The following is a 144,179-nucleotide window of genomic DNA, read 5'->3' on the forward strand; positions in this document are numbered from 1 at the left end:
TTTTTATAGCTGAGTAATATTCCATTGTATATATATGCCACATCTTCTGTATCCATTCATTTGTTGATGGGCATTTAGGTTGCTTCCATGTCCTGGCTATTGTAAAGAGTGCTGCAATAAACATTATGGTACAAGTTTCTTTTGGGATTATGGTTTTCTTTGGGTATATGCCCAGGAGTGGGATTACTGGATCATATGGTAGTTCTATGTGTAGTTTTTTAAGGAACCTCCAAATTGTTTTCCATAGTGGCTGTACCAACTTACAGTCCCACCAACAGTGCAGGAGAGTTCCCTTTTCTCCACACCCTCTCCAACATTTGTGGTTTCCAGACTTTGTGATGATGGCCGTTCTGATTGGTGTGAGGTGATACCTCATTGTGGCTTTGACTTGCATTTCTCTGATGATGAGTGATGTTGAGCATCTTTTCATGTGTTTGTTGGCCATCTGTATGTCTTCTTTGGAGAAATGTCTATTTAGATCTTCTGCCCATTTGTGGATTGGGTTATTTGCTTTTTTGGTATGAAGCTGCATGAGCTGCTTGTATATTTTGGAGGTATAACCAACTTTTAAACAACTTTTGTGATAAATTTAAAATCTGTTAAACCTGTTTCTAAATAGTCCCTCTTTTGCACGATCTGCTTTTACTACCGAATTTTTAAAAGCTTAGATTGAAAAAAAATTATTTAAAAGAAAAAGAAAAGGAATTCCCTGGAGGTCCAATAGTTAGGACTCCCCGCTTTCACTGCCGGGGGGCCGGATTCCATCCCTGGTGGGGTAATTAAGATCCATAAGGCAAGATAAAAAACAATTTTTTTTTTAAACTTAGGCTGTAGCACAGTTACCTGCTGTTAGGTGTGACAAGCCAGGGGGTTGAATGCAGTGGACCTGACGGAATTTTTGGAGGTCATAGAAGTGTTCTAAAACTGGATTGTGGTATACAGTGGAACATAATATTGTACATCAACTGTATTTCAGTTAAAAATAAATAAATGAAAAAGAAACTAGATGGTGGTGATGATTGGACAACTGTATAAATTTACTAAAAAGTAAATTGAAGCATACACTTCCAATGGATGAATTTTTTAAAATTTTATTGACATAGTTAATTTACTATGTTGTGTTGATTTCTGCTGTGCAAAGCGACTCAGTTGTACATATATATAATTCTTTTTAAAAAATATTTAATTATTTGGCTGCACTGGGTTTTAGTTGTGGCATGTGGGATCTTTGTTGCAGCATGCAGGATTTTTAGTTGTGGCATTCAGGATCTAGTTTCCTGACCAGGGATGGAACCCGGGCCCCCTGCATTGGGAACACAGAGTCCCAGCCACTGGACCACCAGGGAAGTCCCTATATATATTCTTTTTCATATTCTTTTCCATTATGGTTTATTACTGGGTATTGAATATAGTTCCCTGTGCTATATAGTAGGACCTTGTTTATTTTATATATAGTAGTATGTATCTGTGAGTCCCAAACTCCTAATTTATCCCTCTCCCCCCCTCCCCCTTTGGTAACCATAAGTTTGTTTTCTAAGTCTGTGAGTCTGTTTCTGTTTTATAAACAAGTTCATTTGTGTTATTTTTTAGATTCCACATAAGTGATATCATATGGTGTTTGTCTTTTTCTGACTTAATATGATCATCTCTAGTTGCATCCATGTTACTGCAAATGGCATTATTTCATTCTTTTTTATGGCTGAGTAATAGTCCATTGTTTATATATACCCCATCTTCTTTATCCACAATGGATGAATTTTATGGTGTGTGAATTATCCTCAATAAAGCTGTTCATTAAAAAAACAAGCAAAAAACCTCAGACTCCTTCCTTTGATTCTCCAGTATAGTCTGGTAGCTGCTCCCTGTGGTAACTACCTCTGTTAACAGCTCAATGCCCCCTTTTGTCTTTTCGATTTTCCAACATGTGGTTAACAATTTTCTTAAATTCTGTTGGCAGAAAATATATATACTAAATGAATCATACAAACTACAGTAGTAAATGGCTAAGTGCCAAGTACTAGGCCAAGCACCCTATGTACTTTATCCTATTTGCTTCTCACAAACAATATAATGATGGTGGTTACAATTATAATTTCTACTTTAGGGATGATGAGAAAAGGCACAGAAAGGTTTAATAATCTTCCCAAAGTAACAAGTTAAATAGTGGAGGAGATGGCCAGTTCAGGTCTATTCCCAGAACCTAGTTTCCTAACCATGGTTGCAATCCCAGCCTGGAACATTTTGTCTGTGTGGCATCATCAGGTCAGGAATTTCAGCCTTTAAGTCAGGAAAATTGGTGGGAGCCATACCTGCACTCATGGAGATGCTTCCCTAAGCTTTGGATGAGTGTCTGCTATGCCTCCACCCCACCTTAGTGTTCTGTTGCAGGAACAGCAAGTGCACCTAAGGCCATCCTGACATTTAGTTGGCATGTCTCCTTAGGCTCTTCTTGGCTGTGACAATTTCTTGGACTTTCCTTGTTTTTGAGGACTTTGACAGGTTTGAGGAATACTAACCAGGTATTTTGTAGAATACTTCTCAACTTGGATTTGGCTGATATTTTTCTCATGATTAGACTGGGGTTATAGGTTTTGGAGAGGAAGACCACACAAAGTGCCATTCTCGTATCACATTATGGGTACATGCTATCAATGTGAATTATTACTATTGATGTTAATCTTGATCACCTGGCTGAGGTGGTGTTTGTCAGGTTTCTCTACTGTAAAGTTACTTTTTTTTTTGTCTTTATTGAATTTGTTACAACATTGCTTTTTTTTTTTTTTTTGGCCACAGGGCATATGGGATCTTTGCTCCCTGACTAGGGATTGAACCCGCACCCCCTGCACTGGAAGGTGAAGTCCTAACCGCTGGACCACCATCACAGAAGTCCCTGTAAAGTTACTCTTTTCCCCCTTTTCCATACTGTGCTCTTTGGAAGGAAGTCCCTGCACAACCCACACATGAGTTGAGAGTTACATTCCACTTCCTTAAGGGCATGGTATCCACATTAATTATTTGGAATTCTTCTGCATGAGAAATTTGTCTCTTCTCCCCCATTTATTTATCAAGTCATTTATTACATCAGTATGAACTCATGGATACTTCTTTTTATACTTTGTGCTATAATCCATTACCACTTTATTTTGTTACTCAAATTGTTCCTACTTTGGCTGTTGAGAGCTCTTTCAGTTGGCTACATTGTCCATTTGGCATACCCCCATCATTGTGTTTTACTGAGCACTTCCTTACTTCCAAGCATGAGATGCTCTAGACCTCATATAAGCCATTTCTTTAAGGAGCCCTGGTTCCTTTTATTGGTAAATGGTATTAGAAACGAAGATGTAGGCACTGGGTGTGCTCATCACTACTGGGATGTTACTGCTTCTAGGTTCTCTCAACTGGCAGAGCAGTGAATACATGTGTGAGTACTAACCCCTTTATACATCGATGAATATTTATGAATGTATGCATGCATGTATATTGTACGTCTGTATGTAATAACGTGTATATATACATAAACATACATATATATCTCCGTCTGTAAATTAAACACGTGCGTACTGATGTCTTACAACTCTAATGCATTACCGCTGGATCATTCTTGGTTACCTGTGACCTTCCACCACTCCAAAAGTGAGAAACCTGGCTCCCACCATCTGCCATCCATTTACTTAATCATCATTTCCAGTATACATGTATAGTGGTTGTCTGCTTTATATTAGGGTAATGCTAGCTATTGTAACATACAAACCCCAAATTTCAGTGGCTTAACACAGTTGAAGTTTATTTCCTACATAATTATTCAGAGCAGTGCTCCTGATTGGTGGACAGCCTTCCATAAGTCACTCAGGAACTCCGACTACTTTCATTCTGTGGCTTCTCTATTCCCCAGGGCTTGGAGTCCTCTGCATCCAGAAAGCAAAACAGGGGAGGAGAGAATGGAGAAGGTGCACCTGCTTCTTAACTGTCTTGTCTCAAAAGTGACATATATTTGTTGAAGAGAACTAGTCAAACGACGCCACCTAGATCCAAGGTTGGGAAATGTAGTCCCTGATTAATCAGCTAGCTCCCAGAAACAGTTTACTATGGAAAAGGCAGCGTGGATCTGCAGACTTAAGAACTCAGGTTAATGAATTAAAATGACGATCATGACAAAGCTTTCTCTTTCCCTCTCTCCCACTTCCTTTCTTTTTATCTCCCTGGAATAGAGGCGGCGTAAAGGGATGGAATACAAGTGATCACATTTTGCTCACTCTGTGGTTTTTGTGGGGCCAGCCCCTACTTAATTTACTGGTAACCAGAGGCTACTGCAGCATGGTAGTGAGGTGCATGGAGTTGGAGCTATGCTGCCTGGGTTCAAACCCCAGCTCTGCTACTTACTAGTATGAGATCGTGAGCAAGTTACTTGACCTCTCCAAGCCTCAGTTTCCCCATTTATAAGATGAGGGTCATGATTGAGATAGCATTTAACTTATCGGATTGTTGTGAGAATTGATTTGGTTAATTCCTGTAACATAGTCATGCTTGGTACATAGTAAGTACTCAATAATTGCTAGCTACTGTTGTAGAGGAATGGAGTGTCAGCTTCTGCAGAAGCTACCTCCTGCAGGTATAAACAGTCTCCCTATGCCTTTTCTATGCTCCCTTGTCCAGACATGAAAACAAGATGTTTTCTTCTCTTTAAATTGTTAGTTATAAGGTAGAAATCCCTTCAATCAATTTTAAACTCTATTACCCATCTCCAAGCAAGACGACTTTTTAAAATGTCTAAACGAGAGAGTTCTCTCTGTGACCAAGGGTTGATCGACTCTGGGGGCACAGCTCTGCCAATTGATTTGAAGCATGGTTCCCCTTTGTGAGATTCAATAAAGGTGAGGTGGCACTTTTTCATTGTGTTTTTGAAAGATACAGCAGAGAAGAAAGGGGTCTTGATGTAACATCTCAAGTGAGGTCCTGTGTTTCTCCTTAAGTACTCTCTAACCTTGAGATCACAGGCCAAGTTTTCAATAGACTGCTACATTTAGTCATCTTGGGGGTGGGGTGGGCAGTGAGTGGGCAGTGAGTCTAGGTCTCCTAGACTTGGAGGAATTCAGGGTAACTGAAAGGAGGTAAAATCCCAGATGGGGTGATCCAGCCTTTGGGTCTGGAGTGGGGGTCAGAGGTGGAGAGGTGGGGCTGACGGCTCCACATTCTCTTTCATTCTACTTTTTTTCTTACTCATTTATCCTCCCACCATCTCTTCTCTGCCCATCTCCAAAATGGAAGACTCTATGCTGAAGGAATCAAGATGTCTTTTATTTTTGAAAGGGAACTGTTTTAGAAAATCCGAAGTAGGCGAGGAGGGAAAAAGGGATCATCTGCTTTAAACAGCTTGTTTATTAAGTGCTATTTTATGTAAACACAGGGTTTCAAGTACAGAGTTGTAAGATATTTCTGATACCTTTAATCAAGTTTATTATATTTTGGAAGTACTTGTGAGTCATTGAATTTATTATCTGGAATTATCTGTAATCAGTAATTAAGGTGGATGACTTGGAGGTACTTGAAATTAGTACTATAGGAAACTACCTTCTTCCTTTTTTGTTGGGGCCCTGGCTATTTCTTTAAGCATCAACATCCTTTAACTTGCCAAGGATCAGTATCCAGTTCAAATATTGATTAGCCGCGTGATTTTATTAAAGGGGTGTGGGGTGAGGAGGTAGGCAAGAGGGAGGGAAAGAAGGCAGTAGGAACCAGGTATCAATAATTACTGCCTTGTTTTCCTCTCATTGCAGAGCTGGCTTCAGACTGTTAATTTTGCAAGTAATACACAGTATCAAGCACCTAATATAAATGAGGCTTGGGGAGGCTTACAATTAAATCCTATAACTCTGAACTGGCTACTTTGGGACTACAAAAATCACAAAGACCCCTAACAATTCACTTTCGTCTGGGGTTGAGGGAAGGGGAGAGAGTGGGGCTGTTTCTCCCCTTTGGAGAAACTTGAGTTCCACAATCCAAGGTAATAATGCAATTTTCATCACATTGTTTTGACTCATAAATTCATTGCACTATCAGCTCTAGTATTTATTATTCAGGACTTGCTTACATTTATTACAGCTAGTAGCAGCCTTCTCTCTCATTTCTGTAATAATTGCTTGGAGCTGTGCTTTTAAACTCAGGTTGACACTCAGTAATGAGTCTTGACCAGCATTTTTGGAAAATGGAATATAATGGAACAGGTCAGAGGCCATCACACACAGTGAGGGCGGGCATCGTTAATGAAACGTTGCTCATATTTGTGTGTGTGTCTGTACTGGGTCTCAATGTAAGATGTGCCTTTTCTACTGTAGGTTGTGATCAAAACATTTGAAGGGTTTTTGGTTCTCGGCAAGATGAAATAAGCCCATTGCAGTCTCTCTGTCAACAGTTACAACTAAATATTCTAGACAAAACACAGTTACCTGAGAATACTGCAAAGTAAACAAGCAGTCAAATTAGGGAGCCTGAAGAAGCTATCTGTATTGGGTGAGTTTCTCAAATTTTTTTCCTTTTTTCTCTTATAGCTTTGACCTGAGTGTAGGCCCCAGCAGGGGAGCTTCACTGTAGGAACGTCAGCAAAACTCAGAGAAACCTAAAAGAAAACAACTCTTGTTTCTTCTACTCTACTCACAACTCTGCTTCTGGCACCAAGTGTGTGTGGGTTTTTTCCACACCAACCAATTCTCTTAACTCTCCGGACACCCACTGGGTGTCCTACACTTCCATTCTGACACTAACGACCCTGAGTTAGTGCGGACCTCAAAGGTTAAGGGCTCAGTCCCACAAGATTGCCCCTTTTTTGATGCCAGTCACAAGTCCCAGGTTGTCATGATATTCTGACCAACTAGCTACAAACTGGGGGTTCCCAAAACCTATCTCTTCCTCAGGTTTGATAATTTGCTGCATCAGCTCACAGAACTCAAGGAAACAGGTTTACCGGCTTATTATAAAGGAACAGCCAGACGAAGAGGTACACAAGGGGCGAGGCCTGCAAGGGTCCTGAGTGGAGGAGCTTCTGTCCCTGTGATGCTGGGGAGCACCTTCTCGCAGCACATGGATGTCTTCACCAACTGGAATCTCTCGGAACCTCTTTGGTAAGGGTTTTCTTATGAAGGCTTCATCACATGGGCATAATGGATTATTCATTCTAACCCCAGCCTTCCTCCCCTCCCCAGAGGATGGGAGGCGGGGCTGAAAATTCCAAGCTTCTAATCATGGCTTGGTCTTTCTGGTGACCAGTCCTCCATCCTGAAGCCAGCCAGGAGCCCACCAAGAGTCACCTCATTAGAAGAAAAGATGCTCCTACCACTCAGGAAATTCCAAGGGATTTAGGAACTCTGTGTCAGAAACCCCGGGGGCGGGGGGGTGTCAAAAACTAAATGTTAGAAAAAAAGATACTCCTAACACCCCTATCCCTCAAAAAATTACAAGGGTTTTAGGAGCTCTGTGACAGGAACTGGAGACAGAGACCAAATATATTTCTTATTATGTCACAAATCCTACCCCTCTGACCAGAGGACTTGGGAAAAGGATCCTTCCACGTCAGAATTCTCATTAAATTTTTCCTCTCTCTCCCAGACCTGTCCCAATGGCAGCCCTCGATTGTGGAGCAGTGGTGGCAGCAGTATGGGCAGCTAACATTTCCAGAGCAACACTGTCATTCTGGTCAGTGGACTAGGAAATGGAGCCCTGCAGAGCTAGAGAGTACAGGGAGGATCTCAGAGGGGAGCCGGCTAGCAGGGGGATCCCCTCATTCTGTGTGTGAACTAGCACAGGTTTTCCATGGTCAAAACAAACCCTAAGCAGCATAGCAGAGCCTCTGAAAAACTGAAATAACATCGGAACCACAGTTCACTGAAGATGAGACAGAACTTGCAGTTAGAACCCAACTGGATTGACTGCCTGCTAAAAGAAAACAAAACAAAACAAAGTCAAAGTTTTCTAGAGCAGGGGTCAGCGAACGTTTTCCATAAAGGGGCAGATATTACATAGTTTAGGCTTTGTGGCCCATACAGTCTATCACAACAATTCAACTCTGCCGTTGTAATGCCAAAACAGCCATAGACTATATGTAAACAAACAGGCAGGGCTGTGTTCCAATAAAACTTTACTTATAAAAACAGGAGGAGGAATTCCCTGGCAGTCCAGTAGTTAGGACTCTGCACTTTCACTGCCGAGGCCCCAGGTTCCGTCCCTGATCAGGGAACTAAGATCCTGCAAGCCTCGCGGCTCGGCCAGAACACAACAAAACAAAAAAAACAGGAAGAGAACTGGATTTTAAGACTGAGTCTCACACACAGCATTCAAAATGTCCAGGATACAACCCCAAATTGCTCAACATACGAAGACTCAGGAAATATTACAAGTGAAAACCACAATATCTGAAATTAAAATTCACTGTATGGGTTTAATAGCAGAACGGAGATGACAGAAAAGGAGTCAATGAACTTGAAGATAGATGAAGAGAAAGTATCTAATCTGAAGAACAGAAAGGAGAAAGAAAGATTAAACCCCAAACAGGATAAATGCCAAAACAAATAAACAAATCCTCCAAAAATTAAAGAAACAAAACAACCTACACTCAGACACATAATCAAGCCCAAAGAAAAAGAAAAAAAATCTTAAAAGCACTCTAAGAAACAATATGGTGGTTCCTCAGAAAATTAAAAATACCATATGATCTGGCAATTCCACTTCTGGGTATATACCCCAAAGAATTGAAAGCAGGGTCTCAAAGAGCTATTTATATACTCGTGTTCATAGCAGAATATTCACAACAGCCAAAAAATGGAAGCAAGCCAACTGACAGATGAATGGGAAAACAAAATATGGTATAAAATACAATGGACTACTCAGCCTCAAAAAAGAAAGTCTGACATATGCTACAACACTGATGAACCTTGAGGACATTATGCTAAGTGAAATAAGACAGTCACAAAAAGACAAATACTGTATGATTCCACTTACATGACATACCTAGAGTGGCAAATTCACAGAGACAGAAAGTATAATAGAATGCTGGTTGCTAGGGGCTGGTGGGGAGGGGAAAATAGGGAGCTATTAATGGGTACAGTTTCAGTTTTGCAAGATGAAAAGAATTCTGGACATGGATGGTGGTGACAGTTGTACAACAATGTGAATGTACTTAACACTACTGAATTGTACTCTTAAAAACAATTAAGATGACAAATTTTATATATACAATTTACAGCTTGCAGGATCTTAATTCCCTGACTAGGGACTGAACCCCGGACCCTGGCAGTGAAACTGCCAAGTCCTAACCACTAGACAGCCAGGTCGTCCTGCCAAAAATGCTCAAGAGGGCAAATTTTATATTATATACATGTACATTTTGCTACATTAAAAAAAAATCAATCTGATAAAAATGATTAGATATAGAACAATGATTTCAATGGCTGTGGATTTCTCATGAGAAACTGTGGAAGCAAGAAGATGGTGGGACATGTTTAAAGTGCTGAAAGGAAACAACTATATCCAGAGAGAATAAATTCAGGAATGAAGGCAAAATAAAGACAATTCTCAGATGAAGGAAAACTAAGAGCATTAATTAGCATACTTGCTCTAAGAGAAGTGTTCAAAGAAGTTTTTCAGGTTGAAGGGAAATAAGCAGAGGGAAACTTGGAACTTAAGAAATCAAGGAAGAACATAAGTGGTAAATGTCTCCTCTTAAGTTCTTTAAATTATGTATAACTATTGAGAGCAAAAATTATAACAGTATCTAGTAAGATTTTCAATGTATCTTGACAATTTACACAACTACAGTATAACATAAAAGGGGAAGGGTAAAGGATCTATATGGTTGTGAGGTTTCTACATTTTACTTAAAGTGATAAAATATTAACTGTAGGACTTCCCTGGTGCTGCAGTGGTTAAGAATCCACCTGCCAATGCAGGGGACATGGGTTTGAGCCCTGGTCCAGGAAGATCCCACATGCCTTGGTGCAACTAAAAACCTGTGCACCATAACTACTGAGCCTGCACTGCAGGGCCTGTGAGCCACAACTACCAAGCCCACATGCTGCAACTACTGAAGCCCATGTGCCTAGAGCCCATGCTCCACAACAAGAGAGGCCACCGCAATGAGAAGCCCAAACACTGCAACTAAAGAAAGCCCGAGTGCAGCAACAAAGACCCAACGCAGCCAAAAACAAATAAACCCAAAACTGTAAGTAGTTAGATATGTATATTATAATCCCTAGAGCAACCTCTTAAAAAGTATAGAGATATAACCAAAAGTCAATAGATAGATTAAAATGAAATACTAAAAATTACTCAAATAATCCAAAAAGTGGCAGGAAAGGGGACACACAGGAACAAAAAACAAGGAGAACAAACAGAAAACAAATAAAATGGTAGACCTAAATCCAACCATATCAATAGCATTCATAAATAGGCTTTTTATTTATTTATTTATTTTGGCTGTACCTCACGGCATGCGGGATCTTAGTTCCCTGACTAGGGACTGAACCTGTGCCCCCTGCAGTGGAAGTGCTGAGTCCTAACCACTGGACTGTTAGGGAATTGCCTGTAAACAGTCTAAATGCATCAATTAAAAAAAAAAGAGCGAGAGAGACTGTCAGACTTGATTGGAGAACAAGACCCAATTACATCTTGTCTCTAAGAACCCCACATTAAATATAAAGACATAGGTTATAGGGATGGAGAAAAATTTTGGAGACCAGTGACTTGAAGAGAAAGTCTGGGTTTTCCTCTCTCTGATAGCTGGGTGGGGTAGGACAGGTGTGTTTGGGTCACTACAGAGACAAGCTTGGTATCCTGACAGCAAAAGTAGTGAGTCCCCAGGGTCTGGCTCCCAGACTCCTCACCTCAGCTATCAGCTCAAGCAAGGACTTTGACATTCATCACCCAGAAGCCACAGCTAGAAACCACCTGCTGAATCAAACTCAACAGGTATACTCCTTGCTTCCAAGAATTCTGTTTCAGCCTTTGCCAAAATAAGGGGATGCTCTGATTGGCTGGCTGTAGCTGTGGCTACCCTGGCAAATTGGCACAGACTCCAAAGAGTCTGGTCTTGTACAATGTGCTTTATGTTGTCTGATCCTGTGTAAATCTCATCTTTTTCATTGGGAGTCTAATAAATCATCTCCTTGGTGTCTGCGGCAGCTTTTGCACTTTTTAAAAAATATTTGTTCAATTTTTTAATAGAATTTTTTAAAATTAATTAATTTTATTGGCTGTGTTGGGTCTTTCTTGCTGTGCGCGGGCTTTCTTTTTAGTTGTGGTGAGTGGGAGCTACTCTTCATTGTGATGCGCGGGCTCCTCATTGCCATGGCTTCTCTTGTTATGGAGCACGGGCTCTAGGCGCGTGGGCTTCAGTAGTTGCAGCACATGGGCTCAGCAGTTGTGGCTCACGGGCTCTAAAGCACAGGCTCAATAGTTGTGGTGCACAGGCTTAGTTGCTCTGCGGCATGTGGGATCTTCCTGGACCCAGGTTCTAACCCATGTCCCCTGCATTGGCAGGTGGATTCTTAAACACTGCACCACCTAGGAAGCCCTGCAGCAGCTTTTAAAACTGTCTCCAGCCAGGAAGGGAGTATTGGAAATCCTGAGGAGAGGCTCAGTTACTGGGCCTTAGGTTCTGACTCCAATCCCTGAAGCTTTACAAAGCTGTTTGACATGCAAAGTCCAATCCAAGACAAGTCAAATGCTCACCATGAGATTCATGCCCCTAGGAGCAAATGAGGTCACTATTTGAGGAATCTGTGCCACTATCCCCTCACAGATGAATAAAAACAGAGGTAAGGCCTACTTAAGTAGAACCGCAGACGTTTTGACTGCAGGAACTACAGGTCAGAGTATGCCAGGGTTAGTTTGAAAGTTTTCACCAATTTCCTCATCATGATCAAACATATTTCAGAAAATGCTTAACTTCCTGCATAAATGAAAAACAGAATTTTTGAATGAAGCCTAGTCCAGGTCAGTTATTTTCTCTACCAGCCTCAGGAGCAATTAATGGCCTCAGTCCAAATAACAGCAAGTAGAAATACTGCCCATGTTTTATGAAAAAGGTTAAATTCTAAGGTTAATCGTGAAAAATCACTTGAATTTCAGTCAGGTCCACCCCCCACCCCCATATGCTTATGGAAGTCTGGTCTCCATTTTCAACTTACTCTCGTAAGTTCTTACTGTACAGATTGCTAGCAGAATCCTAATATCTGTTCTCCCCTCCCTCCGTGGTATAGAATCCTGATTCTGAGCCAGGCATATGGCGACCTGGAATAGACTAATTCCCCAAGCTCCCTTGTGACCTGCCATGGGACTAAGTCCTAGCCTATGAGTTGTAAGAGGAGATGTTACAGAACAGCCTTCAGGAACCTCCTCTAAAACACCGCTTGCACATTTCCTGCACTCTTTTTTGTCTCCTTTCTTTAACCGGTGCTGTTGATTGGAAAGTGTAGCTAGAGTGCTGGTTGCCACCTTGACCATGAAGACCTGGAGGACTCCAGGTTCCTAAAGACTTTGTGAAACAGACTCATCATACCAGCCCTGGGTTGCCTACTTTTGGACTTTCATCGTAAGGAGAAGTAAATTTCCACGTTGTGTAAACCCTGCTGTTATTTTTGCTTTCTGTTACATGTAGCTGAATTTAATCCTAATATAGCTCCTAATGATTGAAACCAAGAAACACTCTCCAATGAATCCTAGGAAGAGGTTCTGGGTGGAGAAACCACCATCCCAATCTATTCTTTGCAGGAGAAAAGTGCAGTCACCTGCTTTTCTTGAGACATTTCACAGTAAGGTTACCAAGAGAAAAACCAACCAACCAACCAACCAACAAAAAAACAAAACAAAAAACAAATAAAAACAACAAACAACCCCAAAACCAAAACCTTAATGAAGACCCCAAATGGAGGGCCAGTCTTTGAACACATTTTAGTTCTGCATGGTTTGGTGGGAAAAACACGGTGCAGGTAAGCTGGAAGGCCTGTCCTCTAGTTCCTGCCCTGATGCTCCCTTCCTTGGCCTTGGGTTGGGTTTTCCTCTGTGAACAGTGAGTGTGTTGAACTAGATCTCTCTAGGCTTTCATCCAGCACTGAAATTCTAGTCCATTTTCTAACCTCCATTACATTATATACTCCTTTTTGGATAAATGAAATAATCCTCCAGTGGTTTTCATAGAGCCCGGCACACGGCAAGGCACCCTATAACTGTCAGTTATGAGGAACCGTGTTACTCATTGCTGCAGTGCCCACAGCATCCTGCACAGAGGAGGTGCTCAGCAAGTGTCTGCCGACGTCCTCCAAGGCAGCCTTCTGACTCCTGCGGATCCCCTGCCTGCCCTACAGAAAGCTTTCCCCCATACTTACTGGCATCGGCCAAAGAACCTGAGAAAATGGGACCTTAGGTTCTGGGTTACACAAATCCATGGCAGCAAAATCCGCAGTGGAGGAGGAAATACGCTATTTATTTACAGTTCTTTCACTTTATCCACAATTTCCCATACACACATAAAAACTAAAAAAATAAAACTGCCACTTGGGGACACAAGTGTCTTTCTTTCATTAGTCCAGGTGAGGGAGGGTCACAGCCCTCTCACTCTGTGAAGGAGACTATTGAGGCACACTGAAGGGGAAAAGGAAAGGGCTAGAAAGAATGCCTGAGAAACAGCTCCCGATGAGAAATGTAACATGCCAGCGCGGTGGGTGTCACTGGCCTCACCCACAGGGGACACTGCCGGCTGGTTACCACCACCCCCACCTCTTCACTACCGAACACCCAGCATCCAGCACCGGTCGCACATCTCCTGAGCTGTGTGCGGTGTGAAGGTGACAGTGGGGGACACCAAACGCCTCTCTCTAGGAAGAGCCCCAAACCCCAGGGACACACAGGAAACCCCTCTCCTTGGCACTGACAGTCAGTCACAGCTTCTGTCTTAATACAATGCTGACTTAAAAATGTAAAAACAAAAGCCCTCCCCAGATTCCAGGGAAAAGGCAGGGGCTAAAACATGCAGAAGGGCTTCTGCCTCTGTAGTCCTCTCTCTGGGAGGCTCCTAGGAGTGAAGGGTGTGGAGCTCTGACTACTGAAGACGGGGCAGGAGCAGGGCAGATGCTCCACAAAGGCCTGGGGGCGTGGAGGGAGGAGAGAAAAACTCTGAGACACTGATGCTTGGGATGGCTGCCACGGGTCTTCAAAGCAGGTCCATCTGCTTGGCTGTGTTCACTCTAGCAGACTCCCATTCACTTCCCTCACAGGAGGGTGCCCAGAAACCAACCTGGAGGCGCTGAAGCCACCTGCCTGGCAGCTTCACCTGTGCTAGTGACCTAGATTGCTTTCACATGTTGATGCACGTTATAAATATAAAATCATATCTGCTACAAAGAAGACATATTTATACATCTTTACCCATATACATAATAACACAATTTACACATAATATCTTGGAGTGGGTCATCATGGAAAAAGGGTTTGGAGAGGTAAAAAGCCCCTTCTCCCTCCCCTGCCCTGATCCTTCTCAAGGGATGCTTGTATACGTGGTCACTGGGGCCCTTCCCAGATGGCTGCTATGGGGCTAGTCTGGACACGGATATTCAGATGTGTAACTAAATGCTTATGGGTGTGTATACCTACATATACACACAGACACAGGCACACATGCAGACATCTGGTGAGAAAAGGAAAAGTAAAATTCCTAGCCCTTGGGTGCAGGCCTCTTCCCAGAGGTGTAAGCATCCGTGCCTCCTCCATCTGAGAACAATGCTGCCCCTCACTGGCTCAGACTTGGGCAGAAGGGGAAGGGCTAGGAATTGGGGCCAGAGGGGAGGGGCCAGGAGTCTTTTGAAAACATAAGGCGTTTTTGACCTGTGATCAAATCAAACTATGTCACAAAAAAGCAACAGTATCATTTGGGGCTGGGAGGCAAGAGACAACCAGTCCATGTAGGGCAATGTGACCTGAAACCCTGAGCCTTCCCCTTCTTTTGTCCAGTTTCTTTTAAAGGGGCAGACAACCCTGTACCTCCTTTTCTGTCCTCTCCCAGAGCTGGGCCCATCCACATGTCATGGAATACTGATAGTGGTCCAGGACCCATCCAGAGACATGGAGTGGTGGACAGGCACGCCAAAAAGTTAAGACCTGGGCGGCGGATGGGAGCTTTTTACAGCAGGAGTGGTTCCTGGCCGGGGTCCACGGCTCGCACAGTGGCCACAGTGATCAGATTGCCATCAGAGATGGGGGCAGTCTGGGTCCCCGAGGGGAGACAGCACCTATCGGCGGTAGTGATTGGGGGCATCAGCGAACATGTACTTGAGTCTATACGCCTCGGCGAGGAGCAGCCCAATCTCTTCGTTGCCCCAGTGTATCGTAGGTAGGTTTTGTAGCAGCATGAGGAGACCCTGGAATTCAAGAAAGGACATTCATCAGTTTATCACTGCGGGATTACTGACCAAGGGACCAGCAGACCCTGGAACGGAACCCCTTTCTCCTGCGTCACGCATCCCAAGAGTCTGGCCTCCGTCCTCCCAGGTGGCACAGAGCCCTTGGCCCCTAGTTCACCTTCAGGAAGCCTTGAACAGCCTCTGCTGAGTCCCTGATCCACTAACGCCTGCCTCTTTAAAAATATTTTAAATAGAGAATGACAACAATAAATAAGGATCTTTACAAGAAAAAAAAAATCACTCATCATCCAAATATACCTCTTTTAATTTCAAAGTATTCCTTTTCAGTCTTTTTTCATATGCATATTTCTTTAAATAGCTGTAATCATAATTATGATTTTATCACCCTTTTATATCATCCTTTTTACTATAATTCTTGTGTTTTTCCATGCACCTTTCAAAAATGATTATTCTCAATGTTAGTATTCCAACATGTGACTATACCCTAATTTACTCAACCATTTCCCTTTTATTAGATACTTAATTTGTTTTCTTTAAGGAAAAAAAAAAACCTTTTTGATAAGGCTGCTGTGCACCCTTTTGCATTTGACATCTTTCTCTTAATCCCAGGGTTCATTTGTAATTGCTGTACTTACCCTCTACCCTGTTCTCCAAAGACTGTCCTCAACCTACCTGTCCAGCTGATTTCCCACTGTTCCCAATATATGAGCCACATCCAGCCAGGTCCACTTTAGCCACATTTATCTCTGCCTCCAGGGTTTAATTTAGGTTGCTCCTTTCACGTGGAACACCTCCTCCTTTCTCCTCTACCTATCTAAATCCTATTCAGCTTTCAAAGCTCAGGTCCCTCAAACAGCTCCATGGAGATAGCCTATTAAAGAGGATATTAGAATAAAAAATAAATATGAGAGTTCAGGTTATCTCTGTAATTTAGCTACCAGTGCTTCTGCTGCTACTTTGTGTTCTTTCTCTGTCTCTCTTTTTGAACTGAATATTCTTCTTATTTTTCTGATTATAAAAGAAATAGTAGCAAGACTAAACCCAGAGACAAAAAGAGACTGACAGATGTGATACAATTTTGAAACCTCAACATGTCCAGGCACAAAAACAAGGTTAAAATATAAGAAACTGATTATAAGAAAATATTTGTAACACTTATAAAGGACAAAAGGTCAATACATACATACACAGACACACAGACACAGACACACACACACACACACACGGAGTACCTACAGATCAGTAAGAAAAAAAGGAAAATCACCAAATGGAAAAAATGGATGTAAATAGATAATGTACAAAATATCAGTGGCCCACAAACATGCTAGAACCCTGCTTTTGGCTCATCTGCACCCTCCAGCAATGTTTTGTAGTCTTCAGTGTAGAGGTCCTGCATACTTTTATAAAATTTCTTCCTTTAGTAACAGAAATTTAGCAGGGCACAAAGCTGCCTATGCACATCAAAGCTACGTATGGCCAGTATGATTAAGTTCTGGCCAATTTTGGGGACAGTGTAACTCCTGGGTTCTGCCCTAAGCGTCTCCTTCTCTCCTTCCTAGAAAACTGCTATGATCAGAGGAGTGGAAGCAGTCATCGTAGACCATAAGAATAAAGCTATGTGTTGAAGATGGCAGAGCAACACGAGAGAAGAAATCCAAGTCCCTGTTAGCCCTGGACTCTTACACCCAGACTGTTAACTGAAGAGAAGTCAACAACGACTTTGCTTTACGCCGCTGTTATTCTCCGGTCTTGGTTTCAGGAGACAAGTTTATATCATCTTAACAAACACAGGCCACATCTATCAAAACCAGAAACGAAGGGAATTCCCTGGTTTCCCAGTGGTTAGGACTTGGCGCTTTCACTGCTGGGGGCCCAGGTTCCATCCCTGGTTGGGGAACTAAGATCCTGCAAGTCGCACAGCAAGGCCAAAACAAACACACCAATAAAAGGAAACAAAACCAAAATGAAACAAAACAAAAAACCAGAAATGCACATGGTCTCTGATCCAGCAACTCAACTTCTATGTCCCTTCAAACAGTGGGGAAAAGGACACGAGGGAAGTGTCTGTCAGTTTGCCACACTTAGATAAACCAGTTATCCGAACCATGAATACAAGGCATCACCTGTAAAATGAAGCAGGAGTACATGTGCCAAGGTGCAAAGATATCAAAGACGTTTTTAGGGGGGAAAACAAGCAAGTTGCAGAAAAAAGCTTATAAAGAGAAAACACAACTATACGTTCGTATATGCACATATGTATACACAAATTTTAGAAGGCTAGGCGATAAACTGTTAACAGTGGTTACCCTTGGAGATGGGAGACTTTCACTTTCTCTCACTATACTTCCCCTTGTTTTTAATTATTACAATAAAGTCTTTGTATATTACTTATTTGTAAAACTTTTTTTCTCAAGTCATATACATTCTCTGGAAGTTTAAAGTTTTGTTTACTTTATAAAAAGGAAAACAGGAGAAAATAAACAGAAAATAAGTTACCCTTAACCTCATAATCAAGAGGAAGCCACTTTTAAATATTTTGGCATATTTCCTTCCAGTCCTTTTTCTGCACAATTTACACAGTTGAAATTCTTTCTCTAAATAATTTTGAATCTGTTTAGCATTTATCATAAGCATTTCCCCTAATATTAAAAACTCCTTTTAGACATTTTCAATGGCCAAAGAATTTTCCATGATGCAGATGTACCATAATTTACTCTACATCTTCCTGCTTTGAGCATTTAATCATTTCTGGGTTTTCACTGTAATGAAATTATAATGAACAGTCTTGTGCATAAAGCCATATTTTAGATGATTTCCTTGGGCTAAATTCCTAGGAATGAAATTACTGTGTCAAAGGGCATAAGCATTTTAAAGATACTTAAGGCTCACCCAGAAAAATGCATTCCAGAAAAATGCTCATTTCCCTAGATCTCTACCAGCACTGAATATTCTCATTCAACAAACTATGTTAATTGTAACCCCGTTCCGGAGATTTCCAAGCCTGAGAATAGAACTCAAAGCCAAAAGTCAAGGGAATTCCCTGGCAGTCCAGTGGTTAGGACCCTGTGCTTTGACTGTTGAGGGCCCAGGTTTGATCCCTGGTTGGGGAACTAAGACCCCGCAAGCTGGCCAAAAAGAAATAACTCTACGAAATAAAAAAAAAAAAAAGCGCCAGAAGTCAAAATGGTAATGAACCCATAGGAAGAACACAACGAGAAAGCAACCACGGTGTGTGTGTTTCTCTATACATCCATAAATGCTGACATCCACTTTCTCTCTTTCCCACACCCACCAGGCAAACACCCACCCAAAAATTGTTACTGACATTCACTCAACCTGCCCAGAAGCTAACACTGTTTTTAAAAACCCTGCTTTTAGGGAATGCCCTGGTGGTCCAGTGGTTAGGACTCCACACTTTCACTGCCATGGCCCCGCGTAGCACAGCCAAAAAAAAAAAAAAAGATAAATCTGCAAATTGGAATACCCTACACTCAAGATATTATTTTAATGTTTCAACAATTTTTGTACAAGCATGTACTCATGTAATGTGCAAAAAATACAAAAATGGGGAAAATTATATAGATCTATGCTTTCTGACATTATAGAACATCCACTATATTTTTGTACAGTTATAAAAAAGGTTACAAAAACAACTGTATACGAAATGTTTCCATTAATGATTATATACATACTATATGTATTTATTCACACAGATTTGCATGGCAAAATGTCTGGAAGGAGATATATCACCTTTGTGTGGTAAGATTTCAAGTAACTTTTTCCTTTTTGCTTATCGGCATTTTCTAATTTTTCTATGATGGTTACATACACTTGCATAATTGACAAGCAAAAACAACCCACAAAGGGGTGATCTCTCTAGAAGAGGATATTCTTTGATAGGAGAAGCTCTACCTGTAATTTCCAATTCTTCTAGTCTTGCTAGAAGCCTCCCAGAAGCCTTGAAATAATTCTATCCTCACCAAGTCAACCTCCCCCCTCCCCCAAGGGCAGTGAGGCTTAGGTGGGAGGACCCATTCTGCCACCTGGTGGCCATGCCTAGGAACTTCACCTCCCACACAATGCTGTAACAATGGGAACCCTACCCAAGCATTGATAAATTAGGGCTAAAGAAGTAGAAACTGAATTATCAGGGGTGGGGAAAGAAGGTGTTCATCACAAATCAGGTGCTTTAATCAAGGGGTAGAGAAGAGACACTGCGGGGGCGGGGAACAACTGAACGTTTGTTACAAAGCCAGCTCATGGGAGCACTAAGCAGAGCGTGCAGTCAGGTGAAACACTACCGTGGTGAGAAGAGAGCCTGCGGGGTGAGTAGCAGAGAGTGCCTGCAGAGTAATGGAAGGGGCAACGGCCTTCAGAAAAGAAAAGCTGGCAGTGGCTGAAAAGGGGCACCTGCTGAGAACCCACAGGTTCCAAAGGAAATGGAAGAAGGCAGAGGAAGAGTCTGAGCCCTGTGTGAAGGGGTGGGGGGAAGACAGCAATTAGACAAGGGCGCCAAAAGAGAAAGGGTAGTGGGTAACAAGCAAAGAGGCCCTGGTAAGAAAAAAGTCCAGGGGAAACTCCTCGGAGAACGTCCAACAGAGGGAAGGGCTGATGGCGACGAGGGCAAGCATCAAGGAGGACCCTCGGCGTAATGGCAACTCGTTCACGGAGCACTCACCGCTCACCAGGTGGGCGTCTCACACGTACTCTAAGCACCACACTTAATCCGCACATCAGCTCCGTGAGGCACATGTTATCACCTCCATCTTACAGATGAGGAAACGGAGGCACGGAAGTTAGAGAAGTGGCCTGGAGTCACAGAGGAGCACGGGGCTGGGATCTGAACCCAGGCCATCTGGGTCTGGAGCTTGTGCTCACAGCCTCTATACTATATACTGCGTGCCTGGGGTAAGAAGAGAAGTGGAGCATGATGGAGAAGGAATGAGAAGAAGTCAGAGAAGAAGATGTTTGAAGGAAATCTGGAAGAGCTGATTAATTTTACTCAGTAATAAGGGCCAAGGACAACCAAACAGGATGTGTAATAATTAACAGCAAAGAACTTAAAGGTCACATAAAATATATACTATTAAACATGACAGTGTGTACAGAAGCACCTAGCAACACTGGAACATTCTTTGTGAACGTTAAGTGTATTCAGGCGTGTAAAAATACTTTCCTAGTCAAATAAGTATTTTGAAACAAATCCCTCTTGCTTTGAGAATCACTGAGGTAGCAAAACAATTCCCTTGGTCTCAACAAAAACTTTCAAAAACATGTCCTTGTATGTAAACTTTTTCAGAGTCAAACTTATTCATAGGTTTCCCTGGTGTCAAAGTACCTAGTACATTTAGCAAGTCTCCCCCCCCCCCCCCCCACCAGAGGAAGCCGAGTCCCCCTCCAATGTTTGTTTTGTTTACGTGTTGAGGAATGTGCCCTTTCTCACACCAGCTTGCTCTGGGTGGGAGATCTTTAGGTCCCAGGGTTGTCCCTGAACTCTTCTGCTGGTCAGGATTCAAAGCGGTAATTTACTGAATATCCGTGAAGATGGAGCCTGAGTTTGGGCAACGTTCCACAATCTTACCCTTGAGTTCCTGCAGAAGTGGTGGGTGGATGCCATCTGGTTCAAGGGATTTATTTACATTTAGTTTGTTATTTAGGGCTGGAACACCCCACAGGCTTAGCACTTTTTCATTTAGTAACTCTAACCTATCTCCTACAAATGTCACTTTCAGAGTGGGAATCTCTCCAATGTTTTCGTCCATAAGGTGAAAGCAAAGGATTCTGAGACCAGCTACTACTCTGGTTTAGAGTCATCAGCTGGTCCCACCGACTCCTCTGCCAGTTTCCTTTTTACGTAAAGGAACTTTGGTTATTAGTCTTGGAGTTCCCTGCACGGGGCTTCTCAATATCACTTCTGAGCCATGTGTGGGGTCCCATGCTCTCCTGGACTCTCAGAGATGCTGCTTTTCCTGAAGGGACTTTTTAGGTTGCAGGTGACTAGGCATTTGCAAGTACCTGTTCTCTCTGACTTACATAAAATAATGTATCTAGGAAATTATGACCTCCATAATAATGGAGGAGGGGGAGGAGGAAGAACCTTGCCCGTGAGCCGGTACCATGTAAACCGAGCTCAAGTGCCTCAGGACGTGCCAGGCCAGGCCCCAAGGGAGAGGCAACAGAGCAGAATCCATGCCCAGAGCACAGATTCTGGGTCTCCACCACTTACTCCTGGGTGACGCTGGCCTAGTCAATCTCTTCATGACTCAGTTTCCCCATTTGTGGAATGGGGGTATTAATTACAGCTTACCTTGTGGGACTGTTGCAATGAATTAACACACAGAAGCATTTAGGATAGTACCTGGTACGACAGAAGTACTAAGAATTAGTTATTATTAGATTGAATCTTATTAAATTTGCCAATACTTTACTGTTTTGACCTATAAAAATAATTTCATAAAATGCAACCTAACATTATCACCATTATTTTATTACGCCAGCCCAGGCCCAGGGCCCGAATCGCCCGAGGCTCAGCTCTGCCAGAAGCTCTCATTTCAAGCAGCCTATGACCCAGAGGACTGCGCCATTCTGCCCCTACAGCACCTGTGCGCAGACACACCGGCGGTTCCCCTGCTCAGAGATCTCAGGAAGGAGACTTCTGTTTTTTTCTTTTTGTTGGTAACGCTGCGATGCAGGATCCTAGTTCCCTGACCAGGGATCAAATCCGTGCTCCCTGCATTGGAAGTGCAGAGTTCCAACCACTGGACCCAGGGAATTCCTGGAAACCTCTTAAAGTGATCCTCCTGTGCCAGTTTTCAGTCCCCTCTCCCAGGCAGACCCCAGACAACTGCCCAGCCAGGGAGAAGCAGGTGCCTTTCTTCTGGGCACTCTCAACACAGCTGGGGCACCGCCCTTTGCCCCTGCACGCTCTGAACACCTCCTCTCCAGCCCCATTTGGTCACTCAGCTTGGTTTCCCCCAGGATTAGCCTAGCATGATTTACTCAGGTAAGTTCAAAACCACTTAGAGACTTGGGTTTCTAAAGCTTTCTTCACTTCACTGCTTCCCAGACTCAGAGTACATTGCAGGAAATAGTGATACTAGTGATAAAAAACTCACTGTTTTGAGGGCCACATGCAAAATACACCACTCTAACAGCTTCACATGTAGTAATTTGTGTAATCCTCATAATAGTCCTAGGAGGTAAGTACTCTCATCCCCATTTTAAAGGTAAGAAAACTGAGGCATAAAGGGCCAATTTACTTGCTTAAGGTTGCACACCTAGAAAAATGGCAGAGCTAGGATTTGACCCCAAGAAGACCGGTCCCAGAGACCGTGGCTTAACCACTTGTACTATTCTGCATAGTCCCCAACTTCAAAAGGAGGGTCGCTGCTTCCCCAGATACGCTCCACTGGCTCCCCTTACAGCTGGCTCCCCTTCTCTGCTCTTTAAGGGTGATACATGTCTGGTCTACTGAAACTGACACAACTCTAACTTTTATATCTGCGGCTACTTCACCTGGTTTTTCTTTGAGTCACTCAGCTTTTAGCCCTAAAAACTTCTCTCCCCCAGGCGAGGCCTGTCTGGCCCTCTGGGATACCTGTCCGCACTGACAGAGCTCCCTCTGCAGTGATTTAATTGCAGGTGGCCTTTTAGCAGTTAGGATGTACGGCCTTCTTTCTGTGCACAGGTCACAGGCCCACACGATGCTCTCACAACCCCACACAATGCTCTGCTGCCCTTGTTCCTCACACCTATGCCATGTTTCTGTCTCCTAAGGGACACCACTTGTCTATCCTAACACAGCCAGACATACTTTTTCTTTTATTATTCATAGAATTATAGAACTATGGAGTTGGGGGGAACTTTGCTGATTATTGTTTAAGCACCTATCCTAAAGGAAAGGAGGAAAGAAGATGCGGCACATATATACAATGGAATATTACTCAGCCATAAGAAGGAATGAAATTGAGTTATGTGTAGTGAGGTGGATGGACCTAGAGTCTGTCATACAGAGCGAAGTAAGCCAGAAAGAGAAAAACAAATACCGTATGCAAACTCATATATATGGAATCTGAAAAAATGGTACAGATGAACCCAGCGACAGGGCAAGAATAAAGATGCAGATGTAGAGAATGGGACTTGAGGATACGGGGCGGGGATGAAGGCGAAGCTGGGATGAAGTGAGAGAGTAGCACTGACATATATACACTACCAAATGTAAAATAGATAGCTAGTGGAAAGATGCTGCATAACACAGGGAGGTCAACTTGATGATGCGTGATGACTTAGAGGGCTGGGACAGGGAAGGTGGGAAGGAGTCGCAGGAGGGAGGGGATATGGGGATATATGTGTAGATGCAGCTGATTCACTTTGTTGTACAGCAAAACCTGGCACAACAGTGTAAAGCAATTATATTCCAATGAAGAGCTTAAAAAAATGTAAATAAAAAAATTAAAAAGAAAAAAAGGAAAGCGGGGAGACTTGTCTAGACTTTGTCTAAAGGAAAGATGGAAGACCCCTCTATGAGTAGAACTAGCTGAGGTGTTCATAAGCCAACAAAAAGCCCACTGTCATCCTGTGGGTTACTGCAGAAACACCTCAGATCCATCAGACAATCAAATACGCCACCCAGCAAAGAAGACCTCCATGTCTACCACAGTTTTAAAGTCATAGACTATTGTCCTATGCTCTGTTGATACTGGGAATTGCTAAAAGCCATTCCAGGAATCACCTCCACCTCCCTGAGCTAATCTGGGAAGTGCTTTTATGGCGTGTGACAAGGCCCTCTGAGCCTGGCTCATGATAACCAAATTAGACTCCGTGCTCTTGATATCCTACTCCACCTCAACCACGTTATCAAAACCGACAGCTCGCCCAGCACGTGGCCAGTCCAGCCCCTTGTCCTCATTCGTCCTAGGGCGTCACACATGCTGCTGGTTGGCAGAAACCATGGCTCTCTATCTGCTGCCTGCAGCCTCGGGCCCCACAGCTAGCACCTATTCACAGAAGTCCACTCTTTCCTTCCTTCTTCCAAAGCCCTTCCTGGGGCAAGTCGGGTCCTGTCTTTCCATCTGTCTGCTGAGCATGCTTCTGTGCTTTAACTACCTAACACCAATTACAGAGTTGGACTGCCTGGGGGGTCACATGGAGATGCTGCTGTTCTTGAGAACACCTATGGTATTGGTTAGAACTTAGAAAAACATTCAACCTTCTCTGACTTTTCTCCTTCCCGTTTTTAAAAGGAACATATACCCATGAAAACAAAAACAACTCCCAAACCCCTCAGTTCAGCAATGTACAAAGCAGAGCAACAAAAGCCCACTGCCACCCCCACAGATTATGACCATAAACTGCCTGCAGGCCTTTCTCTCTGCAGATGGCAGAGCCTGGCGACCTCTCTCCTCAATCTCCACTCCCTGTCCCCCTGTCCTGGGGCCCCTGCAGCAGCTGCCTGGCTTCCACCACCTCTTCAGTCTTCTTCACGTCCCCCTCTCAGGTTCCAGGATGCTGTGCTCCCACCGGTCACCTCCTCCTTGCCTGTCCGCCTCTCCTCCCTCACCTCTTGCGTAGGAGGACGCAGGGCTCAGGCCTGGCCCTCTTCTCTCCTCTGTCTACTCCCACCCCCTCTGGATCTCATCCAGGGCCCTGGCTCCAAGGGCCAACTAGCCAAAGGTTCCTAAACACACATGTCCAGTCCAGATCTCTCTTTGGACTCCAGACTCTTAAGATTTATCTCCCTATTCTACCTCTCCATTCAGATGTCTAATAGCATTTAAACTTCGACATGCCCCAAACTGAACTCCTGATCTTCCTCGGCAAACCTGCTCCTCCTACAGCTTCTCATAAACTCTAAAGTCACCCCGACTCATCCCTTTGTCATACTCGCCACCCAGTTCCTCAGGAATTCCTGTTGGCTCCACTCACAAAATATATCCAAGACCTGGCCGCTTGTCACACCTCCACTCCACTATCCAGGTCCAAACCACCCTCATGTCCCACTGGGAGGACTTACACTAGCCTCCTAGGTGGTCTCCCTGCACCCACCTTGCCCAAACCTACAGTCCATACCAGAGCGATCCTTTGAAACTGTAAGTCAGATCACGTCCCTCCTCTGCTCAAGACCCTCCTATGGCTCCCCTTCCACTCAGAGTAAAAGACCTCACTCTGGCTACAAAGCCCTCCACGATCTGGGTCCCTTGTGACTTCTCTGGCCTCACCTCTTCCCACTCTTCCCTTGGGCCACTATGCTCCGGGCCACACTGGCCACCCTCACGGTTCCACAAACAGCCCAGGCACTCTGCGACCTTACGGCCTCTGCAAGGCTGTTCCTGCTGCCTGGACGCTCTCCTCCCAGGTCCCCAGATGTCTACGTGGCTCTCCTCCCAGGTCCCCAGATGTCACCTCCTCCCTGCCTTTGCTCAAATGCCACCTTCTCAGTGAGCCTATCCTGACTACTTTATTTGAAATTGCAACCTGTCCCTTTCCTACCACCTAGTACTCCCTTTATCCTGCTTTACCTTTTTAAAAAATATATATATTTCCTATCACTCTCTAATATTCTTTTTAATTTACTATTTGCTATGCTTTTGTTTACTATAAGTCTCTCCCCAACTAGCAGGTAAGCTCTACAAGAACAGAGATCTCTGTTCTATATACTTTCTATATGTCTTACTCCCTCAATGGTGCCTTGCACACGGCAAGCATTCAACATATGCAGGTCAGCGAAGGACTCAAAGGTCTCTTAGACTTGCCCAGCTGCTCTGCAGCCTTTCTGGCACTAAGACCCTTTTCACACGGAAGAACTCTGGGCCCCCATGGCTTCCTGCCAATCGAGAGGGGCACCCTCTTGTGAGCATCCTTTCTCCTTTGCTCTTACCAGCCAGGTAGCTGCTGTGGTAGCTTCTACCCACACGGCCCCGCTAGCAGGATGACTCCCATTCTGACGCTCATCCCCAGTGCAGGCTGAGCTCCAGGCCACTCACCTGAAAGTCCTCCTCATCCAAGATCTCCTTCCTCCACTTGATCAAGAAAGCCGCACACACGTAGAGATGAAAGTGGGAGAAGCCTTCTGGTTCAGACTGGAAAGGGAAAACACAGAGTTAGATCTCCAAGCCCTGACTAGGAGCTGGCTCTAGCCCTCTCAGAGCCAATCCTTCTGCAAGGTGGGAAAGCGGAACAGCACCCCTTTCACGGCTGGGCAAGCAGAGGCCTGAAAAGATTTAGCAGAGGCCCTGCCCACGAGGCTAAGGCAGACAGGGGTAGAAAGGAGGTGGCCAGAACTTCCGAGCAGCTACACTGCACAGCTGGCAGGGAGCTGGGAGCCTTAGGAACCTGGAGAGGGCAGAAGTCTCCTCATACCTGGTATGTGTCCCACAGGCGGATGGTGCAGCGAAGGGGAAGCTCCCGCATAAGCAGGTTGTTCATCCAACGAAAGGCAAACTGCAGGTATTCGACCTCATACCTCCTGAAGTGATTATGTACCTGCTCTGAAACAGAAAGCGTCACTGGCCCCCTGAGTGCAACCGAGGGGATCGGAGCCTGAAAGAGTCACATGAGCCAAAAAGGCAGTTTCCATTTCTTTTCACCACTCCCCTGGGGGAAGCCAGACACAGGAGGGCAAACCGGCACCTGACTGTCCTTTATGTTCGATTCCACCACCTCAAAGCAGCACTGCATGGTTAACTCAGCTCTGCACATGGTGGAACTATTTGAACATCCCACAGTGATGTTCTAGGGTCCCTTCTTCCTTTGCAGGGCTGCTGGAGCCATAGGGCAGGAGACATAAGTCTCACCTGGCTGCTTGACCTTGTTACTCATCAGAGAAGGAGCCAGAGTGGAAGAGAATCGTGCGGGTCACCTTGGTCATCCTCCCACCAGTGCGGACTCCTCCTCAGCATCCCTGACAGATGGCAGCCAGCAGGGACTTAAACAGCCAGTGAAAGAGGTTCACTGACTCCACTCAAGGGCAGACTCTCCCACTGATGTATTAAGTGATTCACCAGAAAGTGCCTCATCATATTCAACAGACACTAGCTCCCTCCCCACTCCTACCCCTTGCTGTTGGGTGTGTTATGCTGGAGCAACCCAAACAAACCTGACCCCTGTTCTGCACGACAGGCCTTCAAATACTGCTTGATAGGACTTTTATTCTTTCCTTTTTAAAATTAAATTTTTTTGATGTGGACCATTTTTAAAGTCTTTATTGAATTTGTTACAATACTGCTTCTGTTTTATGTTTTGGTTTTTTGGCCACAAGGCATGAGGGATCTTAGCTCCCCGACCAGGAATCAAACCTGCAGCACCCCCTGCAGTGGAAGGCGACGTCTTAACCACTGGACTGCCAGAGAGGTCCTGGATTGTTTTCCTTTAAATCACTACCCTCCTCAGTTTCCTAATCCATAAAAGGGGATAATCATTCATGCCTCAGAAAGTTTGGGGGAGAATACAATGAGAAAATAAAAGTGTTGACAATAGCAGCTGCATAGGGTAAATACTTAATACGATTTTTGAAAGAGAAACTGTGAACAACGGTTATTTCTGGGGAGTAGGATATAACAAAGGGGGAGGACTTTTTGTGTTTTTCTCAATTCTCTAAATTTTTGTAATGAGTATTCTATAATTCAAAGCATAAAGATAAATACATTTAAAAATCCACTATCTTAAAGTACCATGACTTTATCAGGTTTTTGTGAGGGCAGGGAAAAGAAAAAAAAAAAAAAAAGGAAGGCCAGAGAGTGGCAAAAACCACAGCAGAGGCCCTCTGGAACCTGGCCCCTGTCAGACAGGTTAGCACACGCCTTGTACCAGGACCAAGTGAGGGATGCAAGAGAGCTGCGTGTGGGCCCCACCGTGGAGCTAACAGCTGGATCCGGGAAATAAGGCAAAGAGGATAAAAGCACCCCACGTATGATGTACAGGAAAAAAATAGTAAATAATCAACAAGCTGGGAAGACTGAAATCCTAAGTCATAAAAGGAAGCTGAAGTGCGTGGAACAAATCAGGGAAGGTTTTCATGGAAAGAGAACCTGGGAAAGGAGAAAGGTATGCAATATCTACAAAGGGGGCAGGGGGTGGGAATGCTTTAGTGAGGCAGAAAACCTATGCTAGAAAACTAGCAAATGGGATTTATTAGTTACGTAGTAATTAGTGGAATTAACTGCTGCTAGAGATTCCACTTAACAGAAGACCTTGCTGTTAGATCTGTATGTGATTTCATCATACTTAATTCTGACTTCTCTCCCTTGGCCTCAGCTTCCTCATCAGTCAACAGCAGGGTTTCCCAAGCTGCCTTCAGTTCTAACACTCCAGGATTTCATGCCAGAGCCCAGGACTTACTGCAGGGCTCCTGCTCCTCAAAGATATTCTGCTTCAGGAAGCCATGACTCACATTCTCCACTCACACACGTCACAGGGAACTATGGGACGTCCTGCTGGTGTATCACTTAGACCTGGGGACCGGGCACAGGGCCCAGGAGTCCTGAGTCACATCACAGCATGAAGAACAAGGTCAGACTACAGACCTGACACTAAAAGCAATGGAGAGCACAGGAGGTTTCGGAGCAGAAGAGGGACGTGACCAGAACAGCGCTTTGGAAAGATGCAGGTGTGTGATAGAGAGTGTGGAAGAGAAAAGAGTATGGAGGAGGCAAGTCCTTCTCGGAGGAAGCTGCAGAAATCCAAGCATGGCTAGACCAGAGCTATGGCTAGGGACATCGAGAAGAAAGAGTGAATCTGGAGAGAGATGCTGAAGGAGGATTGACAGAACTCGGTGATAGAAAATGAAGGAGAAAAAAGAACTTGACATAATAGCAGAGTTCTCACCTCACCTTCCTGCTGAGCTGTGGAAGGGCCAGTGCCGCCAACAGCACCGAGTGAACTGGAAAGGGTCATGGCTAGGAAGGGGGCTGAGGAGGCGACCCACAAGCATAACTGGCTTGTGCCAGAATCACACTGTGCTACCGCTAGAGAACTCTTCCTCTGAACCTACCATCGATCCGACTGACAAGCTCTTCCAGTGCCTTGACCTTCTTCTGGATCCCTGGTTGTGCAAAGGTGTAGTTATCCTGCAAATGACACAGGACTCAGCATGAACAGGAATACCAAACAGTCGTGCCACCACCCCTCAAGTTCACTGAAGCACGTTTAAAAGCACACGCTGTTCTTCTAAAGCTGGTGCCAGTGTTTGGGGGAACAAAAGAATCTCACAGAACAGCAGAGTGTGGGGAAAGCCTAGCAGAGCCCTGTGCTGTGCAGGCAAACCGCATGGCCCGGAAGCACAGCAGAAAGGAGGGGCACAGGCTGATGACAAAGGCAGGGCTACATGGGGACTTCCTTAGACTCCCGGGGATGCTAGACCACTGCCTTTTGAAAGCTGTAAAGCTAATGAATGAGGTAAAGATGGATGGACCAAAAAGGGGAGGAGCCACGCTGGGTGGGGGACCCTGTCTGATGCAGAAGAGCAAGAAGGAACCCAAGGGCCTGCAGGGAACCCTGACCCAGGTGTCCCACAAGGGCAGAACCGCTCACCTGGATCCCATCCAGCAGTTTGCTCATGCACCAAAAGCTGTCGGCTTCTATGCTTCGCAGCATGTCCTGAGACAAATTGGTCACATCAAAGTTCTCCACATCCTCTTCTGTAAAACAAAAGGTGAAGAAAGTCCAGAGGTCTTCTCTAAAAAAATGGAGAGAGAAAGATAGAGTCTAGTATCTTCAACAGGGTCCTTAAGGCCAGGAGAGAGCCAGGCTAGTGTGGTGCTAAGGAACAGGGGCCTGCCCTCCCCCTCCCCTTGTCAGGTGGGCAAATGTGTCCCAAGAAGCTCTTGAGGTGCTCCTTACAACACCAAACAGGCCATTTCTCACACCAGTTTTGTTGGGTCCAACACATCTTTCTCTTCCACTGCATTTAGTCCAAAGAAAAAAAATACTTCAGGCCTCATCTCCAATGAGCTATATCCAGCTCCCTAGAGCTGGTCTGGAAAAATTCTTTGATTTCAGAAATTCAGTGAACTGTCTCATAGGTAGTGAGAACAGCTGGGATCAGGTAGCCCTCACAGTTCATTTTAAAGATGGAATCCCCCAGTTCTGACAAGGTGGACCCATGGCCTCACCACTCAGAAGTGAAGAGAGTGTGTGAAGGAAGATGGCCCAAACCTGTGAAAGCTCCCAGGATTTAATCTCACGAAGTTGGTAGTTATCAAGATGGGTTTGCAAAACCTCAATCCTATAGGATACTCAGGAAAAAAGAGGTTCCACAAATAAATACGGTTGAGAAATGCTGCATTATATATCCTCATCTTGGAGATGCATGAAGATCATAGCACACAAAAGGATTTGAAAAGTTATTACACATTCTGCATTAAGTAAATCTCCTTAACCTTGCTTACCCTTCATTTCCCCAGCTTCTTTAGCCATGGGACCTCTTTTAAAGAGAACCGCTTATTAGCTTCTCATGGAAATCCCACATTAAGTGATAAGAGTGAGAGGTTGTCATTCTGCTCTGAGATGCAAGAGAAGAGAACATAAGGAGTCTTCTAGAAGAAGGAAGAGGCCATGTGATGTTTCCTTCCTGCCAGAGAGCAGTGGATGAGACAGGCCACCTCAACCCACAGGCCCCTGCATGCCCGTCAGAGGTCACACATGGAATCGCTCAGGCCCTTGAGTTCTGTGCCAAAGGTGGCTTATCTCCTTGGAGCCCTGTGTTGAAAACAGGATGCTCACTGCAGTCCCTGGTGCTGCAGAGAAACACAGGCATGTGACAAAATGTATTCAGAATCCAGCCCTTTTGTGTATGAGAATTATTACTCTATTAAGACCTACAATTGGACCTTCTCGGGACAATGTGTAACAAACTCTTGGATTCTCGTCCTGTATAAACAGCGTTTTCCTAATGGACATCGAGGGCTGTAAAAACCCTTTTGGGGAGGGCAGAGTGCTTTGTCAGAAAAGCTACAACCCTGGGAACAATATAAAAGTCCACAGTTAATACAAGTAAAGTGTCAACAACAGTGCCTGCCACACAGTGGGCACGGTATAGTTTACTTTAGATGAAGTTTATTAGGAATTTGCAATGACGTGGGAAAGCATGTCATAGCATTTAGGGAAAGGAGTAAAGTACAAAATTATTTATGGTTTACTCTGAACTACTGTACATACAATATTTATATGTTTATATAAGCACAGTGCAAAGACACAATATATCACAAAGGTTTATTGCACTTATTCCCAAGGTGGTAGGGATAAAGAATTTTTATTTTAAGCCTTACTATTACTTATTTCTACAATAAGTGTAATTTTTATAGTCAGGAAAAAATGCACGATTTTAGAAAAAAGGGGCTACCATTGACTATGTCTGCCTCTCACCACCGAAAAAGAACAAAAGTTTGTAAAACAACACTAAGCCTGAAGAAAACGAGGACTTCAGATAATATATAAAGGTCCACTTGAGAAACCACATCAAAAATTCCTTCCACGAAATACTCTTTTTTTCTAACAAACACTTAGTGCATAGTGGGTTTATTTTTATTTTTTGGCGGCGGTGGGGAGTGGCTACATATATATATATACATATACTATTAATTTCATTGATACTAGGTTGTAAGACCCAACTCAGATTCTTCCTTTTTCTTTTTTGCTTCATCTTACACTTCTTAGATCCTTCGGTGCTGTTCAACAGACCTCTAGTTCACTGCCCAACACAGGCCACCACCCCATCCGTTGCCCCCAAGGATGGATACCCAGGTGCCTCCAACTCTCACTACCACAAACAACGGCTGGAGGAACCATAGAAGAACTGCTCTGGGTCACAGGTTCAAGTGACCTAACCACAGGTACCACCAGACCACTCCCCAGGACCAGACTCCCAGCAGTGCTAGGGAAGCGTGTGCTCTCTTTTTCAGTGAGTGCGGCCGATCACATTAACCATCCCAAGCAGTAGCTCCCTCTTTATGAAAATACGGTTGGAATGAAAGGAAGACTCAAGACAAAACTACTCCCATTATTCATACCCATTTCCCAAATGAAGATCCAGAGCGCCACAATAATCTGAAGGGTCTGTTCCTACCCGGGCATACATTCCAGAACACTGCAGCAGAAATGTCACTGGGAATGGAAACCACACACAGCAGGGGAACAGGGAGAAAGAGCCTGGGTCCCCAAGTAAAATGGGGAGCACAGCTGCCGCATTAGCCCTGGTGCCCTGTGGCTTTTCTGTCAGACAAAACAGCATGTGGTTAAGAGCACAGACTCTGGGGCCAGACTGTGTGGCTCAAATCTTGGCTCTGTCCCTCACGAGCTATGCAGCTTTGGGCAAATGACTTTACCTTCTATGCCTCAATGCCTCACCTGCCAAAGGTGGTAATATCCTACCCGTGCCAACACACATTGTAAGGATTAAACAAGTCAATACCTAAAAGTGCTAACAATGCCTGCCATAAAATAAGCATCATGCAAATCTTAGCCAATATTATCATTATTAAATGAGGAAGAGATAAACTTCTACCTTGTTTAAGCTGCTATTTTATTTTTATTTTTTATTTTATTATTATTTTATTTGTTTTTTTGGCTGCACTGGGTCTTCATTGCTGCGCACAGGCTTTCTCTAGTTGTTGCAAGCGGGGGCTACTCTTGGTTGCGGTGCACAGCTTCTTATTGTGGTGGCTTCTCTTGTTGCAGACCGCAGGCTCAAGGTACGCAGGCTTCAGTAGTTGCAGCAATTCAGGCTCAGTAGTCGTGGCGCACAGGCTTAGTTGCTCCACGGCATGTGGGATCTTCCCAGACCAGGGACTGGTGTCCCCTGCACCGGCAGGTGAATTCTTAACCACCACACCACCAGGGAAGTCCAAGCTGCTGATATTTTAGATCTCTGTTATTCGCAGCCAAACCTAACCTAACTCCAAATGTACCTGAAAAATAAGTCAATTTTCAAAGCTTTCCATGTCTACCTTGTTTGGTCTTAAGGAAGAAAATCAAGCAACATGAGGTTTAAGCTGGTAAGATGTCGCTCTCAGTAACTGTGCCAGTTTCAAACCTTTAGCTGTCCAGGAAGGAAAGGGATCGACAGACAGGATGCTGAACCCTTTCTTGGGGCCTCGAGGTAGGGGCTACCGTTTCCCCATGTTCTGCCCTTACGCCTGGCCTGCCAGTTAGCCCTTGGCTTTCACAGTCAGTGGGAGAGCTTACCAGCATTTCAGAGAGTGGGAGGAGAGTTTAGTTCTAGTGTTCTGCCTGCTGGGAGGATAAAATTCACACATTCAGTCAAAAACTGTGAGCTGAGTGCACCAGCCGAAAGCAGCAGAGAAAGGGAGGCTCAAAGGCTCTCGGAAGGGCTTCATTCAGCATAAACAGTCTGTTCAGAAGGATCATTAAACGTCCCACTTGAGAAAATTCAATGTATAATTGAAGCTGGAAAGGGAGTTCACGCCAGCAACACAGTCTCAAACGAGGGCAGCGTCTCTGGTTGTCATTATGCAGCATTCAGCAGCCAGGACTCAGACTGGAGGGAATGAGATTTTAAGGGATATTTTATGGCTATTTTAAGAGGCAAAGCATCCAAAAGGAGGAAACCCAAAAGCTCTTTATAAAAATCAAATTGCCCACTCTGGGCTTGACAAGAACATGCTGTCAAGCCTGGCATTATTAGCTGATAAAATGTACCTGAGTGGTGGCCCCAGTCAAGTGTTTATTTTTCTGAGAACTCCAGATCTCGGGCCTAAAATCAGCCTCACCTGTGCCTCAAACACTCCCTGACAGCTTCGGGAAGAACTGGTTTTGCTTGAACTGACAAGAGTTAACTTGTCCATTCACTGCTCTAGGCCTTTCCTGGGAACCATCTGTGATAGCAGGGCAATGTCTAGATGTTGTGATCTGTTGGGTCCGAATCAATCAGCCCAACTGGTAGGCATCAGACTACAGAGAGCCCTTCCATTTCCCAAAGCCTCTGGCTTACCTGATTCCTGTCTTTGTTTTTTTGTTTGTTTCTTTGTTTTGTTTTGTTTTAAACTGGACTCATAAGAATACCTTACATAATATTTTCTGATCATAAAAGTAAACTGAGAAAAGGAAAACAATAAATCTTTTCAGCTATACATCTAAACAACTTCATAAAATAGGAATTTAAATATTTCACCCAGAAAAACACAGTTCTAAGAAAAGTGTCAAGGAATTCATCTGATCACCTGTATGTGATCGTTTTTAAGTGGTTCAAGTGCTATAGAAAGTTGGTGTTGGGTTTTGTCCATCTGGCATCTTCAGGCAAGTGTTTGATGGCAGCAGCTGAGAAAAGGCCACCACAGCTGAGCGTGGACAAGGTAGAGGGGTCCCTGGGCTAAACCCAGAAAAGTCAAGCCACCTGACAAAGAAAGGACAGTGAGGACAGGGAGGAGGTGAGAGGAGAGACTTCTTCCGAGGTTCCTAAAGAGTAGAGACCCATAGGGGGCCATTCTGCTTCATGAGGACCATGTTCCAGACTGTGTGAGAGGAGACGTGCTGTTTCCAAGACACAGAGAAGCAGCTGACCACGGAGCCCTTCCCGACACTGTGCCTGTCAATCAGGGCAGCGATTGAAAGGTAAATATTAACTCAAAATGATCTCTGGCTGCCCACTACTCATCGTGGGGCAGCCTGGCTAAAATTAACTTAAAAAACCAACATACCACTAAACCGTCTCTACTTCCCAAGGTCCCCGTACTATTATTTAACAAACACTAGTGGCTGCTGGCTAACTCGGCCTCTTGGTGCTGGCTAACTCGGCCTCTTGGTGCTGGCTAACTCGGCCTCTTGGTGCTGGCTACAGGACCCCAGATTACATGAACCCGAACTACGTGAGTATTCAGGTTATGGGGCAAGGGAGGGGCCAGGTCCAGCACACACTTCACCTTCTAGGACCTGCCCAAAGACCACCCAGGCGGCATGTCACCAAGACATTGTGTATGTGAGTAGGCTCGGGGGAGTCGAAGTCCCCAGTGCCAATGTCAGGTGCCCAGAGGCTCCTCACCTAGGCTCAAATGTCTTGACTATGTTAGCCACCTCAACTTCTCCTCTGTTGTAATTTCTCATTTACTCTTGGGTCAGATGAGAGGGAGAGAGAGCAAGTGAGCGTGCGTGTGTCACTCGGCTCACCACCGGGGAGAGAGCAGGCTGGGTCTTCCAGACCCAGAGATGACAGGCCATAACCTGCCCTTGGGGAGCTTACCTCCTACATGGGAGGAAATCCAGCACTGGACATCCCACCAAGTGCTCACACTGCTCTCAACTGCCAGCTGAAAGTAGCTCAGCTCAGCACTCTGACTGGGCGTCTCCACATACATGTCTGTTGCTGGAAAGAGCCTCAAATGTCTCAACCGTCTATCACATGAGGCTGCCCTATCTATGAAGACGGGGGCCAGGAGGCCCCTTGAGGAAAGGGGTAAAGTCCCAAACAGGGTGAGCACTAAAAATTCAGCATCAGTCCCATTCCCCCTCCAGTTCCCTCCAAACCAATAGCATGAAAATGGAAAGCAGAATAAACTTACTCTGATTCAATTTATATAAAGTTTAGAGATGGGCAGAACGAATCGAGCTATTAGAAGTCAGTTAAATAACAGATGTCACCCCTTGTGGGGGTGAGAGGAAGGACTAGAAGGGAACACAAGGAGACTTTTGCAGTGCTGGAAGTGTTCCACTTGGGCGCTGGTTATTTAGAAGAAATTTATCAAGCTGTGCACCTATGATATATGTACTTTAAAAAATGTACATTATACTTCAATTCAAAGTTTACATTTTAAAAGGAAAAAGGGAATGTCCTCTTAAGACAATGAAAGACTTCGGAAGCCTGTCCAGTTTCATCTGTGGCCTTCACACCTTGTCAGACGGGGAGGAACAGGGTCGGCAGGGCAGAGTCGGGTGTGAGACGGAGGATGAAGCCTCCCAGGAGCTGGAGGATAATCCACAGCAGCCCAGGAGCAAGACGCGGCGACAGGGGCCGTGGTACCCGGCATGTGGGGAGTTATTAACAACTCCTTTCCTCTGAAAATGTGAGTGTTAACTACCAAAAATTAACTGCATGGCTCACCCCCTCTCCTCCTTCAGGACTTTGCTTAAACATCGTCTTCTCAGTGTGACCCCGGCTCACTGCCCTGTTTAAAACCTGTTCCCGTTCCCACTCTTGCCAACAGGGCACAACTCTGTCCTTTCCTTCTTTGTTCTCCTGCATAGCACTTATCACAGCCAAGGTAACAAATACCTTACCTATTTTTCTATTTATTGTCAGTTTCTGCTTATCAGAACTTACACTCAGCAGAAAGGATTTCGTTTTACATGTAATTTATATACAGTAAACTACACATAAGTGCACACTTCTGTTTTGACACATGTATACATCTGTGTAAAATAAATGCCCCAGTCCAAAAACATTTCCATCACCCTATAAAGTCTCTTCTTGCCTCTTTCCAATCAATCTCCCACCAGAGTCAACCATCATTCTGATTTCTATTGCCACAGATCATTTATGAACTCCATTTAAATGGAATCATATGGGGACTTCCCTGGTAGCACAGAGGTTAAGAATCTGCCTGCTAGTGCAGGGGGCACAGGTTCCATCCCTGGTCCAGGAAGATCCCACATGCCTTGGAGCAACTAAGCCCGTGCACCACAACAACTGAGCCTGTGCTCTAGAGTCCGTGAGCCACAACTATTGAGCCCGAGGGCTGCAACTACTGAAGCTCGCACGCCTAGCCTGTGCTCTGCAACAAGAGAAGCCACCGCAATGAGAAGCCTAAGCACTGCAATGAAGAGTGGCCCCCGCTAATGGCAACTAGAGCAAGCCCGTGCACAGCAACAAAGACCCTACGTAGCCAAAAATAACTAAATTAATTTATTTATAAAAATAAAATAAATGGAATCATACAATGTGCACTCTTTTGGAATCTGGCTTCTTTTGTTCAACATAATGGTTTTGAGATAGAACTCCATCTCCGTCCCTCACAAGACAGAGACCTTTTGGCTAATTCAACACAGTAGCAGAATACTGTAATTCACTGCCCTCTAGTGGCCAAGCCCAGTACAGGCCAAGCCCTGTACTATTTCCTGAATATCTTGCAACATTATGAAATTTTCATTTTCTCATTCATCTAGACATGTATGTAATGCCTATTTTGGACACCAAAATGAAAGCACTGGGAACATAAAGATATTTAAAATAGTCTCTGGCCTCAAAGAAGCATACAGTCTGGTGGCAGAGGGTAGGAGGGAAACACACAGTAATTGGTGTGGTATAGTCCTACAAAGGGGAAATGCACAGGGTTACAGAAAAAGCACCACTGGCGTGGTGGGGGCAGGGAAGAAGTCTCAGGGCAGGCTTCCAGGAGGAAGGGGAGTCTTAAAGGATGCACACAGATTAGCCCAGGGGATAAAGAGGTGGTACAGGACAAGGCTTTAGGTTAAAAATGTCGATTTTGGATTTCTGAGTTTAAGAGGTGAGGCAGGAAGTAGAGCACACAGGGCCTTGCGCAACAAGGTAGAGAACCTGGACTTTTTTTCTGGCTGTGCTGTGCGGCTTGCAGGATCTCAGTTCCCCAAGCAGGGACTGAACCCAGGTCACAGCAGTGAAAGCCCAGAATCCTAACCACTAGGCCATCAGGGAACTCCCAAGAATCTGGACATTTTAACTGTAGGTGACAGGGTGCTAGTGAAGGATTTTAAGCAGAGGAGCTGCACAGATAAGTCTGTGTTTAAATGGTGAGAAAGATGGGTTTGAAGGGGATAAAAATCAGAGATGGGAAAACACACTTGGCTGTTTTGGCAGTCTAGGCCTGAGCTAGGGTAGTCGTAGGAGGAATGGAGAGGGAAGCAGATTCAAGAAATATTTAGGACATGCAGTCATCAGAGCTTTGTGACTGACTGGATATGGAAGAATGAGAAAAAAGAATTACGAACAAGTCTTAGCATTTCTGACTTAAGTGACAGGAAATGCTAGCAATTGAAAGAAACGGGTGGCTGCGTATGGTGAGGAGAGGGGTAGTCAAACACTGAGTGTGAGTTGCCTAGGGATAGCAAAGATTGTCGCTATCCATAAATAAGTATTACCCATTCCTCCTTGGTGAAAGGACCCTTAAGGGTACTGGCCACCTGGGATACAGACTGTGTTTTACAGGCTCACTTACAAATGTGAATGGCTGTAAGACTAAGTTCAGACAAGAGAGATTCAAGTGTCATGTACTTGGTAAGTGTCCTTCAATGGAAGGAATATACCTTTCTTCCCTTCCCCCTCCACACTGGCTGGAATATAGATGTGATGGCTAGAGCACAAGCAGCTATCTTGGATTACAGGTAGGAAAACACATGCTGAGAATGGCAGGACAACAGAGAGAGGAGGCTGGATCCCTGATACCATGGAGCCCCAGACTACTTACCTCCTGACTTTTAATGTCAGAGAAATAAGCTTTTCTCTCTTGCTTAAGGTACTGGTATTTGGGGGCTCCCTGTCAATGCAGACAAACAAATCCTAACTGGTCATCTATGACATATCTGAGTGTAAATGTCACTCAGGGAACGTGACTCAGATGTATGGGAAAGATTTCCCTTCTGGGAGTTCTACTGCTGTCATGCTTCTAAGTAAAACCTGAAATGAAAATCCTGCTGTACTACTTTCTGCAGAGAAGGGGGAGAGTTATTTGATAGAGTTTCATTTTGTAATAAAAGAAATCACCAGGTATCACTCTTCTTTTGAAAATAGGACATGTCATGAACCCCACTCTTCTACATGATTTCCTCATTCTCATCACTTAAACAGTTGCTGTCATGCAGCTGAATCTGGTGATGACCACATCATCAATTACATTTGACCTTAATATGTTGCAAGCTAGATCAATAATATCATCTAAGTCCAAAAGGTTTTGGAGATGAGCGTCTAGAGGTATTCCACCATCTCAGGGGTCACAGTCTAGAGACTGTATCTCCCCAGTGGTGACCCTCTAGTACTGTCACCTCTGGACTCAGACACAGCTGGCTTATCCACAGAAGACCCACTTCTATGAGAGCAGCTGGTTTCAGCAGATAAAGAGGCTACTGGGGGGCTAAGTTAGCTATAGAAAAATTCTTTAGCAACGCAGAGGGGAGTCACTGGATCTTCCTGTTTTCAACTATTTTACAACAAATATAATACAAAGCATGAAGCAAGCTCAGGTACTAATTTATAAAAGTAATAAAGAACAGACACCGGAGGAGATAGGAGAGAGGCCAAACTGTCCTGGTGGCATGTGGATCTCACAGCTCTGCTAGGACACACCCTCCATGCTAAAGCTCAGTGAAGTGGGGTAGTGGGCTAAGGCTGCCTGGCTGATGCCTGCCCGGGATGACGAGGGCACCTGCCTGGCCTGTTCCATGGGTGAGGGATACCTGGGGCCTCCTGGACAGCAGAAAGGTCATAACAAAACACCTTTCACAGCAGCTGCCTTAGTAGCATATGGGACTATTAGGCAAGGGGAGAAAAGGAGCATTATTACTCAGACAAGAGAACTATTCTTGAAGACCGAAAACAACGTTGAATCTATGTTCAGGGAAGGCCTTGAGGCTGGAGAGAAGTCTGTATGCCTTGTTTCTTTGAAGCTTAATTTATATCCAGCAACTGATGAACAGACAAATAAATTGTGGTATATTCTTACAATGGAATATTTGATCATAAAAAGGAATGAAGTACTGACACATGCTACCACGTGGATGAATTTCAAGAGCATGCTAAGTGAAAGAAGCTAGACATAAAAGACCACATATTGTAGGATTCCATTTTTATGAATGTCCAGAAAAAGCAAATCCATAGAGACAGAAAGTAGATTAGTGGTTGCCTAGCAGTTGGGGGGTTGCGGGGGGGTGGGGTTGGGAGTGATGGCTAAGGGGTACAGGGTTTCTTCTTGGACTGATGAAAATATTCTAAAGTTGACTGTGGTGATGGTTACGGAACTCTATAAATATACTAAAAACTATTGACTTGTACATGTTAAACAGGGGAATTGTATGGTATATGAATGCCATCAAAGCTGCTATCAAAAAAAAAAAAAAAAAAAACCCCACACAACTAATTTGTAAATTTGCTGCACCTCCAATAAAAATTCTAAAAGATTCCCTACCTCCTGAATTTGGCAAGTTGAATCTAAAGTTCACCTGGGGGCTTCCCTGATGGCACAGTGGTTAAGAATCCGCCAGCTAATGCAGGGGACACCCGTTCGATCCCTGGTCTGGGAAGATCCCACATGCCTCAGAGCAACTAAGCCTGTGCACCACAACTACTGAGGCTGTACTCTAGAGCCTGCGAGCCACAACTACTGAGCCCACGTGCTGCAACTACTGAAGCCTGCGCACCCAGAGCCGTGCCCCACAACAAGAGAAGCCACCAAAATAAGACGCCTGCACACTGAAATGAAGAGTAGCCCCTGCTCTCCACAACTACAGAAAGCCCGCGCACAGCAACAAAGACCCAATGTAGCCAATAAATAAATAAATAAATAAATAAATTTATTAAAAAATAAAGTTCACCTGGAAGAAAAGCCAAGACAATTTTTACAAAAGAATGATGAAAACAGACTGGCCCTGAAATAATAATAAAACACACTACAAAGATCAAAAATCCAACCTGTGTGGTACATGCATAGAAATGGAGATAAACAAAACAGAAATAAGTAAACCATATAAATAAAGGAATTTATATTATATTATGAAGAGGGATTTCACATCAGTGAAGAAAGGATGTACTATTTATAAATAGTGTTGAGAAAATGAACTATCCGGTAAGAATAGTAACTTTAAATCTCAACCCCCACTGTACAGGAAAATAAATTACTCACGGAATTTAAAAAGCTAGATGTAAAATCAAAACCACAGAGTTCTAGAAGAAAACATGGAAGAGTATTTTTATGATATTGGGGTGGGGAAGGAAAGGCTTCCTAAGCAATATACCAAATCTAAAAACCATAAAGGAGGAGGTATTTCCTTCGTGTCCTCCTCACATTTTGCAATGACTTGTTTACTTTTTTGTGAGCTCCTTAACCCCACCACTAGATGGGAGGCTCCACAAGGGCAGGGCCCACATCTGTTCTCTTAGTCACTCTATCCTCTGGCACATAGGAGGAGCTCATTAACACCTGTCGAATAGACAGATGTGACTATATAAAAATTAGGAAATGCTATATAAGGAGACACAATAAACAAAGCTGAAAAGATAAATGATGATCTGGGAAAAAAATTAGATTTAACCATGTAAAATACTCATGGAGGGGTATGTCAAAAAAGGTTGAATATTAGCAATTTCATGTGGTTTGACCTAATGTTTTTAACACAGAGCAGATGAAAAATGAATATATTGAATCCACATAACGCTCTTACAAAACAAGACCAACAGTCCAGTAGAAAAAACTGGGTAAAAGATTTGAATAAGCAGATGACAAAGGAAACAAATGCTAATACACAAAAGATACAACACCTCACTGATGAGCAAGTGGAAATAAAAATTGAAACACAAACCGTGGTTTATTTGCCAGATTGGTGAAACATAATTAGACTAAAATACCCAGTTTTGCTAAGGATGTGAAGAAGAGTGCACCGAAGTACAAAATGCTGTAAAGCTTTTTGGAGTGTAATTTAGTGGTACCTATTTGGCATGTTTTAGGACTAGCAATTCCATTTCTATGGACTCTTTCAGAGAAACATGTATTTCAACATAAATGCATAAGAAAATACATACAAGGATATTCACTGAAGTGTTCTCTATAATAGACAAAAATTGTAAACAATTTAAATGTCCTACTATAAAAGAATTGTTTACTAAACTATAGTAAAGCTTGATGAAAGTAAATATAATTGCTGAAAATGATAAGGTGGATCCATATGTCCAAACTTGGAAAGCTGGCCAGATATTTGTGAATGAAAATAAGCAAGAAAGAGAAAAATATGGATAAGTTTGATCCCATTTTTCTGGACACAACAAAGAAAAATAATATATGTAGGTCAATCCACACACAGGAAAAGGACTTGGAAAAATACACAGCATGAGGTCAACATTAATTATCTCTGGTCGGGGGGTGAGGTAATAACAATTCTATATTGTTTTGATTTTTTTAATGAGTATGAACTTCTACTGTATGTATGTATGTATGTTTGTATGTATGTATTTATTTTTAGGACAAGGAGCAATAAGAAAGGTGCTGCCTGCTTTGGAGCAGGGAATGGAGAAGAAGGAGCCACTAGATAGATCTAAGTTGAGATACCACCAATTCTTATAAAAAGCACAAGTATTTAGGTCAAAAGACCTAGGTTTGAGTTTGGGAAGCTCATTAATCTCTGAGTTTTCAATTTCTCACCTGTAAAATAGGTTGATACATCTACCTTAAAGAGATATTGGGGGCTAGTAAATGAAATCAGGTAAGTGAAAGTATAATACTTTGCAAATGGTAAAGTGCTTTAAAAAACCAGGGTAATATTATTGGTTGGCATGGCAAAGTCCTAGTTTGAAAACTGGAAAAAAAGGGCTAAAGCTACAAACTCCTAAGGAAAAGAGAGGTGGATGGGAACTGATAGATTAAGAGAGACTTAAGAGACATATCAACCAATTAGTAGAAAGGTGTGGACCTGATTTGAGCCCTGATTCAAATAAACTGTTAAATATATTTACGGGAACCAAGAAAATTTGAATACTGTTGTATATTAGATTATATTAAGGAGCTATTATAACTTTTTAAATGTAATAATTGCATTATGGCTGTGAGTTTCTTTAATCACTGTCTCCAAGAGGTACTTATGGAAATATTTATGGATGAAATTATATGGTGCTTGGGACTTCCCTGGTGGCACAGTGGTTAAGAATCTGCCTGCCCACAGATGTAGAGAACAAACATATGGACACCAAGTGGGGAAAGCGGGGAGGGTTGAGGGGGGGAATGAATTGGGAGACTGGGATACCAAATTGTACACTCTAAATATATGCAGTTTATTATATGTTAAAAAATAATAATAAAATAAAATAATTAAAAAAAAAAAAAGAAAGAAAGAATCTGCCTGCCAATGCAGGGGACATGAGTTCGATCCCTGGGCTGGGAAGATCCCACATGCTGCAGAGCAACTAAGCCTGTGCACCACAACTACTGAGCCTGTGCTCTAGAGCCCAAGAGCCACAACTACTGTGCCCATGTGCCACAACTACTGAAACCCGCACGCCTAGAAACCCATGCTCCACAACAAGAGAGGCCACCACAATGAGAAGCCCACTCACCGCAATGAAGAGTAGCCCCCGCTCGCCACAACTAGAGAGCCCTCATGCAGCAACAAAGACCCAATGCAGCCAATAAATAAGTAAATAAAAATAAATAAATCTTAAAAAAAATTACATGGTGCTTGACGTTGAGATTTGCTTACTCATAAAGATGAGTGGGTGAAGAATGGACAGAGGTATGAAGTTGGGTGGCAGGTATATGAGGATTCATGGTATTATTTTTTCTACTTCTATATATGTTTGAAACTTACTTAAAATTTCTGTAAAAAATGAATGGGTCCCACCTTCCCAGTTCTAGGAGGAGGTACCAAAGACCCATATAAAGTCTGCTGCAGAGGTGAAACAGTACAGCCTTGCCAAGAAAGGCTTCCTTGCTGAGGAGGGGCAGAGAAGCCCAAGCTTCACTGTGTAAACACTGTGGGTCAGTGACAGTTTCATTGGTCAGCAGGTGAGGATGACAAACCAAACACCCAGATCAGAATGCAGTCATCTCTATCAAAGAAACGCACAGTACTTGGTGGGGCTGATGGGATTAAAGTAGCAATGGGATAGGCGCCTATAGAAGGTAAAGGAACATTTGGTACAAAATATAAATGGCAGCTAACAAGATAATTAGTGTCCAGTTAGAACTGCAGCTGCTGAGGATCTAACTTAACTGGCATAATAACTGGTAAGATTGCATGCCAGCATTTAGACCTCAAATGTGGATTAATGAATGGATTAATACCTTCCTAGGCTCATCCTTGAATACCAGTTCAGAAAAGTACTACTGCAAGAATCAACCCCCAAATCCCAACAGACCAGCTGCACTGCTCTTTAATGAAGTTAAACACACAGAATCAAGGTGCCTCTGAAAAATGACCTACGAATCTGAGGGGGAAATGAAAGTTCTCCAGAAAAAGCTTTTATTTATATGCTCTTGCTGAGGGTCACTGGACAGAGTGGACCAGAATGTGACCTTCCACTCTTACTCCCAGTTCTGCCCTGGCCGCTGTCATTTAGGGGAACAAGGAATGGCATCATTCAGTTGCCTTACGTTTTGAGTAATGAAAAAAAAAAAAGGGTGGGGGTGGGGGGTGGGGGGCTGCCTCATGAAAGACCAAAACACCATCCCTTTGAGTCCCACCAAAAAACTTGAATGGGAAGGATCAAGTGAGACATTTCTTATGCTCTACCTGTCCAAGGGGCTCCATTCCAGTCCCCTTCTCCTACCCCCTTGCAATGGCCTTCTACAAAAAGAATAACCTACCACCCCCAGTCTGAAGAAGAGGGTTCTAGTCCTAGCACTGCCACTAATAAAGAGGCAAGGAATCTCACAGCCCATCTGTGAAATGAGGGGAGTAGACAGATGGATGGTTCTCTAAAATCCTTTTCAATGTTCTGATCCCCACATGAACTTCTCTTTGACTAAGAGAACAAAGCATTAGGCCATCACAGATAGGTTTCCCTGTGGATCTCAAAGTGCAAGTGATTAAGGAAACCAAAAAAGTGGAGGATCCACAATGCCTTTTAAGACTCTGCCTGATTTAGGCCTGTCTGGAGCAGGCAGCTGGGGCTGTAAGAAAACCTAACTGCCACCATGACAGCCAGCTAATCACTCTGTTCAAAGTGACAAGAACCCAGTGGGGTAAGAGGTGAAGGAGGAGGGGGAGAAACCAAGGTCCTGGAGCTCTCCTTGACCCATTCCATTACCTCCAATGTGAGCTGGATTCTGGCACCTTTCCTCCTCTACACTGTCCACATTCTGCTAAGATACAGCATGTGAACTGAAGTGTGAAGGCCTGCTGTATAATCTAAAATTCCAGCTTTCACAGAGGAGGGCCTGTGTTTGAGAAGAGTTCAAAATAATCCTAAAGGAACCTCCGATAAACCATCAAACCATCTGTTTATGGCACAACATAAATATATCAAGTTGGTCATTCTTGTGGCAAAGCAAGTCTTTTTAGGTGAGATCTGTGACCATCAGGAGGGAGAAATTCCAGACGGCTGCTGCTGTTACAATAGGTTTAGCTGTGCATTCTAGAGCCATTACCTCTTTTTCAGCAAGATGTGCCCACTGGCTGCACTCTTGGGAAAAACAAACAGACCACAGATAAGAAAGAGCAATAGCTTGTTCAGCTTGGTACTTGTGCTTCTTACCCACATATTCTGAGAGGAAGACGACAAAGAACGGAGTGACCAGGTCATTAATTCCCTGGACATACCCGCTGGCAGGGTGTCGGATGGCCCAAATAAATAGAATTCTTTCGAAGATCTGGGAAAATGAAAAGAAAGACGACATGATGTTAAATCACGGGACACTCCTCCTCCCTCCGTTTACCTACCACATGATTTAACTCAGCGTTGCTGCAGAATTTGTAGGAAAAAATTTTTAAATACTGTGCACAAAGGCAGTCTACAAATATAAAGTTTCTAAAACCCTAACTGTTTTTAAACAGGGGTAGGTACTTCTTGCTCTTTATTTCTCTTTTCAGTATCTGGTCATCGTGATATAAAATTGGGAAACAGAAAATGACACAAATGGCTTAGGAAAAGGTTTTCTGTGGATGTCATTAATTCAGGCCACTACATAGATGCTGTTTCTCTATTTCCAGAAGCAAGATATCAGAATATCTAACTTCTGATACATCTTCTAAATCTCTTCTGCTCATTAAAGGATTTAGAGAGGAAATGCCTTCTCTACCACCCTCTCCTTTCTCCCTGCTGAGACGGAAGGAGATCTAGATCTGGATTTAGTTCTAACCCAGCTTGACCAGGAACCAGTGACAGACTATAAATGCAGGAAGTCATTTCACATATCAGGATGCAACCAAGACGTTTGCTGGGGATAGGAAGTCAAATAAACCAAATCCTACGGACGCCTACAGCCAGGAACCTGAGAACGGAGAAGTCAGCCGGGGCCTCCATGCAGAAAGCCTCTGGGGTTAAGTATATTAGCCACAAGAGGCCAGAGGTGTTAGACTGGGGAGAAAGAAAAGATCTTTTTTTTTTTGGCCATGCTGTGAGGCACTCAGGATCTTAGTTTCCCAACCAGGGACTGAACCCGTGCCCCCTGCAGTGGACACATGGAGTCCTAACCACTGGACCGCCTGGGAAGTCCCTGGAAAGGTCTTTATGGTCTGTTTACAGAGTCAGGCCTGTCCCATTCTGTTACACTTCTCTCTGCTTTCACTAGGCCCTTGGAGCTTTCCTCGTCTTCTCTCAGCTTGCTGATACTCATCCCCTGGCTTCGTCCTGCTGACCACATCTCCTGGGCCCGATACATTCCTTACACAGGCTTTGACTGGGCTGCCTAGGGTCTCTGAGCCACACCAGAGGGATGACAGAGGCAGTAATGACTACATGTGGGGGGACAGGAGATTAGGGGCTTCCATAGCGCCTGGCTCTGCAGAGCCCCATCAGTCAGCTCTGCGGGCAGACTGAGCTCTTGGAGGTCAGGTGCAAGACAGGAAAAACCTCCCAGGGAGAAAAGTAAAAAGGAAATGGTTGTGTGGTTTTGGAGTTGGTTAGCTAGCGTAGGAGAGACGTGGAGAATCTAGAGACACAATAAAGGATGTTTCCCAGCCCTTGTGTTGAGTCTGCCTTCCAGCTGGCAGAGAGAGCCAAGAAACACTCCCACTGTCAACACCCCTGCCCTTGCAGGCAGTGCGAGCAAAGCCCTGCTTGGAAGGAGCTGGCCTCTCTGCCTCCACTAGATGGGCCCACTTGTTCCCTGGGGCTGATGGAAGGGCAGGGTGTCCTTATTTGTGTTGGGTCCAACAATCCAATGGAGCCCCCTCACATTCTTTGCTGCTAAATGCCCTCCTCTCTCCCTTGAAACTGTGGCTCAAGCTAGATCCACCATGTTCAGGAAGATCTCTGCCCTACTCTGTCTCCTCACACCTCCTGTGGCCTGTGTCTGTCTGGATGTCTCCATTAAAAGCTCCTCCAGGTCAATCTTTCTGAAGGACTTATCAGGGCTTCTACTTCACACTATCATCTCCTTGTAAATATACAAATCCCTGGTGACTGGCTTAAACAATGGCCAAGTGCATGGAAGCTAGCCATTCAGAATCAGAAGACCTGCAATATTTCCTCTCTAGTAAGGATGGGATAATGCAGGCACACTCACACTGTATACGTGAAAATGCCAAAGAGATGGAAACTGAAGAGCACCAAGCCTGGTTACCAGGAGAGACCGTGGAATTTTCCCTACAGAAAAAGCCTGAGACTCCCTCTGAGACACCTCTTCTACTAGTGTGGGTAATTCTCACTATAAGTTCAATTCTCAAGTATCTTCAGGTTTATAAAACAATTCTTTCAATATTCACTGTTCCTTAATTTTCTGCTCCTTGGTTGGCAATTCATTCTGTTTATGATAATTATAGTCTGCTAGATGGAAAGGTGATTCAAGAAAAATTGGAGAGACTACAGTTTGAATTTCTTTCTCTGTATGCAGGTTCCACTACTGGGAGAAGCCTTTAAAATAAACTACTTCCCCTGTCTCCAAATTTAAAGTAAGCATGCACCGGTAAAAGATAAGTATCTGAACATCTTCAAGTTAAAAATGAGGAATAAGCAGGGCTGAGCCGTGGGAAACTGAATGGGAGACACAAAGGGATCCTGAGTGGGTTTTTAGCTTCCTTTGAGTTGACTCTTACGGGTAAAATAATGGTGTCACCCTCAAATTCTTCTTTATGCTAGAGGTAGGTTATGAGGACTCCCATCAGCAGACACATCTACATTTCAACAGAATTATGAGAATAATCTAAAGTCAAACAAATTATTCTGAGCATTTTTATCACATTTTCCTCTACTACGAGGATGAGTGAAAATATAATTCAAAGAGCACTTACATCCAGTATCCTAGCTACTATGAAGCTGCAAAGGAAACCCCTGATCTCAAGGAGTTTATACTTACTGCTTGGTCAAAAGATAACAGTCCTATTGAAACCTTTCATGTGCTTTTTGCTAACTTGTTAGGTCTCAACATATCACTACTAATTTGACTTCTGCATATGTATCCAAAAGAATTTAAAACAGGAGCTCAGATATTTGCACACCTACGTTCACAGCAGCATCATTCACAAGACCCAAGAGGCAGAAGCGACCCAACTGTCCAGTGACAGACGGCAGATCAACAATATGTTTACACACATATAATGTAATATCATTCAGTCTTAAAAAGGAAGGAAAGGGACTTCCCTGGTGGTCCAGTGGTTAAGACTCCACACTTCCAATGCAGGGGGTGCAGGTTCGATCCCTGGTCAGGGAACTAGGATCCCGCAATGCCGCGAGGTATGGCCAAAAAATAAATAAAAATAAAAAGGAAGGAAATTCTGACACATGCTACAACATGGATGAACCCTGAAGATACTGTGCTAAGTGAAATAAGCCAGTCACAAAAGGACAAATACTGTATGAATCCACTTATTTGAGGTACCTGGGATAGTCAAATTCATAGACGCAGAAATTAGAATGGCAGTTGCTAGGGAATGGAAAGCTACTGTTTCGTGGGTACAGACCTTCCGTTTGAGAAGATGGAAAAAAGCTGAAGAGATGGTGGTGACGGCTGAACGACAATATGAATGTACTTAATGCCACTGAACTGTACACTTAAAAATGGTTAAAATGGTAAATTTTATGTTATGTATATTTACCCCCCACCCCCCACCCCCCACCAAACACACACAAATCAATACTCCCAGCTCCATAAAGTAGGACACACACAGGACTAGGAACTCTAAGGTATAGCTTCTGATCTTCATTCTGTCACCAGGTAGACTCAAGATGCTGGGCAAGTCCCTTAACCTTTCAAAGTGCTACTCAGCCCACAGGTTTGCTATGAGGATCGAATGAGAATGCACAAGAAAGTGCTCGCAGAGGACTAAAGCTCCCAACGCAAACACAAGGTACCATCACAATTGGCCATAAACCTGCCCATGGCTGCAGGGGGGGCTAGGCGTACATCCACGCAGAAGGATGGGGGGAGAAGGGCTGAGAGAGCTGAGCACTTCCCTCACCTCCTGTACAAGTGGCTGCTGGAACAACGGAATGAGAGGATTCGTCCTTGGAATGTCGATGTGAATCTGAAAAAGAGAGGCCATATCCAAAAACACAAATGCCAGTTTGCTCTTTTGAGAAGTTATTTTCTTAGGAACTGATAATCGAGGGAGTAAGAGTGGAGCACAATTTATCTTTAGAAAGAACTGACTGACACACAAAAAAATCTAGTCAAACCTACCTGTCCATCTGGAATACATTCCCACGACAACAACAGCTTATTGAACAGTGAGAAAACCTTCCCAAATAAACCACTTACACCAAACAGCAATAGGCTTCAAAACTTAGGAGAATCACCCGCTTTTTTCCTGTTGTCTGGAATCTGTTTTACAATGGGCTGGTACTTACTTAACAGGTATGATCAAAATGTGTATGCCTCTTTCAGATTCTTACTCCTCAACAGTTTCCAAGAACTAAAAGAGCTCTGAAAGCTGCAAAAACATGCCAGGATAGGGAACCAGAGGGAGCTGGCCTTTAATAACTGGCCCTTAAAATCTGACTTTTGTTACCAAAGAAGTCACAATGATTGGTTTTGGCCTCAGGATTTCCCAATGTCTAACAATCCTAAGGACTGTGTCAACAGCAGCAGAGGTAACTTAATTCCTGGGGCTTGTTGTAGACGGCTGCCTCCCCCAGAACTTTCCCCCCTGCAACCACCAGACTGCTTGTCACACCCTCCACCTTTCCGCAGGCTGTGGGGACCACTACGGGCAATGATAGAACACTCCCTGCTAAGGCTGCTGATAGCTACGGCTCCCGCAGACAAACATGGGCGCTAAAGAGGCACTGCAGCTGCCAGAACGACACACTGATGTCACAGTCCAGAGGGATGGACCAATGAGTGAACTCATCTTTCATCTTGTGTTCCATAACCCTTACTATGTGCTGTGTGGTCTGTGGACCAGCAGCAAGTGGCATCACCTGGGAGCTCATGAGAAGCGAAGGTCTTACCCTAGACCTCCTGAATTAGAATCTGCATTTTACCATAATCCCTAGTTGTGATTTTATCAAAATCCTAGGTGATTTCTATGCACATTAAAGTCCAATAAGCACTGCCACTGACCAGGGCCGCCCAAAATCTATTTAAAATGGCTAAAATCAGAGCTACTGAGTTAGAAAGAGGGGAAGCAGTTCTGGGAATAAATTTAGTTCCTAATCAGCACACTGTAGCCTGAAGACTTGGAAAACTTGTACCCCGAGAGCACTTCCAGGAGCCACACCTTGAGATTATGAGTAGTGAGCAAAAGGGCAGCATGTGGTGACTGTACCTGTCTGTAGGTATCCTGGTGATGCTCCTCATTTCGAGAGTCATAATACTGTTCAATGAAGCCAAAATATTCCTCCCGCTTCCGCTGCAAGGTCAACTTCCTCCTCTCGGTGTTTGCTGGGAGATAGCCCTGTAGACAGGACGGCTTGTCAGACAGGGGCAGGCACTGGTTGGATGAATCCTTAATTTTTATTTTAGCCTGAGCAGTGGCTTGGAAACTACCAAAGGAACGGAAAGAAAACTGCCAAGAGGACAAGGGTGGAAATCCCTTTTTGGTTTTGGCCACCCCGTGTTTGCCCTCTCATTTAATGAGATGCACACGCAGGCAGATGAAGTGCGGCCAGCTTTCCCTGTGTTATTTACTCCTGCACCGCGCTGGGAGCTGGTCCTGCTGGAGCACTGCACAGTTCCGGAGCTGGCACCGGAGAGCAGCGAATGTAGGTCAGTGGGAGGGAGCTGGGTCAAAGTCAGGACCTCCTGGGGCTGCGTATGTGCAGGGCAATCCTTCCCAGGGTCACGGGTAGGTGGCCGCCTCTAGGGCATATCTCAGTGGCGTGCCATGTGAGTCTGTGCCGGTTACACATTCTTTTCCACAGTAACGCTCAGGATTACCAGCTTAGGAAGCTGAATGGAATCTGTGACACAGCAGCTGCAACATCCAGACACAGAACTTCTGGCAGCAGCCCCCCTCCTAGCCCCAGCTCCAGGCCAACTTTCATTCTTATCCCTGGTCTAGACCCCACTCTCAATTCTTACATCTCCTGTTCCCCTTCTGGTCTCACCACATCTACTTTTAATAGCATTCAAACTTAGAAGTAGCAGGGGCAAGGATTGCATGGCTGCAAGATTGGGGGTGGGGGCAGTGAGGTGAGAGAGCCGTCCTCTTGCAGGCAGCTAAGGGATACAGCGCAGAGCGAATGAGCGCGCGCCTGGAGAGCAGGGGCTGTGACGTATTCACGCGTATGTATCCCCACAGCACCTGGCCCCATGCCTGGCAGACAGCAGGCCTTCAATAAATCCTTACAGGATTTACTGAATGAATGAATGAATTTTACAGGCTCAGGAAATCAAAGTGTTCCTATCACAGTGACTGGCACAGTGCTCCGTTACTTAGTGAAAATGGGATTAGTGCAGACTTCCGAGGGAGACCCGTTCAGCTCTTCACAGCTGCAAAGTGGGTTTCAACCACCTTGGTTATTCCTACTGAAAAAGGAGGGGAGCACAGGGAATGTGGGAACTTGCCCAGACAAGTGCTGGCTCACCCAGCCTCACCGTATTCCTCCTTCCTGGTGCTGAGAAGGTGAGACGATGACTACAGCCACAAACCTGTGCTCTTCTACGTGTGTGGGAACAAACTCTCAAGAACGTTTCTTTCTTTTCTATTTCTTTTTTTAAAGAATGTGTCTCTTTATGCAAAGAAACGGCTATAGTCTCACATGTCTGCCATATCCAGTAGGACCAGAGAAGTCTGCGGAGCAGGACTGATGTGCCCAGACTAAGCTCAGCAGGTAAGAAGGGCTGTGGGAGGCTCACGCTTCCCTACACAGTGGCTAGAACTCACCGACAGGAGTCTCCAGGTTACAGGCCGAACCTCCCTGGGAACCCCTGGCCAGCTACATTTCCTCAGTTCATCTGCAAACAGACAAAGGCTTGGTTGGATTTAGCCCTTCCCACAAATGCCCTAAAACAAGCCTCAGCCCGCGCTGCCTGGTGCCTCCCACTGTTCCAGTAAGATGACTGCCATCGCCACTGCCACCACCGCCACCACCAGCTACCGACAAGCACAGGGAAAAAGCCAAAAACAACAGCCCTGAGCAGCAAAGTGCCAAGATCATGGCTCTGCAGTAGTGATCCAGTCAGCTCAGAAATTAGAGTTAGAGGGGAAGAAGAAGACCAGTGGGTAAGGATTTCAGTAAGAATTGCCTGGAAGTAGGGGAGACCAAAGCCAGAAGAGCTACACTATGGTCTACAGGCCACAGAATCCAGTCCCACCTAATTTGGTCCCTAATTGCTAGTAACAAATTTCTGACTTAATACCTGCATGTCACTTCAATGGGCACCAGATCAGGAGATGCTGGAAAAGTAAAAGAAGGAAGAATAAAGAGCAATAGCTTCCAGGTCTCTGAGAATTCCAGTCACCAAGAGGTCCTAGCTTGCCCAGGGTTCATGGGGACTCACCTAAGTCAGTGTTGTGGCTGGAGAGAAGCTGACGGAATTTTTCTAGGCGGGTTTTCTCCCGGACAGTCATCGGGGGTGCCCCAGACGCGTTCTGGTCCGAGATCCGGGCAACAAGGGGGATGACAGGTCGGAGAGGGAGTGACTGTTGTTTGTGGAGTGGGTTCCTCAGGCATGCATCACCTGAGATGATGTGAAAGAGAACAGGCTGCGTGAATAGCACAGATTCTGAGACACCTTCAACCTGACTGCTGAGCATCAGTCTCCGCCACCAGAGCCTCGGCTGTATGGTGTGTGCGTGGCCGGAAGGTGCCCAGCGCAGGACAGCCAGGGGATGGAAACCCAGCTGCGTGCCATGTTTTCATCATACAGACCAAGGCACCTTATGTGTAAACAGAGACTCCAGCTGCTGTAGCAAAGTTGACAATTTTTGTCACCTCAGAGGAAAATCAACTGTTTCCTTTCTACCCCAACCTGGAACTTTCCTTGGTGCCTAACAGTGAGTTTGGGGGCAACGTAGTCAGAGGCAGTGTTTGCCTTCCCTTTCCATGTCACAGAGCACACAGAAAGTGACACTGTAAAGCACACTGCAACAAAAGGAGGTGGCTGCTTCCCAAAGCCCCAGCCCCAGCCAGCTGCCCCAAGGGCTGAGAGGGTCAATACCCCGGCACAACTCTCACCTGTTCTTGGCCCACTAGCTGTGCCCTGCACATGGGTGAGAGGCTCTGGCCTAAAGTCCTGCTTTGAGTGGATGCAATTCCTCTGTGCTCCTACATTTTTCACCAAAATGAACCAGCTTTTAGTTCTGCCAGGATATGACTGAAATAACAGGAAAACAGACTCAGGCTGAACTCTATGCCCAGTTCTAGACACTTCGAAACTAGATGGTAGGTAGGAGACATGACTGGTATAGGACTAACATTTACTAAATACTTATTAAGGCATTGTGCTGGTCACAGTTACATATGATCTCTCATCTGATCCTTACAACATATGGTAGGAATTTACCACTATTTTAGAGATGAGGAAACTAGCTCAGAGAGGTTAATCTGCAAGGGAGAGCTGAGATACCACCTTAGGCCTGTCTGACTCCAAAACCCTTAATTATTTCACTATCCCAAACGAAATTCAGTTTTAAATTCTGACTGTCCTTTCATGACTATATCATATTCTTTACATATTAAGGCCTTAAAAAGTAGTAGTCACAACAAGAATTAAACAGTGAATACTCATCAACCAGCATGACGAAAAGGTTTACAGAAACAACTGCCACAGAGTACCTGGCCTGGATGCCTCGTGTATCACAGGGCCTAGAAAAAGCAGACCACACACTGCAGAGGTGAGACCGATGTGCACGTCCCGTATCAGTGACTGACAGACAGATGCTCCCAGGAGCGAACCTCATAACGGGAATACTCTGGGTGGTCCTGTCTGCACAAGGGCAGCTCATTAGGGATCACGGTGGGGCCTTCCCTCACACTGGGACCCTCTGGAGACCCTCAATCATATGCAAAGACACTTCCTACACACAGCCTGTAGCTGTGCACCCGGTCAATGGACACTGAATGCCTGTCTGGGCACATCACTGAAGGTTCGAGCTGGGGCCCGAATCAGCAACGAAGAGTGACTGGAATGATTGTAAGGGCCATACCGCCTAATTTCCTGACCACACTCAGTCTGAAACTGTAAAAGAAGTTCTCTCAGAACGTGAGCCAGGACACGCTCCAGGGCTGTGACATTCTACTTCCTTTTTACCCTTTACCAGTCAGCTATTTTAACTTTCACTAGCATGAGGGCACTTCCCTCTCCAGCTCAGAATAACTGGCTTCCACAAAACCCTTTAGGGCAACATTAAATACAGCAACAGATACGTAAAAGAGTACACTGAGCACCCCCAAACATCTGATAAAACCACCATCATCTCAACCAGTTACTGCTGCCAGTGTCCTGAAAAGAACAGGTATCTCCTCCCACCCTATCCCACCTGGTGGGCAGGGAGCTGTGGCACAGGACTTCCGTCCCTCAGGAACAGGAAAGAGATGACCTTATACTAGCGGCTGTTCCCCAGAGCTGAGGAGGTCAACCAACAGTGCCAGACATCTGTGAAATTCAGCCACTAACAACCTTAACTACATTTAGTCAATACACTTCAACGTGACCAGGCCTAAAGCAACGTGAAGCAACCAAACCACAAAAGTCCTGGACCCCACCAAAGGGAAAGGAAGAAGAGAATGGCAGGCAACACCTGGGTGTCAGGAAGTGAAGCCCCCAGTCTCAGGGCCAGGCAGCCATCCAGGTGGGAGGACCAAGTACAGCTCACGACCAGTTAGGCTCCCTGATGTCCCTCAGGCTTGAGCTCACCTATTTATCACCCAATGGAAGATCTGAGGGAGGCCCTTAAAAATTTTTGTTTTTATTTAAAATGCACTCTGCTGAAAAGGCTGAGCCTACGGAGGGGAGCTGGACGGACTTACTGGAATTTCTGGACAGCTGGGCGTCACTGCTGGACTTTATGACCTTGTAGCTGGCAGGAACATCGGATGTTGTTGACTGGGACCGTTCTGGTTTCACTCTCAGCTTGCTATGATTTTCTAGCACTTGGGCAGCGGTTGCCAAAGCAACTTTTGAGTTCAGAGTTTGGAAAGAAGGGGAGGAAAAGTCCTCTTCCTCATCATCGCCAATGTCCCAAGCATCACTGGTGTTCCGGGCAAACTCATGAAAACTGGAGGCTTTCTTATTCTTCAGAGGAACCGTGCTGACTTTTGACCGTTCTTTAATGAAGCTTTAAGAAAGGAGACACCATTACCAAGGAATGGTCTGACACATCTGACCACCTTCACTTGCTTAATATAACACTAACAGTATTACAAACTATCTCATGCACAGTCATTACCTTCTTCAAACAAAAAATATCCACATCTGTTCCTCGTCTGATGCATCTAGACCACCCCTATGCTGCAGAGCCAGATAAAACAAAGACAGCATCGTTCTCCAAATATTCCATGTGTTCCTCTACACTTCCCAGCCCCCCTGCACTTAGGTGAGGCTATATGACTAGTTCCAGCTAATGGGCTGAGGAGAGAAGTGAGGCAGTCCCTTCCGAGTCAAAGTATAAAAGAACAGGTGAGTTGTCTACAAGCTTTCTTCTAGCGTAATAACGGGCGAGGCTCCAGCTGTCATGACAGAAGAAATGGTGGTGCCTCCCTCAGCCTGGATAACAGAGTGACTGTGGAGCAAAGCCTGCCCTCCAAACCCACCTGCTCTACTTTGGACAGGTGGTGTGAGCAAGAAATAAGTCCTTGTTGTGTCAATACACTGAGATTTCAGAGTTAACCTGTTATGGTAACATAACCTAAACTATTTTTTAGAGCAGAACATCAACTACTGGCAGAACAAGAGATGATTTTAGGTAGCCCACATGTATTGTTAAAAATTGAGTTCCAAAATAAACAAGTTGTTGCCTTTTTATTCTGTTAAAAGTCCTGCTGCCCTCAAGGAGAGATCTGAATTTGGTGCCACTCTGTCTTTAGGACGATTTTTTTAATAAAGTGAGGGAGGGCAGCCTCAGGATCAACATTTTGTAAGCAACAGGATCTGGCTTAGAATTTAATTAATAAGATTGTTTTGTGTTTCACTGTATTTATTTTTAAGGTTACTTTCTATTTTTGGTAAGTGATACTGGTTTTCCACCTACAGAACTAACACAGTTTATTTTAAAAATAAATCTAATTGAGTATATAAAATGAGTTTATTTTTCCAAATGCATTTAATTAATAATAGTATAGAACACAGCAAAAAAATCGTGACGATGGTACATAACTGAAGTTTGGTAAACACTATATTAACTCTTTGAAGAAAGAGCGCCTAGTCTCAAGAGTCATGTAGACCATTCCTACTTCCCTGAACTTCTCCTCTTTATGTGAACCTCTTAAGGTCTGGGGGCCCTTATTCTGGTTCCAGGGGACTATGTGGTTGGGACATTTCTAATTCAGTCTTATCTAGCATCCCTCATACCCCAGGTAGGGAAGCAAAGGATATAGCCTCACGTAAGTTTAACCTGAGGACTGGAATGCAATGGGGTAAAAACATCATTAAAATGCCTGTTTCTCTCAGCAAGGCAAGGCAACTCTAGACTAAAAACAAGGCTCTGCTGGAAGAGCTGAAGTTCCCCCACTTCCAAGAGATGTTTCTTCCCTGTGGGTAGAGGTGGGTGGTCTAATACCCACCCCATCTCCCTAGATACATCCAACAGTTATTCTGAAAGATAACTGTTATTAACACTGATACAGACTAGTAACTCATACAGCTCATCGGAATGTCCCTATTAACACCAAAAAAAGGAGTAAGATAAAACTGATGCATATTTTCAAACACTAAGTCTCACATAGAGTAAAGGAAAATACATCACACAGATGCAAGAGATAACAAGATTACAAGATATAACAGTTCAACAGTGACGGAAACAAGATACTATTTTCCACCCACTAATTAGCAAAGTATTTTAAAGACCCATCTTCTTCTGTGCTGACCAAAGTGTAGTAAGACCAGTTCTCTAATACTGCTGGTGGGGGTGTATGTTGTACAACCTTCTGGAAAACAATCTGGCAACATACACACATGAGCCTTAAAATGATTCATAATATCTGACCATAAGAAAATAATCAGAGTCAAACAAAGGTGATCTAAAAGAGTTTATAATAGTATTATTTACTTTGGTTAAAAATTGCAAACAACATAAACATCTGGAAATTGCAAATGATGAAATATACTATGGTTCAGCCACCAGATGGAATGTTATACTGCCATCGAAAAATCACACCTTGAAGGCTGTTTAATAAACTAGAAAATGATCTCAATAAAGTGAAAACTGAACCAAAATTATACATTTTTTATGGCCTCTGTATTTCTTAAAAAGTATATGCATAGAAAAGACCAGAAAGAAAATGCATCAAAATGTTAACATTGCTTATCTCTGGGCTGTGGAATTATAGGTGCCATTTAATTTTTATGCTTCTCTGAATTATTCATGTGTTCTACAACAAGCATATTATTTGTATTAGTCACTGGAAAAGGTTGTTTTGTTGACTTTCGTCAATCCCCAAAGTACGAGTACTTATAAACCTACTGAATGAACAATCAAAAATGAACAAGAGGGACTTCCCTAGTGGTCCAGTGGTTAAGACTCTGCGTTCCCAATGGAGGGGGCCTGGGTTTGATCCCTGGTCAGGGAACTAGATCCCACATGCTGCAATGAAGATCCCATGTGCCGCAACTAAGACCCAGTACAGCCAAAATATAAATAATATATATTAAAAAAAAAAATGAACAAGGGCCCAAATCAAAGAAAATTAAACAGGTGATGCAGCACAAAAATCTCCACATCAAAAATCCACCCATGAGCCAGAGGCTAATTACTCCTCTGCAGACCCACTCCGGCTGTACGTTCTGGACTCACCACTATGACTGCTTCCCCCTACAGAAGAGGATCCAGGATCCAGAGTCTGCAGTACTCACCCCTGAGGGTCCACTGTCGAGAACAAATAGGCAGACGTGTAAGAAAGATCTGCCATCAAAAAAATGCTGCATAGGAGAATGTGGTTACTGTTATTGTTTTCCTCCTTGGAGACCACGTGTACCTCAAGATTGCACAGGATGAAACCAATGGAGCGATACAGAGTACTTGGGATGCCAAGGCTGACTATTTTTTTCTGGTTAATGTTTCCTAAATACCCTTTTGATGTCTTAAGAATTTTTTAGGGAATTCCCCAGTGGTCCAGTGGTTAGGACTCGGCACTTTCACTGCCATGGGTCCGGGTTCAATCCGTGGTCGGAGAACTAAGATCCCCAAGCTGCACGGTGCAGCCAAAAACAAAAACAATCAAAAAAAAAGAATGAAAGAGGAGCGTGAGAGTGAAAAGGTACCTGGGTTACCACTCAGTGGAAGCAGAAAGAGCTATAGACCTGTGACAGTGATGAGACGATTTCAGGCTCTGAAGCTTTTCCATGTTCCATGTGTATTAATGCTGTTCTCTCTAGAGGATATAATATAAATTCATATGCACATGGTAGTTAACATTTATTGGCTATTCACTAGGTGCCAGGCTCTGTACTAATTAATATTTATATATACCCATTTTCTTATTAATGCTCACTCATAAGCCTACAAGGTACTATTATTATTATTCCTGTATACAGATGAGCAAACTGAGGTTTCCCGAGGTCATGAGCAGGCTGCAAAGTCTGGGCCCAAATCCAGGTCTACCCGACTGCAGAGTCTGCATGTGCTCTCTAACTACCCTACCTGGAAAACCTGCTTAAAAGAAGAGAGCTGAGGACTACTAGGGTCTGCAGCCTGGGAAGAGTTGTTGCCAAGCAAACTGAGCACATTATACCACAGCTATAATTTCCCCAAGGGGCCACAGCTGACAGCCCTAACTCCTTGTAGGAAGAATCTCCTGTCTATACCACACAGGCTGTGTGTGTTGGTAGCCAAAATGGGACGAAGCCACATCTACGGATGTGGTCCTTAGAGGAGAAATATCTCTCTTCCCCTCTGACCCCAGTAGTCACAGAAGAAAATTAATCCAGTAATTCTAGCTGGGGATGTCTCTGGCTTATAGGCTGCCTCATTTTAACATGGTCCCAACTAATCTATAACTAACCCAAGGCACAATAATGCCCTAGAGTGGCTTGAAGTTTAACCAAAATTACTTAAACAGAACTATATCAAAGTTACAACCAAACTGTCCTCACATAGACACCTTCACCAAACCTCCTAACATCTGTGTGCCAAATTAAAGTTTAAAAAGCACTTTCACAGATACCTCATTTAATCCTCACAGCAACTCTGTGACGTGAGCCTTATTATTTTTATTTTATGGATGAGGAAACTAAGGGTCAGAGAGGTTGAGTAATTTGCCCAAGATTGTGAAGCTACTAAGTGATGAAGAAAAAGAGATTCAAGAAGTGGGAGGTGGGAGGATTAAGATGGCGGAGTAGGAGGATATGCGCTCACTCCCTCTTGCAAGAGCACCAGAATTACAACTAAATGCTGAATAATCATTGACAGAAAGACACTGGAACTCACCAAAAAGACACCCCACATCTGGAGACAAAGGAAAAGCCGCAATGAGATGGTAGGAGGGGCGCAATCACGTTAAAATCAAATCCCAAATGCTGGGTGGGTGACTCACAAACTGGAGAACAGTTATACGGCAGAAATCCACCCACTAAAGTGAGGGTTCTGAGCCCCATGTTTGGCTTCCCAACCTGGGAGTCCAGCAACGGGAGGAGGAATCTCCAGAGAATCAGACTTGCCAGCGGGATTTGATTGCAGGACCTCCACAGGACTGGGGGAAAAAGAGACTCCACTCTTCGAGGGCACACAGAAAAGTGTGTTCACCAGGACCCAGGCGGAAGGAGCAGTGATCCCACAGGAGACTGAACCAGACCTACCTGCTGGTGTTGGAGGGTTGCCTGCAGAGGTGGAGGGCAGCTGTGGTTCACCAAGGAGACAGGGGCACTGGCAGCAGGGGTTCTGGGAAATGCTCATTGGCGTGAACCCTCCCAGAGTCCACCATTAGCCCCACCAAAGAGCCTGTAAGCTCCAGTGCTGGGTAGCCTCAGGCCAAACAACCAACAAGGTGTGAACACAGCCCCATCCATTAGCAGACAAGCAGATTAAAGTTTTACTGAGCTCTGCCCACCAAATCAAAGTCTTACTGAGCTCCGCCCACCCAGCCCTACCCACCATCAGTCCCTCCCATCAGGAAGTACACAGGAGCCTCCTAGATAGCTTCCTCCACAAGAGGGCAGACAGCAGTATCAAGCAGTATCAACAGTATTTCATCTTGTGGAACTAAAAACCACAGCCACAGAAAGATAGAGAAAATGAAAAAGCAGAGGACTTTGTACCAGATGAAGGGACAGGATAAAACACCAAAAAAACAACTAAATGAAGAGGAGGCAGGCACCCTTCCAGAACAAGAATTCAGAATAATGATAGTGAAGATGATCCAGGACTTTGAAAAAAGACTGAATACAAAGATCAAAAAGTTTACCAAAGACCTAGAAGAATTAAAGAACAAACAAACAGAGATATGCAACACAATAACAGAAATGAAAAATACACTGGAAGGAACCAACAGCAGATTCACTGAGGCAGAAGGGCGAATAAGTGACCTGGAAGACAGAATGGTGAAAATCACTGATGTGGAAAAGAATAAAGAAAAAAGAATGAAAAGAACTGAAGACAGACTAAGAGACCTCTGGGACAATGTTAAATGCACCAACATTCGCATTATAGGGGTCCCAGAAGGAGAAGAGAGAGAGAAAGGACCTGAGAAAATCTTGGAAGAGATTATAGTTGAAAACTTCCCTAACATGGGAAAGGAAATAGCTACCCAAGTGCAGGAAGCACAGAGAGTCCCAGGCAGGATAAACCCAAGGAGAAACACACCAAGACACACAGTAGTCAAACTGACAAAAATTAAAGACAGAGAAATGTTATTAAAAGCAACAAGGGAAAAACGACAAATAACATACAAGGGAACTCCCATAAGGTTAACAGCTGATTTCTCAGCAGGAACTCTGCAAGCCAGAAGGGAGTGGCATGATATATTTCAAGTGATGACAGGGAAGAACCTACAACCAAGAATACTCTACCCAGCAAGGATCTCATTCAGATTCGATGGAGAAATCAAAAGCTTTACAGACAAGCAACAGCTAAGAGAATTCAGCACCACCAAACCAGGCCTACAATAAATGCTAAAGGAACTTCTCTAAGCGGGAAACATAAAACAAGAAAAGGACCTACAGAAACAAAAACAACAACAAAACAATTAAGAAAATGGTAATAGGAACATACATATCAATAATTACCTTGAATGCAAATGGACGAAATGCATGAACCAAAAAGACACAGACTGGCTGAACGAATACAAAAACAAGACCCATATATATGCTGTCTACAAGAGACCCACTTCGGACCTAGGGACACATACAGACTGAAAGTGAGGGGATGGAAAAGGATATTCCATGCAAGTGAAAATCAAAAGACAGCTGGAGTAGCAATATTCATATCAGATAAAATAGACTTTAAAATAAAAAATGTTACAAGAGACAAGAAAGGACATTATATAAAGATCAAGGGATCCATCCAAGAAGAGGAGATAACAATTATAAATATATATGCACCCAATACAGGAGCACCTCAATACATAAGGCAAATGCTAACAACTATGAAAGAGGAAATGCAAGGCAGAAATAGAGACACAGATGTAGAGAACAAACACATGGACACCAAGTGGGGAAAGTGGGGAGGGTTGGGGGAGGGGGATGAACTGGGAGATTGGGATACCAACTTGTACACTCTAAATATATGCCGTTTATTGTCTGTTAACTATATCTCAATAAAAGTACTTTAAAAAAAAAAAAAAAAGAAGAAGTGCAGGTGGGTTCCCCAGCAGTCCAGTGGTTGACTCCGTGCTTCCAAGGCAGGGGTCACGGGTTCAATCCCTGGTTGGGGAACTAAGAATCTGCATGCTGTGTGGCACAGCCAAAAAAAAAAAAGTGCAGGTGACACTAAAAACTCACAAAAACAGAATAAATGGCACATCTGAGAGAAACTTAGTTGTTGGATGAATAATAACTTAATAACTTGTTAAATGGTAACACAAACACCTAAGGATATTTTGAAAAAGAGTGGCTACAGGTTATATGGGTTACGAAACAAAAGATCAATTATTCTGTAATTTGATTAACACTATTGTTTTACTGATATGGCTGTCCACTTAGAAATACAACAAATTTATTTGACACTGGTAAGGGATGTGCAGGAAGTCGGGAGTTAATCCAGTCACATCCATAACTAGCGTGGCTTCACGTGAACTAGATTTATAACTCAGAACTAGGATGTCAATTCAGAAAACAATAAATTTAGAAGCTTGTCATACCATCAAGTGGCCAATGGGGCCACTCTGCAGTAAGACTAGTTTTATCTGAGCTATAAAAGTTATTGCAGGCAATATTATCATTAATGGTAATAATCTGGCAAATGGAAGTCAATATACACAGACAGGGAATGACTTGCTGTGCTCGTGCAGTTTAGATGATTGAAGACCCGATGTAAAGGCTTCTGCTGTGAGGAGGATAACTGCACAGTAATTAATGGCAGCCTGAAGTGGAATGATAATCATGTAGGGGTGCAAGTAATAAATGTCCCCAACAAAGGTACTAAAATAAGGGCAATAAATGTTTTATAGTAACAATCTGGAATTGTAAAATGGTCCAGTGCAGACCTAGATGTTGTCCCACATTGTAGAGTAGTAATACCAAACCACCATGTGCATGAAAAAGGGATGCAATTCATTCAGTGACAATTCTATTCCTCCCAAACTGCAGAACTCAACAGCTACTCCTACTGAAAGTATGAATGCAAGCATGGTTTTACATCATTAACAGGTGGGAAAAACAAGAGTACATAGAGTTTGCCTTGGCAGTTTGGGATACAGTGATACTACTCAAGACCTGTCCTAAACACAGAATCAGGGAAAACTCAGCTGATGACAGGTGCAGACAAGGTGTGGGGACTCTGACCCAAACATAAAATAGGACAGTACATCCCACTGCCTTATATACAGGTAGATGGCAGATTTTACGTTAGCCATGTGTTTATCAAAGGCCATTATAAATTATGTTGGAATGTATCTATTACCAACCAACAAATCCTGGCTGTGAACAGAACTGGCTGCAAGGAAGAGAAGACTCAACTATGATGCTTAAATTGTAAAGACCATGATGTCAGGGCACTGAGCTGGTGTCTCTGCAATTCTCTTGTCTTTCCCTCAGGTTACAAGTTTACTGTTACATTTCACTTTCACACTAACACATTCAAAAGCAGGAAATGTGAGTGGAGGCAAAAAGTGGCTTTCTTCACAAAATAATCTCTCTGATCAAAAAAGAAAATCCTTTCAAGAACCCTCCTTCAGGAGACTTTCTTTTACATCTCATTAGCCAGAACCAATGAGATGAGCCCATCATAGACTAGTCACTGGTATTACCAAGGAATTATTATAAAAGACTTAAACTAACCCAGATACCTATTCTAAGTACATTGTCGCCTGCTCAAGAGCTGAATAAAGCTATGGTCCTTGAGCAAGGAGGAAGTAGGGGAAGGGAAGACTGTTGGGTAGGTAATTAACAGTGCGTGCTACTCTGGCCAACAGACCAGATAGTCCACTGCTGGTAAAACCAGGAAATAGAATTCATTATATTTAATGGAAATATCACAGAAAACATGTTTCCCCTTAAGAAGATCTAATACAAGGTACATACTAAGAAACGTTAAAGAAAAATCCATTGCCTAAGTAAATGCAGGGATTTCATTCCTTCATTCCATAAATATTTACTCAGTGCCTACTATGTGCCACCTGCTATTCTAGGTGCTAAAGGTATAGTGGCGAACTAAGTCCCAGCCCTCAGAGAGCTTACACTCTAGTGATTTCTGATATGAAAACTGCTCATTTTAAAGCAATGAATAGCAGTCATGCCTCTACAGTAATTCAGAAGACTGTACCTTCTACATATTGGCCAAATTGCAAAAACAATGAGTTGGTAGAATTATAGAAAGTTCACCATATTAAGTTATTAAAAGAATATTAAAATACTGATAATGCACATTTGATAATGTATTTTTCTAGGTATTCAAAATACTTTAATGTACATTATCTTTACTTCCCCACTGACTGTGAAGGAAGAAAGGGTAGATATTATCACACAGGCCCCTGAAGGATGAGAACCTAGGTCTCTTGTACCTCTCAAATCATTCAGCTTTCATTACAAGGGACAGCTTTCCTAGAAATAAGTCTCTAAGATTAAGCCTGCCCAAAAGATAGAGGCCAAAGTTCTTAGAACATGTGATAAGATGACCTATCTCCTCATTTAAATTTATTGTGGCTGAATGATGGCCCATGAGAGAAAGGTGTGATAAAGCAATAATTGGGGGTACGAATACATACCCACACATCTTGGATATAACTAGGGTCTCTGTTGTGTTTGAAAATAATTTATTAGAATTTTACTAGCATAAACAGCCTCCAAGGAGCTTTTAACTCCACTGTCTGGCTGGGTTTCCTTGAGTGTGTCAAAGAGAAAGAGGACCTGAAGACTGCCTGGTTCTCAGAGAATAAGTAAAGAAGCAGGCAGACCGGGCAGACCTATATATACATATTCAGAAGCAGTGGGCGCCAGAAACCAGAAGAAGGTCACCAATCATTCAATTTCAGGGCCATATTTAATCAATAAAGACCTTTTCATAGAACAGAGAATCCAACACCAAACCCTACCAGCTTCCAATGTAAGAAAAAAATCTCTGATGTAAGTTAATTTTCCACTTAGTAATGGACTGTTTAGCGGTAAGAAGACTGCTCATCTTCTGATCCAAAATAGAGCAGAGGAGAAGCTAGAAAAGGTCAAAGTGGAAACAGTCATTTCAGCAAAGTAGAGGAGGGTTCAGGGGTTTTAGAAGAAGTATATGCATTGAAGGAAAAATATCTTGACTTACTTTTTGGTGAGCCGAGGGTCCAGAGGAGGGTGCTGTGCTCCATACACAGGCTGGATGCTAAAAGCAAGGAAAAAAGGAATAAGCAAGTTGTCAGGAAAATAAATATGTTGGGTGAGTACTATCTGCATCACAATATTGGAAGGGACTTTGAGAAACAGGTTACCTCCAAGAACAACTATACCCAAGCCAAAGGATAGCAACCTACTCTTTAAAAAAAAAAAAAAAAAAAAGGTTCATCTTCCCTGGTGAGATTTCAGTGCCTTACGTAACTGATTGTCAGGAAGTTCTATCTGTAAAGAAGGCAGCATGGAAAGGCTTTAGAGTTGGAGAGGACAGAGTTCAAATGCCAGTTGTGGCACCCACTACCTCTATAAATTTGCACTAAATTACCTGACCACAATGAATACGCTTTCTCATCTGTAAAACTGGGATATCACCTACCCCAAAGGACCACTTGGACTATAAGACAGTGAAGCAACACCACAAATCAAGAGAAGGGTGACCCAAGGGACTCTCACACACTGCTGGTAGGGGTATAAAGTGATACGAGCACTTCAAAAAAGTTTGCCCATATCTAGGAAGAACAAAATATGAATACCCTAAGACCCAGTATTTTCACTCCCAAATATATATCCTTAAAGAAATGTATAGATATGTGTATCAGGAGACACATGTAAAAGTGTTCATAACATTCTGGATCCTTTTAGCCCCAAACTAGAAATAACCCAAGTGTCTATCAACAGAGAAATAAACTGTCATGTGTTCACATAATAGAATACTTTACAGCAATGTAAATACATGGAGTAAGGCTGCAAGTAATGCGAATGGATCTTACAAATGTCATGTTGAGCAAAAAAACAAGCAAAGAATAAAAGAGTAAATATTGTATAATTCTATTTATATACACTTCAGAAACCAGCAAAAATGATCTCTATTGCTCAGGGATGCATCCATAGTAGTAACACTATAAAGCAAGCAAGGAGTGATCAGCATAAAAGGATGTGGTTATCACCGGGGTGATGGAAGGAGGTGTGATACAAAACAGACATGGGGGCTTCCGGGGTGTTCACTTTGAGATTATTTATCAAGTTATTGTACCACACAATTGTTTCATGTACTTTTCTGTAGTGGTTCACAGTTAAAAAAAAAAAAAAAAAAGAGAGAGAGAGTGACCTGAACATAACTGTATATCAAGCCAAACTGTTGTTTAAGTACAAAAGTGACAGAAAAACATGTTTCAACATGTAAGAACTCATGGAGTAAGATTTCCTTGACTCCTTCCTGAGGAAACTACTAGAGGAAAAACTTCAATTAATAATGAAATAAATGGAGAAACTATGGCAAAAGGACTGATGGCGAGCATTTAATTGATTTTACCTTAAAAGTGAACCTTAAATTTGAGGCTTTATGTTTGCAGAAGAGAATGTAAAAATAATGTAATTAGCAAAATGTTAAAGTGGGATGGAGAAAAAAGATTGAAATAAGTAGACTGACTTCATCTTTTACTGACAATGCTCAAAAGATATTTAAAGCTGATAGTTCAAGTAATATAGGAATAAGTATGTTTAATATATATAAAATAATACTAAGAAAAATAATATAATCAACTAAAAGCAGGTGAGGAGGAGGCAGGAAATATAACTACTAATTTCATCATTACTGATGGCAGGGAGTCAATAGACACTGTCTGAAGAAATATGGTATAAAGTTATATGCAATTACTAGAATAAAAAGATAAACCTTTCAAACCATCAGAATGTACACATGCACACCCATCTCCCAAAGCAAGTACAGTCCTGATAGTGAAGTATTTTTTAGAAGAAAATATTAAAAATAGAACTAAAACCAAATATATTAGTCATTCCAATAAATATAAATGGGCTGAACTCACCTATTAAAAGAAAAAGGATTATCGTCAATGGGACTGGTTAAATAAATTACAGTACATCTGTTAAAAAGAGTGAGGCAATTCTATACCTACTAACATGAAACATTCATTGAAAAAAGATGCAGGACTTCCTTAGTGGCACAGCAGTTGAGAATCTACCTGCCTATGCAGGCGACACTGGTTTGATCCCTGGTCTGGGAAGATCCCACCTGCTGCAGAACAACTAAGCCTGAGAGCCACAACTACTGAGCCCACACACCACACCTACTGAAACCCGTGTGCCTAGAGTCCATGCTCCGCAACAAGAGAAGCCACCACACTGAGAAGTCTGTGTACTGCAACAAAGAGTAGCCCTCGCTCACCACAACTAGAGAAAGCCCGTGCACAGCAACGAAGGCCCAACACAGCCAAAAAAATAAAAATAAAATAAAATAAGGGATGTTTTAAAAAAGAAAAGAAAAAAGATGCAAAATTGTATGCATAATCTCCATTTTTGTAAAAATCTTAAAAATAAAATATATCCACATAATTATATATGATTATGTCTATGTATTTATACAGTATCTCTGAAAGAACACACAAGACACCAATAGCAGTGGTTTAGAAGTGGAACTGATGACTGGAGGGCCCTATGGCAGAGACTTAGTTTTCAGTACAAACCTTTTTGTACCTTTCTAAATTAGTATTGTGTACGTGATCAACTTTTTAGGAAATAAATTAAGCAGGACTTCCCTGGTGGCACAGTGGTTAAGAATACACCTGCCAATTCAGGGGATGTGGGTTCAAGCCCTGGTCCAAGAAGATCCCACATGCCACGGAGCAACTAAGCCCATGTACCACAACTACTGAGCCCATGTGCTGCAACTACTGAAGCCCATGCTCCTAGAGCCCGTGCTCTGCAACAAGAAAAGCCACTCACTGAGAAAGCCCACACACCACAAAGAAGAGCAGCCCCTACTTGCCACAACTGGAGAAAGCCCATGTGTAGCAACAAAGACCCAACCCAGTCAAAAAAAAAAAAAAAAAAAACAGTCTTAAGAGGGTTGGGAGGTTTAAATAGGACAATGCGTAAAAAGCCCTTTAACACAATTCCTGCATGTAGTAACACTAACAAATAGTGAGGTGAACTCAGTGCTTAAGAAATGTTGGTTTTCTTCCTCCTTCCAATTTTTGTAATTTATTCCTTACCCAACATTTAGAAAATAGAACAAGTTTACCTACCACGTACCTACTTTGACATAACAGATGTAATCCTAAAGTTGCTTTTAGATAAAAATGCAGCCAATTTGATAATTTTCACATTGATTTCTACTAAGATTCCAAAGAGAATATTCTTGTGTACAATCTTTAGTTATGACTACGGCCCTGACCTTTTTAGTGGTAAGAATTTCTACTCCCTAAACTTCTCTGGAAGGTTAAGTAATTTGTAAATAAACCATCACATGTACTACCACAGAAATACAAACAATACTACTTGAATGTGTTTGCAGAGTTTCCTAGGCAGAGGAAAAGAAGAGAGAAAATACAAGGGATTAAAGAATACAGGAAAGTTTGGCTTAGGGAGAGAAAGCTGAGACAAAACAAAAAGCACAAACAAAAATCCAAAGGGCCACTGATCTGTACTTTAATGTTTGCAAATACTCTGAGTACACTTGAACTCTCCAAGTTCATAAACTTCTATGTTGGTAAAATATAAAGACCAGAGAATAAACTTTGCAGAAAGATCTCAATGGGTGGGGCTTCCTAAGTGGCACAGTGGTTAAGAATCCGCCTGCCAATGCAGGGGACATGGGTTTGATCCCTGCTCTAGGAAGATCCCACATGCCGCAGAGCAACTAAGCCCATGCGCCACAACTATTGAGCCTGCACTTTAGAGCCCATGAACCACAACTACTGAGCCCATGTGCTGCAACTACTGAAGCCCACGCGCCTAGAGCCCGTGCGCCACAACAAGAGAAGCCACGGCAATGAGGAGCCCGTGCACCACAACAAAGAGTAGCCCCCACTCACCGCAACAAAAGAAAGCCCGCGCACAGCAAAAAAAGACACAACACGACCAATAAAATAAATTAATTAATTAAAAAAAAAAGATCTCAATGGGCAAGTTGGGTTGGGTGACTGAGTAGAGAAACAAGAGAGAATCCTGGGCTTCCTAGGTGGCACAGTGGTTAAGAATCTGCCTGCCAAAGCAGGGGACACAGGTTCAATCCCTGCTCCAGGAAGATCCCACGTGCTGTGGAGCAAATAAGCCTGTGTGCCACCACTACTGAGCCTGCCTTTTAGAGCCTGTGAGCCACAACCATTGAGCCCATGTGCTGCAAATACTGAAGCCCAAGCGCCTAGAGCCTGAGCTCCGCAACAAGAGAAGCCACGGCAATGAGGAGCCTGAGCACCGCAAGGAAGAGTAGCCCCTGCAAGCCGCAACTAGAGAAAGCCCGTGTGCAGCAACGAAGACACAACACAGCCAGTAAATAAAAGAGAAACACAGACATTAAAAAAAAATTAAAAAAAAAAGAGAGAGAGAGAATCCTTAGGTTCTCTCCATAAAAGAGTATTACCACCTGCCAGTAATCCATTAGGAAAAAATGCAATCCTAACTGTGCAAGTTTAAGGGCCAAAGGGCATCAATTACCATCCAGGAAAGGGATCTTAAAATCATGGTAGGCTCTGTTTTTTTTTTTTAAAGATGTCAGCCCGATGTGCTGGCACAGCCAGAAAGGCCCAGATAAATGATGGACTTCATCAGCAAAGGTATTGGAGCCTAAATTGAACTTGCTAACATATTCTTGAAGTAAACCATGATATATCCGACTTGGAATACTTTGTATAATTTATCAGTTTATTGAATCTCAAAACAGAGAAGTTAGAAAAGGAAGAGAAGCCCAGATGATCATCACAGAGACTAAATGACGACAAACTGAAAGAACCTGGTGATTAAGATGCTCAATTTCCTGGCATGTATAATTCACCTATCAACCTGTACCATCTACTCCTTCCAAATCCAAACTCAACTCTAGCAGGCTGGTCTCCACTCCACCTTCCAAAAACACCTTAAATACTAAACTGGGCTCTTCTGCCTACTCCATTTTCAAAATCTTATCCATCCTAAAAATTTCCTTCAAATTCTACACCCCCTGCCCCATGAGACTTTCTCTGAGCCTACCCCCTGCATCCACTAACCCATGCCTTCTCTGATTCCCTGAAATACAGAAATCAGGGCTTATATTGCTTTAAAAAAAATAAACTAGATTTAGATCATAATATAAGGTACACCCAGGTAGGTGCTTAACACCTACACAAGAAATAAGACATTATCAGACTTCCCCGGCAGTTGAGTGGTTAAGACTCCGTGCTTCCAATGCAGGGAACGTGGGTTCGATACCTGGCCAGGGAACTAAGATCCCACATGCTGCATGGAGTGGCCAAAAAAAATAAAAAAAGAAAGAAAAGAAAGAAAACATTACGGAGTTGAAACCCTAGCACAACTTTTCCTCCCTTCCTAAGAAACCACTTTATTAAATCTGGCATTTTTCACCCTCATTTTTGTTTTTACATTTTCTTTGTGTGTATCCATCAACAATATATAGTATTGTGCATGTTTTAAAAACTTTATGTAAATGGAATCACACTGTATTTATAACTTCCTTTGATGCTAAATCATAAATGTTACTTTATTTTTATTTCTTTTAATTAATTTTTTTTTCTGGCTGCATTGGGTCTTCAGTTACTGCATGCAGGCTTTCTCTAGCTGCGGTGAACGGGGGCTACTCTTTGTTATGGTGTGTGGACTTCTCATTGAGGTGGCTTCTGTTGTTGTGAAGCACGGGCTCTAGGTTCGTGGGCTTCAGTAGTTGTGGCTTGCAGGCTCCAGACTACAGGCTCAGTAGTTGTGGCACATGGACTTAGCTGCTCCGCGGCATGTGGGATCTTCCCGGGCCAGGGCTCAAACTCGTGTCCCCTGTATTGGCAGGCGGATTCTTAACCACTGCACCACCAGGGAAGTCCCATAAATGCTACTTTAAATATTATTTAATTTCACGGCTGGTTGGCTGATTTGTCCAACACAAATTTAAAAAATATTTGCTCTACCACAAGTGTAAAAGGCATTTAATTCACATTTTCAAACACAAAGTACAGAGGGAAATATAACAAACATCCATGAACCCATCACTCTGATTTAACAAATATTAACACTTGTCACATTTCTTTTTTAAAGAAAATAAAGCGATAGAGAGACTTCTGACGTCCCAGTTGCAGTCCCCAGACCTGTTCCCCTGCCTCCCGAAGAGATCACCACTATCTGGAAGTGGGTATGAAATCCTTCCCATCTGTTTTTATACTTCTACATATATTCATGTATCTATAAACAACATACAATATCTTTTTTATGTTTTAAAACTTTACATAAAAGACTGCATGTACATATCGGTCTACATCTTGCTTTTCTCACTCAACAATATGTTTTTACACAGTTCTGCTTTTAAGTTTTTTTGATTACAAAAGTAGCATATGCTAAGTGGAAAAACCAGAAAGACAACAACATGGGGCATTCTCGCCAGGGGAAGCTGCCCTGCCAAGTGGATGTTCAGCTTCTACAGAGCAGCAGTGGTGCCATGTCTTTTTCTGTAGTCCCCTTACCACCTGGCAGAGGGTGACACACACCAGCAGGCACTTAATACTTAGTGAGTCAAGGCCGGAACAAACAAAACCCAGGCCTCTGTTTAAGCTGACTTCTGTCTAGCTAGACCTAAAAACAAGAGGCAATCACACTGCATCTCAGAGAAATCACACTGCACACACAGAGAAAAGAATGCCACGGGCTGTGCTGCAATGAAGACAAAATGAAGCAAAAATCTTGGTCAACCTCCGTCGTTCTCTTTAATAAACCAACATCACAGAATGTATTGGCATAGCTGGTCTGTATAGACAGAACAGTGCAAAAAGCTTGGTAGGAAAAAATCAACAGGTGTTTGTTCAGCACTGACAGAGAAGCTAAAGCAAACATGGGAACAGAGTTATCCAATTTAAAGCCAAACATGCTGGCAGTCAATGCAGGGTCACACATTCACTGGGTGGAAGTCTTCCAGAACGGGATCCACGCTGTTTCAGTGATAATTTAGTATCTCCTAGTCACCGATTTTATCAGTAAAGCATTTCCAAGCTAAGAATAGGTGGTAACGTATCTGCCCAGACAGGCTGGGACCATTATACGGAGTCTACTATCACATTCATTAATGTTATGAAAAATGATCAAATGACAGAGAAAGTTTCAGCTAAAAATCTGCGGGCTCCTCAAGTAATTCAAGTGATTAGACACTTTTCTCAACTTCACTGAATATTAAAAGAGCTCCTTGACTTTAACGATAAACACTTCTGCTTAAAAAGAGGGAGAAGCCCTTCCCAGAAGGACTGGAAATAAGAATGTGGGAAACGAGCCGGGCTCTCCTATTCCAAGTCTCATCCACATCTTTGCAATGGAAGCATCCACACCCTTGGCCTGGATGAGGTGCTTGAACAGAGGTTGTCTAACTCTTAGCAGAGACTGAGAGAAGGGGTGAGCAGCAGCAGAGAGTGGAACAGGGGTCAAGAAATGGGCAGCGTCATTTGGAGCAAGTCACTCTTTCTCTCTGGCCCCAGTTTCCTCACTGGCAGTGCTCTTAGGGTGCAGTTCTAACATCCCACAACTTTGTGACACTCGACACGTTCGGTGGGGCCAGTGACCCACTACGTTCAAAAGCACAAGAGAGAAAAACCCTCCTTCAGTGCCGCCCTCCACACCAAATCTACTCTGAGCTATTAATCATGCTTTTTGTGAGTGACAGAACAAAAGAGAAATATCCAGTGACACGAGTTGGAGTTGGCAAGTTTAACATTCAACTTCAGAACTGGTAAGAGCCTCAGAGCTCACTTAATCCAAACTTCTCATTTCATAGATAAGGAAACTGAGCATGGAATAGTTAAGTACATTGTCTGAAAATGTGGCTTTTCCTGATAGGACACCACAATCTTACCTGACCACCTAAGCCAGAAACCTGAAGGTGACATCTCTTTGGCACCTCCTTCTCCCTTACTCCCCACACCCAATGATTTACCAAGTCCTGTAGATATTCCCAAATTCGTCCTTTATTGCCACTGCCCTAGTCCAAGCCCTCATGGCCTCTTCCTCTACTAACTGCAGTAGCCTCCTAACTACAGCTGACTTGAACAACAGGGGTTAGGGGCACCAACTCCACTCACGGCAGGGAGACCAATTAGGAAGGTACAGCAGTGGTCCAGGCAAGAGAGGACTCAGTTTGTTTCTGGTAGTAGGGGTAGAAGTGGTGGGAACAGCTCACATTCAGGATATATTCTGACAAGCCAACACAGGACTTGCTAATGAATTGGATGTGGCAGAAAGAGAAAGAGAAGAATGAAAGACATTAGGATTTTTGGTCTGAGGAACTTGGTGTATGGTGGGACCATTAAGTGAGATGGACAGAATAGATTCACAGGAGCTTAAAAAAATTGTTCTCTATCCATATGGCAAAAGCATCCAGCACTAGAAATCAGGTTTCTTTCAATCTAATTCAGGGCTATCTTTCTCAGTGGTTCTCAAAGTGCAGCTCCCAGATTAGCAGCAGCGGTATCCTTTGGGAACTTCTTTAAAGCCCAACTTCTCAGGTTCCATCTCAGACCTACTGAATCAGAAACTCTGTAAGTGGGGCCTGGCAATCTGTTTTAACAAGCCCTCCAGGTGACTTGTTAAAGTTTGAGAACCATTGCTCAAAACCATACTCCTCATTGCTAATGAAACCCTGACAGTCACAGTGACCCTGTATTAGGCTTCTTTGTGCCTCCATAAACCCTCTGCCTAATTAACAAAAGGTGGTATTTTTTCCACCCAGGACTCACTGGGGGCTCCAGACACATCACTGATCAAAGTTTTTCAATTCCATTTTCAGAAACTAGAGCAAGTAGGAGAAACAAATAAAAACAGGAGCTACTATAATCACAACTATCATTTTCATAATGGTTAATATTAGTAAGTACCTTCTATGTACTTTCTATGCATTACCTCATTTAATCCTCATGACAGCCTTATAAGCCTCATAACAGACTATAAGGTAGATAGCCTGTCCCCATTTTACAGATGAAGAAACTAAGGCACAAAGAGGTTAAGTAACTTGCCCAAGGTCACACAGAAAGTGGCAGAGCTGGGATTTGAAACCAGGCAGTCAGTTTCCAGAGCTTGTATTCTTTTTTGTTTTTTCTCCTTTTTTGGAGATATAATTGACATACAACCTTGTATAAGTTTAAGGTGTACATTCTGTTAGTTTGGTTCAATACATTTATAGTCGTCCTCCGAAGTTTGATCCACAGTTGGTTGAATCTGCGATGGATGTGGAACCCACGGATATGGAGGACCAACTGTACCATTTCATAGAAAGGACTTGAGCATCTGCGGATTTTGGCATCTGAGGGGATCCTGGAACCAACCCCCACAGACACTGAGGGGTGACTGTACTGCAATATGATTACCACTGTCGCATTGGCTAACACCTCTATCATGTCACATAATTATCATTTCTTCTTTGTGGTGTGAACAATTAAGATCTAGTCTCTTAGCAACTTTTAAGTTTATAATACAGTGTTGTTGACTATAATCACTATGCTGTCCATTAACTCTCCAGAACTTATTTATCTACTAGTTTCAAGTTTCCAGAGCCTGTATTCTTAACCACATGGTACATACTGCCTCCTGTCTTCTGAGGCATCTGCACAAGGACCATTTGATGTATTAAGTACATGGGGCTCTTATGAATAACTGAGAGAACCTAAAAAGATGTTTAATTCCATCGAATTACCATATGACCCAGCAATTCCACTCCTACATATACTCAAAAGAATAGAAAACATACTTTCACACAAAACCCTGCACCTGAATCTCATAGCATTATTTATAATAGTCAAAAAGTGGAAACAACCCTAATGTCCATCAACTAATGAATGGATAAACAAAATGAGGTACATTCATATAAGGGATATTATTTAGCCATAAAAGGAATGAATTACTGATATACGCCACAATATGAATGAGCCTTGAAAACATTACACTTAATAAAAGAAATCAGTCACAAAAGGGCTCATATCACATTATTCCTTTCATATGAAATGTTCAGAATAGGTAAATCCGTAGAAACAGAAAGATTAGTGGTTGCCAGGGGCCGGGGGGGAGGGAGGGATGCAGAGTGACTACTAATGGCTATGAGGTTTCTTTGTGGGGTGATGAAAATGTTCTGAAATTAGTGGTGATGGTTGCACAAAACCATTTATACTCTAGATGAATACACCAACTACCACTGACTTACACACTTTAAAAGGGTGAATTTTTATGATATGTGAATTATCTCAATAAAGTTATTTTACAAAAGGATGTTTAATTCATTTTGAACTTGAGGCTATTTTACTACATAAAATTCCTATTTGTTGTAATTAAGGTTGCTGGATCATGATCAAAGAAACTGAAAGTAATCTGCCATCGTTTTGAATTTTTACCTTTTAATTTGCAAAGAATAAACTAGTTTCACTTCTAGGTTGCCATGGACCTAGACACAGTTATCTGTGTCATTTCCCAAACTGAAGAAAGTTTTTCTTCAGTGTGACTAAAAGAGTACAAATTCAAAAGTTCTGTTCTTGAGAAAATGTCCTAACATTTTCCTTAAATCAAAGCACTTTCTACCTAAAAGAACTTTAGTTTTCTTCCATAATCAGGGGCTCCAGGGACTTCTCTGCTAAAGGCATTCAGCTGAACAATCTCTCTCTTCAACAAGCAAGGTACTAAAAACTATTACGGATTGTGGCAACATTTTATGTCTTAAGATAAACAATGAAAATAAATATCTAGTACTGGAGTAAGGATCACAGAAACATTCTTTTAAATGTTTACTTTCTCTAATAATAACAGTAATACTAATAACTAGTATTTATTGAGCAACTATAATGTGCTAAATAAACACTGCCCTAGGTTCTTTACAAATAGGATGCTTAACTCAGTCCTCACAGGAATCTTGAAGAAAGTATTTTTATCCTCATATCACAGATAAGGAAAGTGAGGCCTGAAGAGATTAAGTAAATCGTTTGTCCTTAATCACAAAGATAACAGTACCATAATAATCCAAGTCTTTCAGAACTCAAATATTCTCTCTTCTATCCCTCTATATTCCTCTTCAGAATGAAAAAGGAAGCCAGAAAATTGAAGAAACTGAAAAGATTCCTCTTCCTATCTCACAAAAGTAATGCTCTGCAAAAAAGATGACTGTTTCTACAATCCAAAAGAGGAAATACAGAGAACAAAACTTGTTAATAACGACCGGCAGACAGTAGGCGCAAAAGACTATGCCATGTCCCACATCTCAAACACTGCTTCCTGATTTCCAGTTTTCCCATAGATTCTGATTATAACCTTCGGGTGTCAAAATTGAATGATCTCACCATGGAAAACCCCAGAGCTCAGAGAACAGCAGTTAGAGAGACTGGAGAGCTCCCTAGACCAGGAAGGAAGAGGGTCAGTTGGCAGGAAGTGGTGCCTATCTAAAAACACAGAAGTCTTTAGCATTAATATTAACACTGTGATTCCACAGCACTTTAATCTGAAGGTATTTCAGCACTGCATTCCCCTTGTATTACTAAAAGCTGTTTCCCATGTGTCTAACAGGATCCTAAATAAAACAAGACTGCTAGATAGCAACCACCAACCCTCATTTCTCTCTTGCTATTAAAAAAAAAAAAAAAAAAAAGCCACAGGTTTAAAGGATTATCCCTGAATCAATCAATTAGGAAGGGTAGCAGGTGGGAAACAACCAAACATGAATTTCACTATTAAGTAGACTGTGGCTGTCAGAAATCTTAAATTTAAGATGGAAACATATACTTCTCCTTTTACTCCTCAGGGCTACCCCCAAATTGAAACTATAAACCAACACTAGACTGATGAATGTACAATTGCTAAGAGATTCAACACATACCAAAAAGGGGGTGGTGGTGGGAGTGGACAGTAACTTAGAAAGTCTGTTCTCCAACTAAACAACTTTAGAATTTAAGAATTTAATGCATTTGCACAAGAAGTATATTACCAGGCAGAGGCGAAGAGGTCACTTGGGGTTGAATAAATCCTTAGAAAACGCTAAAGACATAATCTCGATTCTAGGTCACCCTGTAATAATTCCTAATGGGAAAAGGCCAACTCAAGTTAAAGTAAGGTCGCGCTTAAGAATTTTCCTCTTTTCTTGTCCCCCGGCAGACGATCCCAAGCTCCCACTAGAACGTTTTTGGGTGTCCAGGAGAAAACTTCGTACGTGCAGAGCTGGGGGAGGAAGAGAAGGGGCCATCCTCGTGCACACAACCACCTGTGCGTGGTGGAGACCACCGCACCCCCCCCAAAGGAGTTCCGTTCAAAGTGAGAAGCAGCTCCGGGGATGGCCTTCCAAACCCAGGACCAACACTGACTATTCACCCAATTCCACTGGCCCCTGTGCCCGAACTCCAGCCACCTCCCGGCTGAGGACAGCCCCTCCAGAGCCCTACGCCCCCAGACCCAGATCTGCTCCCACACCCAGCCATCTCCAAAGCTCGCCGCCCGCACCTTTCCCTGACAGCTGTCCTACCGCCACTGCGCAGCCCCAGCTCCCCCCGTCCAGGTTTCCCAAACCGGCCTTATTGGGGCGCTGACGCCCCAGGCCCGCGGGATTTAGGGCTCAGGATCTGGAGGGGTTGGTCCAATTCCCCTCTTCTCAGCGTCCTGGGCTCACCTCCCCGGTAGCTTGGCGCTCCTCTTCCAAAACTGCTTGCTGTTCTCGGCGGCCATTGCTCCGGCCCGGGGAAGGCCTTGTAGGCGGGCCAGGGGGGTACCCAACGAGATGCCCCCAGGACCCCGCAATCGCAGGGCCAGCCCAGGCCGCTTCCCCGCTGCTGCTCACCCGCTCCCAGCTCCCGGGGGCGCCATCTTGGATGTGGGCACCCCCCCACCCAGCGCCGCTGCCATTGGTGGGCTGCGCAGGCCGTGGTCAGACAGACCAATCGGGAGCCGGAATCCTGCAGGCCGCTGAAGCCGAACGATGACGTCAGGGGCTGGGCACACAGGTGAACCGAGAAGGCGGAGCTTGGACGAGCCGGGAGGCGGGGCTGAAAGTTCCTTAATCCAGGCAGAAGAAGCAGGTAAAGAAAGGGACCTATGGGAAGGAGAGGGTACTGTTTTCTTTGGAGGGTAATGAGGTTCCTGAGTCTAATATTTTTTGGAAAGAGAGAGCATATATATTTATATACATAAATCTTTGACCCCAAAATAAGGGCCCATGTGTTCGTTGCAGCCCGTTTCTAACATCTCCCAAATCAATGACACTACCCTCCCCCCACCACCACCCCGTTCCGTTCAGACGCTGATATATTTTAATCTGTGGAGGAAGATCAATACTGACCCGATGGCCCAGAGTTGCTAACTGTCCAACACGTGAGTAACGGTTGGTTCATAAGAGCCTTTCTCTCCTTAGGTAATTGGTCACTATTAAAAGACTTGGACTGTGAGTGAAATTCAAATGATGAAATCTCTGTTTCAACCAGTAACTATCACTTTCTGAGTATGAGAACCCAGATGCTGACAAACTGTTAGGAAATATTCTTATTTTATCTATCCAATTCAGACTACCAAGTAACATTTCTTGAGAGGACATGGCACATCTCCAAGGCGTGAATCACAAAGATTAAGGACATACCCTCAAACATCCTTAATGTCCCTTATTAATCTATTATAAATCCTTCACCCTTGAATTTGTTTTCAACCTAGTTTTGACTCAGAATGAGATTTAATATTAGCGTTTTGAATCCTGTGAATGTTTTGTCGGTGTTTTTTGCTCTTTTTGAGTTTCTGTGGTTGTATACCACAGTGATTCGAGGTGGGGGGAGGATGGGCAGGGAGCACACCCTAGTCCAGAGCAGTTTTTGTCCCAACGAAGGACTGCTGAGATGGGCTGATTGTTCCCCACACCCACTCCTGGTCACTGCTAGCACAGTCCTTCCACATATTGGAAGCTCTAAAAGATCTTCTTTTATATGCCCTCTAATGGCCCCTTTCTACATAGAAATACCTCCATTTTCAAGCTTCATTTGTCCCCTAATTTAACAATTATGAGATTGTATGAAAGGGGCTATTTAAATTTTCTCTGAATTTCTCATGTTTTATAGACTTTCGTCTTATCTTGTCTCAGATAGTCACCTTTATGGGCATTTGCTCCATCAAACAAAAGCCCCTCTATCCTTTTAATCCTTTAAGCTGCCTTTATTTGGCTCTTCTTTTTCTTAGGATACAGTGGCTGGCACTGCATACTGAGATCCAAAAGGGATTTCCTGAGGTTTTTGGTGAAGCTAATGTTTTGTCTTTATTCTGGACCACTAGAACTTTTACTAGCATTTTGGATTTTACAAGAGCTCATGTCTTGAAGGGATAATCTCCAGCAACTTCTGATCCCTTTCCTTGGTGGCAGCTGCCAGCTCAGAGTTCATTGTCTTAAAAATGTCACCTGAATTGTCTTCCACCTATGTGAGCTGCCATACACTTGTCCACAGGGCAAGTCATCTGCTACTTTCCAGCCAACTCACATAGCTTTACAAACATTCCAGGAGATGCTCCCTATTGACTTGACATTTCACTATGTGGAAAGCAGAGTATAATTTGTGTACCTAGAAATGTCTCAAAGTATTCCTTTTTCTTAATCGTTTATGAAACATTAAATAACACTGATTCCCAGGGGATGCTGTTAACATTGTTCAACCCAGAGAAGCTCTTAATATTTCTACTGTTTATTTTCTACATCTAAGCCACTTTCCCATCCATTAAAAAAAAAAATTGACAGGGCAAGAATAAGGATGCAGATGCAGAGAATGGACTGGAGGACACGGGGTTGGGGTGGGGGGCAAAGGGAAAGCTGGGACGAAGTGAGAGAGTAGCACAGACATATATACACTACCAACTGTAAAATAGATAGCTAATGGGAAGTTGCTGTATATGTCTACCTGCTGTATTATATACCTGTTTCTTGTCCATCTCCATCCCCTAGAATGTAAATTCCACTAAAGCAAGGATTTTGTCTGTTTTGTTCTCTGCTTTTCTTTGCTATTTTCATCTAGAATAGTGCTTGGCATACAGTAGGTACTTAATACTTACTGAATGAGAGAATGAAGAGTGAAAACTATTCTTGTCTTTCAGTTCTATGTTGTTCACACACATTTTTTGTTGGAAAAGATGATAGAAACCATTTTTCTAACCCCCAGCAGGATGTGTCCACTTTACCAAAGAGTCTATAAGCTTACCTATGCTCTTGGCTAAAGAAGTCTTCCTTTCATGGGAAAGATTGCCCTCTTCAAACCCTTTTGCAGCTTCAAAGGGATGAACCAAAGGGATGAACTAAAATGATGAGGGAGGGAGGCCACCCACCTAGCCACCTGCCCATCAAAGGGTGATAGCTGTGACAGCAAGATCACTTTCACACCAAACTTTGCTCAACAAAAGGTGAAAATCATTTTTTTGAGGTTCCCAAGGGATCCTTAGAGCACTTTTGATAGAGACTCCTAGTGATAGGCACAGACTGGTCCATTATACTGGTGCTTCTCATACATTAATGTACATGTGAATGACCTGGAGATCATGCTAAATGTCTAAATTCTGATTTAGTAGGTCTGGAATGGAGCTTACAATTATGCATTTCTTTTTCTTTTTTTTTTAATAAATTTATTTTATTTCTTGGCTGCATTGGGTCTTCGTTGCTGCACGCGGGCTTTCTCTAGTTGCACGAGCGGGGGCTACTCTTTGTTGCGGTACGTGGGCTTCTCATTGCGGTGGCTTCTCTTGTCGCAGAACACAGGCTCTAGGCATGCGGGCTTCAGTAGTTATGGCACGTGGGCTCAATAGTTGTGGCTCACGGGTCCTAGAGCACAGGCTCAGTAGTTGTGGCGTGCGGGCTTAGTAGCTCCGAGACATGTGGGATCTTCCTGGACCAGGGATCGAACCCATGTACCCTGCATTGGCAGGTGCATTCTTAACCACTGTGCCACTAGGGAAGTCCCATAATTATGCATTTCTAACAAGCTCCCAGGTGACTCTGATGCTGCCGATTTGTGGACCTCACTTTGTAGATCTTCTTTTACTGGCACAACATGGCCTATGATCCTTAAATTTATCTCAAAGGTTTGATTATTTTGAAACTATAAGTAGAAGACTCTCGATATTGTCTGCCTGCAAGCTTTTAACTTTTCCCTCTTTAACTTCATCTTTATTCAAAGGAAAATAAAACAGCTTAGATTGGAGAAAAGTAGAGTTTGGAGCAAAGCTATGTCTGAGTTGAATATGGACTCAAACGAGGTGGGAGTATCCCAATCCTTAGAGAAAGTTCTATGGAAGAGATAAACTGAGTGGAGACATGCAGACAGAGAAAGACCTCAAGGACCTTTCAGAGTAGCAGCTCCAGGGGGAGATAAAAATCAAGAAAAAAGCCTTTGGATTAAGTTACAAAGAGATCACTAGCAGACTTTAACCTCAGTGGAGGAGTGGAGTGGACCCTGTACTGAGAGAAAGGATTAAGAAATGAGAGCAAGAAGCAGCCCTCACAATGCACTGCAGAATGTTGGACCACCAAAGGGAGGGTGAGGTCAAGCTGGGATCTAAAAGCAAGAGAGCTTTTTCAGTACCTAAACAACCACTAGAAAGAGCCAACTGAGAGAGATCAGCTATGTTAGGGAAGGCAAAGGGCTAAGCAGAAAGACTGAAAAAGCAAGAGGTTATAGGAGTAAAGAAAGGGAGAGTAGTTACAGTCTGAAGGGGTGGAGGGAAGGTTAAGAATTTCTTTCCTAGGAGTTTACTCTAAGAAAGTCAAAAGGAGGGGAGAGAAAGCTCTGTGTACAAAGGTGTTCTTTGCCTTGTAAATAATAATAAACAGGGGGCGGGACTTCCTAGGTGGCGCAGTGGTTAAGAATCCGCCTGCCAATGCAGAGGACACGGGTTCGATCCCTGGTCCAGGAGGATCCCACATGCCGCAGAGCAACTAAGCCCATGCACCGCAGCTATTGAGCCTGCCTGCACTCTAGATTCTGTGAGCCACAGCTATGGAGCCCATGTGCTGCAACTGCTGAGGCCTGCATGCCTAGAACCCGTGCTCTGCAACAAGAGAGGCCCTTGCACCACAATGAAAAGTGGCCCCCGCTCGCTGCAGCTGGAGAGAGCCCTCATGCAGCAACGAAGACCCAACATAGCCAACAAATAAATTTATTAAAAAAAAAAACAGGCAAATCAAAAGAATATAAAGGTTTAAACATGAGAAGGCAGTTACACAAATTATGGTGTTTGGTTTGTAAAGTTGAATCATGCTATGTCATTAGATTGTGCAAATTTGAATGCTACAAAGTGCATCAGAATGGTTTATGAAGTGATGTACAGCAGGGAAGAAGCAGAATGCAAAATGTCTGTGCCTGATTTCAATAAAAATATATGGGTTTTCATAACGGAAAAGAATGTTTAAAAAAAAGAATATATATGTGTATAACTGAGTCACTTTGCTGTACAGCAGAGATTGGCACAACATTGTAAATCAACTATACTTCAATTAAAAAATTGAAGGAAAAAATATATGGGTTTTGTCAAAGAGTAGAAAAAACATGGGAAAATTTAGGAAATTTTGTTAGTAAAATTATATATCTTTATTTCTAGAATTTTCTCTAGTGCTACCATATTTTTTATTATTATGAAATATATATCACGTAATAAATTAGGGTGTGGCAAACTTTTTTCTGTAAAGGGCCAGGCTGTAAATAATTTTCGGCTTTGCAAAACTAGCAAGGCTGTGTTCCAATAAAACTTCATTTGTAGCTAAAAAAATTGGAATTCTATATGATTTTCATACCACAAAATATTATTCTTCTTTCAGTTTTTTTTCCAAATATTAAAATATGTAAAAACCATTTTTAGTTCACAGATCATATAAAAACAGTGCACCAGATTTGACTAATGGGTAGTAGATGGCCAACCCTGCAATAAAGAATAGAGAATAAATAACATTTAAGAACAAGACTAAGAAACAAAGAAACCTTACAATACAATTCAAGTCCCTATTTTGCCCCTCCTTGATCCCATTCCCCTCCCTCTCTCCAGTGGAAGCCACGATCTACTCTCATCCATGTTGTAGACTTTTACTATATATGCGCTATCTATAAACAACATGTTTTTCATGTTTTGAAACTTTGTAAATAGCAATACACTGAACATATGCTTCAGCAACTGGCTTTTTTCACTCTGCATTCTGTTGACACAAGGAGCTCTAGTTTGTTCATTTTAACTGCCCTATTGTGTTCCAACATGTAAATATTCCTCCATTGTCATCGCCAGTTATTTTTATTTTGAACAGTGCTCATTTAACATTCTTTTACACATTACCATGTGCAGAATTTTCTCTAGTGTGGTGTTTTTCAAAGTACAGTTTGTTAAGTATTTGTGAGTTGAAATACATTTAAAGGTAGGGACCTTTAATGAAATACAATAGACAGAAACATTTATACCTTAAAGTTACACAATGTTGTGTCAATTATATCTCAATTTAAAAAAAAAGAATAGACGGGATTAGAAAAGATCAGAGCGTGTTACATGTAATAGGAAAAGACATTGCTGTGCAAAATCTTTATTTCAACTTTATACTCACTTAAACACGTGTGTTTGTGTGTGTGTGTGTGTACTTGATTGTAATGTAAATCATATTTCTTAGTAAGAGGTTGCTGTCACAAAGTTTGAAAAACCCACTGCTTTAAGGTGCCTCAGGATACCCAGGAAAAACATTGCAGGATCATAGAATATGTACAATTTCCACTTAACTAGATACTGCAAAATGCTCTCTGAAATGGTTTTTCCAATTTATATTGGTCCTCATAACAATAAGTGAGTTTCCATTGCTTCACATCCTCACTGTAGTAGGTTTTTCTGATGGGATATTAAATATACTACATACACAAAGAATGTATAAAACTAATATGTATAGTTTGATAAATAATAATAACATTTGCCTGTGTGTACCCACTCCCCACACTATGCAACAGGATATCACCAGTACCTTAAATGCCTCTTGGGGGTCCTTTCCTATGGGCATTCCCCTTTCTTCCCCCTTCAGGTATAACCACCATGCAGAATTTTGTATTAATCATCCTCTGTGTATTTATATTTTTCAACCTATGTTATTAACCTTAAATAATGTATTGTTTATATTAATGATATTGTATGGTATCCATTCTCCTGTTGCTTGCTTCCTTTAGACAATAGGATGGTTTTGAGATTTACCCATGTTGGTAAGTGTAGCTATAGTTCACTCATTTTCACTGCTGTATGATATTCCATTTTGTAAGTAGCACAGTTTATCTGTGTTACTACTGGTGAACATTTTGTTGTTTCAGGCCAACTGGCCTGAAGTATGAGTGAGAAAAGCAGATGCTTGTGGTTGTAAACCACTGGATTTTGCATCATTAGCATGGCCATAACTGATGATTACAGAATTGAAATGGAAGAAAAGTAGAAGAGAAAAGTGAACTAGGAGTACTCTTTCAAGAAGCTTAGCTGTAGGGGAATCCCTGGCAGTGCAGTGGTTAGGACTCAGCACTTTCACTGTTGTGAACCCAAGGGGGTTCTATCCCTGGTTGGGGAACTAAGATCCCACAAGTCACCCGGCACAGCCAAAAGAAGCAGCAGCAGCAGCAGCCTAGCTGTGAATAGATGGAGGTTAGATTCTCCCTCTTCCTCCTTCTCCTCCTCTTCTTACTCCCCCTTATCATTGTTGTTCTGTTTTAGTTCTTTAGTTGCCCATGATATACACCCCTTTCCCATGTGTGGAGAATTTTTCACTCTATGAAACTCTGTGGGAAGCAGAGCACACCTACTAGTATTGTACCTAAAAACACCAGCTACTTACTTTCCCAACCTTCCTTATGAACTAAGTCATGTTCACATGTCATAGGCTCTGCTAATCAAGTTTTCCCCAACTAGACTTTGCATCAGCAGGAGCTTATGATGCAAAGAAAAAATAGAACAAGAAAATCCATTCTTGGTGGGCAGTGCCAGTTGTGACAGCAACACCCAGTTTGGGGGAATAGCTCTGGCAGACTCTAGAGTCTGGTGCTAGAAAGCCTCTCAGTGTAACAGTGGCATCAAATGCTTGTCACTGGCAGCAGCAGTGTCTTCGGGTGCCCAGCTGTATGGTGTGATTTTGGCTACCATCCTGTAAGCACAACCTGTGAATAATGGTGTGGTAGACTGATGGCATCAATGCCCCAATTCTTCACCTCTCCCTGGATCTGTGTTCTCTTGTGGGACCTTCGCATTCTTTTTTTTTTTTTTTTTTTTTTTTTGATATTTATTTACTTTGACTGCATTGGGTCTTTGTTGCTACACATGGGCTTTCTCTAGTTGTGGCAAGCGGGGGCTACTCTTCATTGCGGTATGCAGGCTTCTCATTGCGGTGGCTTCTCTTGTTGCAGAGCATGAGCTCTAGGTGCAAGGGCTTCAGTAGTTGCGGTGCTCGGGCTCAGTAGTTGTGGCGCACGGGCTTTGTTGTTTCGAGGCACGTGGGATCTTCCTGCGCCAGAGATGGAACTCGTGTCTCCTGCAGTGGCAGGTGGATTCTCAACCACTGTGCCGCCAGGGAAGTCCCGACCTTCTCATTCTGATTCTAGACTCACTCTTGTGATTTGCTGTGACCAATGGATGTTAGCTAACATTATACAAGCAGAAGCTTGAAAAGCACTCGTGTGGCTGCACTTGTTCTCTGTCTTAGTCTGCTTGTGACGCTATGACAAAATACTACAGACTGAGTGGCTGTAAACAGCATAAATTTATTTCTCACAGTTCTGGAGTCTGGAAGTCTAAGATCAGAGTGCCAGCACAGCCAGGTTCTGGCAAAGGTTCTCTTCCAGGTTGCAGACTGCCGACTTCTTGCCATGTCCTCACACAGTAGAAGGAGCGAGGGATTTCTCTGGGACCTCTTCATTCAGGAGGTCTCCACCCTTGTGACCTAATCACTTCCCAAAGGCCCTACCTTTTAATCCATCCCCTTGGGCATTAGCTTTTCAACATATGAATTTTGGGAGGACAAAACCATTAAATCTGTAGCACTCTCACTGTTGTCCTCTGCCATTGCCATTACAACATGTCTAGGCTAGCCTGTTGGCTGGTGAGAGACACGTGGCCGTAGGCCAAGTATCCCTGATTTATCCCAGCTGAGGCCATCCTAGATCAGCCAACAGCCAGTTGACCCTCAGGCATATGAATGAACTCAGCCAAAATCAACAAAACTGTCTAGCCAACCAGCAGTTGACCCCGGACACTCAAGTGAGTCCAGCTGAAATCAGCCCAGCTCAGCCCAGCCCCAGTTAAGCTGAACAGTTAGACTTGTGAACTAACTGTGCATTGTTACATGCCACTGAGGTTTTGTGGTTGTTTATGTAGCATTGTTGTGGCAATAGATAACTGGCCCCTTCCACATGTCAATGAGCTATGCCTTTTCTGTTCAAATCAGCCAAGAGCCAGTATCTGTTGCTTGACCTGACTAACACAAAGACTGAATGTAAATTAGAGAGAGACACAGGGTCAAAGGAGAGATTGTTTGAGCTGGGAGAGACTTTGGCATGCTTACAGAGGATTGGAGGCAATTGTGTTTATTAGGACATAAGCAAAATAACAGTGATTGAAACATGATAGAAGTTTACTGGGCATATACCCAGAGAACACCATAATTCAAAAAGACACATGCACTCCAGTGTTCATTGCAGCACTATGTACAATAGCCAGGACATGGAAGCAACCTAAATGTCCATCAACAGATGAATGGATAAAGAAGATGTGGTACATACATACAATGGAATATTACTCAGCTGTAAAAAGCAATGAAACTGGGACATTTTTAGAGACATGGATGGACCTAGAGACTGTCATACAGAGTGAAGTGAGTCAGAAAGAGAAAAACAAGTATTGTATATTAACACATATATGTGGACTATAGAAAAATGGTACAAATCAACCAGTTTGCAAGGCAGAAATAGAGACACAGATGTAGAGAACAAACATATGGACACCAAAGGGGAAAGCAGGGAGGGTTGGTGGGGGGAACGAATTGGGAGACTGGGATACCAGATTGTACACTCTAAATATATGCAGTTTATTGTAAAAAATAAACAAATAAAAAGTTAAAAATAAATAAATAAATAAATAAATAAAAGCAAAAAAAAAATTGTACACGTAAAAAAAAAAAAAGAGAAGTTTACTGTTTCCCTCTCTCATGTAAGAGCCCTGCTCTGTGAATCTTCAGAAGCCTAGATCCTTCTCTGTCTCTTTATCATGTCCTTGCCCAGTTGGTCCAAGATGACTCCCTACTCCATCCACATTTCAGCCACTGGGAAGAGGGAAGACAGGACTTACTCTTTGATACCTATGGCTGCATTCATTTCTCCCCCTTTCAACCCATTCTCAGAAATTGGTCACATGACCACACTCAGCTGCAAGGGAGGCAAGGAAAGGCAAACCTTATTCTGGCCAACCATGTGTATATCTAAAAATCCTGCTTCTGTGGAAGAGGGGCAAACAGTAATAGTTCTTCCCATGACAATGGGGAAGAAGAGATAATTAATGGAACAAGTTCTCTAAGGTTGACTTTATTAGCCATTTCCTTCCTTCTTCCTTGTTAAGGGAACTCATTTTTTTGGAGAGGTGGGGCAACTGTATTCCCAGTCTGGGCATAAATCATGGTGTGTCTAAACCAGTTATGGTAATCCTACTCAGCTTTGTCAGGAACTGGCTTCCCCAGCCTCCCCTGCAGCTACGGGTGACCCTGTGACCCAGCTCTGGCCAGTGAGCCAAGAAGGGAAGACTGCTGGGGAGTGGTTCTGGGAAGTGGCTTCCTTCCTGTGAAAGAGACAAACGCAGGGGAGAGCTTACTGCTTGTGATACTGGTGTGAGGCTTATGACCACAAAAGAAAGGCCAGGAGAATTAAAATGCCAAACTAGAGCCCTGGCATCTTCTTGAGGATTCAGACGACCTTGAGGGATGAGTATGAGTGAGCCAGGTGGAGAAGGGGAGAAAAGGTATTCGAGGAAGTGGGAGTATTATAAACATGAGAAGGAATGCTCAGAGATGTCCCTGGGAAGTTGGATTGGAGTCAGATCATGAGGACTCTGTACGCAGCAGTGTGATTTACTGTCAGAATCGCCTCATGCAGAGTTGGGACTGGTTTGCTCGTTGTTAGCTGATTCACCACCAGAACATGACAGGCATTTTCCCTTTGTAGGTTTAAGGGAACTGCCCATCTCTTCCCGCATTGGAGAGTTAAAACACTTTTGTTTTGGAAAATCTAGGCTCTCAAAGGCGGAGATCTAGATTACGTGGGTGAGTAGGGGTGTATATTTGAAAAGATGAGGGAAAAGGGAATCATTTCCCACCCCCTACAGCAAGTAGGATTTCCCTACCCTTGGGGAATGGAGAGATGCCTGGTTCTGCCCACCTTGGGGCTATGTTTGACTCCCTCCCAGACCCCAGAGTGACAGGAGGTTGGATGGGTTGGCTGCATGGACCCCAGGCTGGGGACTGAGCTGTGAACCATATCCTTTCACACTATGAGCAGTGGGACCACTGAGGCTAGGACATCAAGCCTCTCATAGTGACCACCCTGGCCTGAAGTCTAGAGCCCTTCCTTCCCTGAGATTCCAGGATTGGGTGAACTTGGGAGCTCTGTGTGACTCCAGCAAGGGGAGAGTGAAAAAGAAAAAAAACAAAAAACTGACTGAGATAGAATTTCTCCCTGACACCTTGAGGAAGACAAGGAGTCTTTTTTAAAAATAAAGGTAAAATAATAAAACTATTTTCTTGCATTAGCGTGTCCAATTATGGTACAAATTAAGTCTGTGGTATACAAAGCCAAAGGAAAGGGAGTGGGAAGAGGTCATAAATGATCTTGGTAGTTTTTTTTTTTAATTCAATGGGTTTTCTTTTATATATATATATATATATAAAAGAATGTAGAAGATGTGTCTCTAAGAACTCAAGGTCATACATACGCCCAAGTATCCGTTTTCATTTTTAAAAATCCAATTAAATTGGCCTGACACTGCCAGGCTAGAAGGAAATCCAATCTCCATTATGACCAGGGCTTCTCTGGCTCTCAGGGCTGCCTCAGGATCCAGAGGTAGAACATGGTGCCAGAAACAGCGGCCAGCCCCTCACCCGTGGCCATCACGGGGGCTGCAGACCGTTGCCTCGTGCAAGCCCGTGGAACGGAGCCTTGAAGCCCACCAGCTCCTGCTTCAAGCCCCACATAAGGTGTAGGCATTTTTACTGAGGTGTTAAAGAAAAAAATTATCCATGAGGGAACTCCCTGGTGGTCCAGCGGTTAGGACTCTGCAGTTTCACTGCTAAGGGTGTGGGTTCAAGCCATGCAGCACAGCCAAAAAAAAAAAAAAATTCATGACACTTGTTAAAGATTCTGAGGACAGTTTTCTTAAAAAGGGACTATGGCAATGGAGGTCCTGTGGTAGGGGAGAGAGGGGGGACCTCAACTCTGTATACAATAAGGACAAGTGGAGACTTATAGCTAAGTAGCAGGGTGGGGAGCAGTGCATGGAAAATGACCAAGAGGAAACATCAGGGCGGTGGGATTCTTGCTAAAGGCAGGCCAGGGAGATCAGGTACCAAGGGTGGAGGATTTTTTTTCTGTTTTCTTTTTTTTCCATGCCTCGCAGCATGTAGGATCTTAGTTCCCCAACCAAGGATCGAACCTGGGCCCTGGTAGTGAAAACGCGGAATCCTAACCATTGGACCGCCAAGGAATTCCCAGGGGATTTTCATTCAAGTCACTCAGCAGGATTCTTGCTAAAACTGGGCTAAGCAGACCAAAGACAGAGCCCAAGGTTGGGGCCTAGTCAAATATAAATAAACATAGCACGTAGTTGTGGTAGGCATTCCAAGTTGGCCCTCAATAATCCTTGCCTCCTGGTTTTTACACCCTTGTGTAGCCTCCTCCTCATAGGCCCCTCCAGAGATGGTTTGTGTGACCCACTGAACGCAGCTGGAATAATAGATGTCACTCTTGAGATGAGGTTATAAAAGGTCCTGAAGCTTCCATTTCGGTCTCTCTCTCTCTCATCACTTGCTCTGGGGGAAGCCAGCTGCCATATGTGAGAACACACAGGCAGCCTACAGAAAGACCCACAAGGTGAAGAACTGAGGGCTCTGGCCAAAAACCAGCAAGAAACTAAGGCTTCCTGCCAACAACCACGTGGGTGAGCTCGGATCTCCTCCCCACAGTCGTGCCTTCAAATGGCCACAGCTGAGGCAACAGCTGGACTAAACCGCATGAGAGACTCTGAGCCGGAACCAGCCAGCTAAGCCACTCCCAGATTCCTGACACACAGAAATGATGACATACTAAATGCTTGTTTTCATGAGCTTCTAAGGTTTGAGGTAATTTGTCACAGAGCAATAGATAGCTAATATAATAGTTGGGAGGGGGATAGTAAAATACACTTAAGAGAGTTTTAAAAACAGTTTTTTATCTTACCTCTCATCCACACAGACATGCGCCACAGAAGCCAATGCCCAAAGGCTGGACTGCCACTGCTAGACTTTTTGTTGTGAGAAGAAAACAAAATCTCTCTTTTTTTAAAAACTACTATTATCTGAGTATCTGTTCTTTGCAGCCAAATGTACTCTTAACTGATATTGGTGCCTTAGGCTCTTTTTTAAAAAATATATTTGTTTACTTATTTGGCTGTGTCAGGTCTTAGTTATGGCACGCGAGATCTTCACTGCAGGATCTTTCATTGCGATGCTCAGGCTTAGTTCCCTGACCAGGGATTGAACCCACATCCCTTGTATTGGGAGGCAATTTTTAACCACTGGACCACCAGGGAAGTCCTGCCTTAGGCTCTTATAATGTGTTCATTGCCATTGTTATTTTCCTGCTTCAGCCCAATAATGCAAGAGATCTAGCTGAAGGGAGCTGGCTGCAACATTCTCTGCTGGCATCGCAAGTCAAATTGTGAAAGGAACTGAAAACATAGAATTCTTACCATAATTGTGTAAATCTAAGATATTATCAAATGCAAGATGCACTTCAGGTATCACTGAGAGAAGAATACTGAAACAGGAGGGAAGGGGGCTGGGCACAACCTTTGAAAGAATGACATAGCCCGAGGACGTGATATAAACTGATTAGAACCAAATGGGTCCAAGATGGTGGACAAATCAACTTCCACTAAACCTTGACTCTCAGGGCGGGCCTGTTTCCTGGTGGCGCGTGGGCTGGAGGCAGAGCGTCTCCCCTGCAGCCGCCAACATGGAGAGTTTGTACCGAGTCCCATTCTTAGTGCTCGAATGCCCCAACCTGAAGCTGAAGAAGCCGCCCTGGGTGCACATGCCGTCGGCCATGACGATGTACGCTCTGGTGGTGGTGTCTTACTTCCTCATCACCGGAGGAATCATTTATGATGTTATTGTTGAACCTCCAAGTGTCGGCTCCATGACTGATGAACACGGGCATCAGAGACCAGTAGCTTTCTTGGCCTACAGAGTAAATGGACAGTATATTATGGAAGGACTCGCATCCAGCTTCCTGTTTACAATGGGAGGTTTAGGTTTCATAATCCTGGACCGATCCAATGCACCCAACATTCCCAAACTCAATAGATTTCTCCTTCTATTCATTGGATTCGTCTGTGTCCTACTGAGTTTTTTCATGGCTAGAGTATTCATGAGGATGAAGCTGCCGGGCTATCTGATGGGTTAGAGTGCCTTTTGAGAAGAAATCGGTGGATACTGAATTTGCTCCTGTTAATGAAATTTTAAAGGCTGTACTCTGATATGAAATATGGAAAAGGATGAAAAGCAGCAGAAAAGAAACATCTGGTGAAAACACAGGAAGCGTATTATAGCTTGGACTAGAATGTCATCTTGGTATCAAAGAGACAAGCTTATCAGTATTTTTTCCTGCTGGCCTATACTGGCGTACCAACGATATTAAGTGGCATTTTCTTCTTCGTTTTTTCATTTCTTAAAGAAAATATACTTCATTTCTACAACTACAATATTGAATAAAGTGATTATTTTTTACAGACCCCTTAAAAAAAAAAACAAAAAAAAAACCTTGACTCTCGGCTCACTGTAACACACCCATAGGAGCCATCAGCCATGACAGTTCTAAGGCCGACTGTAAGGATCAAAAAGTGGGCGGTGGCCCAATTCCTGGAAATTTCCACCCCTTCCTGAAACAGCTGGAATAGTCCTCCCACTCATTAGCTTATGAAATTGCCCACCCCTATAAAAACTGGCAACCCCCATACCCTGGTGCCTTTCTCACCTTCTGAGATGGCCCACCCTCTGTCTGTGTTTCTCTCTAAATAAATCCACTTCTTACCTATCACTTTGTCTCTCACTGAATTCTTTCTGCAACGAGACATCAAGAACCTGAGCTTCAATAAGTCCTGAAACCAGGTGTGTGATCTCAGTTGGAAGACCGTGGGTTTTGGCTGGGTTCTAGTCCCAATCTGAGGTGTACAGTTTCAATACTATTAATTAAATTATGCCTTAATGCTTTCTTATCACTTTGTATTTTTATCTTCTACTTATCAAAATGATTTTTAGACTTATTTAGACATAGATTTTTAAATCACATATCAATATTTATAAGAATACTCAACTTCAGGACTTCCTTCGAGGTCCAGTGATTAAGACTTCAATGCTTCCACTGCAGGAGGCACATGGTTTGATCCCTGGTCAGGAAACTAACATCCCACATACCACATGGTGCAGCCAAAAAAAAAAAAAATTCAACTTCAGAAGTAATCAATAAAATACAAAAAGACTTTTTTTTCAGTATTGACATCCTTAGCATATTTGCTTTTGTCTTCATGCCTGTTGCCTCATAGTAACAAATGACTGCTGAGGCTCTAGGGATCATACTCCATTCAAGTTAAGAAGAAAGAAGATATAGTGTTACCCAAAAACTGGGTTTGCCTTTTGGTGGGTGTCGAGCCAGTATACACAACCAAGTCAAAGATGTGGAGAAGGAAGGATTATTACTTGCAGAAAATAAGGAGAACATCACGGATCTTTCCCAAAGCAGGGTTTCCCCAACAGCAAAATTGGGGAAGTTTTAAGCTAAGGGTACGTGCATATTCATGAGAGGACTTAAGCAGAGGAGAATTCAGCATATAATTGGGGCAAAGGTTGACAGAGTCCAAGCTTTAGATGACCTAAGTCAGGAAAGTCTACATCGTCATTCTGTCCTCCACCTGGGTGGGGGCCTTAGTTTCTGCAAAACTCAAAAAAGATTTTTTTATGCAAATGCTGGAGAGGATGTGGAGAAAAGAGAACTCTCCTACACTGTTGGTGGGAATGTAAGTTGTTACAGCCACTATGGAAAACAGTATTGAGGTTCCTAAAAAACTAAAAATAGAGCTACTGAAACAAAGTGGGGCCCTGTGGGGCTGCCAGGCACTGAAACTGTGTGGGGCCTGGGCACGGAGGCCTCCTTTTGTCCACCATTTCTATAGGCAAGACTCCAGCCTCCTTGACTGCCCTGAGTTCCAAAGGGCGGATTTGAACAGTTGCTGATCAAGGGAGGAGCAGCCAAGAAACTCCCTGAGGCAAGACTAAAGGGACCAGAGAAGCTCACAAAGATTAGGAGGTTAGAAGACCACCTGAGAGGAGAGATGACCATCTGAGACAAGATTAAGGGAGTGCAAGCCCTGCTCACACCCTAATCTTGTCAGACCCCACCTTTGAATCACTATTATAAAACTCTTCAACAAATCCTCTGGGGTTGAGACATGTAGTTTTCAAGGCACAAGCCCCGTATATCTCCCTTTGCTTGGCAAAGTAATAAAGCTATGCTTTTCTACTTCACCCATAACTCTGTCTCTGGGATTTGATTCGGCACTGCTGTACAGAGAGGCTGAGCTTTCGGTAATACTACCATATGATCCTGCAATCCCACTCCTGGACATATATCCAGAGAAAACCATTCTCCAAAAAGATACATGCACCCCAATGTTCATTGCAGCACTATTTACAATAGCCAAGACATGGAAGCAACCTAAATGTCCAAGGGCAGATGAGTGGATAAAGAAGATATGGTATGTATATACAATGGAATACTACTCAGTCATAAAAAAAGAATGAAATAATGCCATTTGCAGCAACATGGATGGACCTAGAGATTATCATACTAAGTGAAGTAAGTCAGAGAAATACAAATACCATATGCTATCACTTATATGTGGAATCTAAATATGGCACAAATGAACCTATTCACAAAACAGAAAGAGACTCACAGACATAGAGAACAGACTTGTGGTTGCCAAGGGGAGGGGGATGGGGAAGGCATGGAGTGGGAGGCAGGGGTCAGCAGACATAAGCTATTATACAGAGAATGGCTAAACAACGTAGTCCTACTGCACAGCACAGAGATGTTGACTATCCCGTGATAAATCATAATGGTAAAAAATGTTAAAATATATTCATATGTGTGTGTGTGTGTGTGTGTGTGTATAACTGAATCACTTTGCTGCACAGCAGAAATTAACACAACATTGTAAATGAACTATACTTCAATAAAAATATTAAAAAGAAGATTTTGTTGTGTATATTATTATGTATGTCCCTTGAGGAACCAGAGCCCTGCCCCAAGGCTGCACTATTGTTTCTTGACTGCTCCTCCCTTATGTCTGCATTCCCTCCTTTAAGATCATTAATTACTGAGACCTGTTCAAGGGTAAGCATGTGGTCAGGCTTAGATCACAAAATGGCTTAGGCCAAAACGGGTTCTCTTATGTCAAGAAAGCCATTCCTGGTTCTCTTTCTCTGGGGACCCTCTAACCTATCTGTTTACAATAGTGCCAGCCACATTGAAACAGGAGGGAAGGGGGCAGGGCACAACCTTTGAAAGAATGGCATAGCCCAAGGACATGACATAGACTGATTAGAACCAAATGGGTCCAAGGTGGCAGACAAGTCAACTTTCACTAGACCTTGAGCATCAGTATAAGCTTACTATAACACATCAGCAAGCTAAATGACACACCCACAGGGACCACGACAGTTCTAAGGCTGATCATAAGGATCAAAAAATGGGCAGTGGCCCAATTCCTGGACATCCCCAACCCTTCCTGAAATAGCTGGAAATACTCCTCCCACTCATTAGCTTATGAAATTGCCCACCCCTATAAAAACTGACAACCCCATACCCTGGTGCCTTTCTCACCTTCTGAGGTGGCCCACCCTCTGTCTGTGGAGTCTGTTTCTCTCTAAATAAATCTACTTCTTACCGCCACGTGGGTTCAAGTCTCAGTCAGGGTTTTGGCTAGGTTTGAGTCCCAGCTACCTGGGTTCAAGTCCCAATCTGAGGTGCACACTTTCAACATCATCCTCTTATCAGGAGAAGCAAACATCATCCCAGCAGATTTCTGCTTGTATGTCATTTGCTAAAACTAGGTCCCATGGACACTCTTGATACAAGCAAATATCTGGAAAAGCAAATATTTAGCCTGTGTCTAAGTTCACTGGCATCCTAGACAAAAGCAAGTCTCTGTTAGCAAAGAAGAGGAACTGGGTATTAGGGGTGAAGCTGGTGGTGTCTGCTGCAATATAGCTTAATAAATAGTAGTTTTGGGCTTCCCTGGTGGCGCAGTGGTTAAGAATCCACCTGCCAATGCAGGAGACATGAGTTCAAGCCCTGGTCTGGGAAGATCCCACATGCCACAGACAACTAAGCCTGTGTGCCACAACTACTGAAGCCCATGCACCTAGAGCCCGTGCTCTGCAACAGAATAAGCCACTGCAATGAGAAGCCCACAGTGAAGAGTAGCCCCCACTCACCACAACTAGAAAAAGCCCGTGCGTAGCAACAAAGACCAAATGCAGCCAATAAATTAATTAATTAATTACAAAAAATTTTTTAAATAGTAGTTTTACTTTTTTTTTTTTTTTGGCCATGCAGCACAGCATACAGGATCTTAGTTCACTGACCACGGATCAAACCTGGGCCCCCTGCAGTGGAAGCACAGAGTCCTAACCACTGGACAGCCAGGGAATTCCCAACAGTAGTTTTACATGCATAATAAATAGTAGTTACCCTTTGGCATAAAGCAAAAATGATGACAGCAAAAACTCTTACATAGTATAGTGCTGACCATGTTCCAAGCACTGTTCTGAGTGTTTTATTTATTTATTTATTTTGGCTGGGTTGGTCTTCCTTGCTGTGCACGGGCTTTCTCTAGCTGCGGCAAGTAGGGGCTGCTCTTCGTTGCGGTGCGTGGGCTTCTCATTGCGGTGGCTTCTCTTGTTGCAGAGCATGGGCTCTAGGCACGTGGGCTTCAGTAGTTGTAGCGCACAGGCTTAGTTGCCCCATGGCATGTGGGATCTTCCTGGACCAGGGATAAGAACCCGTGTCCCCTGAATTGGCAGGCGGATTCTTAACCATTGTGCCACCAGGGAAGTCCCTGAGTGTTTTAAATATGTTAACTTGTTTAATCCTCACAGCAACTTTACAAAGTAAATGCTGTTATTATCCTTGTTTTGTTTTAGTATTTTTTTATTGCTCTTCATGTGTTCACAATTAGACATCATAATCCTTGGTGCAGGTCATATTCCTCACTGATCCATGCATAGCTCTTTTATTTACTTTAAAAATATTAGTTATTATTTTTTTATATAAATTTATTTATTTATTTATTTATTGGCTGTGTTGGGTCTTTGTTGCTGCACACGGGCTTTCTCTAGTTGTGGCGAGTGGGGGCTACTCTTCACTGTGGTGCGCAGGCTCCTCACTGTAGTGGCTTCTCTTGTTGCGGAGCACAGGCTCAAGGCATGTGGGCTTCAGTAGTTACAGCACATGGGCTCAGTAGTTGTGGCATATGGGCTCTAGAGCTCAGGCTCAATAGTTGTGGCACACGGGCTTAGTTGCTCCGCGGCATGTGGGATCCTCCTGGAGCAGGGCTCAAACCCGTGTCCCCTGCATTGGCAGGCGAATTCTTAGCCACAGCGCCACCTAGAAAGTCCCAATATTAGTTATTTTTAGTAAAGTAATATGTACCCTCAAATCCTCTACCCAAAACAATATTAGGATCTTGTCAGTAATTCAGATCTGACTATATGATTTGCCCAACCCATTTCACTTCCTCCTCTGGCCCAAGGTGATTGTCATCTAGAATCCTAAGTTCATCGTTCCTTTGCTTTTCTTATATAATTTTATAGTTTTACTGCATCTATATACACAGTCCAAAAATTGTGTGTGTGTGTGTGTGTAATATATATCTATAGTTGCTTTTAACTGTATATCTTCTTTCGGTACTTTTTTCGCTTACTATTACATCACTAAGATTCATTCCAATTGTTGTGTGTTGTTACGGTCATTCATTTTGATGACCATTTAACATCCTATTATGTGAATATATAGCAGTTTATTCACCCTCAAACCATTCTTTACTGAAGTACCTATTACATTCTTAGTGATTTTTTTTCTTTTCTGGTTATTAACTGTACTAACTCTGTCACATCCAGGTTTGCTAATATCTTCATGTGATTTGAGCAGTTTTCTTCATCCTTTTTAATGACTGCATGAGATCCTGCCTCTTTTGCAAGACTTGCAATAATGCTTTGCAAAGGATCTGCCTTGTATAATCAGTTATTTACATTGGGCTCGCAGAGAGAGGCTGCACAATAAAGACTTGATTAGATGGGCTTGGTGCACATGGAGAGCCCTCAGTTTCAGCCAAGAGGAATGTTGGGGGAATAGGGAGAAGTGGGGAATGTCAGTTCATTGGTGAACACTTCCTTGTTATGATGACTTTTCCTCCCCTGGGCAACCTGGCAAATGTAGAAACTTGGATTTTGACCGCTGGCATAACCAGAATCCCCTGCACCTCAGAAAATTCCCTAACACTCCTTCCACAGAAGGTAGACTCCATTTCCCCTCCCCTTGAATACAGGCCAGGCTTAGGAATTCTCAAGAATAGAGTGCAGCACTATTTACAATAGCCAAGACATGGGAACAACCTAAATGTCCATTGACAGATGAATGGATAAAGATGTAGTGTACACACACACACACACACACACACACACACACACAATGGAATATTACTCAGACCATAAAAAGGAATGAAATAATGCCATTTGCAGTTACGTGGATAGATCTAGAGATTATCATACTGCGTGAAGTAAGTCAGACAGAGAAAGAGAAATATCCATATGATATCACTGTATGTGGAATTTAAAATATGACACAAATGAACATATCTATGAAACAGAAATGGATTCACAGACAGAACAGATTTGTGGTTGCCAAGGGGGAGGGGGTGGGGGAGGGTTGGATTGGGAGTTTGGGACTAGCAAATATAAACTATTATATATGGAATGGATAAACAACAGGGTCCTATTATATAGCACAGGGAACTATATTTAATATCCTATAATAAACCATAAGGGAAGAGAAGATGAAAAAGAATATATATATGTATATATATAAAACTGAATATATTTATAATATACATATATATATATAAATGAGTCACTTTGCTGTACACCAGAAACTAACACAACATTGTAAATCAACTATACTTCAAAAAAAAAAAAAAGAATACAGTGCAGTAGAAGCAATGCTGTGGCACTTCAGAGGCCAAATTAAAACAAAGTGATGCAGCTTCCACTGGTTCACTTTTGGGGGGACATTCCCTCTGGGGAAGCCAGTCAGCAGGATGTGAAGGAGCCCAAATGAGTCCACACAGAGAGACCACATGGGAAGTCCTGTATGGAGAGGAACTGAGGCCCCCAACTGACAGCCAGCAGAAATCGCCGGGCATAAGAGTGAACGAGTCTTCAGAGAGAGGCCCTCCAAATTCATGAGTGGTAACAAGATATCCTTGATGTGCCTTGTCCAAATTCCTCACCACACACAGTGTTAAACTAATCCCCTGGGTTGTGTCCAAAGTCCTCCACCCACAGAATCCATATGCCTAATAAATGGCTGCCTTTTGCTACTAAGTTTTGGGGGTAACTTGTCATGCTAACTAGTAAAATTAGGGAAAAAAGAAAAAAGTAAGCTGTACACCCAGTTTAAATGTGTGGAAGCTGAGGGCTGGAAAGGATAAGTACACAGTAAATGGAGAAGCCAAGATTTGAACTCTGGCCATTTGTCTTGAAAATTTGCTGTTCTTAACCTTGATGCCTCCCTTACATTGTCTACAATATATTTCTTACCTTGCATGTTCCAGGATACCCTGGATGTCTCAGAACATGACTAATTAACTCGCTCCCCCAAACTTGAGGTTGAACTGGTAGGGCAGAGCTTCCAGAAAAACAAAACAAGAAATTCCCTGGCAGTCCAGTGGTTAGGACTCTGCGCTTTCAGGGAACTAAGATCTTGCAAGCTGTGTGGCCTGGCCAACAAAACAACAACAAAAAACCCAAAAAACACATGACGATGCCCTAAATATAGCCCCACTCAGAAAGGACGAGACTGATCTGCAGGTTGTCAAATGAGACCTGCCCAAGTAAGATAAAGCTTAGTTCAGGGCCTAAAAAACAGAATATTTTAAAATAAACATTACACATTTTTGCTGAGTTCAAATAGGATGATGTGAAAGTGAAGTGGAAGGATAAAAATAACTCTTTCTTTTACAACTCTAGTATAGTTTATTTAAAAAATCTACGTAACTTAAAAACCATTTAAAATGTAACTATTCAAAGATGGAATCAATCTCTTCTAGTGTGTGATAGTTGAAATAATGTATCATTTTCATTAAATTTCAGAAATAAACAGAAAAGACTTTGCACTGTCACCAACTACTTTCCATGGTAACATTTTTAGCTCTTGGTTCAGACTGCAAGAGAGTTATCCAGGAAACTTTGCTTCCACGAGGCCAGCAAACCATTTCTGGGGCTACGAACATATTGTATTAAAGAAATTTACACTAGCCGAAAGGGAGCCAATGGGATTTATTTAATGATCTGGATTTATTAGGAATTGATGAAACAACTATATTTTCATAAATTTATTTTTATTAAAATCATATATATGTAGTAATAATACTTAAAGGCTTATAATAAAAACTTCAGTCCTCTGTACCCCCCTCACCCCTAGTCATAATTCCCACAGGCAACCATCTCAATTCTTCTATTTCCCCTCCTATGTACCTCTTTATCTCTAAATTATATACTTATACTGCTATTTTTTTTTTAATTTGACATCTTTTTTTGAATGAATGAATGAATTAATTAAATTGGCTGTGTTGGGTCTTCGTTGCTGCACACGAACTTTCTCTAATTGCCGTGAGCGGGGGCTACTCATCATTGTGGTGCATGGGCTTCTCATCAGCATGGCTTGTTGTAGAGCAAGGGCTCTAGGCATACAGGCTTCAGTAGTTACAGCACATGGGCTCAATAGTTGTGACACATGGGCTTAATTGCTCCACGGCATGTGGGATCTTCCTGGAGCAGGGCTCAAACCCATGTCCCCTGCATTGGCAGGCTGATTCTTAACCACTGTGCCGCCTAGGAAGCCCGATGCTGCTATTTCTTGATTAATCACTTTCAGACATTATCTATTGACTTCCCATAATGATAGTGAGGACTTCTTATCCCCTATACACGTACACACTGCCTTTCCTCCCAAACTCCCAATATGGCTGGATCATCATGCGTGATTATATCAAGACTGCAACTGCACAAGTAGTGTTAATCACAGTGCCCAGAGGAAACATGGTGGTGATTGGACTATGGTGGCGGCAATGGAGATGGGAAAAACAATGACTGATTCAAGAGATATGTGGGAGGGAGGGTAGATGGAATTTAGTGTTTTTGAATGTAGGGGATAAGAGGCAAGTACATGGGGAAATGGCAGGTGGATACTGATATTTACTGAAATAAGAAACAGTGGAGTTGGGACTTCCCTGGTGGTGCAGTGGTTAAGACTCCATGATCCCAATGCAGGGGGCCCAGGTTTGATCCCTGGTCAGGGAACCAGATCCCACATGCATCCCTCAACTAAGCATTCGCATGCCACAACTAAGGAGACCACCTGCTGCAACTAAGGAGCACATGTACCACAACTAAGGAGCAGGTGAGCCACAATTAAGGGGCCCATCTGCTGCAACTAAGACCTGGTGCAACTAACTAACTAACTAAATAAAATATTTTAAAAAAATAAAAGAAAGAAACACTGGAATAGCAGCAGGTGGGGGTTGGGTGGGAGACATTGTGAGCTCAGTATGGGACATATTGAGTTTGAGCAGTCCAAACAGAGTTCCCAAATGGACGTAAAAGAGTTAAATGTGCAGATTTGGATCTCCAAGTAGAAGACTGGACTGGATTTGGGAGTCCTCAGTGTGTAGATGGCAACTGAACCATGGGAATGAGTGAAGTTACCCAGGAAGAGAGTGTAAAGTAAGAAGAGAGTGTAAAGAAGAGTGTCTTGGTTTGTGCACTGAGGAAGACTAACAGTTAAGAGCAAGCAGAAGGAAGACAGTAAGGAGTCTGCTCTAATCAAGGCTCTTTCCTAGTCAAGGCCCTCTGTTACGAATTGTGGGATAAATGAGTCTGTGAGCTCACAAATCTCTGGGACAGATAGAGCACAAGTGGGTTGAGGGTTAAGATTGGTTTTAGAACCAGACAGGTATGAGTTCAAATCCTGCTTTTGCCACTGACCAGATGTACAACTTTAGACAAAATTAATTAACTTCTCTAATTCTACCTCATTATTAGCCACTAGGATGATTATTATAAGTATAAAATACTTACACTTCAAAATGGTTAAGATGGTAAATTTTATGTTATGTGTATTTTACCACAATTAAAAATAAAATAAAAATCTTAATTCCAAAAATGTCATCATAATTGTTTCATAATATGGTATTTTTGCATAATCAAAAATGTTATAATCATAATTGTTTCATAATGTGGTGTTTTTGCAGTTCTGTTATTTTTGCTGGTTCTCACGGTGACTTGTTCCTTGTATGCGCAGTTATTTTTCACTATATACTAGTCATTGTCCCTGAAAAATTACTGGTGATTCTTTGAGGGCCAGCACAAAGATGTATCCCTCCAGAGAGGATTTGAGTTTGCTTCTACCAGGCACTTAGAGACTTCAATTTAGGACTACTTTAAACTAGATTTTTTTAACATAAATTTATGTATTTATTTATTTATTTAGGCTGTGTTAGGTCTTCGTTGCTGCACACAGGCTTTCTCTACTTGTAGCAAGTGGGGGCTACTCTTCATTGTGGTGCACAGGCTTCTCATTGTGGTGGCTTCTTTTGCTGTGGAGCACGGGCTCTAGGCATGCGGGCTTCAGTAGTTGTGGCTTTCAGGCTCTAAGGTGCAGGCTCAGTAGTTGTGGTGCACGGGCTTAACTGCTCCTCTGCATATGGGATCTTCGCAGAGCAGAGATCGAACCCAAGTCCCCTGCATTGGCAGGTGGATTCTTAACCACTGCACCACCAGGGAAGTCCCTAAACTAGATTTATGACTTAAAAGTTTTTTTGAATACTTCATGTAATTTAGGCTCCAAATCTATGAAAAGGTTATGGTTACAATGTCTCAAGGAGACTTTTCCCCCCATATGTTCTGTGTAGTACTAAGTTAACTTTCCTTGGAGTCTCTTGGGAGATGTGGGGGCAAGTTTACTTCTGCTTCCCCTTTACTCTAATCATAGCCTTTTGGGGCCGTGACTAATATAAGGAAGGCCTTCTAATAGACTTCCCACCTTGCTGAACCCTGAGCTTTAATTGCACTCCTCCTTACCCTACAGAACTCTCAATGAAATTCAAGTTTGCCCAAATTGGCAAATACCCTCAGAACAAATTTGACTTTCATGCTTGTTTACCTGTCCCAATTCCTCAATTCATGTAGTCTTTGGTCTCCTACCTCCTATCTTGTCAGCACTTCTGTGCTTTTAGGAATACTTAAAAGCTATTCTATCCAACAGTTTTTAGGTTTTTTTTTTAGCAGCAGGTTGGCCCCAATAACCTTAGCAATCAGAAGTCCCTCTACTTAATCTTTTCTTCCTTTTTATTGATTTCTGTTCCTTTTTAAAAAATATTTATTTATTTATTTATTTATTTATTTGTTTATTTATTTATTTATTTATTTATTTATTTATGGCTGTGCCAGGCTGCTTGCAGGATCTTAGTTCCCCAACCAGGGATCAAACCCATGCCCCCTGCAGTGGAAGCATGGAGTCCTAACCCTGGACTGCCAGGGAATTCCCTAATTTCTGTTCTTTTATTTATTTTCTTCTTCCTTTTTGTTTTTGTTTTTGTTTTTATTGTTCTGATCATTCGTTGTTTTTTTTCTCCCCTAAGTTAAATGCTTAGCTCATTATTGCCTTTTCTTTTTCCATGATAAGGCTATTCTATTCTAAGGTTCTAAATTTCCATTAAAGCACACCGTTCATTGTATTCCTTAGGTTTTCATACGCAGTGGAGGAGTGATTGCTCACAGCCTAAATGTTTTCATTGTTTTCATCGACACACCCCAGCAGGGCTGTTGTGTTACACTGATTTTTTTTTTTCCTGAGCTGTCTAGACAATGCAGCCAACTTTCCCCACCAGGGGGCAGCAGTGGTTGCCCAAGGCAATGCTGAAAGAAACAAGAGCGTAATTTAAATTAACTTTTTCTTTGTTTTTCAGTGTTTTCCAATACTGGCTACATATGAAGATCACAGGGACGTTTTTAAAAACACTGATAGGGGCTTCCTAGGTGGCGCAGTGGTTAAGAATCCGCCTGCCAGTGCAGAGGTCACGGGTTCGATCCCAGCTCCAGGAAGATCCCACATGCCGCGGAGCAACTAAGCCCGTGTGCCCAAAAAAAAAAAAACACTGATATCTGGGTCCTACCCAGCGAATGTTCTAATTGGTGTGGGGTGGGGACTTTCAGTGATTGTAATGTGAAGCTGGGGCTGAGAACCACTTCTCCACCTTATCTGCTCACTGCCACCAGCCCGAGACTGCATCCTCTCTCCTCCCCGCTTACACTCCCAATCAATTTTAAACAGTCTTCTATCTTCTCAAAGCTGTTACTGTCTGGTTTCCATATTTCTCTCTGGTGTTTCTCCAGGTAAATTTGGGGAAGGAGGCAGAAACCCTGGTAATTTACCACTTTGTCAGGAATCAAGACTTCTCCCCCATATTGTCTGTCTTCACAGGAGGTCTCAGCATGAGACGTCAGCACTGGTGTGGGATGACCGCCAAAATGGGCTCCGTGTTATCAGGGGTCTTTACCATCGTGGCCATCGACTTGTACCTCATCTTTGAACAGAAGTACTTAAGAAGAAGCAATTGCACTGAGCACACCCCACAGACCAAGAGTACAAGTATCCTGATAAAACAGTTCATCACCTGCTGGAGTCTGACCATCGTCTTCTTCTTATCTTTCCTCACCATCATCATCAGCTGCTTGCTCATGTACTCAGTATATGCCCAGATGTACAAGGGCCTGGTGGTCTACATCATCTGGATCTTTTTCTATGAAACCGTAAACATTGTAATACAAGCCCTTACCAACGACAATTCTAGTACTGGAGAGGTCAGAGTCATGCGCTGGTTTGGTTTGGTGTCCCGTATATTGATGCACTGTTTCTGGGTGTTCTTTGTCATCACCTGTGCCTACACGATCTACAAAAATCAAAGCCAGGGCAATATCATTTCCTACAACAGACGTACTTCTACAGACAGTGGAGACGTCCCATGGCGGAAATCAAAGATAATCCACTTTAGCCACCATACAGTGAATAACGTTGGCCCCTTTCCATGATGGGCAGATCTCCCAGGTTCTCCTGGTAGTTCAGTTTCCATCTCTTTCGCTTTTCAAAAAGTAGAGACTCTACTGCCACTCTTTTGAGGGGATACGGAGAGAAAAGTGATTATAGGCACAACTGGAACACCCTGCTCATTGGGGATGTTTAGTTAAAGGACACTGTTATTTATCAAACCCTCCTTGAGTTCCTCTTTTCTTGTCTTGTCAGTACCACCTTATGGTCAAAATGAAGAGGGTGAGGAATGAAATGAAGCTGAATTGCAGTCTGAAAATTTGGTATATCTTCACCTTGGTGTATCTTCATCAGCCTTCAACCCACAGCTCTCTGATGTAACCCAGGGACAGGCAAACCTTCATTTATAGCTCAGATTGTTGTAGCACAAAGAATAGTGTTGGGGCCTTGAGGTGGCTTTGTGCTATGGTTTTTCTCCCTCTGTCCTCTGTACTATATTCCAGATAAGTAAAAGAATAAAAAGAGAAAAATCATACTTCATTTTCTGTCTTGACTCTCCCCACCCCCCCAAAAATTTTTTTGTCAAGGAGCACAAAAGGCACGTGTGGTTAATTGAAAGGTATTTGTTAAACTTTTCGGTCACTGCACTGGACACTGCAGGAGGATACAGAAAAGTAGAAGATACGAGGCCGGACCCTGAGGATTTTGCAGTTTAGTGGGGGACACTAAATCAATTAGCCAACCACATAAGACGGTACAAGATTACACATTATCACATATCAACAAACTTCACGTTGCGTTCAGGTTCAGAAAGTGTCAGAAGCAGTTTAAGCCAGGATGGAACACAAACTGAGCAAAACTCTTCTCCAAACATTAGACATCATGTTAGGTGTTTTTCTCATTTAATAGCTTTCAGGAGGTATAATTGACATACAATAAATAGCACATGTTTAAAGAATATAATTTGATAAGTTTTATTTTTTAATTTTTATTTTTGGCTGCATTGGGTCTTTGTTGCTGTGCGTGGGCTTTCTCTAGTTGCGACGAGCAGGGGCTACTCTTCATTGCAGTGTGTGGGCTTCACGTTGCGGTGGCTTCTCTTGCTGCGGAGCACGGGCTCTGGGCGTGCAGGCTTCAGTAGCTGTGACTCGTGGGCTCTAGAGCGCAGGCTCAGTAGTTGTGGCGCACGGACTTAGTTGCTCTGCAGCATGTGGGATCTTCCTGGACCAGGGATCGAACCCGTGTGCCCTGCATTTGCAGGCGGATTCTTAACCATGGTGCCACCAGGGAAGTCTCCCTGAGTTAATTTTTATATATGGCATAAGGTAAGGGTCTAACTTCTTTCTTTTGTGTGTGGATATCCAGTTTTCCCGATACCATTTGTTGAAAGGACTGTCCTTTTCCCCACCGAATGGTCTTGTCACTCGGTTGAAAATAATTTGACCATATGTATTAGTCAATTGAGCTCAAGCTACCATAACAAAATACCACGGACTGGGTGGCTTAAACAACAGACATTTATTTTCTCACAGTTCTGGAGGCTACAAATTCACGATCAAGATGCCAGCAAATTCAGTTTCTGGTTAGAGTTCTCTTCCTGGCTTGAAGATAGCTAACTTCTCTCTGTGTCATCATATGGCCTTTTTTCTGTACACAGTTTGGGGGAGAGAGAGAGCTCTCTGGTGTCTCATCATCTTTTTATAACGACACCAATCCTACTGCGTTAGAACTCCACCCTCACGACTACATTTAAGTTTTATGACCTCCCTAAAGGTCCTATCTTCAAATATAGTCACATTGAGGGTTAGGCTTCAACATGAGTTTTGAGGTGGGGGACACAATTTTGTTCATAACAGCATATATACAAGAGTTTATTTCTGGGCTCTTTATTCTATCCTGTTGGTCTACATGTCTGCCTTTATGCCAAACATTCACACTGTTTGATTAATATAACTTTGTAATACGTTTTGAAAACAGGAAGTATGAGACCCTCAACTTTGTTCATTTTTTTCGAGATTGCTTTGGTTATTGGGGGTCCTTTGAGATCTTATATGAATTTTAGGATGGATTTTTCTATTTCTTAAAAAAAAAATGCTGTTGGGACTTTGATAGGGATTACAATGAATCTGTAGGTCGCTTTAGGTAGTACTGTCATCTTAATAATATTGTCTTCCAAACCATGTACACAGGATGTCTTTCCATTTATTTGTGTCTTCTTTAATTATCAATACTTTGAGCAATGTTTTCTAGTTTTCAGTGTAGTCTTTCACTTCCTTGGTTAAGTTTATCTCTAAGTGTTTTATTCTTTTTAATGCTATTGTATAGACCTATTTTCTTAATTTCTTTTTGGATTGTTCAGTCTTAGTGTATAGACACACAACTGATTTTTTGTGTGTTGATACTGTATTGTGCAACTTTGCTGGCTTTCTTTTTCCTAACAGGTGTTTTTTTGTTTGTTTGTTTTTGTTTGTTTGATTTTTGGTGGAATCTTTAGGGATTTCTGCAAGTAAGATTATGTCATTTGTGAACAGAGAACATTTTACTTCATCTTGTCCAGTTTGGATAACTTTTCTTTTTCTTGCCTAATTAACCTAGCTAGGACTTCCAGTGCTATGTGAAATAGAAGTGTCAAAAGTGAGCATCTTTGTCTTAGAGGATCTTAGAGGAAAATCTTTCAGCCTTTCTCCATTGAGTATGATGTTAGCTATGGGCTTTTCACATATGCCCTTTATTGTGTTGAGGTGGTTTTCTTCCATGCTTGTTTAACATTTTTATCATAAAAGGGTGTTGAATTTTGTCAAAAGCTTTTTCTGCATTAATTGAAATGGCCACTTTTTTCCCCCTTCATTCTGTTAATGTGGTATATTACATTGATTGATTTTCATATGTTGTGCCATCTTTACATTCCAGGAATAAATTTCTCTTGGCCATAGTGTAAAATTCTTGGATTTTTTTTATGTTGTCCATGTCTACTTAATTTTTTGAGCATATGAAATATAGTTTTTATTGTTTTAGTATCTTTGTCTGCTGATTCTAATGTGTGTGTCAATTCTGGATTGCCTTTTTTGTTTTTTTTGGTCCATGCTACATGGCTTGTAGAATCTTAGTTCCCTGACCTGGAACTGAACCTGGGCCCGGCACCGAAAGTGCCAAGTACTAACCACTAGACCTCCAGGGTATTCCCAGTTCTGGATTGCTTTTGATTGATTGATTTTCCTCCTCATTTTTGCTCCTTTGCATGTCTGCTAATTTTTTAATTGGATGCTAGACATAGTGATTTCTGTCTTGTTGGATACTGGATATTTTTGTATTACTATACATATTCTTGAGCTTTGTTCTGGGATGCAGTTAAAATAACTGGAAACACCTTTATCTTTTCAGGTCTTGCTTTTAATATTTTTTAGTCAGGATTGATGCAGTACTTAGTCTAGAGAGTTATTCACCACTACTGGGGCAAGAGCTTTCTGGGTACTCTACATAATTGCCCATGAATCATGAAGTTTTCCAGTCTGGCTAGTAAGGAAAACCACTATTTCTGGTGCTGTATAAAGATTAAGGATTGTTACCCCTAATCCTTTTGATTGATTCATTCTCCAGTTTTGGGTAGCTTACCCACATATATGCAGGGATCAGTATTTAGTTGAATATTCACAGAGAACATTCCGCAGATCACCAGAGTTCTCTCTCTGTATAACTCTCTCCTCTTTTGTACTCTGTCCTGTGAACTTGACAAACCTTGGTCTCCTCAGACTCTCAGCCCCCTCTGCTGAAATTAGGAGTCCTCCTGGATTCCTCCTCCCTGCACTTCAGCCTGAAAATTATCAGAAGGCATTAAGCTGGAGTAACCATAGGGCTCACTTTCTTTGTTTTATGCATCTTGGAGATAAACGTCCTTCACTGACTGATTTCCAGTGTGTTTCATGTATTTTATGAATGTTTGTTTTTTTCAGGTAGGAGAATAAATCTGGTCCCTGTGACTCCATTTTGGATGGAATCAGAAGTGCATATTGAATTTTTATTGGTAATAAAACAAGAGACCGAGCCCAAGATGGGAATAAGGGGAAGGAAAAATACAAACTAATGAGTTTATCACAAGTTCATTTATATCTCAAGGGATTAGTGATTGACAGCAGGAACAATTTATAAACTGTAACTATCTTCTATACTAGATATGTTTTATAAGTTCCTGCAATTACCTAAAATATGTTTCACAAACACTGAATCCATACAAACCAGGGTTTAGGAATTACATTTTAAAAGAGATAAAGATAGCGCAGTATACTTTTGATAGATTTTTATCTTCTTCAGTTATCAGAAAACTTCAGTTAACTGAAAACTCAAGAGAAGCAAGAAAGTATAGCACATTGCAATATAAATGAGGATGCTTAATTTTAGCCCAACTAAGACAGGTAGGTGCTTTGTATCTGACAAGGTACATGTTCTGGAGTAGACAACATTTACTACAGTGAACCCAAGTAAATAAAGGGTACAAAAAATTGATTCATAGTTTTTCCTTAATCCAAGTTGATTCTCTTCTTAAAGGGAGATTTGTATTTCTTTTCTTTCTATGAATTTACTTATTTATTTATTTATTTATGGCTGCTTTGGGTCTTCGATGCTGCACGCGGGCTTTCTTTAGTTGCAGTGAGCGGGGGCTACTCTTCATTGTGGTACGAGGGCTCCTCATTACAGTGGCTTCTCTTGTAGAGCACGGGCTCTAGGCGAGTGGGCTTCAGTAGCTGCAGCACACAGGCTCCATAGCTGTAGCTCGCAGGCTTTAGAGCACAGGCTCGGTAGTTGTGACGCACAGGCTTAGTTGCTCTGAGGCATATGGGATATTCCCAAACCAGGGATCAAACTTGTGTCCCCTGCATTGGCAGCTGGATTCTTAACTACTGTGCCACCAGGGAAGTCCAAGACGAGTACGGTTTTAATATGTGACAAAGAGCTAAGACAATATTCCACAAAGCATTCATGATATACTGAAAATCACAGCCACCAGGGGTCACTGATCTTGATCCTTAGGCTTTGCTATCTCCCCCCCCCCCCCCCACCGCCAGCTTTTTTAGGGTATAATTGATATGTAAAATTACAGAGGCTTTGCTTTCTTCTCCCCGCCAGCTTTTTTGAGGTATAATTGACATGTAAAATTATACAGAGGCTTTGCTTTCTTTTGGATTAAAAAAAAATGAGATGCTAATAATCATGCCCAGATAAATTATAAAACTTTTCTCCCATTTGCCTTACTTTTTCCCTCCCTCCAGATTTGTGTCTTAGGGACTTCCCTGGTGGTCCAGTGGTAAAGAATCCACCTGGTAAGCCCGCATGCCACAACAAAGAGCCCAGGCACCTCAAGGAAAGATCCCACATGATGCCAAAAAAAGAAAATAAATAAATAAAATATTAAAAAAAAAACAAGTTTATATCTTAAGTTGCATTTAAATGGACATACATTATATTTTTTAAAAAGCCAGGTATATGTCAATAAGCATTATGGAGAGAGCAACTTCTGGTATGACAGTATAAGGAGCTCTGTGTACGTATTCCCCAGTGAAACTGGTAAAAAAATTATTAAAACTCACACACAGACTCTCTCTCTCTCTCATAAATCCTCTGGAAATGCTCCTAATGGTGTACAGCAAATGAAGAGACATCTATTCAGAAAAATCAATGAAGATTTGGTAAGAAAAGTGAGATTCTGTGGTATTTGAACCAAAACCACTTCCTCCCTCCCCTCTCCCAGCTCAGCCAGACAGAAGCTCTACTCCAGACTGTGCAGCCAAGAACACAGGGCTCCCTTTCCTTCATCCCCCTGTCAGGGTTTTCTTCCTAGGAGGAGCCAGACACTGGCATTTCTCACCCCATGTTCCAGGTACTTGTTGCTGAGGCTAAGAGGTGGGGCTCCTTTCTCATGCCTAGTCCCTACTCATTGGATGGAGGCATTATCTTAGGTGTTCCACTGAGGATACTGGAACCCCAACTGCCCTTACCCCAGGTTGTAAGGTGGTGATTCCAATGACAGGAGAGGCAAGTCAAGAAGACCTCAGACTACCGTCTTCCCTTTCCCACAGAGTACTCAGCTCCTAAAGCAGGAGTATCACTAACACAGAAGCATATGGCTGTCCCCTCTCACAGTTCCAGAGCCCTGAACCAGAGGTTTTGGCTAGGGCAGGGGAGAATTAAGCCATAAAGCAGATAATTTGCAATCTCTTCCCAAAGGAACTGGTTTTCTTTACAACAGAGCATGGAGAAGTTCAAGTCTAAAGGTGCTCTAAAAAATAGTGACAGTTGTGGCAAAGGGCGATTGAGAGGAGATGTGTAGATCACACATGAAGATCCAGGCTAAAGTGTAGGCTAGCTAGTTTTCAGGAGAGAACTGGGGAAAGAAACAACTGGAAGAAGCCCTCCTGGGGTCAGAACAGACATCAAATACTGACTTCTGGAACTATTACTTCAAAGGAGCCTGAATTTGATCAGATGGTCTGTAGAGCAATTTACACCCCAGGTCATTACTGAAAACAAGAGCGCAATCAGCCAGCAATTAGTAGGCCTTAAGAGCTGGGTGTGGTCAAAGAAAGAGGCAACAAAGCTCTGGCAAACCCACTGTTATCCTAGAGTCACTGTGGGCATATCCTAAGCGGCATCTCCCTGAGAAGCAACATCAGAGGTTTCACATGTGGGTGTTGGGGGTTGGGGGGAAGGAGAATATAATTTACTAAAATAATCCAGCCAGTCACTAAACAAGCAAACAAGCAAATAACAACAAGCTTGGTGGAGAGTTGGGGGTGTTCCATTACCCAGAGTTGCTACAACATATTATATAAAATGTCGTTTCCAAAAAAAAAGTTACTAGACATGCAAAAAAAACTTGAAAGTATGACCCATGTACCAGAAAAAAAGGCAACAGAAACTGCCTGAGTGACAGGATATCAGATTTAAAATAAAAAGTCTTCAAAATGGCCGTTTTATATATATATATATATTTATAAATTTATTTATTTTATTTATTTATTGGCTGCATTGGGTCTTCGTTGCTGCACACGGGCTTTCTCTAGTTGCTGCGAGCGGGGGCTACTCTTCATTGTGGTGCGCAGGTTCCTCATTGTAGTGGCTTCTCTTGTTGTGGAGCATGGGTCCTAGGCACATGGGCTTCGATAGTTGCGGCACATGGGCTCAATAGTTGTGGCTCAAGGGCACTAGAGCACAGGCTCAATAGTTATGGCGCATGGGCTTAGTTGCTCTGCCACATGTGGAATCTTCCCAGGGCAGGGCTCAAACCCGTGTCCCCTGCATTGGCAGGCAGATTCTTAACCACTGTGCCACCTACGAAGTCATATATATAAAAAGAACTAAAGGGAACCATGATTTTAAAAACTAAAGGAAAATAAAATGGCAATGTCACATCAAATAGAGAATATCAATAAAGAGACAGAAATGATAAAAAAAGAACCAAGTGGAAATTCTGGAGTTTAAAAGTATAATATCTGAAATGAAAAACTCACTAGTGAAGCCCACTTAGACTTGAAGTGGCAGAAGAAATAATTAGTGAAGATAAATGTAGAGATTATGTAATCTGAACAGAGAGAAAATAGACAAAGAAAAACAAAGAGAGCCTCAGAGACATGTGGGACATTACTAAGCATACCAACCAACGTATGCATAATGGGAGTACTGGAAGGAGAGGAGATAGAGAAAGGAACAGAGAAAATATTTGAAGAAAAAATGGCTGAAAAGTTTCCAAGTTAATTGAAAAACACTGACCTACAAGAAGCTCAATGAATTTCAATTAGAATAAATCAAAGAGATCCACAAGCAGACACTGCATAGTGAAAATGCTCAAGTCAATGACAAGAAGAAAATCTTGAAAGCAGCAAGGGAAAAAATGACTCATCACTTATAAGGGAATCCCAATAAGATTAACAGTTGATTTCTCAGCAGAAACAATGGAGGTCAGAGGGTGGTGGGATAATAAAATATTCAAATGCTCCCCCTAAACCACTGTTAATCAAAAATCCTATATCCAGCAAAGTTATATTTCAAAAACAAATGATCAGATTCCTTCTGAGTTCCAGGTTGGTGGAGGCGACTTCATGGTAGATATGTCTATTTGGATGTCCAAGGGGAATTCACACCCACCATTTCCCAAGCTGTCCTCCTCCTCATCTTCCCCACCCTGATACTGTGTTCCTGCATCCATGCTCTCCACCTTGGTGCATGGGTCATCCTCCACACAGGTGCTCATTCCAGACTTCTTCTTCCATAGCCCCAGACCCCAAACACACAGCCGCACATCCCTCTGTTGCCTTGTTTCACCCTATTTCTTTCAACAGCCTCTCAACTGCTTTGCTTGCATCCACTCTTGTCCTTTTTCTGACCCATGGTCCCCACAGGAGCAAGAAAGATTTTTCTTAAATGCTCTGGAAGCTGCTCTGTGAGTAGGGACAAAGTGAGGTTTGGTTGATGGGGACAGGGAAGTATCAGTACAGCTATCCACCAGCCAGTGCACTGCCTCTCCCACCCCACCTGGGACCCTTCAGGGGTTGCAGTGAGAGGCCTGTGTCTCAAGAACTAAACTATGGAGTCACACACAGTCGGGAGGTTAGTGGGGAATAAGGTATAAAAATATTTGGTCTGAACCTTGAAAATACTATGCTGGGGAGTAGGGGGAGGGATAAATTTGGAGATTGGGATTGACATATACACACTACTGTATATAAAATAGATAACTAATAAGGACCTACTGTATAGCACAGGGAACTCTACTCAATACTCTGTAATGACCTATATGGGAATAGAACCTAAAAAACAGAGTATATATGTATATATATAAATAATTCACTTTGCTGTACAGCAGAAACTAACACAACATTGTAAATCAACTATACTCCAATAAAAATTTTTTTAAAAACTGAAAAAAAAAAAATACTATACTGTGAAGTAAGCCAAACACAAAAGGGCAAATACTGTATGATTCCTTTATATGGGTTACTTAGAAGTAGTCAGATTTACAGAGAAACTATAATTAGCTGGGGGGAGAGGGGAGGAAGAATTAGTGTTTGATGAGTACAGAGCTTTTTCTTGGAGAATACGAAAAAGTTGAGAGTGGTGGTGACGGTTGCATAACAGCGTGAATGTAAATAATGCCATTGAATGGTACACTACAAAAGGGTTAAAATGGTAAGATTTATGTGATGTATATTTTACCGTAGCAATAAAACACTTGCTAATGACAAAAATTAAAAAAAATTTTTTTTAAAGAATATTTGGGATTGGTAGAGTGAGTGAGGAGAAGGCTGAGGGAGGTGGACGGCAGCCCGTCTGTGCTCTGACGGGTCTGAGGCGGAGCCCTGTCCAATCACCTCATAAAGAAGCCATGCCAGGTTTCCAGCTGATGGTCCCTCATTGGAAACCCATCAGCCAGAGGCCTGCATGTGTTCCCCCTCTCTCTGCCCTCACAGTGGTAGCTGGCCAGCGTGGTGAACGAAGAGGAGGCAGCTTTCCTCTGGAGTTCTCCGAACTGGGAGCCAGTAAGAAGGCGGTTCCAGCTGGGAGGGACGTGTGCTCCAGGGCCCAGCCTAGCCCAGCTTTGGGTCCTCCACCGTAAACACCCTCGACGGGTCTGTGTGGGCACTAGGCACCTCCACCCTGGCTGGAGCCAGCCTCTAGAGTCCAGATCTAACCTAGGTTGCTGCTGGGGGTCTGCCTGCTGGGTCGCCGCCTGGACGACCTGGCTGACTGTTGTGGCACCTTCTCCCTGGGCAGATGAGGTAGTCAGCCTTGGATCCGTATACCTTCCCCCATTCCATTCGTTGCTGGCTGAATCCTGTGACTTGGGACAATTCGGGGTCAGACTCAGGGAATAACACAGGGAAATTACCGTTCTGAGGGGTTGGAAAGAAAGAAATGGAGGCTCAGGGGAAGGTCAGGGACGATTCCAGGCCCTTGAGGAGCCACGCTAGTTTTCTGAGAAAATTTGTTTCTTCAGAGAAATAAATATCCCAGAGAGGAGCCCAGAACTGATTCTACCATTATTCCAGATACAGGAGCTTCCTGATTTCCGCAAGCCTGACACCAACAGGAGTACCCTTTGTGCCACCTTAAAGCACAGCTGCCGCTGGAACAGCAGAGCTACCTGAGGAGTATCCCAGGCAAGCGATGCCCTCACTTCCCAGTGATGTGCTCACCTGTAGCTAGTGAGGCCAGAGCAGGGCCAGAGCCCGTATCCCTCGATTTCCAGCCCATTGCCTGTCCATATACCATTATCCCTCTCAGTTCTTTCATTTATAACTAGTAGCTTGAGGATTTTTCCTGGGGTACCTCTGCCATCTTGTCAGGTATCTCCACTTTTTTTTTTTTTTCTGCAGCTGATGCTCTGGTAAAACAAGTATAAAATGAATGAAAAGAAGCTCTCCTTCATGATGGGCATCTTCTGTCTCCTCAACACCATCCAGTTCCTCATCTTTGAAGTGAACGAGCTTGCATTCATTGGCTATGAAGACAACTTCAGCATCTACAGGGAGACAAATTCTGAGCTAGTCTCTTGGGTCACGACCTACAAGAAGAACATCAACGTCTGCCTATCCACCATCACCCTCGTGGTCAGCTCCTTTTTCCTGTATTGCATCCACAACAGCAACTATGTGGGATTGCTGTGCTACACTGTGTGGATCATCACCTATGAGCTCCTCAGCTTCTCCATCGTCCTACTCACCAACAGGACCATCAAAGAGCAGTTCAGGGAGCTGAGGTACCTGCACTTGATCTTCCAGGTCTCCCGGATGCTCCTGCACGTGTTCTGTCTGCCCTTCGTCACCAAGTATGCATACTCCCTTTACAAGGACCCTAAGACTTTAAGCAAGATAGGCCGCCACAGACACTCCTCCGTCAGTACAGTCGACTCGTGGCCACCTGTTGGGCTGGGAAGCTTGTACCGCAAGTTAAACTAAACCATACCAGGAAGAAGGGGGAGAGAGGGACAGTGCTCCCCAGCGATGGCGCCCCCTTCCCTGCCTGCCTTCTGTGGATTCTCCTTGCATTTTCGGGATTCTCAACTTTGCTGTGCTTAAGAATGACTCTCGGGGGAGGGAGGGTTGTGTGGATCAATTATCGTACGTGTGTGTTTGTGACTTGTTCTGGCATTTAATTATAGACCGCCTTTGTGCCTACTTAACCATCTCATTGGTGTATCCCGTTGTCTCTCGTGGTACCCTCCTCTCTGCACATCCTTAGTTTCTAGCTTTTCTCTTACGGATTGCCCGCCTAGTCCTTTGTGAGTCCCTTGTGAGTAGCGCTCTTCGATAGAAATTTCTGTGCTGATGCAACTGTTCTACATCTGTGCTGTCCACTAGCCGTGTGTGGCTATTGAGCACTTGGGATGTAGTCATTACAATCTAGGAATCAAATTTAAAGTTTTCTTCCATTTTAATTAATTTCAATTTCAATAGCCACATGCAGCTGGCTTGTGGCTACCATACCGTAGAGCACAGTAATCTGGAGCCTCATTTTACTCCTGCGTATAACTGTAGACCCCCTTTCCAGCTTCATGCATCACTCTGCTTTCCTTATAATATTCAAGAGCAGTTCCTCATGTTGGTTCATAACATGGCAAGAAGAATCCCCATTTAAGAAAGTTCCAGGATTTCTCAACTTAAGCACTATTGACATCTTGGACTGGCTAATTCTGTCTCACAGGGGGCTGTCCTGTGCATTGTAGGATGTGTAGGAGCATCCCTGGCCTCTACCCACTAGATGCCAGTAGCATCCCCCAGCATTTTTTTTTAAGCATCTCCTAGCCTGTGACAAACAAAAATATCGCTAGGCATTCCTAAATGTTTTCGGGGCGGGGCGGGGTGGGGTGGGTGCACAACGGCCCCCAGTTGAGAACCACTATTTTAAAGCAATACATCCCCAGTGCTGAGAGCTGGTATGCCACTACTATTAACTAGTGGAGAGCATCTTTTACTGAGAGCTCTTTACATTTACCACCTTGGGTAGTTTTAATCCTAATGTTCCCATTTTATGGTTTGGTGAAACTTGAGACTCAGGGAACTTAAGTGATATGATCAAGGTCACATAGTATCAAAATCAGGATTTGAATCTAGATTATCTTCTTACATGAATGTCCCACTTGGTTCCCTGGAGCACTCTTACTTTTATCAAGATAATAAGAGGGACCTCCTTTTAGAATAATTCCTTTTCCTTCAAAAAATGTTGGGAGTGAAGTCAGAGACACTGTTTTGACCATGCTCCTCCAAACCATGAGCAAATGACAGCAGCCCACTGTTATTGAACACGGTTTTTGGCAGGTAGTCTAACAATTCGCTCAGTTCTCCCCACCGTCCTGTGAAGGACAGATTTAGATCCAGGTCAGGTCCCAAAATGACCACCAGAGGGCACTCAGCAATAAGATTTGCTTAGCGCTGTTTGCTTTCTAAACCAGATCCTCTGGGGTGGCTGATTTGGGATTTAGGAAACCTCAAACTGATGACCGAGGATTAATAGCATGTGTCTCCACCCTAGTCTCACAAGGTGTGACTTGGTACCAGAAACAAGAAAGAAAACAACTTCAGGGTTCTAATCCCCTGTCCCAGCTGGGAAAGCAGTGGGAAGATCGTGTATGTGTGTGTGTCTGTATATGTGTGTGTGTGTGTCTCTGTGTGTCTGTGTGTGTGTAGGAGGGGTGGAGGGAGAGGCGGAGTTCCCAAGAGTCAGCTCAACTAAGAGTTACCTGCTGCCCTCAGATACAAGGCTGTGCTCCCCTCAACACCTATAGTCCTCGGAAAGTGTCGTGTCCACCTCCACTTCCTGGCCTCCTATTCTCTCTGGAACCCCTTCCACTCCACTGAGACCGCTCTTATTAAGATGATCTCCACGCTGTCCAATCCAGAGCTTCGGCTTCTCTTGCCGGACCTCTCCATGGCTTTTGACCAGCTGATCCCTCTCTGTCCTGCAAACAGGTTTCTCTCTTGGCCTATGAGACACCAGGCCACCACTCTCCCCATTCATCACCTACGTCACCTGCCCTCCTCCATCTCCTTTGCTGGCCCCCCTGCATCTCCCTGGCCTCCAAACATTGGCAAGCTCCTGGGCTCAGTCCTTGGTCCCCTTCTCTTCTCAGTCTCGTTCGCTCCCAGCTCTCCTCGCCCAGGCCCATCATAGGTAACCCCCATGTGGAGAGCTCTGGTCTGGCTCTCTCCCTGAAATCTGTCCTTGTTGGTCCAATTGCCTCCTTGCTGTGGCAGATGTCTCCACATGGTTCCCAAAGGTCCCTGCCAATTGATATTCACACTTGTCACCTCCCCTTGAGTGCAGGCTGGACTAGTGACCCTCTTCTAAATAAAACACAGCAGAAGTGATAGGATGTCATCTCTAAGATGAGGTTACAAGACCACGATGACCTCAGTGCTGCGCGTGCTCTCTGTGGGAAGCCAGCTGCCACAGTGGAAGCATCTCGATAGAGAGGCCGGCATGGTCAGGGAGGACATCACCAACCAACAGCCCCCAAGGACCTGAATCCTACCAACAGCCTCCTAAGTGAGCTTGGAAGCGGATCCTTCCCCCGTCGAGTCCTGAGGTGGCCACAGTGCCAGCTGAACACCTCCACTGAAGGCGAGAGCCCCTGAGTCACAAGATCCGTGACAGCTGTGCCTGGGTTTCTGACCCACAGAAACTGTGACATAAATGTGTGTTCTCTTAAGCTGCTATGTTTGGGGGTAATTCGTCACAAAGCAATTGCTAACTAATACACGTACCCCGCAGCTATCTCAAAATGAGTCGTCATCCATACTCGTGGTTTTCTTCCATAAGGCTGCCCTAACTCCCAGGCTTTCCCACTTCCACCCTTCTAGTTGCTTAGGTCAAGGATCCAGGAATCAAGCTTGGGTTCTCTCTCTCTCTCAGCCTTTAACCAACCCCTCAGCGAACCCTATCAGCCCCACCTTCAATGTGCATTCAGATCCCACCACTTCTCATCCCCTCCCCTGCCACCGCCCTGGCCCTGGCTGTCACAGTCTTTTGCCCTGGCTGTTGCAGTAGTAGCATCCTAACTGGTCATCCTGACACCACCCTTACTCCCTCTGCAGTCAACTCTCCACCCAGCAGCTGGAGGGATCCTGTTGAAACCTGTCAGATCACGTTCCTCCTCTACTCTGCTACTCACATCCTGCCAGGGCTCCCCACACACTCAGAGGAAACATCCCAAGTGCCAAGCAAACAGCCAGTTCCCTGTCATCCCTCCGATCTCCTTCCTAACCACTCTGCCCTCCCTCCCTCTGCCCCAGCTCCCCTGGCTGCCTTGCAATTTCTCTTACACACCCAGCATGCTCCAACCTCAGGGCCTTTGCACCTGTCTCTTCAGCCTGGGATGTTTTACTCCAGGTGTCCACTGGCTTCCTCTCTTGTTTCTTTCAGGGGTCTGCTCAGAAGCCATCACAGAGGTCTTCCCGACCAACCTATGTGAAGCAGCCCCTCCCCCCATCCCTCTCTAATCCACTTACCCTGCTTTACTTTTTCCTTCACACACATTATCACCTGACAGTATACATAGTTATCGCCCCCCAAAATATAAGCACCATATTTTCTTCATTGTTATTTTCCCAGTACCTAGAACAACACCTGCCACATGCAGGTGCTCGATAAATATTTGTGGAATGAATGGACCAGTACCCTCAAGCAGAATAGAGTGACAGAACGACCCGTTGTTCCTTGTTTTCCAAATGATGTTTACAGTAGCTGGGCTGGCGAGGGACAGATTACTCCTGCTCTTTTGGCCTCTTCTTCCTACTCCTTTTTTTCTCTCACTTCTGGAGACTCTTGTGAAGACTATAGACAGTTACAGGTGGGAAAATACCCACAAAGGATACAAGAATGTCAGCTTCCTTGTCCCTTTCCTCCTTCTCTAATCTTTTTCCTGGCACCAGCTGCTGACACTAGAAACTCCACCTCATCCCCCAGCTCCCCCTCACCAAGCCTAAAACAAGACTTTTGAACAATGTAGGAGTCCCTGGGAAGTGCGATACTCTGAGAGCTGTCACCCACTGCTGTGGCCTTCCATCCCCTCTTTCTTCACTAGGTTTGCTGAGCGTCTACTGCATAGCAGGCTCTGGGCTAGGAATGTGGATACCCTGAAAAGCAAGACACAGGCCACATTCTAAGGGGCTCCCAACCTAGTGAGGGGTGGGGTCATTCAGGTCCATGTGGACCCAGTGTGATAGGTACTGAGGGAAGCACTGGGGGCCACAGGAGGAGTTTCAACCCTTGGAGGCTGGAGAGTCAGGGAAGTCTTCCTGGAGGAGGAGACCTTTAAGCTGAGTCCTGGAAGAAAGTTTGATTTAGCCCTGAGAAGGGAGGGGAGGAAATGGAAAGGTGGGAGCCTGAGAGGGTGCAGATAGCCCTGGGATGGTAGAGCTGTACACTCTTATTCATCATTTCCACCTCAGGGTGAAGGAAGGGGCTCTGCACAGGGGAACAACGGTGTCAAGAGGAAGCAAGCAGGCTCAAACTTCCCCAGAGAAAAGAGGGTCTCCCCCTTTCCCACGGCCTCTGCTGGCTGCTCCCGGAAGGCACTTGCTCTTAAGCATACAACCACTGAACATTTCTGAGCATCTTTCCCACCTCACTGCTGTCACCTGTAAGTCCAGTGTCCCATGGAGGACACACTGCATTCCGTGTTGACTTCTCCCCACCAGTTTCAAGATGTGTAAATGTTTCCGTAGATCTTACTTCTTTTTTCCTCCTGGCCTTGGGTCTCCATTTACCTTGCTTTTTCTCCCCCCAGAAGTCCCCACATTGACTGCTACTATTCTCAGCCTTTGAAGCCCTCATTTTTTCCTTTCTTCTGTCCCTTCTGACTATCATTATTCTCTACATACAGACTGATGCTATACTTTTCTTTTTCCAATCAACTTGCCCACCCAGCAAGTGGTTAACGAGGGCCCCTGAGAGCCGGCCCCCAGGTGAGGCTGCCGTGGAGACAACGGCTGAGCTCCTGACCCTTGAGACAGCCTTTCATGGGGCAAGCTGCCTGGTAAAACCCTCTTTAAGCTTTCTTTCTCTTCCTTCTGCCTCTCACAAGTTGTTAGTAAAACAGATTTTTGCCATTTTAAATGCTTACATTTTTTAAAAAATGAAATAGATTATTATTTTCTTCCCTAGGAAACAGGTTTTACAAATATCTTTTGAATGTATTAATTTTGTTTCATACATAAGGGCTTTGCTTTAGGTGTGCATGTTTGCACGTGCGATTGTGTGTCTGTAATTGTGAATGTTTGTATGTATTTGTTTATGTTGTGTGTTTGCATGTTTGTGTCTATGTAAAAAGCTGAGTTAATTATTTGGTGATTGTCAGAAATAATTTACATATTAAAGATATAAAAAGATTAAAATATTTTAAGGCTTTATATTTTTCTAAAATTTTCTTTTGCCTCCTACCAAGGCTACTTTTTCCCTTCAGAAATACATCCTACAAGGGGCAACACTGGAATGCATCTTCTTTTTTTTGTTTTGTTTTGTTTTTTTTGCCACACTACTCAACTTAAAGGATCTCAGTTTCTTATACTGCAGTGAGAAGCCTGCACACAATGAAGAGTAGTAGCCCCCACTCACTGCAACTAGAGAAAAAAAGCCCACATGCAGCAACAAAGACCCAATGGAGCCAATAAATAAATTAATTAATTAATTAATTTTTAAAAAAAAGAGCCCACATGCCACAATGAAGTTCCCATGTGCTGCAACTAAGACCTGGCACAGCCAAGTACATAAGTAAGTAAATAAATATTAAAAAAGCCTTGTTTCAAAAAAAGAAAGAAAGCAAGAAAGAAAGAAACACAGAAAATTAGGCAAAATGAGGAGATGGAGGAATATGTTTCAAACAAGACAAAAACTTCAGAAAAAGAACCAAAGTGGAGATAAGCAATCTACCTGATCAAGAGTTCAAAGTAATGATCATAAAAAAGCACAATGAACTCAGGAGAAGAATGCATGAACACAGTGAGGATTTTAACAGAGTTAGAAATATAAAGAAGAACTAAACAGAGCTGAAGAATACAATAACTGAAATTAAAAATGCACTGGAAGGAATCAAGAGTAGATTAGATGATATAGAGGAATGGATCAGCAAACTGGAAGACAGAAAAGTGGAACTCACCCACACTGAACAGAAAAAAAAGAATTAAAAAAATAAAGATAGCTTCAGAGACTTCTGAGACAACATCAAGCATACTAACATTTGAATTATAGGGATCCCAGAAGGAGGAAAGAGAGAGAAAGGGGCTCAAAACTTATTTGAAGAGATAATAGTTAAAAACTGTCCTAACCTGGGGAAGTAAACAGGCATCCAGGTCCAGGAAACACAGACAGTCACAAACAAGATGAACCCAAAGATGTCCATGCCAAGACACACTGAATTAAAATGGCAAAAATTAAAGATAAAGAGAGAATCTTAAAAGATAAAGAGAGAATCTTAAAAGCAGCAAGATAAAAGCAATTAGTTACATACTATGGAACACCCATTAGACTGTCAGCTGACTTTTCAGCAGAAACTTGCAGGCTAGAAAGGAGTGGCACAATATATTCAACGTGATGAGAGGAAAAGAACCTACAACTAAGAATACTCTACCTGGCAAGGTGATCATTTGGATTTGAAGGACAGATAAAGAGTTTTAAAAACAAACTAAAGCTAAAAGAGTTCAGCAACACTAAACCAACTTTATAAAAAAATGTTAAAGGGACTTCTCTAAGAGGAAAAGAAAGACCACAAGAAATATGAAAATTATGATAGGAAAAGTTTCATTGGTAAAGGCAAACATACAGCAAAGGTAGTAGATCAACCAATTATGAAGATAATGGAAAGGTTAAATGACAGAAGTAGTAAAATCATCTTTATTCACAATAAGCAGTTAAGGGACACACAAAACAAAATGATGTAAAATATGAGGTCAAAAAAATTAAAAGTGAGTGAGGAAGAGTAAAAATGCAGCATTGTTACAATGCATTTGAACTTAAGAGATCATCAGCTTTAAATAATCATGTATATATGTTGTTGTATACAAACTTCATGGTAACCACAAACCAAAATAGACACACACACAAAAAAAGAGAAAGGGAACCAAATGTAACACTAAAGATAGCCATCAAATCACAAGGGAAGAGAGCAAAAGAAGAAAAGGAACTAAAAAGAGTTACAAAAACAACCAGAAAACACAAACCAAACATAAGTACATACCTATCAATAATTACTTTAAATGTAAATGGACTAAATACTCCAATCAAAAGACATAGAGTGGCTGAATGGATTAAAAGATATATATGCTGCCTACAAGAGACTCACTTCAGATCTAATGACACACAAAGAGTAAAAGTGAGAGTATGAAAAAAGATATTCTGTGCAAAAGGAAATGAAGAGAAAGCTGGGGTAGCAATACTTGTATCAGACAAAATAGACTTTAAAACAAAGACTGTAGCAAGAGACAGAGAAAGACGTGATATAATGAAAAGAGATCAGTCCAACAAGAAGATATAACAATTATAAATATATATGAACCCAACATAGGAGCACCTAAATACATAAAGCAAATATAAAGGGAGAAATTGACAGTAACACAATAATTGTAGGGAACTTTTACATCAATAGATATATCATGTATACAGAAAATCAATAAGGAAACACAGGCCTTAACTGACACCTTAGATTAGATGGACTTAGATGTATATGTGTGTGTGTGTGTGTATACATAGAACATTCCATCCAAAAGCAGCAGGATACACATTCTTTTCAAGCACACATGGAACATTCTCCAGGATAAAACACATACTGGGCCACAAAACAAGTCTCAGTAAACGTATAAAGGTTGAAATCACATCAAGCATCTTTTCCAACCACAGTCGTATGAGACCAGAAATCAACTACCAGAAAAAAATTGTGAAACACAGATGTGGAGGCTAACAATATGCTACTAAATAACCAATGGATGACTGAAGAAATCAAAGAGGACATCAAAAAATACCTGGAGACAAATGAAAATGGAAACACAATGATCCAAAATCTACGGGCTGCAGCAAAAGCAGTTCTAAGAAGGAAGTTTATAATGATACATGTCCACCTCAGGAAACAAGAAAAATCTCCATAAAAAAAACAGAAAAGAAAAACCCCAATCTAACCTCACACCTAAAGGAACTAGGAAAAGAAGAGCAAACAAAACCCAAAGTGGGACTTCCCTGGTGTGATCCAGTGCTTAAGACTCCTCTTTCCAATGCAGGGAACATGGATTCGATCCCTGGTTGGGAAACTAAGATTCCACATGCGACAGGGCAACTAAGCCCACATGCTCTAGAGCCTGTGCACCACAACTAGAGAGAAGCCTGTACACTGCAACAAAGAGCCCATGCACTGCAACAAAAGATCCCATGTGCCGCAACAAAGATCCCACGTGCTGCAAGTAAGACCTGATGCAGCCAAATAAACTAATAAATAAATAAGAAAAAGAAAGCTGAGTACCAGCTCATAATTAAAAAAACAAACAAACCCAAATTAGTAGAAAGAAAGAAATAATGATCAGAACAGGCCAAAGGGCTGCCATAAGGCTCTGCTTCAGTGGATTTCTCTCTTCTAGAGGTCTTCAAAATATCAAGATTCCTGCATATGCCAGAAAAATCTTTCCCATTCACCTCATAAGGCTGCTCAGAACCCAACAGTCTCCAATTTCTACGGGGACCAGGCAGAGAGAAAAGAAAAGCGTCTCAATTCTATCCACAGGTATAGTTTACCAAATTCCTGTTAAGTCATAACTAACATGAGAGAAAGGGCTTCCCGATACACTAGGCCCCCTACATATGAACCTTCAAGTTGCAAACTTTCAAAGATGCGAACATGTGTGCCAGCCCCTGTATGCCAGCTGTCATATTGTACGAATGTACTTTTCAAGGTGCTGTACAGTAAGGTTAAAAAAGTTTTCCTTATTTTTTGTGTATGATATAGCCAATTGTGTTAGTTGCATACCTAGGCTAACTTTGTTGGACTTGAACAAATTGGACTTACGAATATGCTCTGGGAATGGAACTCATTCACATGTAGGGGACTTACTGTATCTGGAAAACACCGATCAAAACCAGTAATATTCCAGACAAAAGCCATTAAAATTATAACCATATTCACCAGTTCACTCAGTAACCAATCCTTTTGTTAACTTTTTATGAAGCCATCAGGTCTTCCATTAGGATTCTTTAATTTCTTACCCAGTTCAGCAGAATGATCTGAAATCTATCAGAGACCTATACTTGTCAAAAGGTCTTTCCTATGAATCTTCTTAAAGATGAAGCACTTTTCAAATAAAAACTATAGTGAGGTACCCACTCACACTACTCAGAATGGTCACCATTAAAAACTCTACCAAAAAAAAAAAAAAAAAAACAACCCCACCAAAACTCTACAAATAACAAATTCTGGAGAGGATGTGGAGAAAAGGGAATCTTCCTACACTGTTGGTGGGAAGGTAAGTTGGTACAACCATTGTGGAAAACAGTATGGAGTTTCCTTAGAAAACTAAAAATAGAGTTACCATATGACCCAGCAATATCACTCCTGGGCATATACCCAGAGAAAACCATAATTTGCAAAGATACATGCACCCCAATGCTTCTTGCAGCACTATTTGCAATAGCCAGGACATGGAAGCAACTTAAATGTCCATCGACAGAGGAATGGATAAAGAAGATGTGGTACAGGTATATAATGGAGTATTACTCAACCATAAAAAAGAACAAAATAATGTCATTTGCAGCAGCATGAATGCAACTAGACATCATTAAAGTGAAGTAAGTCAGAAAGAGAAAGGCATATACCATATGATATCACTTATATGTGGAATCTAAAATATGACACAAATGAACCTAGCTATAAAACAGAACCAGACTCATAGATATAGAGAACAGACTTGTGGTCGCCAAGGGGGAGGGGGTTGAGGGAGAATAGAGTAGGAGGTTGGGGTTAGCAGATGTAAGTTATTATATATGGAATGGATAAACAAGGTCCTACTGTATAGCACAGAGAAATATATTCAGTGTCCTATGATAAACCATAATGGAAAAGAATATTTTCAAAAATGTATACATATGTATAACTGAATCACTTTGCTGTTTAGTGGAAATTAACACAATATTATAAATCAACCAGACTTCAATAAAAATATTAAATTTAAAAAAGGATGAAGCACTTTGCAACAGCATCAGAATACAATAACTGGCTATAAATGACAAAAGATTTAAAAAGGCACAAACCTGATTGTGATGTAATCAATGAAGAACTTGGTTATAATGACTAGAATTATGAATGGTTATAATCTTAACCCTTAAAAACATTGATCTCTAGCAAAAACTAAGAAGCAAGTAATTGTGAACTCTTTGTCATACCAGCATTTCCTGATTGGAAAACTAATGCTTTAGTTTTCTTCTTGTAAGAAGGCAAAGACCCAACCAGCAATTAATGTTCCAATATTTTATCCTATTTGAAATGACCCAAAGATCTCACAGTTTTCCTGATAGAGTTTAAAAATGCCTTTTTTTCCCTTCACTCTTAGAGATCACATATGGTTCAAGTTCTTGAGAGCCCAGGTAGATCATTTACATCTCAAAGGCACAGGAAGAGAAATACCAATTCCTTCCAGAAAGCTAACTTTCTCTCAGGGCATATGCAAAAACCAATTTTAGAACAGCAAAAGATTCCCATTTTGGCCATTTTTAGGGTTTTTTTTTTTCAGTTTCTAAATAGCCGATTCCGTTTAAACAAGTAACAGTAATAGGCTGTAATACACGTCCTTCGCTCACATTCACGTGCCTCACTTTCAGAGGAACATGAGTCAGCACTCAAGTCAACCTCCCTTCGCCTCAGCTGTTAGCTCAGCACCTGTGGCCTTTCTTAACATAAAAAGCAACAGCTGGCGACTCCCCTGGTGGTCCAACGGGTAAGACGCCGACCTCCCAGTGCAGGGGACCCGGGTTCGATCCCTGGTGGGGGAACTAGGTCCCGCATGCACGCCACAACAAAGAATCTGTGTGCCATAACTAAAGATCTCGCATGGCACAGCGAAGATCCTGCATGTGAAAACTAAGACCCAGCACAGCCTAAGTAAATAAACAAGTATTAAAAAAAACAACGGGCAGCCCACAGCTGTGGCCACTGCCTTAGCATCTAACTTCTTTTTTCCCCACTGTAATGACAGCCCATATCTCTGCAACAGCCTTAGGGCTGTCTATGAGTTCTCTGTACTCTCTTGGCGGCCTCCATTCATCAAGGACAGCCACCCCAGGGCCCCACATACTAGTGGACAGCCACCCCAGGATTTCCCCCACAACTTTCAGGGTCACTCTTGCAACTTTTGGGGCCCCTATTAGTGGACTGCGACCATGGGGTTATACCCATAACTTTTGAGACCCACATATTAGTGGACAGCCCCCGCAAATTTCCAGTCCCCATCCTTATTTCCTGACGTCTCTGCACTCGAAGAGTTTCCTCGGTCTCCTGGATGCTCTGCCAGTTGTTGGGCTGCACCCCACAGGCTTGCGAAGCCTGTACTTGCCCAGACTTAAGACTGAAGAAAGAGCCCAGAGTCAGCGACAGAGCCATCAATGGTTTAATGGATGGGGGAGCTTACACGCCTGAAGCAAGGTCCTGGAGCAACTTACCCCCATGTGCAACAGATGGCCGCAGGCAGGCAGGCAGGCAGGACATGGCAGCAGTCCTTGCTTCCGGGAGGTGGAGGAGGTTACCAGGTGTAGGGGAAATTGATGTCAGGTTGGCTCATCAGTTACCAGGGGAGCTAGCAGAGGGGCACGCCCCTCACCACCCCTTTGACAAGTTATCACGGTGGAGATGTTCTGATCTCAAGGTTAGAACCGATCACTAGCTGGGACAGGGGCAAGGATGTAGGAAGATCAGTCATGTGAGTAGGGTGTAGTATGTATATACTGTATATCAAACGGAATATTACTTAAAAGGAGAATTATTGTCATTTGCAACAAAAGGGATGGATCTAGAGGGTATTATGCTAAGTGAAATACATCAGAGTAAAACAAATACTATTGATACTTGATCTCACTTATATGTGGAATCTAAAAAACAAAGCGAACTCATAGATACAGAGGACAAACAGGTGGTTGCCAGAAAGGAGGGGGGTAGAGGTGTGGGTGAAATAGGTGAAGGAGATGAAGAAGTATAAATCTCCGGTTATATAATAAATAAGTCACGGGGATATAGTATACAACATATGGAATGTGGTTGGTAATATCAATATCCTAGTAACTTTGTGTGCGGACAGATGGTAACTAAACTAATTGCGGTGATTATTTCATAATGTATGCAAATGTCAAATCATTATGTAGTGTACCTGAACTATCATAATATTGTATGTGAACTATATTTCAATTAAAAAAAAATAGAAAGCTATTAGAGCTAGTTACTCCTACCTCCTTCTACCAATCCTAGTGCAGCTAAGCAAAGCAGATACCCATTAGCATACCTGAAATCCCACACCAATGTGGCTTTCCACAGGCAGGGTGAGAAAACTAGAAGCCCACAATTAACTTCTTTTTAATTAATTAATTATTTATTGGCTGTGCTGGGTCTTAGTCAGTGCATGCAGGCTTTCTCTATTTATGGTGAGTGGGGGATACTCCCTGTTGCGGTGCGTGGGCTTCTTATTGTGGTGGCTTCTCTTGTTGTGGAGCACGGGCTCTAGGCATTTGGGCTTCAGTAATTGTGACTCACGGGCTCTACAGCACAAGCTCAGTTATGGCACTCGGGCTTAGTTTGTCCACAAGCATGTGGGATCTTCCTGGATCGGGGATTGAACCCATGTTCCCTGCATTGGCAGGAGGATTCTTAACCACTGCACCATCAGGGAAGTCCTGACACAATTAACTTCTTATAAGTGAATATTTATGTCTCTTTTTAAAGTGTAGTTTTCTTAATATCATAATAAAATCCCCCACCCCAAAGAATATTAATTACAATACAGGATAAGAAGGAGTTCAGAGATAGCACCAAGGAGTGGATCTGCTCTGCAGATGACTCAAGGATAAGAAAAGAATTCTTGGGAATTCCTTGGTGGTCCAGTGGTTGAGACTCTGTGCTTCCACTGCAGGGGGCACAGGTTCAATCCCTGGTCAGGAACTAAGATCCAGCATGCCTCACGGCATGGCCAGAATAAAAGACTTCACACAAATTAGGCTTTGAACAGTGAGGATGGTTTGCCATGCAGATGGTTTGGGGCGGGGGGGGGGGGGGGTGGGCCGTAGTGAGGGAGGCGAGGTTGGAGGAAGGGCAGAAGGCATCCCAGAAAGAGGGGACAGCAAGTGCAGAGACAAGGAGGTGGGGGACAAAAGGGATAGGGGCTCAGTGGGGTTGCCACAGCACAGGCGGGCTGCAGTCAGAAAGGAGGCTGCAGCGTGAGTGGCAGCCATGTCTGGAAGAGGGCGCCATACTGTGCCAAGGAGTTTGCACTTTGCTCTGGGGATGCGTTTTTCAAAATGAAGAACGTAAGTCATTCAAGTATGGTGAAATCAATTTAGTAGGTCAAGACCGGTATGTTTAAAAATAAAAAGGGAATTAAATGGAATAGAATAAAATAGAGAAGTATGATACTTTTTGTACTAAGTACCAGGAATTTCCTGGCGATCCAGTGGTTACGTCTCCATGTTCTCACTGCCGAGGGCCCTGGTTCAATCCCTGGTCGGGGAACTGAGATCCCACAAGCTGTGTGGTGAGGCCAAAAAAATAAAAGATAAGTACCATTTTGTGAAAATGTTGCTTAAATTTTATATATTGTGGAAGACACGACAAGTTTTCCATGAATCCATTCACCTCTTCATTTTAATATTCAGATTCCCAAGTGTTGGCACATGGCCACCCAGCAGGAAACTACATTTTCCAGTCTCTTCTGCAGTCAGGTGTGGCCATGTGTGCCCAAGTTCTGGCCAATGCAGTGTGAGCAGTGGTGGTGTGTGCCACTCCTGGGTCCTGCTCCTGAAAAATGGTATGCATTCCTGTGTATCTTTCCCTTTTCCCACTGGCTGGGATACAGACTTGATGGTAGGAACTAGAACAGTCACCTTGGGCCCAGAGTTGGAAGCTGTGGTTTGAGTGTTAAAGCCTTGAAAAGCAGACTGTGAAAGAGAAGTCATGTAAAAGATAATTTCTGTCTTAGTTAAGGGACACTTACATTTCTGTTACATTATCTCAAACCAGTCCCTAATACTCAGACGTGTGTGTATATATGTACGTATGTATGTGTGTGTTCATACATGGATATGTCTCTACACACACACACACACACACACACACACACACATCCCAGGCCATATATAAACTGTATAAGGATTGTGGTTTAAAAAAATAGAAAAACTGCCTGCCCTTAAAATATGTTTGAAGCAAGTGAGCAATGTGATAGATTTGTGAAGTTTCCCAAGCTGAAAGGAATCTTGTGGATCACTTAGGCCAGTTAGTCCTTCTTCTTATGGATGGGAAACTGAGGTCCATAGAGGTTAGGTAACCGATTCAAGGTCCTAAGCAGCAAGAGCTGGCCCTTGAACCCTGACCTCTGACTCAAGACTGGGCCCCTTCTGTGTCACCAGTTACAAAGATTTGTTTATCTTGCTTACTCTTTCAATCCTCAAATGCTTTTCTGCATCACATTGTTCCCCCAGTTTTCTAATTAATTTGATTCAATTCAGCAAATATTTATTGTATACCTAGTACATATTAAGTTGTAAAGACATAGGAAGGATCTTCATAAAAAGTTCCTTAACTGGTATCATAAATAGATACATAAATAGATCTGTGTTTAGGCACTGAACAGTCTCTATACATACATTTCCTAACTCTGACGCCTGAAAGGGCATAGAAGCAATGACACCCCAGGAGCAACTGAGCACTTCTAGAACCCAGATTTGGTTTTTAAATACCACTTTTCCGTAAAAGGGACCAAGGTTCCTAAGAGAAGTGGTTGATTTTGGGCTGAGGAGGCAAAACACAAGAAGAAGATGAGCCTGGGGCATCTTGTGGTGACGGGAAGTAGGAGAGTGCTTGGAAAAGGATGGGAGCTTCTCGAAAGGACACAGGAGCCAACCTGAAAGCGCTCCCGATGGCCAAAGCCGGAAGTGTTTGAGCAAGACAATAAGTAACAACAGTTTGGGATTTTCTAACGCATAGAGTAAAATAAATATCCATGAGTCCACACTGATATAAATAAATCATTGCATAAAAAAAGACTTCCTTAACTGAGTATCTAGATGACTAGAAATTTGAAGATTTCAAAACTGAGAGGCAGTTGAGTAGGCCTGAATAATTATACTGTGTGGTAACTGAAACTAAAACCCACTTGGAGTGGACAGACAGAAGGTTTGAAGACCTAGTTCTGGTCTTGTCTCTACCACTCAACCGTCTCGTCTCCCTCAGCATCTATAAAGTGAGGATAAGATCTTGCTGACCTCATGATTCTCCAAAGAGATACGTATGTGAAAGAAATGTTAAATGCAAAATAAATAAATAAATTAAAAAACTCCTTAATCACCAAGGACTTCAACTATCCAGATCATGATAAAATTAATCTTCATTATTCGTGGACTCTGTATTTGTCAATGTGCCTTCTCACTAAAACTTATTTGTGACCCCCAAATCAATACTCACAGTGCTTTCATGGTAATTGTAGATGTGTGCAAATTGCCAAAAAAGTGTCACTCACCATGCATGACTTGCCCAGCATTGCCAGCTAAGGTGGGGCAAGGTGACACGGCCTTGTTGTCTCAGCTGTCATCGTGTAAACAAGTGTCCTTTTGTGGTAAATTTAGTGCCATGGTTTTTGCATTTTTGTGCTTATCGTAGGTGACTTTGCCATTTAAAATTGCCCCCGTGTGTTAGATAAGTTTCCCTCAGGCATGAATGATAGTACTGTTAGCCATGAGTTTAATGTGAATGAGTCAATAATATGTATTAAATATCATGAAGCACACATGAAATGTTTGTGCCCAGAGGCTCCCAGGAACCTAACCCTGCATTTCCTCTAGGAGCAGTGGTTCACTATTCACTAATGCGGTGTTCGCAGTAACTTTATAGAACAGAGCTACTGTGAATGACAAAAACTGACAGTATTTAGTAGTACCTTCTATGTACCTGGGCTCCCCCATACTTTCTTTGACATAATCTCAACTATTCCTGACAAAATCCTAGAAAAAAGGTTTTTGTCTTAGGCCCGTCATCCAAGTGCTGAAGTTGGCTGGCTCTCCTGTCATTTTCTTACCCCTAACAGATGTCTGTTTAGCTGGGTACTTTGTAGTCACATTTTTTTTTCAAGTAGGCCAATAATTTTTCTTGATTACTGTATTCAATCGTTGTCAATTTCAGAGAGAAAATATTTACTGAGGTGACAAACACTTGAATTTTTTTTTCTCAAAAATTTCCTGCGACTTCTTATTAGGAAAGACATCAAACTGAAAGAAAAGTTGAAAAAAATGGTAAAATGAGCACCCATAAACCCTTTGAAGACTTGTCACATGGGAGAGTGATCAGTTTCACATAGAGTCAGAGTGTGGAGCTAGGACCAAGGAAGGGAAGGTAGCCGAAGGCAAACTTCAGCTTGAAATGAGGAAGAAATTTCTCTCTTGCAAGCAAGATGGACTCAGCTAAGGTAAGTGCCTACAGACAGGGATATGGTGGAACTGATCCCTGTACCGGGTAAGAGGGAGGTCTAGACAACGGGTCAAGTTGTCTATGAGTCCAGAGTCCACTGTTTTGTCTGAGTTCTCGAATTGCCACAGCATTGTTTTCATAGCGGTTGTATAGTATTTCAGCCACCTCACGCGTTAACTCAGCATTTGAGGGCAGATCTGAGAGCCCAACCTCCATTTGTAATGTGGTTTCTCTGGAAAGATATGTTGAATTTCAAACAAGTGATAAGCAAACTTTTGAAACATGACCCTACAGAGGCTGGAGAATTGTCTGTTCTTCTTTTGTTCTGTCCCTAAACTCCTTGAAGCTTCCCAGCTGCCTTCCTAATCCTACTGTTCTGGGATTTGGGGACTCTGTGTTTGCCTTATTAAATTATGATTTTCTAACCTTCAGATTCCAATATGGATTTGACCAGACAGGAAGGAAGAAGACCTAAGATCTGGCCCCTCTGAGTCAGATTCTCCCAGCTCAGCACCAGGATTTTGGCTGAAATAAATGCCTAGGGTGGCAGATAATCTTGCCCCCCTGAGGATCTGCCATGATATCTTCAGCCAACATTCTCTTCCTGGGCCTCCTTGTGGCTATTTGTATCTGTACAACGTAGACAACATATTTTTGGTGTGTATTTTATTGTGTAACCACAATATATTTTGACATTTTATTATGTGTCTTCTTGTCTGTTCCCCGATTGTTCTGTGTGCCTTACTCTCACCTTTTCATGAGATTGTAAACCTTGACCTTACATCTGCCCCTAATATATTCATCTTTTAGGGTCTCCATAAAACCAAGGGCAGTGGCAGTGTGGTATGTAAAGAGGACCGTAAACTTGGAGACAGATAAACTTAGGATTCTACTCTTCCATTTACAGTCGGCCCTCTGTATCCACAGGTTCCACATCCGAGGATTCAACCAACTGCAGATCAAAAATATTCAGGGGAAAAAAAAAATTCCATAAAGTTCCCAAAAAACAAAACTTGAATTTGCCACAGTGGCAACTATTTTTTTTTTATAGCATTTACATTGTATTTACAACTATTTACATAGCATTTGCATCGTATTAAGTATTATAAGATATCTAGAGATGATCTAAAGTACACGGGAGGATGTGTGTAGGTTATGTGCAAATACTATGCTGTTTTATACAAAGGACTTGAGCATCTGTGAATTTTGGTATCTGAGGGGCATCCTAGAACTAATCCCCCGTACGAGGGGCGGCTATCCTAGCCACGTGACACTGGTAAATTACTTAACTTTAAAGTCTTGGTTTTCTTATCTCTAAAAGGGAAATGACTATACACTTGTAAAGTATCTGTCACATGCTAGGCACCCAATAAATGGTCATTCGCAAACATGACATGTTGTATGATACCATTTAAATGAAATTCCAGAATAGGCAAAACAATCTATAGTGACAGAAACTAGATCAGTGGTTGCCTGGGGTGGGGGTGGGATAGGTAATCACCTACAAAAGGCCATGGGAACTTTTGGGGCGGGGGGTGGAAATATTCTATCTTGATTGTGGTAGTGGTTATATGGGCGTGTACATTTGTCAAAACACATCAAACCGTGCACTTAAAACAGGTGCTAGTTAGTGCATGTAAATGATCCCTCGGTAACGTTGGTTTTAAAAATAATGTTCGTTCCCTTCCTCTCTCCATCAATGAAAATGTGTTAGATTAAGGCACACATTCCAGAGCCAAAAATACATTTTATCTTTTATTTTAGATTATTCATATTACGGTATAATTTCCCCCATGGATCTATGTGAATAAATGAGACTTGGCTTGATATCCAATTTCACTTTTTAACGGACTTGTATTATAAAATTGGAGAGATGTGTCACGAGGGGCGTGAGAGGACAGACACTGGTCTCCAAGATACAATGAAATATAAAGACACCATACATTTTTTTAAAAATAACTCACTTAAGGGGAAAATATTTTTCTGGCAAAATAGTAAAATCTTGCCGTAAAATAAAATCATAGTGATGAGGGCTTGGATGAATGGAGTGGCCTGAGGGAGTGTTTTACTTTTGCTTACTCAGCATGTACCCCCTCCCCACCCCAACGTGACCCTCTTCTCCTAATAGGTCCTCCTTCCATCCAAAGGGTAAGGGTGCAGACCAGATGTCTTTTAAGGAATTTCCTTGGAATCTGTTCCCAAAACACTTTTGCTTCCTTTTCACTGGGCATACCTTTGTCATCTGTCCACAGTTAGCAGCAAGGGAATCTGAGGGATTTAGTCTTTATTCCTAAGAAAGGCCATATGACTAGCTAAAAATCAGAGATTCTATTACCAAAGGAAAGAAAAATAATAGATGTTGACATAGGCAATGAGTCAACTCTGCCAAAGCCATATCTAGTAACAGAATATTGCCTATATAGTTTATAATGTACATCCATACCATGGCTGTGTCAAATGATTACATTTGTCCATAGTTCTTGAAATGGAAGCTCTTCAACAGTACATTGTTGGGACTTCCCTGGTAGCACAGTGGTTAAGAATCCACCTGCCAGTGCAGGGGACACGGGTTCGATCCCTGGTCCAAAAAGATCCCACATGCCATGGGGCAACCAAGCCCACGCACCACAACTACTGAGCCTGAGCTCTAGAGCCCTCGAGCCACAACTATTGAGCCTGAGTGCCACAACTACTGAAGCCCACTCTCCTAGAGCCCATGCTCCGCAATCAGAAAAGCCACCACAATGAGAAGCCCGCGCACCACAATGAAGAGTAGCCCCCGCTCGCCGCAACTAGAGGAAGCCCACATGCAGCAACGAAGACCCAACATAGTCAAAAATAAATAAATAAATGAACTTATTTTTTAAACAACAGTACATTGTTAAGTGGGGGAAAAACAGGTTACCAAAAATGTGTGCTCTGTTCGGTAAAATTATATATAGATAATATGAAAATATATACATGTATAAATATAAATATATATGTGCTAAAAGTATTTCTCTCTGGGGTGGTAGAATTTCATCATATAACTTTAATTCACTTCATACTGTTGTTTTTACTAAAAAGCTTGTATCATTTTTATAAGCAAAAAAAATTCTTTTCACTTAGAGAATATATGGGCATCTGTGTCTCTAAGGAACCTCATGAATGGAGCTGAGAGGTGAACAGTGACAGGGTGGCATTCAGGGGTTGGGAAGGTCTCAGTCACTTTCCTGCAGGCAAGTGATATTTAGTTCCTGGAAGCCCCTGGGCAGTGGTATCTAGGAGGCTAGATCCCCAGGCCTGAACTCAGGAGAGAGGTCTCTGCTGGAGTTGTGGGGATCCCCATGAAGAAGATGGTCTATGAAGCCAAGGGAAGAAGCACAGTACAGCGGCGCCCACGCTGGGGGTCTTCTCTTGGCCTCCAGAGCTATCCCCCGCCCTTCTCCAACTTGCTCTGTGCCTGGAAAGGCTGACCTATGTGGACTACGTCACACCAGACTCCCAGCCTTCTGGTTTTCGGTTGGGTTCAGTCCATGGGAGGCGCTGGTAGGAGATCAGAGGATGGGAAGAGAGAAGCAGGGGTATTTCCTCCTCTGACTCCCTCCATGCAGGGTTAGCACAGGCGGACTGCTTCTCCCGAATGAAGCTTACAGCTCGCGTCGGGAAGGCTCCTCCTCCAGCCCTCGGGCCAGCAGAGGAGTTCTCCCACTGCTGCCAGCACCACCCCGCGTGGTTTCCCAGCACCTGCCCCACACTTTTGTAAAGAGTTCTTTTTCACACTCTTCCCTGCATTACCCAATCTCCGTGCGCCACCTGTTTCCTGGCAGAATCCTGGCCAACACGGAGGGCTTGGGGGTAAGGAAGGGAAAGAACACCCACGTGTAAAGGGCAAGGAGAGGGAGAGGAAACGGGGCCTAATTGGCAGGGGAGTGGAAGGCAAACCAGGGGTTGTGAAACCAGGGGGGCCGCCAACAGCTTTATGAAGATCGCAAGGAGGTTAAATAAGGATGAGATCTCAGAGGTACATTGGGATTGGCCATCTGGGGGAGGAGCTGGAAAGAGGAGGGAAGAGAATGGGGTGGGTGGTTCTGAGAGGAGGGATCTGAGTTGGAGATCAAGAAGAAGATAAGAGACGAAGAGAGCTGAGAGAAAAGAGTGGGGCAGAGGAGAAAAGCAGGGCAAAGGTATGAGAAAGAGGCAGCCAGGCGATGGGGTGAAGAAATCTGACTCTTTAGTCCAGGAGGGGAAGCAGGTAGCAACTCCAAGAATGAGTGTGTATGTACCGAGGCACAACACATACTTACACGTATACAACACCCACACCTGCACACACTATACTATACATTCACGTGAACACAGACACACAAGTATAAATACACCACCATGCTTCACCACACACACCAAAGATACACATATCTGCACACATATACACGCCTTACCATCTCATCACCTCTACAGCATACCACACCACATGCACAACAGTCCCAACAGTAACTGCCAGACCCATAGATTCCACTGGAACCCAGGCAACATCGGATCTTTTCTTTGCTGTGACACTTGTCTATTTGTTGGCATCACGTTAAACCCTGAGAAAAACCTGCTTCTGTCTACTCACACATGAAAAAGGAGTTCTCAGTGTTTACAGCATGGTGTAAAGTAGATGCTGGTGGATAAATCTGGAATGGCTCCACGGTCCCTGGCTCTTACCCTGGGGTATTGGGCAAGCGCTATACCTGGCTGTATGATTTAACCCAGGGGGGCCCTAAAGACTGGCCTCCAAAGACCACAACTCAAATGCCTGTCCATACAATGGAATATTTTAGAGTGAAAATGAACGACATGCTACAACATGCATGAGTCTTTATAACATAACATTGAGTGAAAAAGAGCAAGTTCCAGATCACTACATATGTGCCTGATTATCTTTTTATAAAGCTCAAGAACAACAGAAACTAAACACTACATAATTTAGGAATACATGCCTATAAAATAAAAACTCTTTTTAAAGAATCATGAAAGAAAGCTAAACATTCTAAACAATATGCTACACAACATAAACATGCTAAACAACATTCAGGACAGTGGGTTACATCTGGGAGAGGCAAGGGATGGACTAAGAAGGGATCAGAAAGGTAGCTAAGAAGGGATCACATAGGTAGACAGATGTCGTTGTTAACGTTTACTTCTTGAATTGGATTCACCACCCAATATAACAGCTGGCCAGGCTTGGACCGAGGATGAGAATATAACATGAACAAGGATTATGATTAATCCAATTCTGTACATCGGATGTCCTGTTACAGTAAATAAAAATAAAGACTGTCCTCTCAGCTTGACCCTAGTTCTGCTTATTTTTGCACTTCCTTCCGCAGCAGTGCTGAGGGGTCACTGCAACCTTGCTCTTGGCAATCGGGGTTACTAGCACAAGGCTGGGCAGGAAATGAACTGGGGGATGAGGCCATATCTGCTTTAACACTGTTCTCGATGGGTCCTTTGTGGTAAGGGTTTCCAAGAACCAGCAGAGCAGTTGAGGGAGCTGAGTAACATTTACAAGAAATGCGCGCCTGCCCCACCCCCCAACCACCCCGCCCCATCCCCTCTCTCCTCCCTTTACCGCCTCCAACTCTTCCTCCCCACCCAGGCCCCAGTGAAGGGTAGCTCACAAGAGCCAATAATGAGTATTTCCGCGGAACAGAATTGCTTACCCCCCCTCTCTGGAGTCTGGGGAAGAACTGCCCTGACCTCCACCCAGATTCCGGGCCCTGAAGGAACCTTGAGATGACTAAGCCACACAAACATTTATCAAGTAGCAGTAGAGCAGAGCGGTAGTGAGCATGGACCACCTGGGTCCGAATTCTAATCTGGCCGCTTCTTAGACATGTGACTTTTGACATGGTACTTATTGCTCTTCACCTCGGTTTTCCCCATCTGCAAAATGGGGATAAGTAATATCTCCCTCATGGAGAATTGTTGTAAGACTAAGACATGCAAAGCATGCAGAACAGTGCTGGGCACATAGCAGGTACTGAATGAGTGTTAGCTATTATCGCTGTGTTCAGTGAAAGATGCTGATGAATCAATGAGACCATGGTCTAGGGCAGGAGTTTGCAAACTTTTTTCCGTAAAGGGCCAGATAGTAAGTATTTTTGGCTTTGATGGCCATACGTTCTTTGTCACAACAACTCACCTCTGCTGTTGCAGCATGAAAGCAGTCATAACCAGCTCGTAAATGGATGAGATTTATTTATGAACACTGACAATTGAATTTCACATAATCTTTACCTGTTATGAAATATTATTCCTCACTCAGTCCCTTTTCAACCATTTAAAAATGTAAAACCCAGTCTTAGCTTACAGGCCATATAAAACCAGGTAGTGTGCCAGACTTGGTCAGCAGGTTATAGTTTGTCCACCCCTGGTCAAATGGGGGGACAACATTAGCCCCTCTGGATTTCTTTGCTTTACTTGTATGTTCTGTGCCTCACTTTACAGGTGAACAAACTGAGGCTCATCCTTCAAAGTCAAGTTGAAACACTGCCTCCTCTTTGTTCATTACTTTTAAAATTTTATCATGAAACATTTAAGACAAACCAAAAGCTGTAAAAATATAATGCAGGAACTCCCCTGGCGGTCCAGTGGTTAAGACTCTGTGCTTCCACTACAGGGGTCACGGGTTCAATTCCTGGTCAGGGAACTAAGATCCCACAAGCCGTGAGGCATGGCCAAAAAAAAAAAAGTGTAATGCAAATACCTTAGTCTTCACCACCTGGTTTATGAAAAAGCATTGCCCAAACAGTTGAAGGCCCCTCTCCAGACACCCCTGCTTAAATCAAAACCTCCCTTACTCTTCCCCAGAAGAAAGAACCACCATCCTGACTCTGGAAATCTATTGCCATGTACTTCTTAGTACTTTTACTACATATAGAAGCATCCCTGAGCAGGAAGTAATATCTGTTTGCATGTAGGTATACCCATTATTTTAACTGGATTTTCTTAATAATCCAATCGAGGAATATCTCTATTTAGAGATTAGTCTCGGAGGATGTAATGAGGCCCAAGGCATCCGGGAAAGTAATGGTGGTAAAACCCAGGGCTGATTCCCAAGTCACGCTCCTAACCATTGCTGCCCTCTATACTTCTGTGGCCAACACAGTCATGTTAGTTACCTGACCCCCTTTCCACACTAGATTTGAACCTGCCCAATAGAAGAGACTACGATCTTTCACCCTTCCTATACAACCCCTCATGTCTTGCACCCAATATCTTGCACACTCTTCTTCAAAGAGACACTATCATCTTCAATCATCCCTAGCAGTCTCAACAGAGGGTGGGGGAACTGCCAGAAACTCACTTCAAGGGAAAGAAGGGTGGGGCTTTGATAGATTTCATTATAAGTTTGGGGCAACTTTTAAGCCAAGTGTCAACTTGACTGGAAAGGATGAGGCATGAAACCCTCATACTCCAAGACACTGGGAATAGTTTCTGCGTGTGCTTGGTTAGGAAAGAGCAGGGGGTGGACAGAGAAAAGGGGAACTGAGAAAATCAGCCCCCCAGAACCAAGAAATCCTTCCTTCCTCTCCTGCAGCCACGTGGGGGGCAAGCTAGGGTTTGGGATCTAGTCTAAGCTTAAGGATAGATGAGGAGTGAGTGACATTGTGGTCTGGACCCTCAAACAACCTGACAGGACAGCATCTGGGCTAGTTGGCATCCAAGGGGTGTGTGCATGCACCACCGAGGGGAGGGAGCCAGATGACCAACCCACGGGGAAGGAAGAACGTGTCAGGCTGCTGCTGCTACTTCTAAAGAAACAAGAAACCAATATTTACCAGTACTTGATATGCATATTGCAGTGGTACTCGCTCCAGTGTGCTTGCAGAATGCAGTCAGGCCACGTGCACTAAGCGGATTCGCGGGTTCTACCAGTTTCAAGGAAACTCTCACAAACTGAACAAGGGGCTTAAGAGATCCCTGCAAAGAAACCATGGACTAAAAATGCTAATAATCCCAGCACAAGCAGTGGGAAGTGGCAGAGCTAACATTTCACCTACTTCCAATATAAGCTTTTGGTCAAGCACATTGGAGAGGAAAACTCTGCTTAAGTCAAAAACAATGAATGCATTTCCACACATCAACTATTGTCAATGACTAAACCCTACACTAAAGGTGAAGGGAACTTGCATCAGGAACTTAGAATAACACAGGTATACAGTTTCCCAGTAAACCTAACAGATATCAAGGGTGCATGCTCAAAATGTTTTCCTAGTGGGAGAGACAATTGAAAAAAGCCTCAACTGGTAGCTTAGCAAGATTTTGGTATCTCTGGGTCAGCCCTGTCCAGTGGAACTTTCTGCAATGATGGAAATGCTCTATAGTTCCACACCTTCTACTCACCAGTGGCCATTTCATGAAATCTGACTAGCGGTGGGAAACAGCCACATATGCCATATTAGCCCAGCTCCCATAGAATCTGCATTGGGAATAGAGACAGGGATTCCATTGGGTCCCTCCAGCCAAATCTTGTCCAAACAAGTTGGCCCATCTACCCTTTGACCATACATTCATTTCAGAAAGATGACTATCCCAGAAGTCCTATGGAAGGAAACCAGATTTAGGCTGAAAATTCCTTTTCCTCCCAGGATAGATTTTGGCACTTACCAAGTATTCAATCAATGTACATTAGCATGCCTCTGCATGGACAACACTTACGCCACAGATTAAGACAAAAGGTATTTTATTCAAAAAACGCCAGGTATAAAAAAAAAAAAAAATAAGATCTCTTTTATTCCCCTGTACAGTATTTCACTCAGATAAAACCAGCAGGCTACATGCTGCTCAAAACACAGCCCCAGAGAGGATCCGGAAGGCACACCATCCAGAACTGCTTTTCATATATCTATTCTATATACACAAGTCAGCAACACCTGTCCCCCATCACCCACAGACCCCACGCCCACTTGGGTAAGCAGGCGAGGGGATCCACAGCAGTCAGGGAACTGCAGCAGCTGTCCCGCCTGAGTCCCGTCACCCTACGAACGAACAGAGCAAGCGTTGCAGCCTTCCCCAAAAGGTCCCCAAGTCAGAGGAGGAAAGGAGAAAAGAAAACTATGGCGGCAGCTGTGGAAGCTTGGAGCAGGAAGGGAACCAAATAAATAAATAAATAAATAACATTGACCTCCAGGTTAGAATGCGCATCTTTCCAAGAAAAAAAAAAAAAAAAAAAAACCCAAAACAAAACAAAACAAAAAAAACAGGTAAAATAACTTAAAGGCAAAATTAAAAAAGAATTAGATCAACTACAATCCTTTTGTACACTACCATGCCAACTGTACACACATTTACAGTTTTTCTGTTGATTTGCATTGTTTGTGCATTTGTGTGTGTGTGTGAGGTCTTGGCTTAGAAACAGTTAAGTAAAAACCAAAAAGGAAGACCAGTTCACTTGGGAGTTTTACTAAAGGAGGTGGAAAAAGGGCAGGTGGCTCAGCGTTTGGCCCTATAGCCTCTTCCATGGCACCTTTCATATGAAGGATGGGGGGAAGGGGTGGGGGAGAAAGAGAGGGAACCAAACCCAGGCAGATTTTTGGAGAAGCAGCAGGTAAAAGAGGCAAGTTCAAGTATTTCTCCCAGCACAGCCGGAGTCCCCACAGAAGGCACTCAGAAGAGTCGGAAGAGGTGACAGGGACTGAAAATGGTGCTAGTCCTATCCCACCCCAACCCGATTTCCCCCTCCCCGACCCATCGCGGCATTCAGCAGAACTCTTGATGAAGGGAACAGTTCCATGGCGAGATTCTGACCCACTCCCACCCCACCCCCACCCCTGGGATTTTGCAAAGTCCAGCAGTGCTGGACACTGATGAGAAGGAGAGCTTCTACGGGAGGAGTTGAGGCCTAGGACGCCTGGAGTGGAGTCTCTTCCTCTCTTTGGGAGGCAGCCTCCAGGGCCTGGGGTCTGGAATGAGTTGTAAATGTTGTTCCTGTATCAAGCACTGTCCTGCTTGGAGAGAAGTGTCACTGGTACTCAGGAAGCTGAAAACAGACACTCCCCCTCCCTGGAGCATCTGACAGAGAGGGGAGAACCTGCCCGAGAAGCTATTTGCTGGGCCCTGGTGACAAGCTGTGGAGGTGGATCTCAGCAGTTTCCTGGGGCAGAAGGACATCTTGCATCCATGGATGGTTCTGGATTTCTTCGAAGGACGGCCGATCCGATGGTCTCAGGGCCAAGCACCATCTAATGAGATGTTGACACTCTAGAGAAAGCAAGATGGGGGTTATGAATGACTCAAATTATTTTTGCAATGCAAAGGTCTTCCCACGTTGCTTCCCAGGGGCCCACAAGTCAGGGATCCAACAGAGACCCTGCCTTTTCTAGAAGGCTTATTCTTCAATGAGAAGGTATTAACTAATATCTAGATCCTCCGGTCTGTTTTCAGCTAAAAAAACAGCTCCCCTCTTATATCTGTGGTTTTCGAACTTCAATAGCTGGGGCCTTTCCCACGACGCCCACTCAACAGAAATAGGAAGGATGATGACAAGGGATTCTGATGAGACATCACTAAGCACGATGAGGTGACTCAATTCACCTACAGTCTTACAAATGTGAACACCACCCACGATGAGGTCACTGGAACAGCAGAATTAAGAGAGCCTGCCTTAAGGGAGAAGGCTCAAAGAGCTCTCAATTTTTCACTCCCTGGCAAAACAGCCAGGAGTTGAGGTATCAGGATCCTTGTGGTACTTAAAAAAGCCTTTCAGTGAAACTAAATGGTCTTTTCTTAATAGTCTCACACATGGTCTTCCTCTGACAACCCCCCCCTCCCCCCCGCCAAGGCACCCTCAAATGCAAACCACTTGATTCCTGGGGACCAGCTCTCAAGTGTGAATCATCTGCCTAGAATTCTAAGCCAGGGGTCATGGTATCTCCTGGAGGGTGAAACTCTCTAAACTCAAAGACCACCCACAAGGACTATCAGCCTTGCGACTCTTGCTTCTCTCCAACAAGGGGCTTCCCAGAAGTTACCTGAAGAGACTCTCTGCCTGAAGAAAACTTGCCCCCTGATGATCTCCTCATCGTGCTCGAAGGGAATGTCTCCACAGACCATATCGTACAGCAGGATCCCCAGAGACCAGACGGCTGCCGACCTGCCATGGTAGCGA

The 144,179-nt window shown here is 43.1% G+C and overlaps 5 protein-coding genes across 7 annotated transcripts in view; 3 read left to right on the forward strand and 2 right to left on the reverse strand.

Annotated features, from left to right (window-relative positions):
- Positions 1 to 14,389: 14,389 nt before the first annotated feature.
- TBC1D22B (TBC1 domain family member 22B) lies at positions 14,390 to 78,601 on the reverse strand. 2 transcript variants are annotated; one of them, XM_057699685.1, is made up of 13 exons: positions 78,354 to 78,569; positions 65,679 to 65,735; positions 55,591 to 55,898; positions 53,120 to 53,299; positions 52,503 to 52,573; positions 50,943 to 51,071; positions 49,635 to 49,700; positions 45,772 to 45,886; positions 29,928 to 30,034; positions 29,389 to 29,464; positions 26,760 to 26,887; positions 26,384 to 26,479; positions 14,390 to 15,398 (listed from the first exon to the last, which is right to left on the reverse strand). In XM_057699685.1, exons 1-13 carry the CDS (start codon positions 78,407 to 78,409, stop codon positions 15,270 to 15,272), a joined length of 1,518 nt encoding a protein of 505 aa, XP_057555668.1. In that variant the 5' UTR covers positions 78,410 to 78,569; the 3' UTR covers positions 14,390 to 15,269. The 2 variants fall into 2 exon arrangements, with proteins under 2 accessions (XP_057555668.1, XP_057555669.1); XM_057699686.1 differs by lacking the exon at positions 55,591 to 55,898 and having other exon boundaries at positions 78,354 to 78,601.
- Positions 78,602 to 91,906: 13,305 nt separating this feature from the next.
- On the forward strand, positions 91,907 to 92,719 carry LOC130831547 (oligosaccharyltransferase complex subunit OSTC-like). Its single transcript, XM_057699783.1, has one exon. It carries the CDS (start codon positions 91,945 to 91,947, stop codon positions 92,392 to 92,394), a length of 450 nt encoding a protein of 149 aa, XP_057555766.1. The 5' UTR covers positions 91,907 to 91,944; the 3' UTR covers positions 92,395 to 92,719.
- Positions 92,720 to 104,792: 12,073 nt separating this feature from the next.
- On the forward strand, positions 104,793 to 105,413 carry TMEM217 (transmembrane protein 217). Its single transcript, XM_057698190.1, has one exon. It carries the CDS (start codon positions 104,817 to 104,819, stop codon positions 105,411 to 105,413), a length of 597 nt encoding a protein of 198 aa, XP_057554173.1. The 5' UTR covers positions 104,793 to 104,816.
- A 10,347-nt stretch (positions 105,414 to 115,760) lies between these two features.
- On the forward strand, positions 115,761 to 116,315 carry TMEM217B (transmembrane protein 217B). Its single transcript, XM_057698277.1, has one exon. It carries the CDS (start codon positions 115,761 to 115,763, stop codon positions 116,313 to 116,315), a length of 555 nt encoding a protein of 184 aa, XP_057554260.1.
- A 25,423-nt stretch (positions 116,316 to 141,738) lies between these two features.
- Positions 141,739 to 144,179, reverse strand: part of PIM1 (Pim-1 proto-oncogene, serine/threonine kinase) — a 5,363-nt gene continuing 2,922 nt past the window's right edge. For both annotated transcript variants that reach the window (XM_057700243.1, XM_057700244.1), the window contains 2 exons: positions 144,043 to 144,179; positions 141,739 to 143,272 (listed from right to left, as the gene is read on the reverse strand). The exon at positions 144,043 to 144,179 is cut by the window's right edge and continues 40 nt beyond it. In XM_057700243.1, the coding sequence (XP_057556226.1) occupies positions 143,115 to 143,272; positions 144,043 to 144,179 (295 nt within the window). In that variant the 3' untranslated portion in view covers positions 141,739 to 143,114. The remainder of the gene's footprint in view (positions 143,273 to 144,042) is intronic.

The sequence above is a fragment of the Hippopotamus amphibius genome, chromosome 11, assembly GCF_030028045.1.
Source record: "Hippopotamus amphibius kiboko isolate mHipAmp2 chromosome 11, mHipAmp2.hap2, whole genome shotgun sequence".
NCBI lineage: Eukaryota > Metazoa > Chordata > Mammalia > Artiodactyla > Hippopotamidae > Hippopotamus > Hippopotamus amphibius.

What these genes read in the sequence shown, in the direction of transcription:
- LOC130831547 (XM_057699783.1), top strand. Translation starts at nt 91,945, where the DNA reads ATGGAGAGTTTGTACCGAGTCCCATTCTTAGTGCTCGAATGCCCCAAC.
- TBC1D22B (XM_057699685.1), bottom strand. Translation starts at nt 78,409, where the DNA reads ATGGCCGCCGAGAACAGCAAGCAGTTTTGGAAGAGGAGCGCCAAGCTA. An exon ending in GACCCTCGGCTCACCAAAAA is followed by an intron (nt 55,899 to 65,678) that starts GTAAGTCAAGAT and finishes CCTTTCTTAAAG; the next exon opens with CTTCATTAAAGAACGGTCAA. An exon ending in CCAGCTGTCCAGAAATTCCA is followed by an intron (nt 53,300 to 55,590) that starts GTAAGTCCGTCC and finishes ACATCATCTCAG; the next exon opens with GTGATGCATGCCTGAGGAAC.
- TMEM217 (XM_057698190.1), top strand. Translation starts at nt 104,817, where the DNA reads ATGAGACGTCAGCACTGGTGTGGGATGACCGCCAAAATGGGCTCCGTG.
- TMEM217B (XM_057698277.1), top strand. Translation starts at nt 115,761, where the DNA reads ATGAATGAAAAGAAGCTCTCCTTCATGATGGGCATCTTCTGTCTCCTC.